Here is a 119,778-nt window from a genome sequence, read left to right on the forward strand (position 1 = left end):
TATGTTTCGTAACCAATTTAAGCTGTTGGTCCTAACTTTTAAAGTTTTACATAACTTGGCGCCACTTTACTTATCCAATCGCATTTGTGAATACACATCCCATCGTCCACTGAGATCCATTGCTGAATGTACTTTAACTATTCCCTCAGCTTTTACCATCTGTCAATCAAGCACTAGGAACAGAGCTTTTTCAGTGGTAGCCCCTAGTATGTGGAATACCCTTCCACTTGAGATACGGCGTTCTAATTCTCTCTTAGATTTTCGCCGACAGGTGAAAACGTTTTTATTCCGCCAAGCTTTTAATATGTAAACGGTACTGTTTTATTTAATGTTAATTTTAATTGATTTGTAATGGATATGTTAACTGATTGTATGAGTTTATTTATATTGTATGAGACTATACTGTTGTTCGCCGCTTTGAATTCAGTGAACGAAAGCGGGTTATAAATTGGCAAATAAATAAATAAAATAAAATAATGGTTTTAAGTTGCAGGAGCGTAGATTCAGATTGGACATTAGAAGGAACTTCTTGACAGTAAGGGCAGTTCGGCAATGAAACCGACTGCCTAGGGAGGTGGTGGGATCTCCTTCGCTGGATGTCTTCAAGCAGAGGCTGGACAGCTATCTGTGGGAGATGCTCTAGCTGTGGATTTCCTGCTGTGAGCAGGGGGTTGGACTCGATGGCTACAAGGCCCCTTCCAACTCTAGGATTCTATGATTCTATGATTCTAACCATCAAACACCCCCATCAAGAGCCATTTTGCCTCTTGTGGACTGCATGATCTGTGGAGATTTGCAGGAAGGGGGAAAACAAACAAGGAAATAGGTGTGGAAAGAAACATTTATTGGAAAAGCCAATGCAAAGAAGGCAGGGAGGTGGAATTCTTCTCTGAAGGGAGGAAATTCCTTGAAGGACACATTGCAGCCACTTCCTCCCTCTCAACCTCTCTCCACACCCAGTAGAACAAGGGTTGCCAACCTCTTAGGGTCTGTGGGCATATCTGCAAACCAGATAAGCTAATGTGGGCATCACCCACCCACAGAGCGGTTATAATAGAATACTTCTTTCAAGGCTAATTTCAGTGGGAAGAGAGGGAGGGAGCCCTGTGAGTGCCAGGGAAGGCACCATATTGGTGACACTTCCAGGAGGATAACTAGGCTCTGGACATAGCGCAGCCTGGACAAGCTTATTTCAACAGCAATGAGGACCAGTAACTTGCTTTTTTAAAAATCAACACAAGGCAGGATATTCCAGATGCTCTACAGCATATCCTAGACAGAATACACACAATCCTGATTATATGGTTAGATGGAGGGACCAGGACTTGTGTGGAAAGACAAATTAGAGAGGGGGAAAGGATGTACTATGCTAGGGGAAAATATTGTATCAAATGAACATACAAGAGAAGGCTCAGTCCACTACTGCCCTGGTTTGGAAATAGGAGGAGTTTGCTATGTGTCCCCATCCACTTCCAGACTCACAGCACGATGCAAAAGAGCCGTTTCTCGCGGAAGGGGTTCTCTGAAGAGGGTACTGGAGTCACCAGAGGGTCCTCCTTGGCATGGGCTTCACAGTATGCCAGGAGATCAGCCGCTGCCTTGGACACCTGCCATGGAGAGAAAGAGTGAGAGTCAGAGCTAGCATGTGTGCCTTTGTAATGCTTCCACCCCAGACTGGACTGCTCTTGGAGACTATTGAGTGGCTTTATCACACAGAATCAAATGCAGCGTGTGCATACCCCTCATAGCATAATACGAGAGCAGGTTGGAAAGCTTACCTTCATGCGGTCAATGTTCACTTCCAGTTTAAGTTGCTCCACTGTCTTACGGGCCTCTGCAATCTTGGCCATATTGTTAGACATTATCCCTTACCAGGCTAGATTGGCCTTGTTGTCAACATGTTGGCAGAGAGAGAGAGAGAAGGGGGAGGGGGAGAGGTAACAGACAGCCAATAAGTTTAATAGAACCAACTGACCTTTGAGCCTACGCCCTCTCCCAGTTTACAGATGTCTGGGATGTTCACAGAACCCCTTATTTCAGAGGAACAAACCACAACTATTACTGATCTTTCCAAATATATATTCACACCATCTGGAATGTAAGAACTGTTTAGCTAGATCAGACCAATCATCTATCAAGTCCATCCTGTCTCCAATACAGCTCTGCAGCTGCTTCTCAAAGTCCATGTTCAGGGCATCAAGGCGACAACCATTCTTCCTATGGTAGGTTCCCATCGCTTGGCATTTAGATATACTGCCTCTGAACATGGAGGATCTATTTAGAAGGGAAACCTTCGTGATCACATTTCAAGGCAGACTTAAGGCTTGGCACCTCTCATTTTAGGAAGGAGAGCCATTGTGGCCCATTAGTGAAGACAGTGGACTAGGAAACCCCTAGGTTCAGATCTCATTAGGTGGTCAGTCCGAAAGCAAGCCGCTATTGTATCAGATCAAATCATGTCACTGGCCTACCTCACATGGCGATTTTAAGGATTACTGAAATAATGTGAGTGGGAGACCTGCACCCCTCCAGAGGTTCATTCACTCCCATCAGCCCTAGCCAACGTAGTTAATGGTGAGGGACAGAGATGGGGGAATAAATTTGGTTTAGTTTGCCATTTAATGTGCATCTACCTAATTTGCACTTCCCAGTACAGTGTATGAATAAAAACGCAGCTCTTCTTCCAAACGTGCACTTCTCCAGATTTTGCGATGCTGCTCTCTGGCTTAAAAATGTGTACAAAAATGTGTATATTAGGTAGGGTTACCAGGTCTCCAGTCCTCTCCAAGTTTCTGAGTGAGGCACCTCAATCTCCAGACTCTTGAAAAACAAGTTAAGTTTCTAGGTGGTCTGGTTCAAGAGATATACACCAAAATGTCATCCCCTCCCCGCAACTTCCATTAGTACTGGCTGCTCTAATCCCCACCCTTCCAGGTTTGTAGCCAATAAGTGAAGTCATGGTTGTGATCGACAAGGGATTTGTTGACCTCTGCTGCAAGTTCTGAAAGCAGTTTCCTTTTCCCGCTTGTCTGCACATCGGGAATTCAGTAAATGTATAGCTTTCAGCAGCATAAAGACTACTTTCTCTGTGCAGGAGATCTGAATACATTGGGACTTGCTTCTGAGTAAACCTGAATAGGATTGCACTAGAACAGAAGATCACAGTAGGATCTTAGTGGGCATGCACAGTAAACAATTTCAGCTATTATTATAATAAAAGTGTACATGCAGGTTTTTTAATTACTTGCAAAAATAGCATATTATACATTTTATCTTTCAAATAATTTTGAACATAATTTTTTTAAAGTGTACATGCTGCAGCTTATTATGCCATTACAGTGTTATACTTTTCTAAGGAATGAAATAAGTTTACATTTTCCTGGGCTGTTGAAGAGGGCAGTTTATCTTCTTATTCATAACTGGTTCTGAAAACTTTCCCAGTATGAAGCTTCTACATGGCTGGGTAGGCTTGCCTTAAAAAAAAATGTTTTTAGCAAGGGCCAAAAAGAGTACAATGAAGGTGCCTGCCTAATGTCAATAGGCAGGGAGTTCCAAAGGGTAGATGCTGCCACACTAAAGGATCAATTTCTTACAAGAGCAGAACAAGTACTATGTGGCACCCATAACAGGGAAAGCACACCTTGAACTTGGCCTGGTAGCAAATCAACAAGCAGTGCAGTTTTCAGAGCAGAGGTATTATGTGCTGACAGGGTCTCACTCATGTCAGCAATTATGCCACAGTATTCTGCACTAACTGCAGCTCTGGGTCAGATTGTGCTGCATGGGGATTTCTGTGATCTTGGCTGACTGGCTGCCAGGGTTTTTTTAGTTTTGTTTTTTGTTTAGGAACCCTGACTGGTTGTGGGATGCTGAGTTTTCTGCCTTACTTCTAAGAATCTTGTTGTGGTTGCTACAGTATTGCATTTAGGAAATCATCACTGTCTTTTCCTTTTCGTTTTGTTCGCATTTCATTTACCTCTGACCTCACTCATTTACATCCATAGAAGCAACAACAGTGGTTCCATGCGCTCAACCCCCTTAAACCCACTGATGATGCACTTTGTTGTTTGCATGATAGTTTGTTTTGTTGCCCAATAGTGGTAAAAGAGAATTCACATACTGGGAAGTGTGGCTTCAATTGCTGTTGTTACCAATCTACTGCCTGTGAAGGTAGACCAAACCATGTGTGTTTTCTCTCTGTCAGTTATTACTCACTGGAAGTGGGTTGGCTGTCAAAGTGAGTTTATAGCAGCCAACAGGGTAGGTAAGAAAGGGTAGAGAATCTTCTTAACTCTTACTCATTTCTCAAATCTCTCTCTGCAATGAAGGGGCAAGTCTGTAAAGAAGTTTGGAGCAGCCATGTTAAAAGGCAGGCAGGGCATTCCAGGCAGGGGGTTGCCAACCCTGCTTTGATATGGACAACTTTGTAAAGGAACCCTAGTCAAGCCTTACCAATAACACAATCCTAACCATATCTACTCAGAAGTAAGTCCTGTTGAGTTCTATGGGGCTTAGTCCTTTTGTAAGTGTGTTTAGAATTGCAGCCTTCAGGGGCATCCATCTTTAATCCAGAGTGCTCCCATCCAGCATGCCCACAACACTAGGCTCCCTGCTTCCTACATTGGCTTTCTGGTGACTGGTCTGACCTGAGGGCATTTAAACCCTTCCTATCAGAAGCAAGTAGGCTAGATTAAATGTTCCCTAACAAGGCTTCTTAAGCAGGTGAGAAGGGATGCTCCCATTACTTCAGCAGGACCTGGGAATACCCTCATTTAGCAAAGATTTCTGTCTTAATTTCCAGTCACAGAATTCTTTTTTTGTTTGAGTGGTATGCTCCAAGCAACTGTAGTTGATGCTTAATGTATCATGCTTAATGACATCACTAGGGCCCATCCTGTGACATCACTAGTGCCTGCCCCTGAAATCTCACAGTTTGGGATGCTTCTGACCTGGCAACCCTAAGGGGAAGTGTGCATAGATTTGTGAAAATAACGTATAAAAATGCATTGTATTGGGAAAATTGCTTGCACAAAATGCTGTATTAGGAAAAACACCCATTAAAGTGCTGATTAATTTTTGTGAAGTTTTTTTTAAAAAAATAAATAAACCAGAAATTTATTTCTGATGTAGAAATGTAGAAAACTAACCTCAAGGTTGGAAAGGTTGGAAAAATTAGAAACTAAACAGCAATCAACGTTGACACACTTGTCTATCCCAACCCTAACAACATCTGGAGGTCCAGAGGTTCCCCACCTCCTGCTAGAGGCAAAACATCTTGAATGGCATAGAACTGCTAATGCTTACTACATTAAGCCCTCCTGAGTTACATACTACAGCAAACATGGCTATGGAAATTTGCTTTCTAACAGTGAAAGGGGCTCTTCAGTTAACAAGCCAGAATCAATATCTGGTTCCTCGATGACTGTTATCTACCACTAACCCCAGCAGGGTGCAAGGTGCTGGATGGAACACAGAACTGCTCCAAATGTCTGCCTAGAGAGCTGTCCGTCTACATCAAAGCTTATAAATACCTGTAGGGAGCAGCAGAGCACTATTTGAGTTGTTTATCCTATAACAAGCAGAATTCAAGTCCTTCACAAGGTTGTTCTTTCAAATAACAAAAACAACAACAATAATATCCACCCAATCTTGCTCTCCAAAAGAGCCCCAGATCCATCAGCCCAGAGGGTTAAAAGTTGAAAGGAGCCCAAAAAGCAAGGCTTGGTTAGATGAAGGGGAAGTTGAACAGCTTGGCGTGATGGAGGAATAGCAGGGGGCCCAGCAGCTGTACCATGATCCAAGAGAAAAGGGAATGAGTAACACTGCAGGGGGAGCAAGAGGGTTGCAGAGGGGAAAATGCAACTCATTAGCCCCCTTCCTTCCACCTCCATCTGCTCCCGACCCCTCACATCAGCAATGTTCAAAGCTGCCAGTTAATTGCTCAGCCCTCCTGCAAAGGAGAAGGGAAGGTTATTGCACACACATAGGATGAAAGCAGGTGAAATGCCACTGGGGGGCTCCAGTGTCTGTGGGCAAAATGTGGGGTGTGTGAGAAAGGACAGCATCTGTCCCCCCCGAACCTGTATTTAATACCCTTACACCACCTCTGAAGTATGAAAAGCCAACAGTGCCTCTGAGCATATGCAGAGCCATTCCGCTGCCTGAGTAATTAAAGCCAGCCCCCACCCAATATCTAGGACTGAGGGTTGAAGGAAGTGGCTCCCAAACAGTCCGGCTGTTTTTACTCATTTGCTAGAAGATTTTGAGTCGTGAGGAGTGAAAAATTTATACTTCACAGACATAAGGTGAAGGATATGGAAGTAGGTTTGAACCAAGTCTGGCAGGATGGTTCTTCAGTGCCAACAATCTGCTGTGCAACACCCAAAGCGATAAGCAGAAGGGCCTCTGAGCGTGTGCAAAGTATGCACCTGTGCATGGGCATGCAAAGGACCGCTTACACACATAGGCAATTGATATCATTGCCTTTGCCAACCTGGTGCCCTCCAGATGTTTTGGATGAAGGTGCCCATCACTGCCATGCTGGCTGAGGCTGATGGGAGTTGCAGTCCAAAACACACTGGAGGGCACCAAGTTCACCAAGTCTGTAATATATTATCGGCTTCCCCCCCCCACGGGTAAACCAACTCACCCCGGTGCCCGCCCATGCCAGCTGTGCCCAGGGCCTTTCTGAGCTTGGCAGCTGCTGCTGAGGGAAAAAGAAGGTCCCTCATCTTGCCGATAAGCAGGTAAATATCAGGAGGGATGAACTATTCTGTTGGCCGAGACAGGCAGACTGCCCCATAGCGCCTCTCTCCCCACCATCTCTCGCACCCAAGGGACAAGGCTTTCGGATTTTAGAAAAATTGGCCAGCAGCTGTTGTGAGATCCATTTCACAAGTGAGGCAGGCAAAATTGTGCCACCTCAACGAGGCATCCTTGGCGAGTAACCTCCAGGATTCAGGTACAGAATTCAGTGACTGTTAAGAATGGGCTGCTTATTCATCTTGAAGGGGCTTGGTCCCTCTAGCTCAGTTTTGTCTACCCTGACTGGCAGCAGCTCTCCAGGATTTCTGGTTCTCTGCCAGCCTTACCTGGAGATGCTGGGGAACGAAACTGGGACCTTCCTGCATGCAAAGCAGATGCCTTCGGACTAAGCTACAAAACGTCCAGCCTCACACCTTGGGTGAATTGCCCTCTCTTGGCCTCGGTTCCCCCATCCATTAAAAGGACATAATCATGACTTAAGTACAAGCTGAAGAGCATAAGAGTTTCGCCATTTAAAATGGGTATCTGATTATGAAGGACAAAACCACAATAGTGCTGTATCGGTATCTGTTAAATCGGTGTACTTGGGGGTTGGTGGCTCCCTTTGTCTGTGTCTCAGCACTCATTTATTTATTTATTTTATTTAAAGGATGAAGCCCAAGATTGCTTTTCAAAAAGGGATCAGACAATGGAAAAGTTAGCAAAAGCTGAGAGTTTTTATTTTAAAGATGTTCATTGATTCAGTATATGGAGAAGGAATCTGCTGCTTTACCGCCGTGAACACTGCAATCCTACATATGCCTACTCAGAAGTAAGTCCTGTTGAATTCAAGAGGGCTTACTCCCAGCCTGGGAAAGGCAAATAGCATTCCAACCTAAATGTACTTGGCACAAAGTTATTAAGTGTTGCTTACAAGCCACTTTATATTTTGAACTTTCTCTCGTCCATTGCCAATATTTTTATTTCCCTTTTCCTTTCTCCCCCTCCACCTTGTATAATCTTCTTCCCTGCAAATACAATGTTGAGAGTATTATTGTGCTGTACCTTCAATCTGTGGCAGTGGCAGCAAATTTTACAATTTTTTTAAAAAAAGGTTTGTTTAAAAAAAATTAAGACAGGAAAGATCTACCAAACCCTGCCTTTGCACACCAAGGGACGTTGGGGACAAAGGAGAGTTTAAAAGCAACTGCCTGCCTGCCCCGGTGCTTTCGAGCTTCCCAGAGGTACTGATTAGGACCAGGATGCTGGGCGAGATGGACCCATCTGGGTCAGAACCAGCAAGTCCACCCTTATGAACTCAACATCATTTTAGGATGCAAAATTCAGTGCACGCACAAACCCAACAAGGCTTTTGCCCAACCCAGCCTGGTTGGAGAGCACCTGCCTCTCTTCCAAGTGGGGCAACTACGGGTTCAAATGGAGGGAAACAAGGAAAGGCGGTGAAGGACTCAGCTAGTACCTGTTGTCCACGATGGGTCCCTCGAGTGACTGTAATGGAGCAAACCGGCTTCTCTGTCGTCTCTGGTCGGAATGATTAGCTGCTGTCACCTGGGGCATCAGCAGCCACAGGAAGGGAGGAGAGAAGCCAGGGAGCTGCCTCCCAGCCCACCCCGGGGAGACTCCGCTTCAGAGGAGGGCACTTTGTAGAAAGGGGAGGGAAGGATGGCAGGCCCAAGATCTTCAAGACAAATTGGCTTGAATCTCTGGCTTCTGGGATCTTCTCACTTTCTAGACAGCCACCAGTCTCTCTGAGGGATGGGGGAGAAATTCGATTCAGTTCACCTTTAAATGCAAATTTAACTAATTTGCATTTTCAGAAACAATACACAAACAAAAATGCAGCCCTCCTTTGGAATTTGCACTTCTCTGACTTTTGCAATGCAGCTCCCCAGCCAAGTAATGTGTACAAAAATGCATATATTAGTGAAGAAAACATGCAAGCATAATTATGTTAGAGACAATTGCTTCACAAAATGTGTACATTAGGCAAAACAGCATGCAAAAATGGGCATGTTAGAAGAAATTCGCACGGAAGTGCTGATGAGGGCATTTCAAAAAAATGCGCAAACTGATGTGGAAATGTGGCGAACCAAACTTAATATTAGGAAAATGAGAAACCAAAAAATAGTCATTAACAGATTCACCCATCCCTAGTCTCTACAGACTGGATGGCCCTCATTTTCCCAGAATGCCTCTCAAGGCACAAAGTAACTCAGCCTCTGCCAACCTGGTGCCCTTCAGTTGTTGCTAGGCTGATGGAAACTATAGTCCAAAACATTTGGAGGTCTCCAGGTTGGCCTTCCTCAACCTGGTTCCCTCGAGATGTTGGACTACAACTCCCATCATTCCTGACCATTGGCCATGCCAGCTGGGGCTGATGGAAGTTAATAGTCCAAAACATCTGGAAGGCACCAGGTTAGGGAAGGCTGCTCTAGACTGCTGGACACAGGTGTATTTTTAATCCCTTGATAGCTACAGCTTCAAGGGGTGACTTGCACATATGCCTTGGGGAAGAGGCTTAGCTCAGTGCAGAGCATCTGCCTTGCATGCAAAAAGTCTCATAGGCTACACTGCATAACATGCACCAGATGGCAATTCCTACCTCCCCTTTGATAGGGCCAGCCCCAAATATTTTGCTCTCTGAGGCAAGGAGGAAGTGGATCAGCACGCTATGGCCCCAAGCCTCATGTCTTTTACACAGTCCCCACCGGGTGATCTCACACTTCACCTGGCATCTCCAGGTAGGGTTAGGGGAAACCCCGTCTGAAATCCTGGAGAGCCACTGGCAGGCCGTGTGGACGGTACTGAGCTAGACAGGCCATTGGTCTGACTTGGTATAAGACAGCTTCCTATATTTGAATGGGCTATTCACAAATGCAACACTACAGAGAGAACTTTCACGCCTCCTCACATGCCCCTCAGAAGGCAGTGCTGCTTTTCAGTGCAGTCCGTTCACACATTGAGAAAGACCCAATGGTGTACACAGAGCTGCAAACCAAACCCCAGAGGCAGTAGCGGCTGGTGGCGCCATGTCAATGGGGCAGTGCAATCCACTCCAGGTTTTAGTCTGACACTTCAAGGAGCTGTCCAAGGTGCTGGATCCCAGAGCAGATCCCACTGCCTCACTGATATGCAGCCACCAGCTGCCACTGCCCAGAGGCCCCAAGTTCTTCAGGCTTTTCCCAGCACTTCAGAATTCCCCACGCTATGGTCCCAGGCCCCAAACTTTGTCTTGTTCACAGTCGCCACTGGCTGATTTCACAAGTGTGGCACTTAATGGACATTGAATTTTAGTACATGAAAATCATCAAAAGCTGCCTTCCAGCAGAGAGCCTGCCACTTTGGCTGGAATTTAATAGCTTTCTGACCAGGACCATATCCGAGACCAGAGAAAGTTCTGGCCTTTGCACTGTGGGCCACAGTGCTTAATATGTACACTTTGTGGCAAGACATAGTAGATGGCAATGCCTACCTCCCCTTGATAGGGCCAGCCCAAATATTTTGCTCTCTGAGGCAAGGAGGAAGTTGACAGGCAATGTCTTCTGACCTGATTGTAAGTAAGAAAGCAGGCAGGCAGGCCAGTGCCAGGTGGGGGCAGAGGCTGAGGCAGACTGAGGTGGATGAGCTACTGACTCATTTGCCATAATGGACTAACCTCCATTGTAAAAATGGGCCTGTCCAGGTCTGGGCCAGGCAATTTTATACAGCTCCAGGAAGTCCCAGCTAACCAAGGCAAAAGGTTGTTCAAACCTCTAGATAGAAATGGCAGGGAAGCAGATTTTGGCTAACCTCTGTTCACCAGTTGAACTGACTGTCTCAAGAGGTGGTGAGGTCTTCATTGCAGAAGCTGGATGGCCATCTTTCAGGGGTGGTGTACTTGCATCCTACACTGCAGACCCTGCATTGAGCAGAGGGTTGGGCTAGATGGCTTCTGAGACTCCTGCCTATGCTTCTATGAACATTCTATGGTTCTATGAAAAGAAAAAGCTATCCAAAAGTCTATTTCCCTTTAAGATTTATACGCTGCTTCTTGTAGAACCCCCCATCTTATAGACTTTATTATACAGCCTTGCCAGTTTTGTGTGAAGCATGTATGCAATATGCCATCAGACGTATTAATGTGTAATGCTGTGCTTGAATATGCATACATCATAACCAAGAAACCCAAAGCATGGGCTAAAGGCACAACCTGGCAGAACCTGAGCTGTTCTGGGCCTGGCCAATATCTGCATAGGGGACTAGCTGCTTGGAAACCTAATTTATAGCCTTCATTTTTTAGTCCCAAGGAACAAGGGTGGAATACAAATGTAATATGCAAGGAAAATGGTACCATTTACCACTCATTAAGAAGTAATTGTGCACAGCAGAAAACTACTGCTGGTTTCCGGATCACTGTCTCGAAATTAGAATGGTAACCGAGAATACTTTAGGGGAGGGCCATAGGTCAGTGGTTGAGCATCTGTTGTGCCTGCAGAAGGTCCCAGGTTCAATCCCCAATGGCATCTCCAGGTAGCGCTGGGAGAAACTCCCTGCCTGAAATCCTGAAGAGCTGCTGCCAGTTAGTGTAGACAGTACTGAGCTAGATTGACCAGTGTCTTGACTCGCCATAAGGCAGCTTCCTGTGCTCCTAATACTGAAATTGGACATTTCTGGTCTAGAAGACAAAATACCAGGATTCACTTCCCATCTCTGCCCAGGGGTACGAGAGCAACCTTGGACAAGTCCCTGTCTTTCTGCCTCAGTTTCTCATCTGAAAAAAGGAATACTTCATGGCCTGCCACCCATGGTTGCTGCAAGCGAACAACACAAATATTGGGAAGGATTACTAAAATGTTTATAAAGCGCAACTAGAAGAGCTAGATAAATTAATAACAAAATAATAAATCTCTGGATTTTATTTGGTATCCCTGAATGCAATGCCAGCTACATCCACACTGGGGCAGAATAAGGCAAGAGAATAACAGCATGAACATTGCCCCTGGGAACTATGCAAAGAGAAAATCTACACTCTTGAAGGTTTTAGGACACCAAGTGTAGGTCAATCTGCACCAATTGGTGCCCTCCACACATTTGGGACTGCAACTCCCATGGTTGTGCTGGCTGGAGCAGATGGGAGTTGTAGTCCAAAACAACTGGAGGGCACTGCGTTGGCCAAGGCTGGTGTAGGTTCTGAGCAGTCCCAATCAGGGTGGGCGGTGGGGGGAGTAGCTGGGCTTATTGAAATCTGCTGTACTTCCAAAACGTCCATCACATGTTCATGTTTTTCACTAATAAGTCCACAATTGCTGTATTTTGGAAGAGCCAGTATGGCATCATGAACAGTGTGTTGGCATTACGGGTAGAGACACACTCCCTCTTCTGCCAGTTCCAGTGCATCTCCACCTCTCTCTTCTGAAAATGGAGCACACAATGCTAGTCAAACCCCGCCCCTTTTGCTGTAAAACCAGGTTGGACTCAGCTTGAGTACGTTTTTTAAAGAAAATTCAGCTTCAAATAGATTCCACAACTGATTGGCAGATCAACCTGTTGCTCCTCCAGATGTGGCCAATGGGAATACTTTCCTGTAGGTGACTAGTGTGCTCACAGCTTATGACTAGTGAGACCTGGGTTCAAATCCTTGCTTCAAGTGTGAAAACTTGCTGTAACCCTTGGGGTAGTCAGGCCTTTTCTTCCTCAGCCTAATTTACCTCACAGGATTGTTATGAAGATAAAATGACATAAGCCCAATCCATGCTGCTTTAAACTCCTTAGAAGAAAGGCAGGATATAAGCAAGAGAGATATTGCTATGCACTCTGCCTTTCTGCAGTACCTTTCTTTTGCCAAACCATTGGTATTTCTTGTCATGTTTTAACTGTTCCATGCAAAATTATTTCCTGTATGATCACCAGTCCCTGCAAAATCGGCTGCATCCTACAGAACGAGTTATTTCTAGATGCTTGATGTTTATCTGATGGAGCACCTCCAGCGCCACCAACCATGCCGCCCAACAAGATCAGCCACACAGGACCTTCTCTCAATCCCGCCAACTAAAACAGCTAGGTTGGCGGGGACAAGAGAGAGGGCATTTTCAGTGGCGGCCCCCACTCTCTGGAACTCCCTCCCGTATGACCTTCGACATGCCCCTTCCCTGAATGTATTCCGCCAAGCTTTGAAGACCTGGCTCTTCAGACAGGCCTTTGGGACTTACGGGGAGGGTTAAATTTTTACGACCAATAGCCTACTACTCTGTACTGGAACTGTTTTATTGTTTTATTGTTATATTGTATTTTATGATGTATCTTATTATGATGTAATGTATTGTTGTTAAATTGTACGTCGCCTAGAGTGGCCATTGGCCAGATAGGCGACCCACAAATTAAATTATTATTATTATTATTATTATTATTATTATTGAGAGTTGTTATCCTGTCCAGTTGCTGACTCATTGTTTCAAAATGATGGAATTTTGCATTATATTTGTTGAATTCTGATTTTTATTATTTTATAGTATTTTCTATATTGTGAGTTTATAATTTCTGTAAACCTTTAGGGATTTTTGCCAAAAATGTTACATACTTTCCCTAAATAAATAATATATATATTAAATGTGCAAGAACAATGAAGGGTTCATAGAGTCCTAAGACTACAAAATCTATGATTGTAACAATTATTGTAAAGTTCATATCCTGGTTTGCTTCCAATACTCAGAGCAGCTAATTTTAAAAAAAAGCACACTCGGGTATGAAACTGTACTTATTTAGCAGCCTGATCTATCTACGTTTAACTGTTGGAAATAAAGTCTCACAGGGCTCACAAGCATACAGATGATTGTAGCCTCATGACTCCCTGTACATGCAGAGGAAGTGTCGGCACAAAACCTCCCACAGCCTTGAATTTAACTAAGCAATGGAAGAAACTGGCACCAACGATGGGGCTTTTATTGACATCCACTACTAGCAGCTCAAAACTTGGATTTTTAAAAGGAATCGTTCAAGAGAAAAAGTGGAATACAGGATTATTGAGCTGGAAGGCATCTCAAGGAGAAACACAGTGCACTCTGTAAATGTTCAGTGGGCAGTTACCAATTGTAATGGCCAGGTTAGACCTGTCAGTCATAACATGAGAGCACTGGCTATAGACAGTGCAAGGTGGGACTTTGGTTAGTAAGTAGCTTTTCAGTGCAATCTTGTGCACATTTAGTCAGAACAAGTGCCTGGAGTCGGTGAGTGACTGGATGGGAAGGAATAAGCTGAAGCTGAACCCTGACAAAACCGAGGTACTGTTTGTGGGAGACAAGGGAAGGTTGGGGGATGTTGACCTGGTGCTCAGTGGGGTACAACTGCCCCTGGAAGACCAGGTCCACAGCCTGGGGGTCATTCTTGACTCCCAGCTGTCCATGGAGGCTCAGGTCTCGGCTGTGAGCCGGGTGGCATTGTATCAACTCCATCTGATACGAAGGTTGCGCCCCTACCTTCCCAACCATCTGCTCCCATCTGTGGTACATGCCGTGGTCTCCTCTCGCCTAGACTACTGTAATGTGTTCTACGTGAGGTTACCCTTGAAAATGGTCCGGAAGCTGCGACTGGTACAGAATGCGGCAGCTCACCTGATTAAAGGCAGCCGCCGGCAAGATCACCTCCCTCCAGTGCTGAAGGAGTTGCACTGATTACAGGTTGTTTTCTGGGCCCAGTTCAAGGTGTTGGTTCTGACCTTTAAAACCCTATACAGTTTTGGCCCAGTCTATCTGAAGGAGCACCTCCAACATCATCAGGGACGCCGCTCAGTAAGATGAGCCTCAAATGGCCTTCTCTCTAACCCACCAGTTAAAACAGCTAGACTGGTGAGAACTAGGGAGACGGCTTTTTCAGTTGTGGCCCCCATTTTGTGGAACTCCCTCCCAAATGATCTCCACCATGCCCCCTCTATGATGAGCTTCTGCCGGGCCTTGAAGACCTGGCTCTTCAGGCAGGCTTTTGGGGTGGGTTAGGTTTTATTATTGTTGTTGAGATTTTTAATGTTTTAATGTATTTGTATGTTTTTATTTTGTACGTCGCCCAGAGTGGCTAGACAGCCAGCCAGATGGGCAACTAATAAATTTAATAAATAAATAAATAAATAAAAACATAAGTCCCACTGTGTTCAATGGGGCCTGGATGGTGCTTAAGCAAGACTGGAGGGTTTTCTTCTGAAGGTGCAAAAGTCTTTGGCACTCTGCCCCCCTCCCAAGGCTTCCCAATTTTTGAAGAAGGGATGGAGGGCGAGTGAATTACTCCTCTACCCCTGACAGAAGTGACTCCATTTGGGAGGAGGGACTTACATATTTCAGAGGATCTAGTACATAGCATAGAGCTTTGCTCCTTTGTCAGAGGAACTTTGTTGTGCGATGTGGCATTTGATCGAATCCAGATGGAATTCTAGTTCCTTCGACCTGATGTCATGTTTGTGTGTCTGCGCGCGCATGCACGCACACACTTGTGAGGTGGTCACCTCCTGACTCCAGTTTCCCAGCCCTTATGTGGCAGCTGTGATAAGGATGCCATGGGGCTAAAATTAACCCCAGAAAAATCTCAGGCAAATGTCTGGAACAGATCAGAATAATTCCAGACACCAGGAGAGGGTTGGCTGATGGCATGTGGGCACACATAGTTCAATGCAATCTGAAGGAGGGATTGCAAGCAGAGGAAGGCAAGAAAAGCACCAGGGAGGGAGGGAGGTAGAGAGAAGGAAGGCAGACAGAGAGAAAGTTAAATCACTGGCCCTTTAAAGAGGGAGCTGAGGGAGAAAAAAGTCAAAGTAAAACTCCAGGGATTGCCAGGCCCCACCAGCAGGAGCCAGGCAAGAGGCCTTTAAGTAGCACCACAGCAAGGGGAGTGAAAAAAAGAAAGTATGGAAGGGGCCCAAGCAGCTCTGCACATGCTCAGATGCACATCTGAGTTATACTAGCCACAATTTTACCCTCAGTGTTTGCCAGTGGAGGATGTAAAGCTAGAAACAGATGTATGGGGACAATGTTGTTGCTTTTTATTTCACTGCTTTTCTGTGTGAAAACTGAGTTTTGTTTTGTTTTTTAAGTAGAAGCTTCAGGGGCACTCTGCAGGTACTTATAGCAGGGATGAGGGAGAAATCTGACTAAGTTTGCTTTTAAACGCAAACCTACTAGATTTGCAATTTCTGAAACAATACGTGAACTGAAACACCAGCATCCTTTAAAATGTGCACTTCTGCAAAATTTGCAATGCAGTTCTCTAGTCAAGTAATGTGTAAAAATGCACATATGAGGGGAAAGTAGGCAGAAAATGCATATATTAACATACAAAAATGTATCATGTCAGAGGAATTGCTTTGCAAAAATGTGTATAATAGGTATGTATTTTCTTAGGAGAAATTCACACTAAAATGCTGGAAAAAATTGATGAGGATTTTTAAAATATTGCTGCAGAAATGTGAACTGAAGACAGGAAAAATGTGACACTGAGAGAACTGAAATTGACAGATCTACCCATCCTTACCTCAGTGGTTGACCTTTTTTTTAAAGCCTCTATTCCTCTAGGAAAGAAAAAAATATTCTCCATATAGTGGCTGAAGCATCTTGGACAGCTTCTTGAAAGTTCAAATTAAAACCCGGAGCAGATTCCACTGCCCCACTGACATGGTGCCACCAGCCACCACTAGTTGGAATGACTTTGACCATGGGCCATTACATTTTCTTATTTCACTGAAGGGAGAGGCACTCTGCAGACCTTACTCTGCTGTTGGCTTCCAGCAACCGGTATCCTCTGACCATGGAGGACCATATAGCTGTCACTGAAACATAGGAAACTGTCTTATGCAGAGTTAGACCATTGGTCCATCTAGCTTAATATCATCTACATCAGCAGTTCCCAAACTGTTTTCCCCCCAGGACACATGAAATTGCTGATGGTCTTGGCAGGTCACCGATTGATTTTACTGCCTGTTGCAGTAATTGTAATGGGCTGTGCTACATTTATATGATATTTCATTGTATTTTTCATGCTTCTGTTATTTCTTACATATTGTGTTTTATTGTATTACATAGAATTCAAGTTTTAATACAACAACATTCATTATAAGAAGTAAAAGAAGTAATAAAATACCATGAATAATATATTAAATGCAATGGGTGTGCTTCTCCCATCTTCATTCTCAAATTCACAGAGAGGCAGCAACCACGTGAATAAAGCTTACGGAGCACAGCTTGGAAAACCCTGATCAACAGTGACTGACAGCAGCTCTCCAGGGCTTCAAGCAGGGGACATTCTCAGCCCTATCTGGAGATGCCGGGGATTGAAGCTGGGACCTTCTTCATGCAAAGCAGCCACGGCCCTCCTCAAACTAATAGCATATTGATTGATCTCACCTCCTCTGTGAATTCCCAGGGCCATTCTAAGTTGGTGGCCATCACTGCATCCTGTGGCAAGTAATTCCATAGGCGGACTATGCAGTGAAGAAGTCTTTCCCTTGGTCTGTCATGAATCTATTGCCCATTGGCCAGAAAGTGGAACGTCGTCTGCCAAGAGATGTAATGTTGCTATGTTCATGATATTGAGATGTTGCTTTTCTCTGCTGTTATATTTGCTGTGATGTTACTGTTTTATTATTTTTTGTTATTAGGAAATTGTTTTTGCAATTGTTGTTTTTGAGGTGTATTTCTGTTCACGTTGCAAGCTGCTTTGAGTACAATTTTGGGGGGAAAGGCGACATACAAATAAAATGATGGATGAATGAATAGATGAATGAATGACTTCATTGAATGGCCTCCAGCTCTAGTGTTATAAGGGGACCAACCCCCCCCCCAAAATCCACCATCCTCTATCCGCTCTCTCCCATTTCTCTACACCATGCTTTAAGAAAAAAAAAAAGCGTCTCTCACATCCCTCCTCTTCACCATCATCTTTTTGCTAAACTAAAAGCCTTAAACACAACATCCTTTTCCACATAAAAGGTAAAGGTGAAGGTGTCCCCGCACTTATAGTGTGAGTCATTTCCGACTCTTAGGGTGATGTCTTGCAACGTTTACTAGGCAGACCGTATATATAGGGTGGGATTGCCAGTTCCTTCCCCGGCCTTTCTTTACCCCCCAGCATATGCCAGGTACTCATTTTACCAACCACGGATGGATGGAAGGCTGAGTGGACCTCAGAGCGTCGGCTGCATTACCGCTGCTTACCACCCTGCGCCACGGAGGGTCCACATAAAGATGCCCCAAATCCCTGCTCAGTTTGGCTGCCCATACAGAAAATTTCTCAAGAAATACCTCCCATTTATATCATGCTTTAATGCTCAAAGAGCTTCCCTTTGGCCACATTCACACTGTACATTTATTCCACTCTTATTCCACTTTAAACAATCGTGGTTTCCCCCAAAGAATCCTGGGAAGTGTAGTTTGCGAAGGGTGCTGAGAGTTATTAGGAAATCCTTGTTCTCACAGAGCTACAGTTCCCCAAGTGGTTTAACAGTCAGTCCTTCTTCCCAGAGAATATGGCTTTCCTAACAACTCCTAGCAACCTTCACAAACTGCACAATTCTTTCGGGGAAGCCATGACGGTTTAAAGTGGAATAAGAGTGAAATAAATGTACAGTGTGAATGCGACCATACATTACCTCAGCCTTCCTTAAAACCACCCTAGTCGGTAATTCTGTTCAGTTACCCTGACATTAAAGACTGACAGAGGGCGAGGATGATGGAGCATAAACTCGGCCACTGCAAGGCGGAGATGAGACCTGCATCCAGGATTGAAATGTTGCCAGTTTGCTGCCCCCACTTCACCTCATCTCTCCCACAATCTCCGTTGCTCAGCTCATAATTAACCGACTCTGGCGATTCGAGACGCTGGTCTCCTCTCACACACTTCCGGTGTTGGGACTGGCTGGTGCCGTTGCCATGGCAACTCTTCGGCAAGCACCCGCATCCTCCATGAAGTGGATGAAGAAGATGAGCACCTTAACCCTTGCTGGGTTCCACCCATCTCCCCCACTGTGTGTCTGCGTGCACAACGGGCAGGGGAAGATTTCTCTCGTACGTTCTGGAACTTTCTGCAGCAGGAGGCCTCCCCAGCTCACGGCCTGCCCAGGCAACCATAACCCGTAGGCCACCGACAGCAGAGGCCTCAGCAAACCTCCTGCTTTTGCTGCCTGCCTGAAGAAGAGATGGTGTATCCAGCACCTGTTAGGCTACACAATATGATCACAGGTTGCACTGGCCTGCAAGATCGGCTCCCTTCCCTTTAGAAGGGCAGTTTCATTTATTTGTTAAGCTGCTTGGCCTTCGGAGAGGGCTAATTTAGGCTACCTTTAGTCCCATGCCCGGTGCTGTTTTTGAAGCTCACTCCTATCCTTTGGCTACTTCCTGAGGAGTGTTTTTTTCAAGTTGCTGGGGGTTGAACTGAAGAGGCAGATGTGGGGAACCCCAGGCCCCTGGGCCTAACCAGGCCATTTGGGCCAAGCCACACCCACTTGCCATATGGGTAAAGTTGCAGCTGGGCCCCAAAGAGAGTTGCAGTACAAGCCTTCTCTGGCTAAGCAGCCTGCTTTGGAAGTGAGGAAATGGCTCCCCAAAGTCTCAGGGGTGCAAGGGTGGGTAATTTCCCAATGCTGTGGTCCAAGATACTTTTAATTAACTGGCAACGGCAGCTATTAAACCTGGGGCCTTCTAGGTGACAAGCATGTGCTCTGACCAGACTGTGGATAGATTTCCCAGTTCTTCAAATAAACGACTGTGGTTAACTAGGGGTGAAGCAGGGGCACATTGCCTGGAAGAAAAAGGGGGCATCCCTCCCCATCTTCTGTCCTGGAATATATTCTGTGCTAGTTCTACTCAGAGTAAACTCGTTGAAGTTAATAGGCATGACTAACTGAGGTCCATTATTTTCAATGGATCTACTCTGAATAGGACTTAGTTGAACACAACCGTATGAATTTATAATAGACTGCATCTGTGCATCTACAGAGTTCCTTTCCTTTCCAATTAAGTAATTGCAGTCTGCTTCCACACATTTAAGGATAAAGGAACAGGTATGACATGCTGGTTTGAGCCCCAGCACCTTTTTTACAAATGAAAGCTGCTGACATTTCCTCTCCAGCCTCAACCCTTGCTTCTTTCCTGCAGTCATGTACTGTCCAGCCTTGCATGCCAAAACGAGCCCAGATGGAAATGGTGAAATGGCAAAAAGGTACATTCTGAGCCCAGAGTGCTCTCTCCCTCTAAGTTGACTAAAAACACCGTAAGATGCCCCTCTATGCCCCCCTTCGCCTCATGCGTTGGATATGGTCTGGGCGGAACCCAGGCGGTTGAATGAACCAGACCAGTCTCAGTCTGCTATCTCCAAACTCTACATTTCCAGTCACAAGGAAATGGAACCACAACTGTAAGCCTGCATCCATCAGCACAGGAATAGAGGTGCCACCTTATTCTCCTCAGCAGAGCTCCTGTGCCTTTAGCAGTTGGGAGCCAGGCAGAAATTCAAAAGTGGAAGCAACGTTCTTTGTGCCTGCAGGTGTAGTGATGGGTAACAGCCTCACCTGAAGATTGTAGAAGGCAAGAGTGGCCCCATGCTGTGGAACCCTTTTCCAGCAAAGATTTGGCAGCCATCCTCACTTTTGACTTTCAAGCAACTCTAGAAGACTTTTTTTGTGCTGACAGGCCTATGCAGCTGTTTAAAATGTCTCTTGAGAAGCCAGTCAATTTAATGCTTGTTTTCTATTGCTTTGAAACGTTTTTATGTTGTTAAACACCACCCTGATGGCAAGAGGGTGGTATATAAACACTTTTATAGATATTAAATATAAATAAATAGGAGCACAGTATTTTTGTTGTTATGTGCCTCCAAGGTGACTACAACCTATGGCGACCCTATGAATCAGTGACCTCCAAGAGCATCTGTCATGAACCACCCTCTTGTGGGGTGGGAGTAGGTGGTCAGAAGGGCCACTCAGCATGGGCTTCAAGCTCAAAGGGGGCCTCACATTCAGACACTTGTCAATTATTTGGCATTTGATATGTTTTGGAACTGTTTTTATGCGCAACAGACCAAGATATCACATACTCTCTCAGCTGGATAGTTTAAAAAAAATGAAGAGAAAAGACATGGTAAAAGACCTGATTTCTTTTAACCAATATACATTTTGTCATATTAGAATGCTTTAAATGTTCATAAATATTAATAAAAATGTATCTGTTCTGATAGCACAAGATTAGACTGTGGGGAATGGGTCCTCTCCGATTAGCTAATGATGTAAACAAACCACTACAACTCATACTATGGCTAGTGGCCTCTAAAGCTGGAAGTGGCCTGGGCCTCTTGGGGGAGCTTGTTAGACAGGACTATCCCTGAAGGTTGAGTGGTGGGGGGCAACAGTGGTTGTGATTCATGCATGTCTTCCTCAACCTCCCATCCCCCCAAATCCTCATAATACTCAGCAACTGATGACCAGGGAGGGCCAAAATCCAGCCACAGAGTAAAAGAAAAAAGAGGGGGGTACTGTCTCCCATCTGGAACACATTAGGAGAGGCTGTCCACATGCCCTTGTTTTTTAAAAAAAGTCAGCCACAACCCAGACCAAAAGGGACTCCAAAAGGCTCTCCCCCTCACCTCCCCTACGCTCAGGTTTCCATTGCAACAACCTGGCGAGATATTCAGATGGTACAAATTAGACACACGCTTCATAAAAGAAGCCTACCCCCTCCTCCAACTCAATTTACGCAATTCCCTAACCACGCGTCAGGCGAAAGAAGTAAATCAAGATGGTTATGGCTCTCAGGAACCCAAAGTACTCACCCAGAGGAGGAGGAGGCTCCCTGTTGTGTTCCTGTAGGATGTTCTGATCTGCCCTCAACTCCTTCCAGTTGACCTTCACTGGGGGCACATGGTTCTGCTGTATCTTTCTATTGGGTGCAGCTGGATTATTCGACACCCCCTCCCCCAGTGCAGAGACACTACAATGACGCTGCAGGCTTTCTTTCAAACAGGAAGGTGCTTTATACCAAGCCAGACCATTGGCATCATCTGGCCCAGTATTATAGCAGCTCCCCAGGATCTTAAGCCAAGAAAACTCCTCTCCATCAATTGTTACCTGCTCTTTTTAAACCAGAGATGCCAGAGATGGAATGAGGAAACGTAAAGATCAGGGGTGGGGAACCTTTGGGGCTCTAGCTGCCCCATGGGCCAACCTACCATGTTCCTTGCTAGGTCTTCCAGCCCTGTGCTTTGCAAGCTGCTTCGTGCTGTTCCTTTCCATCTCGGAAACGGAAGGGTGGAAAGAGCAGCGCTGGGAGGGAGAAGTTGTCAGAATGGAAACTGCTGCCCCCCTCCTCGAGCAAGGTGTGCTCCTACTGCCCATCAGGTGACATGCAGTTGGTAACTCACAAAGGAACTACTGAGAGCCCATTTCAAGGCCCTGATTGTTGCTTTGAAGCCCCGCCCCACAGGTCAGGTAGGTGTGGCTTCCCCAAAAGGGCCTGGCGGGCCAAATTTGGCCTGCAGGCTGGAAGTGCCCCCCATACAATCTATCATTAGGCTATAGATTCTCCAGGTAATCAGTAGGTCATCTGGAAACAATGTACATGTGTATATAAAAGACAATATGCAAGAGTGTAAGTCAATCATGCTTCCAATTAAAATCCATGAGCACTTTGTTGTTGTTGTTATGTGCCTTCAAGTCAATTACGACTTATGGCGACCCTATGAATCAGCGACCTCCAATAGCATCTGTCATGAACCACCCTGTACAGATCTTGTAAGTTTAGGTCTGTGGCTTCCTTTGTGGAATCAATCCATCTCTTGTTTGGTCTTCCTCTTTTTCTACTCCCTTCTGTTTTTCCCAGCATTATTGTCTTTTCTAGTGAATCATGTCTTCTCATGAGGTATGCTTAAACAAATCAAGGGTTTGGAAAGTACTGATTTGGGTTAAACTGGTATTCAAGAGAGAGGGGAAGAGTCATAGCTCGGTGATAACACATTTGCAAACGTTTTCCTGTTCATCCCTGGGCCACCTCCAGGCAGGCCTGAAACCCTGAAACCTCTGCTGGTCAGTGCAGAGAATACTGAGCTAGATTGACTAATGGTTTGGCTCACTGTTAAGGCAGGTTCCTATTGCACACACACACACACACAACAAAGGTAATGTCAAAAGCGCCATCCTCTCTTCATTTCACTGTGCGTGACGTGGGTTCCTTGCAGAGATGCCTTCTGCATGCTGTCCCGTGTACGTGAGGCAGAAGGGGATAAGGCGATGGGTGTGCGTGTGCAACACCAGGCCTAGCTCAAATTTAGAAGACACTGGCTTAGCAGGAGTGCAAAAAATGCTCAGCAGACAGGGGCATGGGGCAGAGGAATGTTTATTTTACAGAAGGCTGGAAAGGGGAAAAGGGTTCAGATCTAGTGGTTCAGGACCACTGTTGTCTGCTTCTATCTCTCAGACATCATTTTGGAGATCAGGGAGCAGCTGAAATTGTGTGTGTGTGTCCATAAGGGAATGCGATCCTCTTGCTAAAAAAAAAAAAAAAGGTTCCCCACCCACAGGGATCAAGGCATCCTCAGAGCCAGTTTCAAAACACAAGATGGCCCATTTTTGGGATCCAGATTCAAAGACCCATAAAGTCTCATTTTGGGGAGGAAGGGGCATGCCAGACCTGGTGGAGTCCAGCCAAGGAGGCCACAGGCTCATTCCTTTGGCTCCCGAGTGCGCCGGTTCATCAGGAAGGAAAGTGTTCGCCTTGCAAAAGCCGTTGTAATAATTTAGCTGAGCCAGGATTGCTTGGAGGGAGGAGGAGGGGATGGTGGAAAAGAGGCCTCCCGTTCCTGCTTTCCCTATATTGGGGCAGGTGGGGGATGGGAGAAGTGCCGTGCGTTCCTGGGGAAGGAATTTGGAAAGCGCTGCTGCCTTCCTGGCTGCACAGCAAGCATCTGGCTTTCATAAGGAGCTGGAGCTCAGAGCAAAACAGTATATACGAGGGAGGGGGAGAGAAAGATGGACCTCAGATAGCAGGGCACAAAGCAGAATTCAATTCCACATCTGTCCAATAGTGAAAGAACTAAAATGGACTCGCTGCTGGATCCAACGTTTTGCTGTTGGTTTTTTAAAGGAACAATCCAGAATTGCCAGTGCTTCAGCTTATTTACATACCATAAGGACAAAAACAAGATATTCTCAGTAGCTTTAGAAAAAAGAAAGTCTGAGGTGTGGCCTAGTTCTGCAACCAATAAGAGTTTCCTCTGAGCAAGTGAAGAGTGCCCTGGGGATAGTACTTCTAAGCATGCTTGAGGCCTACACTCAAAGGCTCTCTTTTTCTCTTTACAAGTCTTTTTTACAATGGCTTATCCCAAAGAATTGTGGGAACTGTAGTTGGCTAAGGGGGCTGGCAGATGTACCTCTGTGAGGAACAAACAACAGTTCCCAGGATTCTTTGGGATGGTGGTGGAAATGAGCTTCAAATGTATGGTGTGTACACAGCCTAGGACACTGTCTCACACACACGTGCACACACACACTTCATTTGTCTCACTTCAGTTAAACAGATTCTGCAGGTTTTGAAACCAAGGCAACCTTCTTTGGCCTAAGGCAGAAGTAGGATGCACATGCACGTCACAGACGGCAATCCCTCTTTCAAACAGCCTGCAGCTCTCCAAATAAAACGGATCATCTGATTCAACAGATGAAACCCAGAGCACGTTAGGTACTCCCTCTAGGTCTCTCAGAAAATCTATGAGATTAAGCGTTTAACCTTCATTGGCTTCTCAGCTTTATTTTTGGATCTCTGCCACAGAGCCTAAGCTTTTAAGGCTGATTCATCCTGGGTTGCACAGGGATCTGGCCAACATTTGAGTTAGTTAACAAATAAAATGTGAAGGGAAGACTCCTGTCCCTGAAATACAAAGCAGGAAATTGGCAGCTTAGCTGCCCCAGGGCCCAACCTGGCCCCCTCGGTATTACCAGTGAGCTTCCCAATTACCAACCTAGGGAAAAGCACTTTAGCACAAGCACTTTAGGAAAGTGCATGGCCCATTGCTCCCCTAAAAGCGATCCTCTTTTGAAGCTCGTCTTCGATCAAAAGTACGTAGTCCACCAAAAAAACAAAACGCTGAATTTTATTTACACACACAGAGAGGAAGAATGTCTTTATAGAAATACAAGATTGGCAGTGTTGGTTCAGATTCCAGAGTTTTGTACCAAAACTTGGACTCCTGAGAAGTTAACTGTACAAAAGCCATAATAAATACCTCTCCTTTAAAAATGGACTTGATAAGAAAGAGGGAAGCAGGCACAGAGAGAGTGAGCCATGGTCTCAGCGATTTTCGTGCAGCTGGGCAAAGGGAATAAGATACCAGACATGCCAAGCTCTGTCAATGGCAGCGTTTACTTCCACAACAATTCCCCCCCCGGGGGAAAATGGAGCAGATCAGTCCCAGGTTAGAGCCAAACTGGATGTTGGGGAATTGAAAAGGAATATGTGGTGCGTTTGAGGGGATCTTTCTGTCAAAAGAGGGATGTGGAGAGACTATAGGGGTGGCAAGGACTGGCATCCCTCACACAGTTGTCATGACCTTGAGGGAGCCAGAGCGGAAGCGCATAATCTTCTTCTTCAGTGCATGTGAGGCCTTGATCTTGACAAAGACCTTGGGTTGCCCACCAGCAGCCTTCCCAGGCCCAGAGGCCGACACAAGTTGTGGGGAGAGTTGCTGTGGCCACACCAGACCACTACTCTCATCCGTGTCACTGGACGGCCCACTGCTGTAGGGGGGAGGTGAGTCCCCTTCGCTGAGGCTGGACTCGCTGTCTCCATAAACCAGGCCTTCCTCTAGGCGGCACATGGGTGCTTGATGGGCCTGCTCACCTGAGCACTCGGAGTCGCTTCCAGCATATGCGTACTCCACCGGACCAACCCCCCGCTGGCTCTGGTGTGGCTCACCGCCACTTCCTGTAGATGCCTCCTCTTGGCATATCTCCACCGTTGACCGCCACTTGCGGTAGCCACCGGCCACACTGCCATGAGACCGCCGTTGACGGGCCGGTTTGCTGGCCATTTCCTCCCGTTCAGTCGTCCCATACTTGACCCCCGGTTTATTTAGGAGGCTGTTCTCAGACTGCGACCGGGCAGCTTTCCTAGATCGGGGGGAGCTTTTCCTTCCAGCCCCTTTCCTTCCTACAACCTCACCCCCCTCTTCAGTGAAGCGGCATTTCTTGGGGGGTGCCGAAACCCGCGGTCGCTCCCTCGGTAGCAGAGGGACTCGCTCGGGTGACAGTTCCACGGAGCGTCCCTTGGTGAGGGGTGGGGGTTTCTTTTTGCCAGCCCGGTGAGCCTGCTGAGCCCTTGTTGGCTGTTGAGCGGGAATATAATAGGCTTTGACCATGAGGCAGGCCGCATCCTCAGACTCATAGGAGACTGGCTCCGGGGGGTTCCCTCGAGAGACCACATCCTCCCTATCCGGCCGAGGGGATGATGGGTACGCAGCTTCATATTGATCCACAGAGGGAGGCCTCATGTGGGCCACAGCCTGCAGCTTTGGGGGCTTCTTGAGGCTGGAATGGGGTGGGCTATAGTCCTCAACTGCTGCTTTGGTGGCCAGTGTCCTCTCAGCGGCAGCATCCCATGAGGACCAGATGCGTGTGGCCATGGCAGCCCCCCCTTCGTGGCCACAGGGTGAAGGGGTACTGCTGCCTCTTTCCATGGCCGGTGGGTGCTTGCGTTCAGCCTGCGGGGGAAGCAACTCCAGGGGTCTCTTGCACAGGCTGTTCTGCCGGACCACGCTGCTCTTCGTGGGGGGCTCTGAGCCGAGGCTGGTCCGGGGTTTGCTGCCCCTCACCAGCTGGCTGCGGCGGCGGACGAGGCGTGAGATATAGCTCTCCACCTTGTGGCAGTGGGAAGCCGCCTCTGAGTAGAACTGGAACTCATTGCCGTAGGTGTCCAGGCCCCCGTCTTGGTCAGTGGGGTAGGCCAAAGCCTGGGACACAGCTGAAGAGAAAGCAGGGTCTTCGTAGAGATGGCTCCGGAGTAGGGGGTTCTGCAGGGCCACCGCGTGGAGGGGGCTCGGGTACAGGAAAGGGTCTGGTGGATAGCAGGGAGGCAACGGCTCTTCAGGGTAGTCGTGGGAACTGGAATAGGGGGCAGAGAAGGAGCGGGGCACTGTGCTCCGGTTGGCCCCTTCTTTGCTGTCGTTGCCCATGTCACCTTTGAAGAGGGATTGGGGGGGAAGGAGGAAGAAAGAGAGACTGGCTGAGATTCTACCTGGGCAGGTGGCAAAGATTTCTGGCCTGACAATCCCCCTGGGTTCCAATCAAAGAGAAGGGTGGCAAAGAAAAAGGGTGGCCTGAGGTGAAGCATGGCCACTCATTTTCAGGGCTGTCATATTCAGTAGATTAAAAATGATGCCTCCAATTAATTGGGCAGCAGATTTCAAAATTACTGTTTGTCTACAAATTGTTTAACAACACTATTTATATCGTGGAATTATTTATTATTAGCAGCAGCTTCATTAGTTTTGTATGTGGAATTTGCACCGTATCTTTTTTTAAATAGATTTTTGTTGGGATATGGAAACTGCTTGGAGATTTCTGTTGAAATATATAAATATTTATATATTTATAAATATACAAGTCAAATAAATAATGTGGATTTTCTCCCCTCCGCTGCCTTGCCTTTCTCAAACAGGAGAAAATACCTCCCCCTAACCTAAGACGTGACAAACGTGTATCTTGGCTAAAAACTAAAGCATTTTTTTCTTCACAACCTTTATTCATATGCAAATATATGCACATTTAAAGCCAATTAAAATTAACATGAATAACTGACTAAGATTTCTTTAATTTGGTGCCAGTTCTGCTTAATTTCCCCATCAGTCTCCTCCTTCAAAAGCTCTAAACTCCATCTTCGAATGCCCAAGACTGTTTTCATCATTTCCCCCTTGTGGTCCACCCCAACAAACCCAAGGTTCTATGGCAGCCTTTGCCAACCTGGCGCCCTCCAAATGTTTTGGACTTCAACTCCCATCAGCCCCAGCTAGCCCGGCTGTGCTGGCTAAGGCTGGTGGGAGTTGTAGTCCAAAACATCTGGAGGGCACAGATTGGCAATGGCTGTCCTATGGAGTCTACCCCCTTGTTTCTTATGGAACCTTCCTCATTTTCTGAGGACCACTCTGGCCTGGAAACTTTATGGCAGTGCGGAGGACTTGTTAGGGTTTGGAACCCAGAGTGGTAGCCTCTTTCTCTCCAAAGTTGGCCATTTTTATTCCTGCATTCTTGCCATATAGCTACGTTGGGAGTGCAGCATCCATATAATCAAAGCTTATCTTTCTCCCTACAACCTTCCTGCGGTGCCTGACAGCACACCCTGCCCAGCAAGCCAGCAAGGGTTATGCCTAAGAAACCCCCATTCTCCACTCCTCTCTGTCCCCAGCCACCACCCCTTACTCACCTACTGACTTGGGGCGCTCACTGGCATAGCCCAGGCGAGACTCTGGACGGCCAATCCGGGAGTAGGACCCCGAGGCTGAAGGGAAGCCAGAAGAGGAGTCCCCGAACCTGGATGCAGGAGAATCAGAGGCCACTGCTGACTGTGATCCCTCGTAGAAACCTGATGGAGAATGGGCATTTATGATTATCCTTTTAAATTGTTCCCATCCTCTATTTGCCAGCCTAGCGAGGGGAGACTATCTGACCTTGTTCACAGCGTTGTCACCCGGCAGTGCACGTGTGTCAAGGTATTTGGCTGACCTAGGGATGGGGGAGAAATTTGATTCCGTTTGCATTTAAAGCCAATTCCATCAAATTTGCACTTTCTAAGACAATATGAGAACCAAAGCACGCCCTTCAGAAATTCACACTGACTTGAATTTTGCAATGCAGTTCTCCAACCAACCAATGCTTAAAAGCATGCACATGTTAGAGAAAAATGTGTGCATAAAAATGAATAGATTACTGAAAATAATGTACAAACATGCATTGTATTAGAACGTGCTTGCAAAAATGTGTACGCTGGTCAAAAACATTTACAAAAAGGGTGCTTATTGGGAGAAATTCTCACTAAATGCTGAAGAATTTTCATGAAGATTTTAAAAAATAATAGCAAATTGGTGCGGAGATTTGCAGAACTGGACTGAAGGAATGGGAAGCTGAGAGATCTGAAATGGGCTGATCCTTCCACCCCTGGGTTGACCCCTGCAAGGCCTTTTAAGGCTGGAGTCAGGCAGGAGGGGGAAGAACAGACCCTTTTCCTACAAGAAGACTGCAGCCTGAAGCCCAGAAGAGAGGATTTATTTGGGAGGATGCAACAAGCCACCAGGGATGGTGGTGGGGCTCCTTTCCCTACCTGAACTGGGCCAGCTGTCCATCTCAGCTGACTCCCCGCCACAGGTCTTCTCCGGGTACAGGCGCAGCAATCCCAGCTGCTGCTCCAGCTCCCACATCAAGCCAGGCAGGGCATCCTGTAAAGCAGAAGAAGAATAAAATGGCTCAAAGAGTCAGTAAGTTCTGATGGCACCCTCGCCCGAGGGCCATTTGTTCCCAACCCACTGCAGCTATGCTCCCAAAACCCTCCAGCTTTTAATTCAGATCTCTGTACAACTGCCTAATGCTCCAGACCACAGCATCAAGACACAGAACATAGCCTTAGCCGAGAAATCCATAGTAGCTAGCATCATTTAAAAAAAAAATTAATGCAAGCTTCCAGTCCTTGTTGTTGCACACAAATGAAGGAAAAGCACACCTTGGGGAAAATATGTGTACATCTCTGTGGGGCACATGCTATAGCCCTAGAGAAGATGCCCAATATGAAGGAACCCATGGCAGGACTTTCACCCCACTTGGCACAACTTGCACAATTACTCCCTGCCCCATGTCTCCAAGCAAGATGTTTTGATGAGTGTTGTGCCTTGTGGCAACTGTGCTAATCCCTGCTAGTCCAATCAGAAGACAGAGGGTGGTGATTAGGGTTGCCAGGTTCAGGGCCTGAGACTGATCCTGTATCTTCAGGAGAAGACAAAGTCAGCCAAGTGCAGGTGTTCTTGTAACCCTGTAATGGGAAAAATCACAAAGTGGAATTCTCCCTTCCCCTTGCACGCCTTTTAAAGATATAGAAGACCTCTTGGAGGCAGGGCCTGGCAACCAACTCTTTGCAACACTCACTTGCCATATTTCCAGCTTCATGTCAAAGTTCTATGCCAGGCAGAGCAAACTCCCATACCAAAGCCATCATTTTTGTGAGGACTCACCAGACTGTTTATCCATGTAGTGGTGGGCTCCAAACATACGAAGTAAGAAGAGCTAAAAGTGCCCCTGAGGAGGTGCAAAGTGTACTTCCCTAACCACTATACGCTAGAGACGGCTCTCAGTGGCAGAGCACCTGCTTTGCATGCAGAAGGTCTGTGGTTCAATCCTGGCCTCTCCGGCTAAATGGTCAGGTAGCAGGTGATGTGAGAGACCTCTTTCCTCCTCTACAGAAGGCCTCGAAGAGCAGCTGCCAATCAGTGGATACTGAGCTACATGGACGTAAAGAAGCTTCATATGCCTCCTGGTACGTTAGAGCTCCTGTGTTGCTGCAAGTGCCTCCTCCCAAGCTTCACTATTATTCCTTTTCATTAAGATCAGGTCTTTGAGCACAAAGAGCATTGCCAGAACTCAGGTTTGGAGGGGGATCTGGAGTGCATACCCCCTCCTCAAAAAATAAAAAAGCCCTTATCCTGAACTTGTGCAGCAAGGGGAGGAACCCACAGATGAGGTCAGAAGTCCACACACAGGCGCCCTTTGTACATGAGTCCTAGGCACCAGGAGAGTTGCGTGTATGTACGCATAGGCTGAGAAGGAGAAGGAAATTGAGTGTGCTATGGGAGGACATTTGACCACTAGGCAGATGGGTGTTCAGGGGACAAAAAAGACTCATTTAGGAGCGTCACTCAAACTCCGGTCTGGAAACAAAGGGGCAAAATTCTCACCCAACCAAAGGGAAGAGAGAATGTCTATGTATGTATATACGTGTGTGTGTGGAGAGAGAGTGTGCATGCAAGAGGGAGAAACCAACCTGGATGGCTTTAAATGAGATTAAACAAATAAATAAGGCTCACAATGGCTATGTTCTAACACCTCCACTGTCGGAGGTTTTATGCCTCTGAATACCAGTTGCTGGGGATCAAAAATGGGCTTCCTGCTGGAACATCTGGTTGCCCACCGTTGAGAATGGAGGACTGGATTAGATGGGCCCCCAGCTACAGGGTTCGTCTTTGGTTCTTCAAGACTGCTGCTTGTGGCTTCAAGAACAGTGTCTGTTAGAGGCTGTGGTGCTTTTCTGTTGATAACCTCCCCAAGGAATTGTGAGGAAATAATAGCACAGTGGGGAGGAGAGCCCGGCTGGGAGTCCAGAGTCTGTGAGTTCAAATCCCCGCTCGTGTCTCCTGGGTGTCAAGGGCCAGCTAAAGATCACCCCACAGGGAGTGCCTCAGGGGTTACGTGTCCTGCCACCTGTGCAGCCGTGGGCAAGGTGCATAGTCCCAAGGAGCCCAGTTGCCCCCCAGCTGACAGTTGTGGACAAGGGAGGGGCTGGCTTGTCCAGCTGGGGCAAGTTGAGCAGACCCTAGCCAGCTGGGGAGGACTAGCCTCAGAGGGAGGCAATGGTAAATCCCCTCTGAATACCGCTTACCATGAACACCCTATTCATAGGGTCGCCATAAGTCGGGATCGACTTGAAGGCAGTCTATTTCCATTTTCAATCCACAACACCCTTTGTGGAGGAAAGCAGCCTGGCAGCTAACAAACTTCAATGGGGCTCCCCCACGCAAATTAGGAAAATGATTTGGGGGGTATCATCATGTTCAGGGATGTCACGTTCAACCAGACATACGGAAGGAGGAAACAGGAAGAAAAGAACAGGTTGTGGTGGTGGAGTATAGTCCACATTTTGCGATGCAAGTTAGGGAAAACAAGAACAGCGTTAAATGTAGCCCATCCAATTTGCATGATTACGGCAGCCCCGTCTGAACGTGGCGCATATCAGCTTGGAGGCAGATTTAAGAAGGCGACGGCTATGGCAAGCAAAAAGGCCAATTTTAAATCTGCATGCATTTAAATGAATTAGCACATATGGAAGAGATCGTGGGCCTCCACTCTTCCTAAGAATGAAATGGGTCACACAAGATTTCACCACTGTTTGCTGCTGAGAAACGCTTCTCTCAGGTGGTTCTGAATAAATTAAAACAACTTTAAAAACATTAAAACATCTTTAAAAACATCTTTTTTTAAAAAAGCTTAAAAAAAATCTTAAAAAGCAATTCCGACACAGACACAGACTGGGATAAGGTCTCAGAGATGGCACCTGTCAAATATTTAAGGGGCAACAGCAACAGACCTGCTTTAAATCATAATTTGCTCATGAGAGAATCAACAATATAGCCTTTTTTGAGATCTTTTAAAATACTGTATTCATGTAGGTTAAATTCTGCACAGAAAAACATGAATCCCATGAGCAAGTTAAGAAAATGCATATATCTACATTGTATTGTGGCAGAGAAGCCTCCACAGAATGGCTGAGCTGATGTAATGGTTCAGAAATTCCAGGTGCTGGGCAAGAAACCTGATGGCACGTCCACAGCCCAACATCTGTGAGGGAAGGGAGAGTTATCATTTAGCTTGGGATTAAAGCTTTACATGGGCCCTAAAAACAAAAGTAGCTAAACTTTGTGGGCCAGACTGAGGGCTGGAAAGAGATCTAGGGCTGAAGGGAAGCCAAGGGGCAAGGCACCCTAGGGCAATGCTGAAGGGGAGATTAAGAATAGGTGGCACATTGGAGGGGGGGGGAGAGTTAGGCAAAGGTGAACCAGTCTTGAAGAAAAGGGCAGAAGGAGATGGGAACCGAAATTTGAAATGGTGGATGTTGTCTTCAAGAACTTGCTTACTGTGATTTGTGACAGTCAAGAACTTGGTTATCCTGGGGCTGCTACCAATAAAGCCCTGCTCCTCCCTGGTACCCACCCGTATAGTGACGTGTCAGAGAATAGGACCTCAGACATTGATCTTAATAGGTGGGCAGGCATTGCCATCCTTTCTGATACTTGAACCCTTGCTCACAGTGCTGGTTGGTGCCCTTTGGGACTAGCAGGGCAGAAGGCAGGGAGACCCACACTACATGGAGACAGAGCTTACTAATTCTAGCTTTGCCTTCATCCTCCTCTCTGCTGAATTCTACAAGGCAACACTGAAACGAAGGAGAAAGAAGCAGACAGGCAGGGCCAGCCCGTGGACGGGTTGTAGGCAGGGAGCCAGGCAAATAGGAGCTGGCGGAGGGCAGGCTGCAGGTTGGTGGGGCAGTGCCCACTTGCCCTAATGGATCAGCCTCCACTGCCTGTGAACTCTCTCTCTCTTACACACACACAGGCCCCTACCTCTCTCTGTCTTAGGCATTGCTCATACGCTCACAAGCCCATCTACAGAGCCTTGAGGGCCACAGCCACATGCTCTCATTGATTAAAAAGAGATTCCAGCGCCAAGCAGCTTAAATTTAACATTTTCTTTTGGTTGGGAACATTGCTGCTTCCCCCCACCAGCCACCCCGGTGAAGTAAGAACTTGGAGCTGCAGGATAAACTCTCCAAGAAGGAGGAGCCCAGTACAAGAGACACTACAAATACTTTGGACGGTCCCTGTCAATTTCACGTGTGTTCATTCATAAACCTGCTCTGTCCCATGTCCACACCACTCCGTAGGGGGGGAAAAATCATATTTAAATGCATATTTCAGTACTATCTTATCTCCACATACACATTTCTACACCTTTTTCCCCTAAAAATATGCAGTTTTAAAATGCATTTTGGAAAGTCTTTTTGAGCCACAAACATAGGAGATTGCCTTGTAGAAGGTCAGGCCGCTGGTCTATCTAGCTCACAATTGCCTACTACGGGGGTTCCTAAATTGTGGTCCGTAGACCACCAGGAGGCTGTGAGCTTCAGTCAGGTGGCCCGCAGCCTGCCTGCATTAAATACTGATGTGGATTTTGAATTGTATTTCTAATGCTTCTTTCATTTCTTACATTGTAAGATAAGAAAGAAGCATTAGAAAAGCAATTCAAAATCATACAAAATGCAGCACAGTGCATTAAAACTGCTACAGTAGGCAGAAAAAAAATCATGACATGGTTTGCCAAAGCCATCAGCAATCTTTAAGTGGTCCATAGGGGAAGACGTTTGGGAACCACTGGGGTATATAAAGGTTGGGGAGCCTCAGTCACTGGTGATGACGATAGCTTTGGACCCACCTGTATCAGTGACTGCCCGCCTTATTCCCTCTAGCAAAGGGAATAATGTAAAATTTATTTTCTTCTGATTCTCTCTCACCTAGCCACAGCTGCTGTTCTTATGCCTATACATTTCTAATCCCTCTTGGAATCCTGTTAAGCTCAAAGCTATCTAGCTAGTAAGAGGTGCCAATATCCACAAACATTTAAATCCACGCAGATGAGGTTTACAGAAGCCCATTGCTGGCTAGATTTTGCACAAAATCTTTTTGTGTGCACACAAAAGTTACATCCCATGACCAGGTCCCTTTGACTGACTGACCACTGACAAATCTTTGAAGTTAACATGGCCTGGACCTATATTCTTGGCTGGACTAGTGAATTGCCTTCAGTGGTCACCTTGTTTGGAATAATGAAGCATGTAAAGCAAGAGGATAGAGTTCTGGGCTGCAATGTCCATAGTTAAACTATGGAATTTGCTCCCACAAGATGCAGTAATGGCCACCAGCTTGGACGGCTTTAAAAGAAGATTAGACCAATTCATGGAGGACAGGGCTATCAATGGCTACTAGCCGTGATGGCTGTGCTCTGCCACCCTAGTCAGAGGCAGCATGCTTCTGAAAACCAGTTGCCGGAAGCCTCAGGAGGGGAGAGTGTTCTTGCACTCGGGTCCTGTTTGCGGGCTTCCCCCAGGCACCTGGTTGGCCACTGTGAGAACAGGATGCTGGACTAGATGGGCCACTGGCCTGATCCAGCAGGCTCTGCTTATGTTCTTATGTTCTTAATGTCACACAAGCACTGGAAAGTACAGCAATACCTTAGTTAGCAAATCCTCCAGGACAGAAGCTCCTTTTAACAAAGTCTTTTTTGGGTGTGGGTGGCATGGGGGAGGCCCACACTCTTGGCCAAAGTCAGAATGTGGCTCCTTGTCTACTGGCAGCTCTCTCACGTGTGGCTGGAATGGCGCTCCTTGCCAGATGGCGCAGGTGCCTCCACAGTAAACAGTGCTTCAGGTGCCCTGGAAACACTGTTTACTGTAGACACATCTGCTCGAGTGTAGGGGAGGATGGCAAAAAGAGAGAGAGAGGGAGAGAGCAAGCAAGGGTGTGTGTGGCTGCCCCTTGCTCGAGTGTACGGAGAGGAGAACTGTACTCAAAGCTTTACATTGCTATAGCAAGATGCTACATGAGAAAAGAAAAAAGGCAAGGCAGGCATCCCTGGATGCATTTTGGAAGAAGTGGTCTGTATGCAAGGCTTACCAGACCTGGCTGTTTCATTTCAGACATGCATATTGTTAGTTTTGAATAAAAAGTTTGCTGAAATATGTTGAACTGCTCTTCTTTGTGGTGTAGGAATCTATCCCTGTTCTTTCCATGTTATTCCTACCTCTGGCACCAAAGTTGCGGTTAAAATCTCCAGGAACACATCTACTTTGTTAACTGAGGTATTAGCGTACTGGGATCAGCTGCAAAATTATGTATCTTACTCTGGTCCATCCCAGGAATATATTACAATTCTAAGAGGGCTGCATGATGGTGGTGGTAAAATAAGATATTGAAATTAGGATGAATTGGGGAATTGAGCTGTGTATAGCTGCCTACCTCAGAGCGATAGATTTTGCATTTCCTGATTGCAAAAAAAGGAGGGAATGGCTTCAAAACACCTCCCCCCTCTCCCCTCCCCCTTTTGCCTGCCTGTCAAATTTAAATCTAACCTACTTTTCACCTAGTGCACTTGTGCAGATTATTCTAGCTGCAGCTATTATAATCAGGCAAGCATTTCTCAAGGGAATGGACTGGACAACTTCAAAGCCAGAGACTTTAGGAGAAAAAAATCCTATTTGTGCTGCTGTGTCTTTATTCATTTTGGCAAGCTAAGCTTAGTATGAGACTGGTCTCTCTCTTTGTCTCTTTTTTAACACATGCCTACTCAGGCCCACTTCACTCCATAAAAGCGGCCATATACCAACAGCCCGATTCAAATGGCATCTTTGGGGTATTCAAGAGTTGCTTCTCCATAACAAAATCCCATGCTGCTTTGGTAACCTTCGCAGGTGAAAATCACATGGGAGGCCCAAAATGTCTCCCAATTGGAAAGGAAGGGATGAAGGCGTGGGTAGGAGCCACCCAATAGAGATATACACACATAACTGAAGCTGCAAGACGTCTCAGTGTACATTGAACTGCTCTTGCAAGACCTTAGGCAACAACCACCCGCTGCTCAGGTTCAGCAAAGCTTCTGAACGGACTCCAGTTGCTTCCTTTACTAGCAAGCAAAGGCCAGAGTTTGCTCAAGCAGAACACAATATTATTCAGCCTTAAAAACAGTCATTGAACCATCTTTATTTTAAATTTGAGCCACATTTATGGATATAACCTGTCCGATAATGGATGCCTCACCTCAAAAAGGATGTTATAGAGCTGGAAGAGGTCACGGGAAGGGCAACCAAAATGATCAGGGGGTTGAAGCAACTCCCCTACGAGGAAAGGCTATAGTTTCATTACGGAAAAAAGCAAGTAAGTGGGAGCATGACAGAGGCATATAAAATTATGCATGGCCTAGAGAAAATGGACTGAGAGACGCTTTTCTCCCTCTCTAATACTAGAAGTCAGGGGCATCCAATTAAACCGAACGGTGAAACATTCCGGACAGACAAAAAGAAGGACTTCTCCACAGAGCACATAGTTAAACTGTGGGAATCATTACCACAAGATGAGGTCACGGCCACCATGCTGGCCAGCTTTAAAAGGGGGTTAGACAAATTCATGGAGGATGAGGCTATCAATGGCTACTAGCCAGTATGGCTATGTTCTACCTCCAATGTTGGAGGCAGCGGTATGCCTTTGAATACCCGTTGTTGGGGACTGCAAATGGGGACAGCGCTGTTACACTCCGGTCTTGTTTGCAGGAGTGCAGCCGGTCACTGTGAGAACAGGAAGCTACACTATGTTGGGCCTTTTCTTCTGCCTTTAATCTGGCAATATTAAAGTTTCCGCACTGGCTTTCTCCTTGTGTGCTCCTAATGGAACACGCAGTGCAGACAAGGGGGGAGGATCCTCAGCCTCCGCTTTCCTGCATCTTCAAATCTTGGCAAGAAAGCATAATTGACTCTGAGAAACAGAAGGAAGATGCACTGTTGTCTCACTCATAGTCACTGGAAGGCTTATCGACTCCTCTTCAAGTGTTCCCCACATAAGAGGAAAACAGATATGCAAGGTGATTTTTCTCCCAGCTTCTTCCTGCCTTCACAGCGTAGATCAGCCTTCCCTACCCAGGCACCCTCCAGAAGTTTCCGTCTACTACTGGTGGGGCTAATGGGAGCTGTAGTCCAAAACACCTGGAGGGTGCCAGGTTGGGGAAGGATGATCTAGATGATAAGTGCTCACACCAGCAAACTCATCCCTGGTTCAGTTGCCAGTGTCCACCTTTTTAAATTTTAAAATCTAACACACGGGCTGCATACATATTTATTCAGTTATACATTCACGCGTCACCTTTTGTTTTAGAGAAATCCAATGAGAGGCAGGGAAAGTTGCACAACAGCTCCAAGGGCTGATTGAGTGGCGACGCCACAGCGCTGCTCACAGCCAGTTTCTGCTACAAATCAAAGAAATGGGCTCCCCACTATCCCTGCCCAAGCTCGATCCTGGGAGGAAAAATGGTGGACTTGAACAATGCTCCACCTGTAACCCTCCTGGCCTTGCCCTGGGTCCCCTCCCTTCCAACTGCACCAAAATCCTGCCTTTGCTCTGGAGACCTGTCGGTTCCCATCCTATTTTTGAAACCAGAAGTTGGCAACGGCAGCCCAAGTTCGAACACCATCCCAAAATCCATGAGACAGAAGCTGGCACATTCCTTTTTGAAAAGGGAAGGTGAGGTTATTTCCCCCCTCTGGGGCGTTACATTTTGCGCCAAGGCCTTGCACAGCGAGCGCTCGTGCAGCAAGCCCACAGATTTAGCAGCACACAATCCCTACAATGACAGTGGCTTCGCCTCTGTGCTTTTCCTCATGAAAGAGCCTATTGGCATCCAGGCTCCTGGGGCTGCCATCCTCCCCAACCCACTGCCAAGAGACGGAGGGTGGTGAGGGGGGAGGGGAGAGAAAGTCTATGAAAATCTTGTCAGTTGGAAGCTCAGCTCCTGTTTTTCTGGAGAAAAATGATGCTTGAACGGTTACATCTGGTTTCCTGTGATGAAAGACAAGGAGATTTAAAAGGAGGCAGCAAAGTTCTCTCTCTCTCTCTTTTTAAAAAGACCTCACAGATTGGTTTTTCCCCCAATCACAATTTTTGCAACATTTCTCTACTGTCCTCAAGTGGGTTACGGAGCAGGAGCCTAGAATTGCATACCTTTCAGCCGTTCACAAATGAAGGCAGAAACATGCGTGAAACACAGCCTCCTTTTCAAAACAAGGGCTCTACTCTGTCTGCTGCATTAATTGACTCTGCGATGGCCTAGACCTCCGTTGATTTAAAAGCCAAGGTGGAGCTCTTTCGATTAATAACAGATTTACCAAGAAAAATGGCCCTGCCCTACGATATACGGGAAATGTCAGGCTTTGCATTAGATCATGCCTTAGCACGCATGTGTGTGCTTTCATTTGCTTGCACACCAGCAAAACTAAGGGTGTTTCCACCCTGTCCCTATTTTCAGCTGGGATTCTGGGTGCTTCCAGGCAACCTGTTTATTGAGCGTTCATTCTGATTTGTCTACAGGAAGGTTAGATTTGATTGTGTCAAAGCAAGTGTTATCCCCCGCACTTTCCAGCAGAAAGTTCAGTCTTTTGGGGAAGTGGGTTTGTTGCACAAGACCTCCCAATCAACATGAATTTGCCAGAATGTGGTTCAGCTGCACCTGAAAATAGCCACAGTCTGGAAGCAGGTCTTCTCCATTACTGGCTGCCGGGTTGTTTTAACTGGAGATGCCAGAGACTGAATGTAGGGGACTGTGCCCAAAAGCAGGTGCTCAGCTACTGGGCTACAGTTCCTGCCCTCTCATTTCTTCTCAACCTGTACAATTTGTAACAAAGATTGTGGTTTGTATCCAATTATGTTCTACTTGGAGTAGACCCAGTGAAATTAACGGATGTAAATTAATCCCGGCCGTTAACTTCTATGGGTCTATTCTGAATAGGCCTTGCATTGGGTACAACCCTTATTTCTTTCTGCCACTCTGAGGTTGGAATCCTAGGCACAAGTCTCTGGAAATTAGTCTAGTTGAAATCTGGCGATTTACTTCCAAACAAAATATGTTAAGGGTCAGGGCGTACGTTTCTAGCGCATTCTCCTATAAAGGAAACCAATCCTTTCAAAGACTAGGAAAACTAGGAAAAGAGTTGGGCGCAAGGGTTTTGTACCAAACGAACCCCTGTCTGTCCCTCCACCCCGGATTAGTTTTGAACGTGTATGTTCTTCTGGGGAAGCCACACAGTTTTGCAACAATAAGATTCTCTAGCTAATCCAGTGTGCCCCAATTTGCCAAGTGGATGGATTGTTTATCACCCAGCTGTAAGAAAGCAGGATGCACTACACACAGTTTGGTGGATCATAAGGAAGACCTCTCCACGTTTAGCAAAGTTCAGACAGAAGAAAAAAAGGAGTATTTTAAAAAAGGGGGGGATCCAGGCAGGTTTGCATTTCAAATTGCTCGACATGCCAGTACCGAAAAGACACGTCTGAACCACCTTCACTTCAGTCAGACTTAGCTGCTTCTAAGAGATGTTGAGGTCTTCCATCTCCCTGCAAGCTCTCTGAGTCCTCCTTCCATTCACTGCCCCCCCCCCCGTCATGAGGCTGGGAAGATGTTCACCTTTTTCTCCCTTGAGAAAAACAGAGAGCTGAAGTTGGAAGTTGGAAGAGTGACACTCTTTCCCACTTCCTCTTTCAGTTCAATGAGCTTTTCAAGGCTCAGATTAATTTTATTGGGTCCAACTTTTACCCAGATCCCTTGGAAAAACTCAGTGTGAGAGTTCAGTCTCTCTGTATCTTTGGGTTTGTGTGTGTGTTGATTTGGTGACGAGAGAGAAGTGAGCAGAGGGAGGTAGCAACCATGGCACTCGCTCAAAAAGTGTGCCCATGGACCTAAAAAAATCCCAGGTGAATTTAAACAGGTATTCAATATTACCACTGCCTTTAGCAACCAATCTCATCAGAATTGCAGAACTCCTCAATTTTTGCATGATTTTGATTCTTTCATATTATGCCAGAATAATGATGGTTCTCATGGCTTTTTGTAATGTTTTGGAATATGTTTCTGAGATTTGTGGCGTTCTATGGCTTTAAAACGTATGTTATTGTATATTTGAAATGTGGCTTGCAAACCACTATGGGATGATTTTTTTCCCCTGGGAAAGCAGCATACAATAAATAAATGTATACAATGTATTCAATAAATAAAATATATTTTAGATTTCCGGAAGGGTACTCTGATGGGGTGGGAAAGAGAAGCTACAGGCTGCACTAATTTTTCTCTTACCAGAAATATTTTGGAAACCAAATGCTTCAGGCACCTTTAGTGCTGAAGAATTCTAAACAAATACTATTTAACAAAAGCAGCAGAGCACCTCTAAGCCTTTATCCTGGCTCAGGGCCATGAACATCCCTTGGAACGTCAACCGTCCAGGGACAGATAACATTGCCATTGTCAGCCAAGGAGTTGCACCAGGGCCATTTTAAAATTATTTTTCATGTTTAGAAGGCACCTCAGCTGAACACTGAAGCATCATGTACAGAGCTTCCCACCTCCGCTTTTGTCTATCTGTTTTCCCCCTCCTTCTTAATTATGGAGGATATTTGCATTTTCCCTTTTAAATAGAGATTCTTTTGTTCCTTAACAGCTGTTTTCCTACCAGAAGCTTTGAGATCAGATTTTTGAGAGAAAGCCCAACATAACAAAATCTTTGTGGGGAGGGGAGATGGGGGAAGAGTTCCCCTTGTTCTGGCACTCGCGCGTTCATGTGGAATTGTAGGATAAAGCAGTTATTTTGAAAACATCACTCTTGGTTTTGCAAGCTTGGTGTGGGGCAACACCTAACTGCGTGGGCTACAATCCCCACTGTTTGGAGAGGTGGGGGGTTCAGCTTATGCATAAAATGCAGGTTAAGGATGGCAAGCTTGAATATGCAGGACCACACATGAAACAGCCATCTCTCTCTCTCCCACGCACATACATACGTACACACAGTCAAATCGTGAGGTCCATGTAACACAGCATCAAGAGCGTTCCATCAGCTTTTCTCACCAGCTGCTTCTCAGCCCTTGTTAGCTAGAGATGTCAGGGACACAATCAGGGGACCTTCTGCATGTAGAACAGGGATGGAGAGCCTTTTTCAGCTTGATGGCCTTCCAGGGGGACCGCACACTGGTGGTGGGAGGAGCCAGAGGCAAAAGTAGAAAGAGGAACAAACATACAATTTACTTTTGTACAGTAGGCTAATTTCCTCTCTCTCTCTCTCTGTGCTCATCTCTCCATCCAGGCATGGTAGAGTCATGATCAGAGTTGAAATACACATTACAGCGCAAGGAGGGTGCAGAGCAGGTCCGTTGAGCAGTGTGATCTGTGGGGAGAGATGTGGCTGGGGAGAGTCCTAAAGGCCAGACAGAGAGATGCAAAGGGCCACATTTATTTCCCAGAGATCAGGTTCCCATGATGCAAAGCATGTGCTGTGCCACTGAGCTGTGGCCCCTCCCACAGGTATGATGATGCTGCCAGCTGGTCTAGCTAGCACAGATTTGTGGCCTGCAGCACTAGAAAGGTGTTTCCTTCTAGGCAAAATCTTTGCCAGCTCTGTAGGGTTGCCAGACTCAGGCCCTGAGAATGTTTCTGTAGTGCAGGTTTTTTTGCAGCACTGTAATGGGAACAACTGCCAGCCTCCAAGAGGTCTTCTGTATCTTTCAAAGTTGTGCAAGGGGGAGAATTCCACCATGTGGTTTTTCCCATTAGTGTTGCAAGAACACCTGCACTTGGCTGAATTTTCTCTTCTCGTAAAGATACAGAATCATTCTCAGGCCCTGAGCCTGGCAACCCGAGCTACCAGAGTCCCTTTTAACAGGGGACTGATTGCCTGAGACCACCTGCACGCACAGCCCATGCTGTACCACGGACCTCCACTCTCTCACTAGGGTGGCATAACATTAACCTAAGAATACTGAAGTTTTGTGCCCACTGTCTATGATCAGAGCTGGCCCAAGGCGTTTTGCTGCCTGAGGCAAAGGACACATTTGATGAACAGATGCTAAGTGGGCTGGCAGTAGAAGTCTACTTCAACAGTGATGATGGGATAGCACCCTCCACTCCCCAGGCCAGGACATGCCATATAGGTGCACTCTCTGTCCTCTGACAAAGGGGAAATGGTCAACGGGGCTTGGGAGGAACAGCCAAGGGGCTGCCCCTGTTGTCCTCTCCGCATCTGCCACCTAAGGAAATAGCTCACCTTTAGGGCCAGCCTCTGCATATATCATAGGAGCAAATCATCCCAGAATCAGATCAGGAGTTTAATAATGGACAACAGCAGTATTCAAAGGGCACCATCTTCTGAACGGAGGCCAGAAAAATATACAGTTGCCTGAGCTGATTTTGCTGCAAAGCGTACGGGGCTAGCCTAGTAGTAAATGTAAACGTACTGCCTTCAAGTCGATCCCGACTTATAGCGACGCTATGAACAGGGTTTTCATGAGTCTGAGAGGCAGTGACTGGCCCAAGGTCACCCAGGGAGCTTCATGGCTATGCAGGGATTCAAACCCTGGTCTCCCAGGTCGTAGTCCAACACCTTAACCACTACGCCACACTAGCAGAGGCAACCTTAAAACAGTCAAAGGCATTTTCTAGGAGCATCTTGCAAACACAGCTTTAAAACCTGCACAGAACCCCAAATTTCTGCTGATGATCTATGAATGCAAAATTGTCCCGACTTATATATGTTTTATAAATATAACAACACTTCCCCTGCCTATTTGTTACAGACAGGGCTTCCTAGCTTGTCGAGTTGGCAATTCCTAACGTGGACTTGCAAAATGAACAATCATTATATAGTAATCTTCTCATTTCTGGCTGCTTTCTGTCACAAGTTCTTGTGGGTATGGCACTTCTGGAAAAAGGAAAATTGGCAGTGAGGAACATGATGACATTAGCAAGTCAGTACCTTCAGGGTAACAACAGAGTTGGGCTGAGCTGGGCTTTTTGCAGCTGATTATGGTTTTACACATTGATAAAGGCTTCAGTTCTTGCTGTATTTTTAGAAATGTATTCCTGTGATGTGCATTCTCTGATTTTGTTGCAGTTTACGCTGTGCCTTTAGGACAAGGCGGGATGAAGGTTTAAATATAATCACAAATGTCAAATGCATGCACGTGTGCTTGCTTTCTCTCTAGAAATCAACAAGATCTGTCAGCTGTGAGCAATATAATTAAAGGGGTTTGCAATCAGAGGCAAAGGAAGCTTTGCATATATTTGAAAGCTAACCTAGTCTGCAATTCTGTGCCCGCTTACCTGGGAGTAAATCTTTACTGAAGTCACTGGAACATTCAGAGTAAACACACAGAGGACTGGACTCTTCTCAATTGTCCCAGAGTGTAGGACACAGAATAATGGGCTCAGGTTGCAGGAAGCCAGAGTTCGACTGAACATCAGGAAAAACTTCTTAACTGTTAGAGTGGTATGGCAATGGAACCAATGACCTAGAGAGGTAGTGGGCTGTCCAACACTGGAGGCCTTCAAGAGGCAGCTGGACAGCCATCTGTCAGGAATGCTTTGATTTGGATTCCTGCACTGAGCAGAGGGTTGGACATGATGGCCTTAAAGGCCCCTTCCAACTCTACTATTCTATAATTCTACGCAGTTCTTGCAAAATTCCATATTCCTTAACCTGAGCATTCCCCCCATCCAAAAATTTGTAGCTGTTCTCAATTACCTTGCAAATTTCACTATAAATAACATTAATTGAGGTTTCAAAGGCCAAATATTTTATATTTGAGTTGCAAGAGTACTTTTTGCCTGGAATTCAAAGTGCATCATCAAAAATCAAACATTTTACGTAACATTCCAGCTGAACATTCAGAATTTTAAATTTATATATGCATATGGGTTTAAAGAGTGAGAGAACTTCCATAATTCTATCAAAGCAGATGTGAAGTTTCAAACCCCACTCCATTCCCAAAGACATAAGGGAAGGTGGGGGAACCCATGCCCCTCCATGTTGCTTAACTACCCAAATTGTGAGAAAAAAGAAGTGAATGAAGCATGTTCAGTAGTAAGTCAGGTCTTGCCTTTACATGCAGCAGAATGAACTGGCAGACTCCTGATGCGGTAGAACCAACATTGCCAGGACAGGTGAAAGATGCCACTTCCGAATGCTCTCCAAGTTTTAAAACAACCACCACCCACTTTATATTGCTTTGCAATGATACGAATAAAACACTGTTGCCCAGTTAGCATCCGAGCGAGTATATAATTTAATTTGATATGCATATTTTATTTAGATACCTGTATGATGTTATCAGAACACAATAACTACAACTTGATCTATAAAGGAAACGTAGTTTGTATATTAGTATACTGTTTTTTGTTAGTTTAAAATTATGGATTTTCTTTTTAATTTATTTGCTGAAGAAAACAAAACACACACACACCCCAAAAAAATCCATGGAAGTAGAAAACTAGTACAGCAAGAAGGAGGCAAGCCCCAAACTCGCTCCTGGTGTACTAGGTTTTTTGCTTGCAGGGATTTATTTTATTTTTAACATTGAGAAACAAAGACCGGCAGGCATACCACATCATCCATCTGAAGTGAATCCATTCTACCACCTCAGGATTCCATCATCCCATGTGTAAACCAGGTCCTAAGCCCAGTTATATGCAACTCCAGCTTCTAGTACCAACTTAAGAAGAGCCTGAGTGCTGGATCAGGCCATTGGCCCATCCAGTCCTGCATCCTGTTCTCACAGTGGCCAACCAGATGCCCCAATGGGAAGTCCGCAAGCAGGACCCGAGCACAAGAGCACCCTCCCCACTTGTGATTCCCGGCAATGTATTCATAGGCAGACTGCCTCCATGGCAGAAGATGGCAAATTCTTGGAGGATAAGGCTAACACTGCAGGTGACAAAGCAGCTCTCACTTTGCAAGGGGAAGGCAAAAGAAGAAACAAGGTCTCTCCTCCCCTCCCAAGTCACAATATGGATTTTTGTTTTGATGATTAGCGTGAGCAGATGCCAGAGGGTGGGGGTTCCATCAACACAAGCACCCTGCAAAAACTTTCTGGAGAAACCAGCTCCTCCCCTTCTTCGACCTTTTCAAAGGGCAAAGAAGACCCCCTCCCAACAAGTGTGTGTGTGCCGGGGGGGGCAAAATCCAGAGGAGTGTAAAACTCCCAGGTCAAATGAGACTGGGGTCTCAGGCTTCCCACATCTGTTTCTTCCCTCCCGGCATTTTGGAGGAACGCAGATGCAAGTCCCCTGTTAATAAATCTAAAGAGAAGAATCCAGAGAGAAAGATTGATTGAGACTCAGTCCAGGACTGCCCATTAGCAATCAATCAAATTACCCTCTCTCTGTGGGGCAAAGGCAGGATGTAATGCTGGCTGGGGAGTGCACAACTCTTTTTTAAAATAGAGCGAGAGAAATGACCATCCCCTTTCCCCAAGGAGCCCCACTGACTCCACGTACGTACGTACCTACGTGTGTGTGTGAGTGAATGAGTGTCTGTTAGGAATGGGGGCAGTGCCGGTGCCAGGCTATTTTGCACCCTAGGCAAGGCTAACTACTTGCACCCCCCCAAAATAATTGCTAACTTCAATTTTCAAAAACAGATGTCTTGTAGAAAGAATGAAAAGCACAAAACTTGAAACTGCTAAATTTATTTCAGTTGCATTTTTTCCAAGGGTTAAAAAAACCTAATCTGTATAAAACTGTGCCCCTCAAAGATCAGTACTGTGCCCCTCTGAGGTCTGCACCCTAGGCGGCTGCCTAGTTGGCCTAATGATAGCACCGGCCCTGAATGGGGGAGAATATCCGCTAAATCGGACTTAGTTCCGGATTTTGACTGAATCTGCCTGTCTGCTGATTTTTTGCGGAGGGTGGTGGCTGTAATCGGCATAGCTTTTTTTCCCCCTGATCCCCCCTCCAATTTTATGTAATTATCTTCATAAATACAATCGCTATTATCCATTAACTTCCATGGATTTACATAAGATTTACGTTAAAAACTACGTTTTGGATTTTTTTGCCACCAAAAAACAACCGGATCAAATCAGCAAGTGCAAAAGCAAGAGGGAACAAAAAAAGGCGGAACACAAGCGGACCGGAACTAGCCAGTGAACCCCATCCTGTGAGAGTGTGTGAGTGTGTGTGTGTGAGTGAGAGAGAGAGACAGAGAGAAAACTTCTATTTCTTATCTGATCCCCAAAATCTACATTCTGCAAAACACAACAAAGAATTTTTTAGCAGATGAATGAGAAAGCTTGTGTCTGGGTTGCCTCCTCTCCCACCATCCTCTGGTACTCAATGGCCCACACAGATTCTTACTCCAAATAAACAGATCCAGAACAAATCACCTCTTGGATCTGGGATCATAGGTCACCAAAACAGCCTCTCCCAACCTGGTGCCTTCCAGATGTTTTACAACTCCCATCAACATGGCTGCGCTGACTAGGGGTGGATGGGAGTTGTAGTCTAAGACATCTGGAGGGCACCGGGTTGGGGAAGGTGGCAGTGGGAAACTATGGCATCAGCACACACACACCCAAGTCCCTGCCCCAAGGAACCTTCATGAGAGAGAGCTGGAAATGACTCAGAGGGGAATAAATGATGAGGCAATAGCAACAGCGGCTGAAAGGGGACAATTGCAGTCCCTTAACAATTGCAATCTTTTGCTGGGTGAATCTTTTGCTGAGCGCTCTTCAGCCACCTCCCTCAACCTTTACCCTAATTACATCCCCCGCACCATAAACCACCCCTTCCTGTCTTTACCGTATCTGCCTGCCCCATGACACCTCCCCCCCTTTATCTCCCCATCTCCAACATACCTGCCATATTTTCATTATTTACCCTGCTGCCTGTCCCACTCAGAGTTTCTGTACTCAGCCTGCTTCCCCCTCCATTAAACCAAAAGCCTCTGGTCCTTTATGGTGTTTACCTGACCTTTCTGCTTAAGCAGTCACCCCTTCTGGCCGCCCACCATTCCTATCAGCATCTGATCAAACTGCACTGAAGCAGGCAGAAGGGTTAAGTGGCACACCCAAGGTATCACAGAGGGAAATGGCAGAGTAATCCCCCTCCCTCAGGTTTCAGTCGACAGTTCATTGAATCATGGAATCATAGAGTTGGAAGGGGCCTACAAGGACGTCAAGTCGGAACCACCTGCTCAGTGCAGAAATCCAACTTAAATTAACTTAAACATTTATTTATTTATATTTATTACATTTATGCCCCGCCTTTCTTTTCATTTTAGAAACATCCCAGACAGGTGGCTGCCCTGCTGCCTCTTGAATGCCTCAAGTGTTGGAGAGCCCACCAGAGCCGGCACCAAAGGGCGGCCAGGTTGGGCTCTGGCTGAGGGCCCCTGTGGCCCAGAGAGGACCCTGAAGTGCCCTTCGTACAGGTGGGAGAGTAGCGGATCGCAGGGAGGGAGCTTCTAGGCTGCCCACCCATTTGCTCACTTCACCTACTCTCTGTCCTGTCTTCTGCTGCTGTGCGCACTGTGTGCGCAGGGCAGCCATCAACCAAGATGGCGGCAGAGGCTTCTTTAAGGGGCTGATGCCCCTACTGACATCTTGGTTGATGGCAGGCATGTGCACGCGCACGTAGCATACTGCGCATGCATGCCATCAACCAAGATGGTGGCAGGGTCATCAGCCCCTTAGAGAATTCTCTGCAGCCATCTTGGTTGATGGCAACCCTGCGTGCACAGCAGTAGGAGGCCGAAGAGAGGTAGGTAGAACAGGCAGGAGCCACACGCCTGGGCAGGCTGGTACCCAAGGGCCTAGTAATGCCTGGCACTGGCCCTGGAGCCCATCACCTCCCTAGGTCATGAGTTCCATTATTGTACCACTCTAACAGTTAGGAAGTTTTTCCTGATGTTCAGCTGTAATCTGACTTCCTGTAACTTGAGCCCAGGAGTGTAGTCATCCAGGGTCGTGGAGGTTAGTAGACCCATCACTTTTTTGGGAGCAGGGCCCCAGCCAGATCCCTAAGTATAAGCCAACTGTCATGAAAGGGACCATGCTAGCCACTAAGAAGGGTCCTTGCCTTTCATGCTGATTGGAGCCAATCAAAGTGAAAGGAGGTGATTCAGCCACAGAGAAGACTCTTCTTAGTAGCTAACACAGGCTCCCCTTTCATGCTGATCAGCTCCTAGGGACATCTGTTGTAGTGATATCTGCCCTGGGTTCCTACTGGCAGGAGGGGCAGGATATAGACAGACAGACAGACAGACAGACAGATGTGGGGACAATACAAAGAGGAAGGGAGATGAAGAAAAGTGGGAAAAGGGCATGACTGTTAGAGGGCATGGTGTGACTATCATTAAGGGACCCTGCACTTCTGAATTTGCCACTACATGACTGCTTGAGCCCATTATTCCGTGTCCTGCACTCTGGGGTCCGGCGCCCTCCTCTGTGTGACAGCCTTTCAAGTTTCCAGTACACCCCCCCACCCATTTAAAAGGGCTTGGACCAGAGGAAGCTGCCCTATGCCAAGTCAGACCAGTGGTCTGTCCAACTCAGTAACTACGCTGAGCAGCAGCACCTCTCCGGGATTCCATACAGAAAGGGGTCTTTCCCCGGTCATACCAGGAGATGCCAGAGATTGAACCTGGGGCCTTCTGCATGCCAATCAGTCATCTGCAGAGTGCGAGGGTCCATGCATACTACAGAACATCTCTCCCCACCCCCGTTCCCAAGTGGCTTCCAATCCAAATGTCAAAAGCGGACACTTAAGAGTCTGAGTGATGCATTTGTATTACGGAGCGACGGTCTTGAACGCTGCCCAGGGTCACAGAGCCCTTGGACTGTGGAAGGACAAGGGAAGACATCAGATGCTGGAGGAGTAAACACAGATGACCACCCACCTGCCAATCTGCCAGTCTCCAAGGCAAGAAAGCACAGGATACATCCCCAGTGGAGAAAGGTGACTCAGCTCTCTTGGCCATATCAGGGTCCTGACTCAGCAAGTCAGCACAGGCCAGGAGGTGCAGAACGGCAAACAAAGCAAGGCTCAGGATTAAGACACGATCAGATTACCATTCTAACTGTTTGGGGTGAGTGTGTCTTCAACAGAATGTTCACCAACAGCACAGCTTCTGTGAGGGAAAGTGAATACAACTTGGAGGTGTACTGAGGAGGTGGGCAGGACTCAAGAAGCCATGTGGAAAGGCGAGAAGCCAAAAGAAGGGGGCAGTGGGCTGAGGAAATGGGGCAAGGCAACAGCTCAGTGATGGAGCAACTGCTTTGCATGCAGAACGTCCCAGGTTCAGTCCCCAGGTAGGGCTGAGAAAGACTCCTGTCTGAAACCAGAGCAGATGTCAATCAGTGTAGCCGCAGTAATGACCAAGATGAGTCAACATACAAGGCAGCAGATAAGGCAGTTTCCAAGTGGGGTTAGGGAAAGAGGGCTGAGAACAGGGAGAAGAGAGAGGAGACAGAAGAGTTGGAGGGAAAACTTATTTATATTTATTTATTATTAAATTCATATCCCACCTTTGCTTCAAGGGGCTTAGGGTGGCGTACAAACAGGGTTCTCCGTCTCCTGATTTTTATCCTCACAACATCCCCGTGAGGTAGGTTAGGCTGAGAGACAATGACTGGCCAAAGGTCACCCAGTAAGCATCATAGCTGAGCGGGGATTTGAGCCCTGGTCTCCCAAGGCCCCAGTCTGATATTGTAACCACTATGCCACACTGCTGAGGGTCACATTGTCTCACGGGGAACCTTCAAGGGCCACATGCCAGTGGTGCATGGGGCCAAAGGGAAAAGAGGGTAGATCACTGGATACAACTCTTACCTTTGTAGAACATGCTACGTTCTAGCCATGCAAGAGTCAGATTTACACACATACACACGCCCTTTTACCTTTTACTTAGGCACAATCTTAAGACTTCATTATTTCCCCAAAAACAGCCTTCACCAACTTGCTGCCCTCCAGATGTTTATGACCGCACCTCCCATCGGTCCCAAACATCTGGAGGGCACCAGGTTGGTGACAGCTGAGCTAAAACAACAAAGAGCCTTACAGTGCCTTGAAGATCAATACATTCATCATTGCATGAGCTTTTGTGGACCAGAGTCTGCTTCATCAGACACACAATGCCTCTGGTTGTTATTTCAGCAGGCTTGTCAGTTTTTTTAATTAGGGCCCCAAGATGATGTGCTTTTTATCTGCTGCTCCTGTTGTGTTTTATTGCACTGTTGTATTGCTGCTGTGGATTGTATTTTTAAAAATGTGTGGCACTGGAACAGGGAGACAAAGCATATTATGGAAGCATTGGATGGATGGATTTTATTGCACGTTTATGAACAACAAAAAAGGGAAGAGTTGCTGATTAAAAAAGAATGGCATTTTAGCTTGTTTTTGTTATATCAGTGTTTAGCCTGACATATGAAACTCAGATATTTGGGATACATCAATATCAAAATAAAGGTGTTTCAACACTGCAATAGGTTAATCACACAATCAACAGCAGGCAGGCCCTTGACCACACCACGACTTGGAGGGCTGTTCTAGGAGGAGCCATTTCCTGTCCCTCTACCACCCAGCTCTGCTATACCCTAAGATTTTGGGCAGAGGGCCTTTTTAGGCTCTTCTTTTTCCACCCGTCAAAAAGGTTAAGGCAAAAGCTTCAAGGGTGCAATTATAATTCTCCCATATAAAAACGTAAGAAGAGCCTGGCTGCTGGATCAAGCCAAAGGCTCATCTAGTGCAGCATCCTGCTCCCAGGGGCCAATCAGATGCCTACAATAGCAACACTTCCACCGCACTAATATGTGATAAAAAAATTAGGCCCCCAAATGCATGTTTGGCTAAAGGTCGCTTCTGGGCCTGAAGAGGTTGAAAGCTTCTGCATTAGGGGAGTCTGGTGTGGTGATCCATGGATGAAAGAACTAGAGGAAGGGTTCCTAAGAACAAGGATCAATAAATAAGACAGCAGCAACGCACATCTGAGCCCCCAAACCTCTCAGTTTACAAGTTAAGTGCTGGGGGCACCCTTCCTTCGTCAGCAACTCCCCAGGACTTTGATGCCTAGACAGACAGCCCACCAAAGAAGAAAAGAAACCACGGGCATCTCTAAACCAAACTGTCATTATTTTGCAGGAGAGATTCCATGAGTTTGAACGGGAAAAGGCCCTGGCGTAGTAGTGGCGCATCTGCTTTGCCTATAGAGGTCTCCAGGTTCAATCCCCTGACATCTCCAGGTAGGGCTGAGAGAGACCCTTGTGTGAAATCCTGGAAGGCTACTGCCTGTCAGTGCAGACAATACTGAGTTAGACAGATGATCTGGCTCAGCATAAGGCAACTTCCTATGCATACCAGAAATATTGGTCTGCACAGTGAAAGTGGATTAAAGCATTCTGTCGCAACAAACAATGGCGTTTTTGCTGTTAGGAAAGTGATGGGAAACTCATTAAGAAATGTGGGACAGCAACCAATTGATGGGGAGACGTATAACCTCCCCAGAACAAATCAGGATGACAGTTCATTGGCTATAACCAATACTCAATAAGGAGTAGGCATTGTATAAGCTCTGCAGAAGCAAACCCGATTGCACATTCCATAAACAGGTTGCCCGGAAGAGCTCCAAGGTTGCACCCAGAATTATGCACTGATAAGTCAGTGTCTGTGCACTGGCTTAATTTAGTCCCATCACGCACGCGCATGCGCACGCGCATGCGCACACACACGCGCACACACACACACACACACACGCGCACGAGAGAGAGAGAGAGAGAGTGCAGAATTCTAGACTTTGTGGGCCATACATTTGCCATAGCTTTAACGTAGAGATGCCTTGATTTTTAAAAAAAATTAAATAAGGCAGAATTCTCATCCTATATTAACATTTAATACTTAATCACTGAATAGCTGCCACTTCAACAACAGGCAGTGAAGTTGTTTTTTTTTAAATCCCACTGTGAAATAAGCATTTTCAGACCCAATCTCCACCCCTCGTTTTGACTCCTCTCACTGTACTGGTCGAGTCAAAGGCAATCTCTCCCTCTCCTCTTCCCACCCTGACTTTTTAACCAAGAAGTTTAGTAGATGCATTTGGAAATAGTAGTGTCCAATTTGGAGAGAGCTTTCTACTGCGATGCTCATAACCTTCATCCAAGGGTCCTTGTGATATCCCTACACACGCACGCACACACGCACACACACCCTGCCCACAATACATGAAAAGCACCACTCACTAGCTCATGAGACTGTTGCATCTTGTACGGTTCATCTTATATGACCCTTCAGATCCAGTATTCACTGCAAGAATCCTAGCAGCCAGATGATACTAAGTAATCCATTGGAAACTGCCACTGGTGTACTGGCGGACCATGTTTAATGCCTCAACACAAATCAGGAAGGGCTGTACCTCAGTTGTAGAAACTGAGAGCATGGTCTGAAGTCACAACCTGGCAAAACCTAAGCTGTTCTCGGCCCGGCCAGTATCCGCTTGAGAACCTCATTTATAACCCTCATTCTTTTAGTCCCAAGGAAGAAAGGTGGAATATAAATATAATATGCAAGTAAAATGGTACCATTTACTACTCCTTAAAAGGTCATTTTGCACAGCTCCCTGTGTTCCTAATTAGTCATATCTTAATTTCCATAGAGGTAGGCGTGTTAGACTACTGAAGTACATTACAAACGTTATTGCACAAGCGTTCATGGACCAGACTCCATCTGATCAGATGCATGGATGCAATTCCCAGTTTCAGCTAAGATGGTTCAGGGGTGAGGTGTTGGGGGAGGAGAAGGAAGCAATCAAGTTGAAAGGAAGACAAAATGCAAAAAGCACAGATAGTGACAATTCAGTTAGAGCTGGAATGTCTTCAAGATAAGCACAATGGCTCTTTGCAAAACAATAATAGTAGGTGATAAAGAAGGATCAGCTTGACAATCAATGTATGCAGTAGGAAAGGAAACCATTGCCTCTATTCAGACCCAAATGAAGAGAGTTGAACTTCTTGATTAATTGCAATTAATTGCACTTGGAGCCTCCCTTTTACATTCATAAGAACATAAGAAGAGCCTGCTGGATGAGGCCAGTGGCCCATCTAGTCCAGCACCCTGTTCTCACAGTGGCCAACCAGGTGCCCACGGGAAGCCTGCAACAGTACCTGAGTGCAAGAGAACTCTCCTCTCTTGCGGTTTTCAGCAACTGGTCTTTGGAAGCATGCTGCCTCTGACTATGGTGGCAGAGCACAGCCATCATGGCTAGTAGCCACTGATAGCCTTAACCTCCATGAGTTTGGCTAATCCTCTTTTAAAGCCATCCAAGCTGGTGGCCATCCCTGCCTCTTGTGGGAGCAAATTCCAGAGTTTAACTCTGCCCTGCGTGAAGAAGTCCTTTCTTTTGTCTGTCCTGAATCTTCTGACATTCAGCTTCATTGGATGTCCATGAGTTCTAGCGTTATGAGAGAGGGAGAAAAGCTTTTCTCTACCCGCTTTCTCCATGCCATGCATAACTTTATATGCTTCTATGATGTCACCTCTCTAAACTAAAAAGCCCCAAATGCTGCAGCCTTTCCTCATAGGAGAGTTGCTCCATCCCCTTGATCATTCTGGTTGCCCTTTTCTGAACCTTTTCCAGCTCTACAATATCCTTTTTGAGGTGAGGCAACCAGAACTGTACATGGTATTCCAAATTCCTTTGTCAAAGAAGGGCCACCTTAAGATCAGCGGCAGACTGCAGACTGAATTGCTCTCATAATGGTTTATAAATATTGCCACTTCTGATGTCCGATTTTATAATTAGTTATTTTGTGTAGGGAATGGCCTCTTTGTAGAAAGCAGAAGGCATATATCAATTGGAAACTATTTATCTATGTATTTATTACATTTAAATCCCACCTTGTGCTCCAAGGTGGCATATATAGTTCTCTCCCCTCCTCATTTTATCCTCATAACAACCCTGTCATGTAGGTTTGGCAGAGAGAGAGAGAGAGAGAGAGAGAGAGAAGAGAGAGAGAGAGAGAGAGAGAGAGAGAGATTAGCTCAACATCTCCCAGTGAGCTTCATGGCTGAGTGGGGATTTGAACTCTAGTCTCCCAGGTCCTAGTCTGACACTAATCACTATACCATACTGCCTCTCAGCAGTGTGAATGAACCATATGAAAGGTACCTTATCTCTTAAAAGTTAAAAATCCTGAAATACTTCTAAAGAGTTAGACATGATGTGCTTTTCAAAATGTAAGCCTTCCCTTGCTTAGCCAGTGGATTAGATCAGCCTTTGCCAACCTGGTGCCCTCCAGATATCTAGGATTGCAGCTTTCATCAGTCACAGTCAACTTGGCCAATGGTCAGGAATTATGGGAGTTGTAGTCCAGCAATGTCTGGAGGGCACCACATTGGCTACCCCGCATCTAGGAGACAAAAAGTCCTGTATATCAGTCAGCTCTCCACCTCTCTGAAAAAAGTCACTGGGTGATCAGGATCACCAGATGCGTGATGTGATCTCCCTTCTAAGCACTTGGGTTTATCATACAAAAACTGACATACATGTGCAACGGTACAGTCTTCTGCGTAAAGCAAAAGAGCAGCCCCAGAAACCATTTTTTGTCTCCCACTTCTGGGAGGGCAGGGTCATAGAATCATAGAATAGTAGAGTTGGAAGGGGCCTATAAGGCCATCAAGTCCAACCCCCTGCTCAATGTCTTCCCCCTCCCCGCTTGCATTTTGCCTAGTCTACCAGAGTAAGTGAACCATCCTAATTCACGCGGGCTGAAAATTTCTCCTGCATCTCCCCCCCGCCTCCAATTTCCCAACAAATAACAAGAAAATAAATTGCATTCAAAAATTATCAAGGGAAAGAGAAATTGTTGGTGAAATTCTGCTGGCTGGGGTGAGGGTTTTTGCCGTGCTTAATGTATGTTTGAGGTGGCTGAGGGGGTGTTTGCGAGGGCCTCCTCTTTCATTCTGCAAATCATCTCTGTGGTGGTCTGCAGCCTTCCTGGGTGCCTGTGCTTCAGTTAAAGCCCATTGCGAGGTAACTCCTCCCATAGAGGCTCTCTCCAGTCAGGAAGCCAGAGCATCCGGGGATGCTGCATAAATGCTTCCTGGGAAGAAAACCACACACACGCCCCTTGACCGCCTCGCAAGGATAAGGTGAGCTCAACACCCCGCACCTACCACAATCCTAAAGTACATCAAGAAGGAAGCAGAAAAATGGAAGCCTCGACTTTCACAGAGCAAGAACACTTTCAAAAAGTTTCAGCACCGCGCTAATCCTCACCATGCCAACTGGACCAAGGCAGGGGGTGGGTGGGCAGGACTCCCTTTGCACCCCCAGAATATCAGTGTTAACTGCAGAGATGGAGAGTCAAGGGGCCAGAAGTCTCTGGATGAAATATGTTGGCCAGGGGAAAACACACCCTTCAGGAGATGAGCTCTAAAATTGGTAGAACGTGCTCACACCACATAGAATCATAGAATAGTAGAGTTGGAAGGGGCCTATAAGGCCATCGAGTCCAACCCCCTGCTCAATGCAGGAATCCAAATCAAAGCATTCCCAACAGATGGCTGTCCAGCTGCCTCTTGAATGCCTCCAGTGTCATAGAGCCCACTACCTCTCTAGGTAATTGGTTCCATTGTCGTATGGCTCATGAAAGGCAGCCTTCTCTAACCTGCTGGGTCGGGTGATGGCAATTGTAGTCCAAAACTGCTGGAAGGCATCTGGCTGGGGAAGGCGGATTCCGGGTGTTCCTAGTCCTACAGGACAGACTTAGGCTGCTTTAATAGCAGTCCTCCCTTCCCAGGGAAGCTCAAGAATTGCAGTTCTGTGTTGGTTGGGTAGATGAAGGATTGCTCATGAGTGCAGAGATGTTCTCAGCACCTCCTAGAAAACTACAGCTCCCAGGATGCTTTAGATAAAGCTGGTAAGAAATCAGTATAAATCTGGAATGCAGTTAACATCCTCTGATAGCTGAAAATATGGGCATGTGAGATTCGACACTTGATTCCAATTGGTGGGATTTTGAAGTTTGGGCTAACGGCTGCTTTACTGAGATTAGTACTTGGTGTGTCGTTAGGTGCTGCAAACTTCCCCATTATTCTCTCTCAAGCTGTGCCCCTTGTCAACGGATTTTCAAAAGGCAGCCAAACACAAGGATTGTCATGCAGTGCCTTGTGTAAGTCAGCATTCTCCTCCCAGCACCCAGTTTATGGTCCACAGAGATACACTACTCCTGGACAGAGAGGCTCTATTTAACTATCTCAGGTACAGTCATTGTCTACTGGTCTCCAGACTTTTTTTTAAAAGCAAAATGAACCATACTCTGTATATTTGAAGTGTCAGTTGCTTGGAGAAAAGAGAGGTGGGGTGGAAGAGAATCATAAGCCAATGTGTTAGGAAACGGATTATTTCAGACTATATGATCAGCTCCATACCCTGTGGCAGCGAGTTCCACTGATGAACACACACAATAAATATAATCTCTCTCATACACACCCATGTATATACATTGTGAGCAAAGTATCCCATCTTCCCCCCCAAAACCAAGTTGGGGCTGGGAGGACGTCCCAGCAACCCGCAGCCCCTCCCAGCCACCTTCCCTGACTGAGCCACCTCCAGGCCTGGGAAGAGAACCCAGGCGTCCTGTCCTGTCCTAGCCTAGCCTTGCCCTGCCCCCCCTCCAGGAGCCCAAGAACTTCCTTTTATGCTCCGAAGCGCGCTTGGCCGTCTGGCTGGCCTTGTGCAGCAGAGGGAAAGGACCAGGGGGAGCGATCTGAGGGGAGGCGGTCTTGCGGGGGGGGGGGCGCGGGGAAGGCGAGGCATCGCCCCCCGTGGGGAGGATCCTGCTCTCCCCGTTGCTCGAAACGAAGCGCCACGAGCCCAAGAAAACAGGGGAAACGACGGGGAGAGACATCCTGCGTGCATTTGCGGAGGGGGGGGCGCCACACAGGCAGGCGCCGCTGACATTTCTTGCAAGTCTCCAAGCCCATTATTAAAATCGCAGAGAATCCGACTCGGTCCCCCAGTCCCGTGAAAGCCTTCTAGCTCAGCCTCTTAAAAAAATAATAAGAAGAAATCAATCGTTGCTCTCTGGCCGCCGTGCAAGAAATTGGGGGATCAGGCAGAAATGCAGCCGATACGATCTCTCCCGAAGAACGTTGCAGAGGGATCTCTCCCCCTTCCCCCCCCTCACGCCGTTGTAACTAACTCTCTCTTCCCCTCGCCTCCAAATTCGGGTGCCAGGGGACTTTCTCCTCAGATAAGCCGTGCGCAGGATCGCGGCCTCGACGAAGCCCTTTTTGGCTCCCCCCTCCTCCCGTTTTAACCCTCTCAGGCGCCCCGCCACACGGTAGGTACGGACCTGCCCTGCTGCAGAGCCCCCTTCCCTTGCGCCGCCGCCCCCAAGCGCCCCGAAGTCTTCTCCCTCCCACCCCCGCAAAAGAACCCAGCACCGCCCCCTACTCCGGACCGGCCCCGGAGCCCCGCGCCAGGAGGATGGGCTTTTTTGGGGGGGAAAGGCTCCCGCCAGCCCGGACAATGGGGCTCCCTCTCTCCCACTGGCTTGCTCGCTCACCAGCTGGTCCTCCGGAGCCGCCTCCCCGCCGCCGTCGCCGCCGCTTCCAGCCTCGCCATCTCCCTGCTTGGTCGAGGACTCGGCGGCGATGCGCAGCGCCTGCCTGACGCGGCGCTCCTGGCGCTCCCGCAGCAAATGCAGCTCACACAAGCCGGCCAAGGTGCCTTCCAGCCAGCCGCGGAGCCGGCTCCGCTCCGGGCTGACGGGGAACGAGAACGCCCGAATCATCCTCCTGCCAGCGAGCGAGCCCCGCGGACGGCGCCTGCTGCAACTCCCGCTCCGAAAAGCCAAGCAGCGCTAAGGCGTCCTCCGGTGCGCTCCCGCCGCTGCAGCTCCGGCGCTGTCACCGTCTCATCTGCATAATAATACTTATTGGCTAGCCTGCCGGGGCTGATTTGCATACGCAGCCCTCCACTGGCTGCTCCCGCTCCCATGGCCACACCTCCCATTCAAACAATTGGCCCTTCTCTCGCACTTCTGTTTTGCATAATATCCCTGCCAGAGAAGTTATTGGCTCGCCCGGCTTCGCTTTACTTACGAAGCCACGCCCCCTGTAGGCTTATTGGTATCCCTGTGTTGAGTTTAACGTGCCTGGCCGCGCCCAGAATTGGAAACATTGGCCTACCTGAGAGTCTGTATTTGCATGGCCGCCCTGAAATCAAGCCATTGGCTCTTCTCCCTTGGTTTCTCCAGTTTGGCCACACCTTTGAGCCAAGCTATTGGCCCGCGAGCAAAAGAAATCTACGTAGCCACACCCTGGAGCCGAGCCATTTACTCACCCGCCTTACTTTATCTGCATAATAAACTCCGCCCCTTTCCTTGATTTGAAGGAGCCGTTGATTCAAGCCATTCATCCTCCCAGCCCACCTTATCTGCATAACCACGCCCTCCAATTGCTCCATTGGCTCGCTGACCCTAATTTACCTAGACACAAGCTATTGACACTGCAGAATTCCTTCCTCTGAAATTGAACCATTTATGTTAACGCTGTGTGAAAGCTCTATCACTCTCTTCCATGAGCTTGTCTTTTGGGTCAAAATCCCTTTCCTCTTTTAATTCCTTCCCGGACCCGGTTGTATATCCCTGGTCTCCCTCCCGCTCCCTCAACCTGCCAATAATACTTGGGAGGGTAATAGGCACGATCTCACCCTCCGCTATCAATCGCCATCCCGTCCATGTCCCGCCTCCCCATTGATAGAAGAGTAACCCCGCCCACCGGCGTGTGTGTGAGTTGAAAAGCTTTGCACTTCGCCCATCGAGGAGGCCTTTCTTTTTCCTGAATGAACGAGGCACTGATCAGCCCAAATTTCTTTTCCTCTAGATTTTCACCATCACCACCACCTCCCTTCGCCTAGCAGTGCAGTCCTTTTTCTCCAAGGTTCTCCAGAAGGTGCAACTCTACCTAAAGGAAGATGGGGGAACACATTGGGAACGCAGCTTTGTACAGGGGTGGGGAACCCTTTTCCAGCCTGAGGGCCACCTTCCCTTCTGGAAAACCTTCCGAGGGCCATATGCCAGTGGCAATGAATGGGGCAATGAATGTGTTATGCCTTTGTACAGCCAGCTGCTTTCTACACTAATGGTGTAGCCATCCAGGGGCGCAGGGGATCCTCGACCCCTTACATTTTTGAGAGCAACGTTCTAGCTGGGCTCCTATGTGTCCAGCATCCTGCGAGCCAATCAGCATGAAAGGGCAGTGTGTTAGCCTCTAAGAAGAGACTTCTATCTTGCTTCCTTATTGTTTCCTGCTGACTGGGGCCAGTCAGAGTGAAAGGCGTTCCTATTTGTTCCTACTTCAAAAAGCCAAAGCGTGGAGAGTGAGAATTCTGTAATTGCAGAAGAAGAGACAGTGAATCCTGATGGTAGCATCCCATCTACATCTTCAAGCAGTTGGGTAGCAGCAGGAGATAAATATGGGCTTGGCTGTGGTTATCAAGACGGCAGGTCTGAATTTGTCACTATGCTGCTGCTTCACATGCCCCTCCATACGCTCCATCCAGACAACCAAGAGGCATGAACAGAGTTCAAGGCCCCATTCTAGCCAGGCAAAAACACTCAAGGAGAATGCCAGCAGGCCAGGGCTAGGGATGATGCAGAGGGCCATACAGGGAGGCCTGGAGGGCCACATTCAGCTTCTGGGCCTTGAGGTTCTCTGTTTATCCCCCTTATCTGATATGGGTTGATGGAGGGGTTATTTTTGCACCCCAAGCACAATATCCAGTCCTGTGAAGATCTCATACACAAAAGCCTCCTGTTAGGAAGTGCATTTGGGAACCTGCCTGCCCAGCCTGTGGCCCTTTCTGTCTCCAGCTGAGCCATTCGAATGCCAGGGGAAGTGTGGGGAAAGATAATTCCTTGTTCCTAACCGTCTAGAGAACGTAGAATCCTTTCGTGTTTGACACCCCAGTGCTAACTTAATAGTCTCGGTGGCAAATGACTTTTCCTGTTTGGAAAAGAAAATAGGTGACAGATACAATCTGTGTTTTGAACCCAGATGTGAACACAGGAAGTTGCCTTGTGTCCCCGGTCTATCTAGCTCAGTATTTTTACACTGACTGGCAGCAGTAGCTCTACAGCATTTCAGACAGAGAACATTCCTCGCCCTACCTGGAGGTGCTGGGGACAGTAGCATAGTGGCAAATTCAGAAGTGCAGGGTTCCTTCAGGTTAGTCACAGCCACGTCCCCTTTTCTGCTGCTGGGTTAAGATGAGATCCTTGTTAATTCCTTCTCCCACAACAATACATATATGGCTAGGAGCCAATAAGCATGAAAGGGGAGAGTGTTAGCTGCTATGAAGAGTCTTCTCAGTAGCTGACTCACCTCCTTTCTACTCTGATTGGCTCCAATCAGCAGGAAAGGACAAGAAAGCCTGCTAGAAGACTCTTCTCAGGGGCTAACATGTTCCCCTTTCATGCTGATTATCTCATAGGATGCTGGGACCCTGGTTTTTAAAACGTAAGGGGTCTAAGACCCCCTGAGACCCTGGACAACTACACCCTGGCTGGGGATTGAACCTGAGGCCTTCTGCATGCACTACAGATGCTTTACTGCTGAGTTTTGACCACATAGGTTTGATGGGGGGGGCTGTGAAAGTCGGATGCCACGTCAAGAGGATTTGTTTTCCTAGAATGTATGTGTGTGTGTCTGTGTTGGGGCACTCCATTCTTATTCTCTCTCCTTCTCTCCCTACTGACCTCTGGCTTCTCATCTCATCCCATCACTCCATTTTCCTCATCACTGCCTTTTCCAACTCTCTCAGTCACTCCCATTTCGGCTCATAACCTGCGTATGCAACCATACATTCACAGCACCTTACATTTACCCATCACAGAGCTACAATTCCCAAGCAACCTCTAACAACCTACAGTTTCCAGGATTTTTGGGGGGGGGAGGATTTGCTTTAACTGTATGGTGCATACGTAGCCATAGAGCTGAAAGAGGGGGTGGGAAAGGGCTTCCCTGTTCTCCACTTCCTCTTTCACCTTTACAAGCTTTTCAAGGGGAGAAAAAAAGGAGAACCACCTTCAACACCTCTTGAGAAAGGTGGCTGCGAGTGTGGGAGACGGGCTGCAGAGTGTTAGCAGGCACCAGGGGAAATTCTCTAGGACATGTTGGTGACCCCAGGGCCAGAAAGTGGGATTCTGGTACGAGTAAAGGCCATCTTCGGTGACCATAGATCTAAGAAGCAGCAGAGACAAATTGGATAAAATTGCATATCCCAGCACACTCACATCAAGCTGGTGTCCTCCAGATGTTTTGGACTACAACTCCCATCAGCCCCAACCAGCATATACCGTCCCATTGTTCTGGCATACTGGCTGGTCCTTGACCCAAATAAATTTATTTACAATTGTTCTGGCATATACAATCCCATTTTTCTAATCCTGGCTCAAAGGAGGAGCTTGCAAACCAGGAATAAACTATTTTTCTATTCTTGACAGCATACATCATGCCAACCTTTAGGAGGAATTTGGATTCCTGCATTGAGCAGGGGGTTGGGCCTGATGGCCTTACAGACCCCTTCCAACTCTATGAAGCTGAGTGTTAACAGGTAGCTAGTTCTGAAAAGCAAGAAAAAGGTCATTAGGGAGAATTTGCCCACTGGAAGAAAAAGAGCACTTGATGATACTCAGCCAAATAAAACACGCCTTGTCGAGTTTTGCTGTGCTGTCCACTGAAAACCTTTGCCTCAATCTGCCCAGACAATTTTGAAGAAAACACGTTTGCTGGATGCAGGGAAAAACTGTGTTGGCATCAAGGACAAAGTAGTCCTTTTCAGCAGCCTAACTAATGGGGCTAGAGAGAAGCTGCATGGACCTCCCCCCCCCGCCCCAGTTTTGATGGGTTGCCTATTAGCCATTGCCGTTGATTGGGGAAATAATCGTCGCCGTTGGAGGATGGCACTAAAAATATGCAGGTCGCGGCAATGGTTCAAACAGCAGCAAGAAAAGAGGCTGGCGGAAGTGACAGTGACACAGAGAGCAACAATGGTTTATAAATGGTTGTGATAATAATAGTGCGAGGATGGTAGCCATGGTGATGGAGAAGATGGTAGCCATGACAATGGAAGGTGAAGGGGGTGGCAGGCGGCAGTGGGGACAGTGAGAAATAATAGAGGCTACCGTGGTGAATCTTTTGTAAAACCCAGGAGTAACTGCAAGGCCAGCAATGGCTTCTGGTGAGCTGTGGTGAAAAGGCCCTTGTTTTTCACCATTAGGTTGTGATTAGGGCTGCCTGAAGCAGGTGCTGTTGAGACATTTGAAGTGCACAGTCCTGTTAATTACTTGCTGCAGTTTTCATGGCAAGTGGAAATAGGGCCCCAATTCACTTGCGGGAATGATAAGCGGCACAAGCTAAGGAGCTGGAATGAGGCTGCTATGTTGTGTAAAGCACACAAGGCACATATCCATTCCGGGTGGGCTTTTTTTTTTTTTTAAGTGGTGGAGCTTTTCTTTTTTTTTTTTTTTTCAATAATTTTTATTCAGATTTTCATAAAACATACAAGACAAAATCATAAAACATTCAAAGACAAAAAACAAAATCAAAAATAGTTAAACAAAAAGAAAAAAAGAAAAAAAAAAAACAAAAATAAAAAAATAAAGAGTAAAATATTGACTTCCCATTTGTCAAAGATCAAATCAGTTATAAGTCTATAATATATAACAATCCTGTCTCTTAAGTCATATTATAAAATCACTTTCCTCCAGTAGTTATCTTACTTAATCATCAAATCTCATAAACATTACTTTATTCTTTCCACAAAAAGTCAAAGAGAGGTTTCAATTCTTTAAGAAATATATCTATCAATTTTTTTTCCAGATAAGCATATCGATTAATCCATCTCATTACTAATTATGATAATCTTATTGTCATAACCATAGTCAAAATAAACATTTCAATTAATCCATCACTTCAGAATCTGTTAGGTTCAATAATTTCAGTAGCCATTGTTCTATTATCTCTATTAGTTCCATTTTCCATCTTCCATCTTCAGTAGTCTTGTTAAGTCCAGTAATTTCAATATCCAATCTTCCATTATCAGTATTCCATAATAATCTTGCTGTCAAAGCCATAGTCATATAGTAAGAGTCTGATGGGAATTACCTCTATCCCAAATATTTTCTTGCCATCCATTCTGAATAGGTTGCTGAAATACTGCTGTAAAATCATATCTCTGTTCTTTTTTTCAAAATACACTGGGTCATCTCTTAAAAGTTTTTCCATTGTCACATGGCTGCAGTTAATTCCATAGATTTTCTCTATATTGGGCTCCATCACATCATTCCAGTCCAGAAGATTATCCATGCCATTGATAACTTTATCTCTAGAATCTTCATTCATTTCTTCAGAGATAACATTGAGTTCCAAACAATAGATTTTATTTCTAAAGTCCATAGACTCCAAATCTTGTTCCTGTTCCACATTGGTTCCAATCTCCGGGATCTCCTCTCTCACAGGGACCCCTATTCCAGTCTCCGGGGTCTCCTCTCTCACAGGGACCCCTGTTCCAATCTCCGGGGTCTCCTCTCTCACAGGGACCCCTTCCAGGGTCACCTCTCTCACAGGGACCCTTATATCTTTAATCTCCTGCTTCATTTTACTCAATTCAATTTTCGTTATCTCAATCTCATCCATTATTTTCTGAAACATAGTTATTTCCAGATTTTCAGCCACTTTCTTAATTGCCATTTTAAAAGAAAAATATAGGAAAACCACTTCTTATTTCAGCAACAATTGGGTTAATACTCCAGACTTGGTGACATCACAGTATAAACAGAGCAGACAGCCTTATCTCTCCAATAGTTAAGTAAACAAAATGCAGTTCCCAGGATCGAAACAATTAATGGCAATCGTCAAGAAACAGATTCGTCAAAATAAAATAGACCAAAAAGAGAGTAGTCTCAAAACAGTATAATATTTTTCAAAATAAAAATCTGGAATAGAAATCCCTCTTCTGTGTATATCTTTAGAATGCAAATCCAGGACAGCTTTTTGCAACAAAAACAGAGATAAGCTATTAATTAGTGCGTAGCAGAGAGAAGTTATGGCTCCCCAGTGAGATGTCAAAAAACTGATCAATCTGGCAAATCTCTTTTAAGCAGCAACAATTTAAGTCAAGTAAAAGAAAAATATAGAAAGAAGGGTGCTTGCCTGTTAGTGCGTTCTCTCTTAGAAGATAAGGTGAACGTTCGCTTTATCAGATAGAGCTTGCTGTTGAAAATCCGTCCCACCTTCGTCGGCTGGACCTCGTCCCATAAATTAATGAGATCTGGTCGTCCCAACAAAAATAGGCTTTGAGGTTAATCTCTTCGTTTCTCCCTACCCGGGAGAAGTTTAATCAGTCAAAAAAAAAAGAAAAAACTGACTGATATATCTGAATAAGCTTCTTTTGAGGCAGGAGCCCGTCTCAAAAGCAGGCACAGGCTAAGTCACCCTTCCCCAAGTGGTGGAGCTTTTCTTTAGGGTAGTATTGCAGTTTTAGGGAATTAACTGTGAAGAAGATCTAGCTTCAAACGTCAGCTAGGGCATGAATCCACACAGACTGGGATAGGAACAATCTTAGGCAAGTGTTCAGCCGGGAGGAGGATGGGGAGAAAACTCGAATTAGTTGGCTCTGCCTGTCATTGGCTCTGGCTCTTACTGTGGGGCTGCCTGCCTTCTGCCCCACCAGTCCCAATGGGCAGCAGCCACCGCTGCCATTATGCAACCCCACATCAGGGATTATAAGTGCAAGTCAAAGGTTTTTGCTTCAGTAACTCTGAGCGACAGCAGTGGGTCTGTTGGAATCCCACAATAATATCGTTCCAGAACAGTTAAATGCCTGATGGGCTGTAGCACCACAATCAGATTCATCTGAACGCAGACACACAGCCTCTGTGCAAGTACGCATGTGTATTGCTGTGTGATGTTTTCTGGAAAAAGATTTTAAAAAACGCTTGCAAATGTTATCTGTGTTCCAGTGTTGCTATAGCCACAGCTTGGATGCAAATCACAGCAGCTCATTCTACTCCAAAGTAGCCTCGTTCCCATCTATGGAATTGTTCCAGGAGGTCTTTGTAGATGGCACGCAGCCACAGAACCTCAAGGCCTGGACCATTTGTTTAACACAGCTTTCACCAACCTGATGGCTTCTAGACGTTTTGGACTACAACCCCCATCAGCCCCAGCCAGCACAAAAGTAGCACACACGTTCTGGCAGAAAAAGGTCCTTTTAAAGATGCCACCGCATATGTATTGATGAAATTAGCTCCACCACACCCTTAAGGGCCAGACACTTTTTTTAAAAGAGTAAAATAAATAAGTGTGCTGAGATTCTCTAGTTACTGAATTTAGGTCAGAGATGCAGCTCTGTCTTTGCAGAGGCAAAGAGTGCTGCTTCTCCATAATTGCAAAGCCATGAGTCCTCTGCTGGGTAGGATCTGGATCTCCAGCTAAAGGTGCTCTTCACATCTTGCTCAACCTTATCACTCACCAGGGCATGGACAGCAGGTCCAGAGAGTGCACTGGATGCAGCTGGCAGAGAGAGAAGACAAGCTGTAGGCACTGCTCGAAGGTACAGACAGGGCAGCGGCCAAACGGAGAGACAGCCAGGATCTGGGCTAGCTGCAGGAGGTGATGGGGTCAAAACAAAGCAAGAAGATGGCAACGACACCCAAAGCGAGATGCCTCTCTTGGCCTTCTGCCAGGCCAGCAGGGGTTTCACTGGCTCGCACCCCTTGTGTGAGCTTCAGATAGGAGACCCCCCCCAGGTGAGAAGAGGGAAGCTGACCTCAAAGTAGTTGGGCCTTGGCCACCCCAGGCTACATTGGGTAGCTGTTGCAGCAGGAGACCCTCTGGAGGCTGTCCGAGCAGAGCAAAATGGCCAGGTGGAACAGGAAGACCGGCAGGACCATGGAGGCACACTCACCACTGCTGAGAGGCGACTGTGCAAGCCCCAGGCAGCAAGCCAGAGAGCACTCCAGCGAGACAGTGCACAGCAGGAAGATGTTGATGTGCACATTGGAGAAGGGGAAGCTGGCCAGGTGGCATGCCACACTGCCAAGTGGCCACGGAGCACCATCTAGAGTGGCAGCTGATTCTCCCCTCCATTTTATCGTCATAGCCGCCTTGTGAGGTTAGCCAAGAGTTGGTGACTGGCCCAAGGTCACCCAGTGAGCTTCATGACTGAGTAGGGATTTGAACCTTGGTCTCCCAGGTTCGAGTCAGGCACTGCTTCAGCACCTTGGACAGCTCCTTGAAAGTTTGGACAAAAGCCTGGAATGGATTCCAGGGCCCCACTGACAATGAACCACCAGCCGCCACCATTCTGCCCACCTCCTGGTTTAGATGGGAGATGCACAATTTCCTCCATTGTGTGTGTACGTGTGGGAGGGGGTGCTCCCTGGCTCAGCGATTCCACACAGAGTCGGTCAAGAAGAAAAGATACATCCAGTATCTTTGCCTGTTGCATGATGTGGGCCTGGCATAAGCTGACAGGTAGGACAGAAGGTCCTGCAAGCACCACCATTTCTCTAAACATGTGGAAAAAATAAGCCAGTTAATGCCATTGAGGCTGTTCCCTTATTGCTGCATAATAGCTTGAAAAAGGTCCTTCTGATGAGCTTCCCATGTAGTCATCTGTTTGGCCACTGTGAGAACAAGATGATCGACTAAACGGGCCCAGTTTGGTCTGATCCAGCTACAAGGCTCTTATGTTATTTAATCGATACCTCGGACATCAGCCTATTGAAGTGTTCATAATAGTCAGTCTTGGTTGGCCAGGATGTCACATGCCTAGACCCCTGGCAGGTGTGACTGACACTGACATTTCATAATCGGGCAATGACCTACCTGCTTGTCCAGGGCTACATCAGGGGCAATTCTATCCCTCCTGTTAACAACACAGCAGTATTAGTCCCCCTGTTGCATCTCTGCATGAGTTGCTGCTGATTTGGACTTGCCTTCTTCCCCACCATGTAGAAGTAAAGGAATTGGGCTCCTCTGAAGGGGTAGGTGGTCATGATTAGTCAAAGAGGAAACCTGCATGAGTAAAAGGTGCCTCCACTTCCTGTTCAGAACAGTGCACCTTTCACTATCACAAGCAGGCAAAACACCGAGGCAGCCTGCAAGAAAGTCAATGAGGCATTTGGCTGATAAGAAGTTGCAGGCAAATGGAATCAACACCTGTGTTGATTTCCAATGTAATGTATGTGGGTGGGCATTTAAAAGTATATTTTAACTCCTAGGCAGGAGCATTGCTAGGTATTTAAAATATCTGGGGCATGCATCCGCATAAAATTTGCACATGCTAATTGATATGTATATATTCAGATGTGGGATTTAAATGGCACAAAACGCATGGCAACTAATTTCCCATCCAAATCACCCAATTAATTGAATTTATTTGTACCCCATGCAGGCCACCCCATATAAGTTCCTCTAGAATTCATCTACTCCTAACTGATTTTGAACAGGATACACTGGGAAATTAATTCAGTCCCTTCTATCACCCTCATTCCTTATCCCTCATATCATCTCTAGATAAAGTCACCTTAGTTTATCCCCCCTCCCAAAAAATTAGTATTCTACCCAGTAACTCAGATCACCCTCCATTACTTCTTTACTCAGCGCATAGTTAAGCTATGGAATTTGCTCCCACAAGATGCAGTAACGGGCACCAGCTTGGATGGCTTTAAAAGATTAGACAAATTTATGGAGGACAGGGCTATCAATGGCTACTAGCCGTGATGGCTGTGCTCTGCCACCCTAGTCAGAGGCAGCATGCTTCTGAAAACCAGTTGCCGGAAGCCTCAGGAGGGGAGAGTGTTCTTGCACTCGGGTCCTGCTTGCGGGCTTCCCCCAGGCACCTGGTTGGCCACTGTGAGAACAGGATGCTGGACTAGATGGGCCACTGGCCTGATCCAGCAGGCTCTTCTTATGTTCCCCAAAACACATTACTCACCCAGAAACACTTGAAAGGGTGCTTAGAAAAAGGTTCAGGGCCTGTGCCCAGTCCCCCCCCCCCAGCTCCACAGCCCAGGAGCAGATCAGTCCATGGATGGATGTGGACCAGACAAGCCGGTAGGTTAAGTCAAGAATCTCACTCTCTGTATTTGGTTTAAAGCTGAGCTCCAGTTGCATTTTTATTTACAATATAAATTTTGAATGCCCTTCCTGGCCCGTTTCTTTTCAAAAGAGACATCTGAGGCCACACGTAATGACCACTGGTGCAGCTGTCCAGGCAAGGGAGGTCAGATTCTTTGCTCCTGCCCCCAAGGTGGGAAAAGATATTTCTCGTGCCTTGTCGGCAGCCAGAATGAATACCTTTGCCGATCCGGCACAGGCTGCCTCTTCAATAGTTTGCAAGAAGTCCTTCCATGCTCCGTGCACAAATCATGGGGAAACTGAGGCAAGTGTAGTTATCCCCCTCCATACAAAACAGGGGAAGGGAAGTCCGGGAGAAAACAGCACAGGGTGTTTGGGGACATGGCTCCAGACCTGCCAGTACCTGGGTGGGCAGGGCAGGGAGGAGACATTGCAATTGTCTGTACTGCCTTTTGTCAACGCATCGCATCCTGCGGCAAATCACACAGAATACTGCTTGGCCGAAAGCTAAACGTCAAAAGCGTCACCTGAAGGCAGAAACGTTGAGAGCCACTGCTCTAGCTAGCTGCACATGCTTTCCTTGCCGCCCCTCTTTCAAAACCTTATCAGGCTTTCAGGCCCCATCCTCAGCTCTCCTTGAGCCTTGGCAGACTGGCTGTCATTTCAACAAAGAGGCTACCCATATATATATCTTTAAAAAGTAAGAGAGAGTGTGTGTATGATTGGAAAGCCAACCACCTTTTTCCCCTTGTGGTTTCCCCATTGGCTCTTCCCCCTCCCCCCTGTCTCCCTTTTAGTGAATGGCCTCTGGCCGTTGCAAATGTCTGTGATGCCAAGATGCTTGCCCAAAGGTTGGCCGTTAACTCTGGGCTTCTGGAAGAAAAGCTGGCTTTGTTTCTTGCACAAGGAACTAGTTTTTTTTTTCCATTCTGGACTGCTTCAGACGGTAACATTTTAAACCGACATGGAACCAACGGGCCATTGGGGGGGCAGAAAGAGGCAAAGGCATTGGAGGTGGGAGAGAGAAAGATCATCCAGGTTTGCAGAACAAAACGAGGGTTGGCAGCAAGGCACTGGAGGCCTGGGGGCCAGTCCCTGCCCCCCCTTTTAGTTGCTGAGGATGGAGGGTTAATTGCTCCAATTAACATGGAATATTCACAACCAGTTTTGAGACTGAACGGAGAGATGCGTTCCCATTCCAATCTGGTAAATCAATCCCCCTCCCCAGCAATGGAAGAACTAGAGGCAGATCATTTCAGTGTGGACCACCACCTGCCTGAGAACCTCCATAGATGGGGGGGTCCCCAAAAAGATACAAAACATTCCTTCTGTGTCAAGAACTGCAGTGACCTCCTCATGCGCTAGAACAGCCTGTGGCTCATAACCCCCCATCCCCAACATTTCCTCTCCTTCAGCAGCCTCCGACCTTTCACAAGAGCCCCCCAAAAGGACTAAATGGAAGAAGTGGCTGGCCCCTTCCCCTCCATCGTTCGCCAACAGGGTAGTTAGAAAACCTGGGATGTGAACTGGAGCAAAGTTCTGAGACTGAGCATGTTCCCTAGCACCACCAGCAGGGGGAGCTGCCACCTCTTTCAAAATAAGGTCTGTCCCTAGGAGGCGCAGACAGATGCCCTGTGCAAGAGTCCAGTTGTCTGTTCATCCTTCATTTGAGCCTCCAGCGGCAGGAGATGTTCAGAGCACACTGACCCTCTCGGCCAAGCCCTTCATCTCAGTGTCCTTCTGGCCTTCCTCCTCCACCTCTTCCTCCTCTTCCTCTTTCAGCTGGCGAACCCGCAAGTGGTCAGGATAGGGCAAGCAGTGCTCAGCAGCAAACTGCTCCCATCGGGCATCGTCACTTTCGTGGGTGATGTAACGCTGCCTCATCCTGCGTTCCAGCTCTCGCAGGTCCAGCCAAGTTTGGTAATCCTGGGAGGCAGAGAAAGACAAAGAGAGAGTCTAAACTGGAAATCAGGACCCCTGTGGATTGCCCTCCACATACTTTCGTAGGCTATACCTTGCGATGGGGGAGGGATTTGGTTCTGTTTGCATTTTAAGGTGAATCTGCCTAATTTGCACTTCCTGAGACAACGCGCGAATCGAAAGGCAGCCGTCCTTTGACATTTGCATCTTCACTGAATTTTGCAATGCAGCTCTCGATCCAAAGTAACGTGTACAAAAATGCATGTACTGGAGTAAAAGGTGCATAAAAACGCAGCCATTCATGAAAATCACATATAAAAATGTTTCATGTTAAAGAAAATTGCATTGCAAACGTATATATTCCGCAAAAAATGCTTTCAAAATTTTTTTACAAGGACTTTTTTTTTTAAAAAAACCCCACAAACTTGCATGGAGAACTGGACTTAAAACTAGAAAAATGAGACATTTTCAGTTGAAAACCAAATGTGTTGACTGCACTTTTTTTTTTTTAATCATCTCTATGGTGTCAGTCATTGGCTTGGCGCATTGCTGCCCCCTGCTGGGATACACCAGAACTCCGTGCATCAGGGCCCACCCTCCCCTTGGCACCATCCCAACATACCTGCAACCAAGAGTGGCTGAGCGATTTATCGACACTGTAGCGTTTCCTCATCTTCACTTGGAGCAGGTTGTTGATCAGATCAATGGCTAGGAAGGGGGAAATGAAAGGAAACACAGGCCCTTACCATCTGGGAGGCTTCCAGCACCAGCTCTTCTTCAGCATACCATGCACACAGGCAGAGGTGGCTGGTGTCCTTTTGAGACTGGTGGGGCAGAAGGCAGGGACCCCAACAGGAAGTAGAGCCACAGCCAATGAGAAGCAGAGCCAACTAATTCTCCCTGCTGAGTTCTGTAGTGGCAATGCTCAGACTGAGGAGGAGGAAGCTGGCTGCCAGGGCCACCCCCAGGGCTGGATCCAAGTAGGCAGGCAGGTGGGGGAGGGCTGAGGGCAGACTTTGAGACTGGTGGGGCAGTGCCCCATTTGCCCTAATGAAGCAGCCTCCACTACACTCAGGAAGTGCCAAATCACCTCCAGCAAGCAGACACAGAGCGGCCCGGTGGAGACAGGCAGTGCTTAAGCGAACAGGGCTGCTTTCCTCCTCCTCAGATCTGTAAATACACACTGACAATCTCGATTAAGGAGAGGGGATGTTCTGTAAGCAGAGCTAAGTGGAGCTGTGAAGCAAGGTGCATTAAAGTTTTGGGGTACATCAAATATGGGTGATGGATCAGGCGATACCAGGACTTCAGAACCTGCACCAATGATCTTCCAGATTCACATTCAAGGAGCTGGTTATGACTTAAAAGTCCTTGCCTCTGTAGTATAGCACGGCTTAAAAAATAAACGCAAATATGGACACCCTCCCCCACATAATCCCAAGGGACTAAAGAGGCTCAGACCACATTCACATCATACATTTAAAGCACTGTTATACCACTGTAAACCGTCATGGCTTCCCCCAAAGACTCCTGGGAACTGTAGTTTGTTAAGGGTGCTGAGAGTTGTTAGGAGAGCCCTATTCCCTTCACAGAGCTACAATTCCCAGAGTGGTTTAACAATCAATCACTCTTCCCAGAGAACTCTGGGAACTGTAGCTCTGTTAGGGGAATAGAGGTGTCCTAACCACTCCCAGCACCCTTAACAAACTACAGTTCCCAGGATTCTTTGGGGGAAGCCTTGACTGTTTACAGTGTTAGAACAGTGCTTTAAATGTGGGGTGTGGATGTGGCCTAAGTAAAAGCCAACCAAGTTTATGAGGATGGATTCCACCTTCCCTTCCCTCCAAACGAGAACATGTGCCTTCTGGCAATTACCTCCGACTGAGATCTGGCGCCAAGGGTTAGGCGGGTACATGAAGGCGGCATTCTGGATCTGGTCATTGATATCTTCATCCTCATTAAAAGGGAAGGTGCCGCTCAGGCTGACATACATGATGACCCCTACTGACCACATGTCTAGAGAGCGGTTGTAGCCCTGGTTGAGCAGGACCTCAGGTGCCAGGTAGGCCGGGGTGCCCACCACAGAACGGCGGAACGACTTCTCGCCAATGATGCGTGCAAAGCCAAAGTCACACAACTTCACCTGTGGAGGCGGGCAGAGAGAGAAAGAGGAGGGAAGGGAGGCTTAACATCTGAAGGGCCTGCCATGCGCCATGTCAAAACACAACATGAACTCCTGAGAAATTCAGCTTCTGGTTTTGAAGAGAACAAGTTTCTTGTCTTCATAGCCTCACAGAAAAACACCAGGTTTTCTCCTAGTCAGGCTCCTCACTCCCATCCCAGCCCCAACACTTTTTCTCCAGCTGAGGGCACACGCAGCACCCACTAACGAAAAAGTGACAATAAGAATTGGGTATAATTTAATTGTGACATTCACCCTTGCGCTTTATTTTATCTTCCATAAATACTATGCCTGATTGTGCCATTTAGTCCTGAGTGGGATGTTCATATTTTGGCCACATTAACACGATGCTATTCCACTTTAAACAATCATGGCTTCCCCCACGGAATCCTGGGAAGCCTAGTTCGTGAAGGGTGCTGAGAGTTGGTAGGGAGCTCTCTATTCCCCTCACAGAGCTATAGTTCCCAGAGTGGATTAACAGCCAGTCCCTCTTCCCAGGGAATTCTGGGACAACTCTTAGCACTCTTAACAAGCTACAGTTCCCAAGATGCTTTGTGGGAAGCCCTGACTGTTTAAAGTGGGATAGTAGCAGAATATATGTATGGTGTGAATGTAGCCTTTGTATGCTGCCTTGTACACCAGTGGCACTAAATTAGGGACAAAGGAACATTTGTGGCACTGCAGGTGATGTTGGACTCCAGTTCTTGTCAGTCTCACCCAGCATGGCCAATGGTCAGGGATGATGGAAGTTGCCATCCAGCAATAATCTGGGGGGCCTCAGGCTCCTCTCCAGCTCTGGACTAAACAAATCTTTAGGAGTACAATGCAGCTAGACAGCTTCCTTAATGTTTGAGCAGTTCTGTTTCAAAGCAGATCCATAGTGCCATTTGGGATGCATGCCGCTCCAGCTTTTTCAAATGCAAGAGGGGCTGCAGAACAAGGATCCTTACCTGAGGGAATGGTTCGGCTGAAGCCAGGAGGACATTCTCAGGCTTCAGGTCACAATGCACAATGTTCTTGAAATGCAGATGTCGCAGGGCCACCAGGATCTGGAGAAGGAGATCAGAACATAGGAGAAGCAAAGGGGCCCGGCAAGGAACAGACAACCATTACATCTTGCCTGCTCAGCATTCAACCCAAGTCAACTACCTACAGATGGATCTGTGTAATCCAACTGCAATGTGTTCAGCAGCCTTCACTAACCTGACCCCCACCCCCACTTGGTTTGGACTACAACTCCCATCAGTCCTAGCTAGTGGAGCTGTAGTCTGCATAGCACCAGGTTGGGGAAGGTTGCATTACAACAGAATGAGATGATCTGGGATCATGCAATGAAGCCACAGGAGATGGGAAAGGCTCTTGGAGCTGGCCCCATTTATTAGGGAGGAGTGCATGTTTTGTTCTCAGGGCAATGTAGTAGTCAGCATGCTAGGTTGAGGGGGACGGACCTGGGTTTAAATCCTCACTCAGCCACAAAGCTCACTAAAGTTACCTTGAGACAGTTGCTATTTCTTAGCTTACCCTACCTCCCAGGTTTGTTGTGAGGATAAAAAAGGGTTTTTTGAGGGGGGTGTTAGGGGAAGAACTGAACCTGGTACCCTTCTCTTGAATGGGATAAAAATGGAATAAATTAAATACCTAAAATTTTACTTGCTGACTAAATGAAGAAGGGGATGAGAAAGGATGGTGTCACCCCTTAATAACTGCCCACACCATGAGACTGATTGCTAGTCTATACCAACACCCCCAACCAGCAGATATTGGGAACCCTGACACAGAATCTACATCAGCCTTCACCAACCTGGTGCCCTCAATACATTTTGGACTGCAACTAAAGCTCCCCATTTATCTTTTAGGCATCACAAGCAAAGATTAGATCCACAATCTGGTCTCCTGAATGCTGAAATGTTTACAGAAGGAGCATTCTCAGATATGATTCTGATGCCCCCTGGTGTGCACTGTCTGAATCACACCTTCTCTCCAGCATTCTGTTGCTTCAGACAGGAGGAAAGGGAAGGAGAGGCGGAGTTTTTGTTTTTCTGTTTGTTTTACCTGTGTGATAAGGAACTTGGTAAGTCTCTCGGGGAGCCGACCCTTCTCCGATGACAAGATCATTTCCAGCATGTCCCCGTGCAGCTTCTCCATCACCACAAAGACTTTCTCTGGCGTCTCGAACATGCACTCCAGATTTACAATCCCAGCATGCCTCAGGCTCTGTGGCAAGACCAAAAAAAGGAGGAGGGGGAAGCTCAGAGATGAGGGAAATATTAGCCCTTAAGCAACCCTTCCCCACCAGCCCTCCCCCAAAATATCCGCAAGGTCATCACTACAAGATGGCTGACACTCGTTCACCTGCAAGATGGCAACCTCGTTGCGCAGTTGGCTCTCTTGCTTGGTGGGGAAGCGGAGCTTGTCGATCACTTTCACTGCCACGTCCCGGCCCGTCTTCCGGTGTTTTCCTGTGGGAACCCTGCCTCTTAGCAAGGAGCTGGTGCTGGCCCACAGGAGGCCACCCCTCTGTGCCAGCCCAACCATGACTTAGGTCAGCCATCCCCAACCTGGTGCCCTTATACATGGTCCCGTTGGCTGGGGCTGATGGGAGTCAGAGGCCAACAATATCTGGAGGGCACCAGGTTGAGGAAGGCTGGTGCAGATCGTTTGGTTTCTCTTTTTTTTCCCCTCCACAGAACTCAGAACTGTGTGTTTCACTTGCATGGAGATAATCTCCAGACAGGGAAAACGGGAACGCCAGTGCAACTGTGGCATGCTAAAATCACGTGACTCCCTGTTTACTCTGTGATTATGCCACACAGCTATGAAATGGTAAATCAAAACTATATGTTTAAATTGGTTACTGGCTTTCACTGATGTTGAGAGCTTGTCAAGGTCGTTTTTTGCATTCTGAATATATGAAATATATATACATATACAAGTATATATCCCACTCTGCAACTGTTTTTAAAGATGTGTTTTTAAATATGTTTTGCTTTTTATTTATTTTTTTGTAAAAAAAGGTTTATTAAAAATGTTTTATCACTTATTGTTTGCTGCCCTCAGCTCTCTTTGAGAGGAAGAGTGGGATATAAATTTAATAATAAGTAATACATATGTGCACATGCACGCAGCATGGGACACACAACACTGACAGACAGGTGCCAGTGCAATTGACACACATTCACATACACACGGTAGAGTTCACAGAAAAATAATCATGGCTGCAAAATATTTAAAAGCACTGAGGGTTGGTTCCTGACGGCACCAGCTGGAACAGCCTCCGGCTCCCACAATAGGAGGATGCTTGTGACACTCCACAGGGGGAGAGAGTGCAGGGAGACGTCCAGACTTAATTCTCTTGACACTGAATCCTAGAGTGGGGCAGACTTTAGGCTTGGGGATCTGCTTTGTGTTTTTTTTTTATTATAAACCCCCAAGGTCCACCAATAGGACTTAGATACAAAACAGGAGCTGGGGGCGGAGCCACATGCAAAACAGTTGTTCAGAGGGGCAGAGCCAATCAATGACTGCACTGGGACAACTTGCACGAACAAGTACAAATCCCAGCCTGAGTTACGACGGATCAGGGACTCCGACGCAAAATTCTAAAACTGGCCATCGGCAACCAATAAATACTTCAATGTTACTGACGAGGTAAACACAAGGCTAGACATACCAGAGAATTATTATTATTATTACTACTACTACTACTACTACTACTACTACTACTACTACTACTACTACTACTACTAGCTATTGTTAAGCTACGGGAAGTCAGAAACCCTTGCTGATCTATTGCAGATCACCCAGAGATCTATCAATAGTACCTTCTCCATGGCCTTATGCAGTTCCTGAGTGAGGACTGGGTTAGGAGCCAGCACCCCGTAAAGGTGCAATCACTGGTCCAGGCAGACTCCATCTTGGGAGTTGGATGGGTCTGGAGAGGGCAAGTCTAGCCAAGCTTTTAACTTACCTCCGTAGACTACGCCAAACTGCCCAGAGCCCAAGACTTCATCTGGGAAGATCTGGTAAACGGTGGCAATATCCTGCAATTGTACAAAGGAATCACCTTTTTTAAAAAAAGCATCCTTCCTGGGTGAGGAAATCCCGGACCAAGGTTAAGGAGAGGGTGGGGAGCAGGAAAGGACGATAGGGGCCCCAGGGGCCCCAACACTCACCACATTCTCCTGGATCTGGCTGTTGGACACAGAGATTCGTAACGATGCCTGTCCTGGGAGGAGGAAGATGCAAGTCAGGGCCTAGTCCCTTTCCTGGCACACCACATGCCATCGCCCCAGAAGGGACGCATCAGGGCTCTGCAAGCAGCGTTGCAAGGGAAAGACGCAAAGGAATGTCCTGCATCCCAGAGGAGGAAGTGAAGTCATACCCTGCAACAGGCAGCCAACCTGGTGCCCTCCAGATGTCATTGGACTCCAACTCCCATCATTCCCAGCCAGCATCCCAAATGGTCAGGATGGATGAGAGTTGTAGTTCAACAACATCCGGAGGGCACCAGGTTGGCTATCCCCACTGGACCACTGGGGCCAGTGTTATACAAGGTGCATGGTCAGAAGGGAGGCCTCGTGTGTGTGTGCGTGCGTGCGTGTAAGGCAGGGTAGGAAATCTTCTTCAACCCAAGGGACACCTTCCCTTCTTGGAGTTGTCCCCCCCCCCCCCGGGAGGGAACACATACCAGTGGTGGGCGTGGCCAGAGGCAAAAGTGGGCAGAGAAACAAGTGTAAATGTTGCCATTTATTTATTTATTGCATTTGTCTACTGCCCCATAGCCGAAGGTCTCTGGGCGGTTTACAACAATTAAAAACATTAAAAACTTTGGGTAGGCTAGTTTCTACACCCACTCACACATCCCGCTCTGTCCTCCGTCCAAGCAAGCAAGAGGCATTATGGGAGTTAACAATAACAATATATTTATATCCCACCCTTCCAGTAGGAGCCCAGGGTGGCAAGGCAACTCCAGCCAGGCCTAAGCATTCCAGGAGGGTGTGAAGCCCGGCTGAAGAGGGGTGTGGCCTGGGGGAGGAGTTCAAAAGGTCCGACAGAAAGGCCTGGAGGGCCACATATGTCCCCCCTCCCAGGTGTATGGGGGAAAAGGACGTATTGGACACTCACTGTGAGGGGCCTGTCCTTGGGCACTAGGAGCCCCCTGAAGGACCACTGGCATGAGGGCCTGTCGGAGGGCATTTTCCCAAGCCCTGGCATGCTCCAGGCCGTCTCCCCCATGCTGGTGGTTGCTGGGCATGCCATTTTCCCCAACGTAGTAAGTGGCATTGGCCGTGATAATTTCAAAGCAATGAGGGTTGGCACCCGATGGCACCAGAGAGAAGTCCTGGACCGGCTCCACTGCTAAGATCTCCGACAGCGGAATCTCCTGCAGGAAGAGAAAACAGAAATTAGCTTTCCCAGACAGGCTTCTCAAGTAGCATCCTGTTCTTGCAGCGCACAGCCAGAGGCCCCAAAGCAAGGCCACAAGCAGCCCAACAGCACCTTCCCCAGTTGCGGTTCCCAGGAAATGGTACTCAGGACACAGGCACGCTGTCTCCGATGGCAGAGCAGAACATAGCCATTGTGGCTAGTGGCCATGGCTAGCTTCCCCTTCGGCTGCAGAATGAGGGCAGGAAGCATCGCTCAAAGCTGGCTTCACTAGGATGCTGCTGTGTGATGTCATGAAGCCCAGTCGGAGGAAGAGCAAAGCCTCTTGCCTTCACTCTGGCACGTCTGACAGTCAGTAGCAGGGAGCACCACCCTAAAGCTCTCCAGATGTTTGGGCAACAACTCCCGTCAGCCCCAGAATCATACAGCTGTATATTAATTCGCCCTTTGGCCTCTCTTTGCAGGCGAAATGGGATTTTTTAGGGGGAGGGGGTAGAACATTTGGCTTAGCTTGACAAGTGTTTGCAACTAAGAGGGTGTAGAGAGTTGGACGAGAGATGTCCTCTACATTAAGACTCCCCACCAGTGTCCCCAGCTCCATCCACTCCGGAGACCCATCATAGCGGGGGACATGCCTACCTTGTAGTAGCGACTGCTGGTGTTGTTTTGGAAGAGGGTGAGGCATTTGCTGTCCAGACGCCAGTAATGACGCTTCCGCTGCAGAAGGGGGCAGGCAGGAGGGGGGGAGAGAGAGATCGCTTTTATGGGTCATGGCATTATGAGAGTGAAAGGAGGTCTTAAAGTCATCTTGCTCACCCCCAAGGCAAGACTTACTCTCACCTCCAGGCATTAATCCCGTTTGCATACATTAACTTGTGCCATCCCACTATCTGCCAACCCATGCATGAAGAGCCATAGGAGAGGCTCTGCTTGTAGCTCCATCAAAACCCATCATCTGCTGCGCAACGGCACGGAGCAGGGCCTTCTTTGCCATGGCACCCTGGATGTGGAACTCCCTCCCGTTGGAGATAAAACTGTTTCCATGGGGGACAACGGTAAGACATCAAGATACAATGTTATATTTTCCTTTCCAGGCCCATGAAGATGGGCGATTTACAAACAGGGTTCTCTGTTATTAGATTGCCACTTTTGACATCTATTGCTTATGTCAGGAGTTCCCAAACTGTGGTCCACAAGCTTGTCACTCAGGTGGTCCGCAGCATGTCTGTGGATTTGTGGTTGGAGATGGAGATGGCACATCTGTCGCATTCAATATTCATATTGAGTATCAATTGTATTTTTATAGCTTGTCTTATTTCTGATATTGTATTTTGTTGTATTAACTAAAAGAAATAAAAGAAGCCATAAAAATACAGTTTAAAAACCATACAGCACCTAGCACAGCACATTACAATTCCTACAACAGGTGGAAACATCACTAAGCTGTCAAATTTCAAGTAGTCCATGGGAAACAAAGTCTGGGAGCTTCCATGAGCTTCCATGGGTTGCCTTTGCGGGTGTGTGTAACATTTCGTTGCGTTACATTTCAGTGAAATTCTGTGCATCATTCCCGAGCGACTGGCCTCCTGGTTGAAGAGCAGGTTATAAATGTTACAAATAATCGAGACTGCAGCAATAGGCAAGACAGGAAGACGCAAACTGTTCTTCTTTGTATGGCTCTGTCACTATAAGCAGCATTTTATATGGAGAGAGAGAGATGAGTAACAGAAGGGCTCTGCCCCTAGGAGCTTACAGAAACTACGTTTTGCTGCTGGGGGAAGGGAGCAGCAAGGGTAAACATGAGCAACTGTATCCCTGATGGTGCTATGAAATAAAATAAATCTCTCCTCCTGCCCCCCACTCTAGTGTCTTCCTGAGGCCCAGAGGTCCGGCAGGCCTCACACTTGCCCAAGTTCATCTCACCCCCCTCACCCCCACTCACTAGGGTGTCCTTGTTGCTGAAGTGAACCATCCAGCCTTCCTTCAGAGCCGTGCTGGACTTGCGGGTTGTCTGTCGGACAGACTGCACCACTCGCATCAGGGGGATGTAGCCGACGGAGCTGGAGTTAGGAAAAGACGTGGGAGGTGTGTTTTAAACATGGCCACACTAAAAGCACAGGACGGTGGGGAGGGAAGCATCACACAACAAAATGCAAAAACTGGGGGGAGGGGCTGGGCACAGGATGACTCTCAGACAGTGGGACGGATAGAAAGAAAACGACTCTTCCTCAAGCGTACATGCTGCCCCAGTGGCGGCTGGCGGCTCTGTGCCAGTGGAATCTGTTCCAGGTTCTGGTCCGAACATTCAGCCCACTGGGCAACTCCTTGAAAGTTTGGACTAAAACCTGGAGTGGATTCCACTGCCCCACTGACTTGGAGCAACCCGCTGCCGTTGTCCTGCCCTTCATCTAAGGAGGTTTGAGTGGCATACTGCCTTGCCCTCCCTCTCAGGTGAGCCTGAGAAATGGTGACTGGCCCAAGGGCACCTAGCAAGCTTCACAGCTGCATGGGAATTCGAACACAGGTCTTCTCAGTTTTAGTCCAACACTCTAACTGCTTCGCCACCTGAGCCCCCCCCCCGCCCCGGCATCCCCAATGGGATGAGCATAGGAGAGGAGGGGAACTCTAGGACTTGAGCCTCAAGAACTATTATCTGATAATGGAGCTGAACAGATAAACTATTCCTGGGTCCAAAGGGGCATCTTGAGGATGCCAGAGCAGACTTTGCCAACCTGGTACCCTCCAGATGTTTTGGACTACAACTCCCATCAACCCTGGCCTTCACATACGGACTTTTGGCTTGAAAGAAAGAGGGGGGAAAAGGTGGGCATGTAAAACTGCAATCAGGGAGGGGTGGGGGGAATCCTAAAAATGTTTTTGAGAGTGAGGACATGTACTATCTTCACCCCGCAGCCTAGTGAAAAAAATAGGGTGGCGGGGTAGATTTAAGAGAATCAGAAACAAATCCACTCCGTGAAATCCATCCTCTCTCAGTGACTCCACCACCACTGAGACCCTCACTTCTAAATCAGCTAAGTTGTTGCAGCAATGGAATGTTAATGAACATCGCAGCTTCTGTAAGGGAAGTTAAAAGGTTGAACTTGGGGGTGAAAGAAAACCTCACACAGGGCCTAGAGACAGAAATGAAGGCTTGGTTTTGGGGCTGCCCCCTCCTCACCCCTGGGATTTGCTGATGTCATCGGGGTCCTCACCCATCTGCATCTCATTCTCTGAATGGGACCCGGGAATGATTCCAGAGTCATCCGATTCGTCCATGAGCGAGTTCTTCTCAGCCTCACTGAGGTCGCTGGTTTCCTCCATCTGCACATCTGGGAGGGGCACAGGAGAGAAGACTCGCGGTCAATGGGTTGGCATATGGTACAGGGTGCCTAATGTTCCCACCCCTTTCCAAGGGTCTCCCAAATCATCGGAGAAGTGCCAAGCTCAGCAGCAGAGCATCTGCCTTGCATGCAGAAGGTCCCAGGTTCAATCCCCGGCAGCATCTCCAGACAGAGCTGGGAGAGACTCCTTGCCCCAAAGCCTGGAGAGCTGCTGCCAGTCAGTGCAGACAATACCAAATTCGATGGTCTGACTCGGTAAAAGGCAGCTTCCTGTGTTCGTTATTTATGTAATGGAGATGCATGGCTGTTCCTCCCGCTTTTAAACCATCAGAGGGTGAGGGAGAGTGTCTAGGAGCAGTATAACTCTTCATTCACTTACATGACGTGCCTATCCCAGCAGATCCTTCAGTTTAACCCTTCAGAATCCCTCCCCCCCCCATTTTTATCTTAGCAAATATCTGCTGAGGGATGGTGGTGGAAGGGAGGAAGTTTGTCCTGGTGCTGAAAGATATTTTGGACCCAAACCTTTGCAGCCAGCACTTCCAATGGGCAAAGGGTTCCAGCCTAAGCGCCACATTCACTTCTGGGCAAGCTTCCAAGGGCCATGTGCTAGTGGTAGGTGGGGCCAGAGGCAAAAGTGGGCGGAGCAAGGAATGCAACTGTTCCCTTTGCAGAACTTTTGACACACACGTGTGGACGGAGGGTTGAGAGGGACACGTAGGTCACATTCAGAGTCACATTCCAGCCATGCAAAAACACTTGAGGCAGGTGCAACGCTGGGCTGCTTAGGGGTGTGGATCGGGGGGGGTAGGTAGTCCTGAGGGCCACATGCATCGGCCTGGAGGGCCACCGTTGTTCTGATTTGTTCTTGCGCTTTCATCTTTTTCCCCAGGGAATCCAACGCACACACCCCAGCATCAGTCTATATCCTTACACGTTTGTGCAGATATTTCACAGGCCCCAGACGCCGCCAGAGGAGACCACAGGCAGCTTTGGAAGGGCAACAGCGCAGCGGCAGAGCACCTGCCCTTCACGCAGAAGGTCCCGGGTTCGACCCACAGCAGCAGCTCCAGGCAGGGCTGGAAACGTCCCCTGCCGAAAACCCTGGAGAGCCACTACTGAGCGAGGCGGACCAATGAGTCCGACCTGGTACAAGAAACAGCTCCCTGTGTTTTCACATTTGCCCCCCCACCCGAGGCCTGAGGTTTCCCACCCCTGTACTAGTGAACGACAAAAGAGAAATCCAGACCCGTCACACGCAGCACCAGGCGCGCTCCAGATCCCAGCCTTAACAGATGATCTGCAGCAGGTGTGGGGGAGCCTTTGGCCCTCTGGATGTTGCTGAACTGCAACTCCCATCATCTCTGGCCGCTGCCCCATGCTTCTTAGGGCTGATCGGAGTTGCAGTTCAGCTCCCCACACCTGATCTATGTCTGCCCCCCACCCCCAAACGATGGGTCCAGAAGGAATTTCTACCCACCCCCAGCAGTAAAACCACACCCCTCCCCTCCACCCCAACCCCGTAAGGCTGTCACTCACCGCCACCGTTGAAGAGCGTCTCCCCAAGGCAGTCATTGGGCACCCGAGTAGCACAGCGCTTGTGGCAGTTGAACTTGCAATCTGGAGGGAGTTCAAGAAAGGAGGCAGGTGCGGGGGAGTTAGGAAGAGCAGCAGCAGGTTAAAAAGTTCCAAATGGCATCCACAAGGAGGCCTCCTGACTGTACACTGCTTTCTAGGGCCATAGCTCAATGGCAGAGCCCATAATTTGCCTGCAAAACATCCCCGGTTCAATCTTCAACATCTCCAGATAGGGCTGGGAAAGGCAAACATATCCACCAATGGCAGCTGGTGGCGCTATGTCAGTGGGACAGTGGAATCTGCTCAGCACCTCGGATAGCTCCTTGAAATTTCAGAGTAAAACCTGGAGCAGATCCCACGGCCCCACTGACATGGAGCCACCATTGATACGCACACACCAGGTCTGAAACCCTGGAGAGCTGCTGCCCGTCCATGTAGACCAGCCTTCCCCAATCTGGCACCCTCCAGATGTTCTGGACGACAACTCCCACCGGCATGGCTGTGCAGCCCAATGGTCTGACTTGGCAGAAAGCAAGCCTAGCTCGTTCTTGATGTTCCCCATTACCTGTCAACAATCCCAGGTCAACAGGAGGAGACAGATTTGGGGGGGGGGAGAGAGAGAGCACTTTCCATCAAGGGTCTCACATGGGTGCATCCCAAATGAGACAGAAGACAGAACATACCTTAGGCCCAATGACAACATCTACACCTGGAAGCAGAGTTTCCAGGCCCTACAGTGTAGGGACTTCACCAATGCTCCCCCAACCTACCATTACCTACCCTCCCTCAATCTCCCTGTTCTTTGCTGTTCCAGGCCTTGCCAGCCCCCCCCCCAAACCCTGAATTGTGCAGAGCAGTTTATAGACATTTTGCTTTAATTTGCGCTTCACGCCGCATGCATTATCTTGGATATTTTGGGGAAGGGGGGAACAAACACAGGCAGACCCAGAAACCAGCGAAGGAGGTTGCTTTGCAGCTCTAAGAATCTCCCTGTCCTGTTGCCAGGAATTCCACAGGCTGGGCAGTACAGCAGCAGAGAGGGGGTCGCAGCTCCGTGGAAGAGCATGTGGCGTCACACGCAGAAGGTGCCAGCTTCAATCCTTGGCATCCCCAGTTAAAAAGGATTTGGTAGCAGGTGATGGGGAAGACCCTTCTGTGCCACTAGCTATGAAAAGATGCTGCCAGTCAGAGCAAATGGTACTGGGCTAGATGGACCAATGGCCTGACTCAGTATAAGGCAACCGCAGATGTTGTATAGGGCAGCGTTCTTCACTGTGAAGCAGCAGCCATCGGTTGCTCAGTTGAGTTGTGCAGATTTGTCTTTTCCCCCAGGCTTTCCCGGACGCAAAAGGTGGGACCCTGTTTATGTGTCTGAATAATCTAAAATTCTGTTTGTCTTTTTCACTTTTACGTGTTTTTATACATAAATGTTTTATGTTACTGGCTTTAGGGTGTGGTTTTGTTCTAGTGATATATTGTTTGTTTCTTAGACTGCGCGACAGAGATTTCTGAAATATTCCACAGTATATAAATAAAAATAAGCAGACAAACCTTGGCTCCCCAGATGCTGTTGGACTGTAACTCCCATCATCCCTGGGCCTTGGGCTAAGCTGGCTGGGGATGATGGGGGAACTGTAGTCCTGCAACACCTGGAGACCCATGGCTGAAGATCAGTGATGCAGGACAGGTCAGCTGAAGCCCCTCTCCCCACCCACCCCCGGGCTTAGGGCCCTGCCCCCTCCTCACCTTTGCACTGGAGGCCTTGGCGGAAGAGACCTTTGAGGAGTTTCTTGCAGTATTGGCAGACAGTTGGGCGGGTGTAAGAGTGGATGAGGAAGGTGTGGGGCACCTTGACCTTGGAGAAGAAGAGCTTGTCCAGTTCAATGGGGCGGCCAATGTACGAGGAGGAAGTTAGCCGGCGGGGAAAGGACTCTATGGAGCTCCGACTCTGGGGAGAGGGAAGGGCGGAGGAAGAAGCGAGGTGAGGGCAGAAGAATGAGCAAACCCCACAGCATACGGCAAAGCCTTTACCCTGCACTTTGATGCATATTTTTGGGGCCTGCCCTATTCTTGTGATCGTAATTTGTTTAAAACTAGTTTTAATGTTGTGTTTCTAATTTATTGGAACCTTAGGGTGAAGGGCTGGTAACCAGCTATGGACAGATAGGGACTGACATTCTACGATGACCGATGAGATGGAAAAAAGAAATATGATGTAATACAAAAAAATGTGAAAAACAAAACAAAACCCAAAATATGGACATGCAAAAAAAAAAAATTGGCCTACATCGGGAACCTGAAACTTTTTTTGGGGGGGGGGGGAGAAGGTTCATGTTGTTGTTCTTCTTGTCAAAAATGTAATGTATGAGAACTTTGGATCCAAATTTATTTTATTTATAAAAATATTTGTATTCGTTAAAAACATCAAAGCGGTTTACAACATGTTAGAAAAGAAAACAACAACCGTCGAATAAAAACGTTAAAAATACAACAAAAACAAAGGTCAACTGTTGCAAAAAGAGCATCTGCTTCATGGCCTACATAAGCCTAGTGGAGCAGAAAGGTTTTCAGCAGGCGCTTAAAAGTTAAAACGGAAGACGCCTGCTGAATCTCTGTTGGGTGAGCGTTCCAGAGAACTGGTCTGATGACACTGAAGGCTTGGTTTCATGTTGATGTTAAATGAGCCTTGCCAAATTTGCAATGTATGCGTTTATTTTGGAAAATCATAAATAAAAATTAAATAAATCAATCTAATAATAATGCCTGCTGAAATCTCCTTGTTTTACCAATCCCGTTTTATATCACATGGGAGATACCTGCTTAACTAAGTAGATTCTTTAATGTTTTTGAATCATTACATACTTATAACAAGCAATCACTCATCTGTCTCCCCACCCAGAATTCGTTTTTTTTAAAGTCTTCAGACAGATTGCTTTGAAAAAGGGAAAAGGCTACATCAATTTCTGATGGGAAAGCACTTTTCCCACTCCACCTGGGATGCCTTAGCTGCACGGGGGCTAAGCCAGAACACTGGCAAGACAGACCCATTCCCAGCCAGCAGGGGGAGCACCCACTCACCAGATCATCAGAAGTGGAGGGCAAGGAGTCTGTGGTTGAGAGGCGCAGGGACTGGGAGTTGCCAAGCGAGGTGGAAGAGAGGTGCCGCTTCCGAGCCCCGCTACAGTTGTTGGGGATGCTGAAGGCACAGCGCTTGTGGTAGTTCAGCCCACAACCTGGGTGGCAGATAATATTAAAAAAAAAATCAGAGGATCATGCAGTTGGAAGCAAAAAAGCACAGAAAAATTCTCAAGTCTGGCACCCTCCAGATGTTTTGGAGTACAACTGAAACCCTGGACAGCTGCTGCCAGTCAGTGCAGACAAGGCTGAGCTAGGTGGGCCAACAGTCTGATTCAGCATTAGGCAGCTGCCTCTGTCCCCAATTGCTTTGTAAAGGGAGCCGAAGGAAATCAGAACAGCCCTCTCTTTGAAGGGCTGCTCCAGCAGAAGGGCCTGGGGGGGATGGGGGGAATATTAGTCCGATTAAGCATTAAGCATAGTAATAACCTCAAAGCCAAATAGTTAATCTCATGCCAAGCCCCGGGGGCAGGTGCAGCATGAGAGCTAAAAAGGTCACATGGCTTTGAAGGTCAAAAGCAAGAGGCAGGAAGACTTCCTCTTGCTCAGGATGCTGCAACTCTCAGGACCGCTGTCCCAAATAGAAGTCGAGGTGGGCAGCCTGTGCCTGGGCTATACCACTTCAGATTGCGGGGGGGGGGGCTCACCTGGCAGGATGCTCCTCCACATACAAAACAAACAAGCATGGTCAGGGTGAGCCTGTTCCAACCTTGCCTCTTCCCACAACCTTGTGCTTTCCCCCTGTATAGCAAACCTTTATCTTTTTTGGGGGTAGGGGAACTTCCTCTCCCAAGAGGCCAGTTGGGATTGGAACAGCACAGACCCAGGTGTGCCCACCTCCTCATTTAGGCCTCAGGTAGCCCCAGGGCATCATTCAGTACACTGACATATTTGAACAGATAAGATTGCCCCCATTTTGAAGGCTTGAAGAAAAAAGGTTTTTTAAGAAGGTAGCCTCCTGAGAATTTTTATTTATAAAGGTTGTGCAGCACCTTTTCCACAAATCCGTTTGCACGGTAGCTTATGGTCAAAAAAAAAAAGTCATAAAAACCATGAAAGACAGGTTAAAAACAGAGCAAGGGGGTTAAAAAAAAGCAGCAGTTGAATGCTACAGCAATAAATTTGAGAGATAAAGGCAGAGCTGTGTGTCTGCTGCCATTTTAATTATCATCATCACCTCTCAAAGCGCCTAACATTTTAAGTGCTGCACATTCATCAAAAGACAAGGCAGTCCCTTCCAGCAGGTTCACTATATAAGAGACACAAAACAAAAGGAAAAAGGAACAGGGAGGGTAGAGGAAAGCAGACATTGCAGCAGCTGCTCCTCCACTGGCCAACGGGTAAGGTCAGGTTGATCTCCCCCTTGTGATGAGCTTCTTCCTAGGAGGCAGTCTCCCCATGTCAGCTGGCTGGTGGCAGAATGTGCTCTGCAGTCCCAAGTAACTGGAAGTTGGAGCAGAGTATTCTTTCATGTGGGGAGGGGGGGAGAAACCTCACTGCAGCTCCTTCTCTGACCCACAGATGAAGCCAGGTAAGGAAAGAAAATGGACAGAATGTGGGATTAGATACCTAATTCGGCTTCCTGAGAATCTCTACTCTCATTTTTTAAAAGGGAAGGTTCTAGCCCTCATGGCTGGAACAATAGATTTGAAAATGTGCAGGCAACAAAATCTGAGTAGGTGGAGGGGCGCTTGAATAAGACAGATTCCCAGTGGTTGAGGGCAAATCTTGAGTGCCTTACCCCTCCTAAGAGCTACCAAAACCAGAATAAGTTACGGAAACTGTGGAGGAAAGTATGCAAAACAAGAAAAAATGTTTTTTAAATTGTGTAGTTTCCATAATTTATGCAGGATCAATTCTTTGCTGCAAAATACTAGAACACACCCAGAGCTAAAGAAATACAAGCCCTTTACTTAGAAGAAAACAAAAACCATGTATGTTACAGGTAGGCAGCCTGTGCTGCTCCCCCCCCCCGATGTTGCTGGACTACAGCTCCCATCATCCCCGACCACTGGCTATGCTGGCTGGGCCCGATGGGAACTGGAGTCCAGCAACATTTGGAGGTGTGTGCAGATATTCCCTGCCCCTGGTGTGGCACATCAGGGCAAGCAGCTCGACTGTCATGTGCACAGACCTCATTGACTCCAAATAGGCCTGGGAGGCTGGAAGGGATGCTCACCGTCACACTTCAGGCCTTGCCGCACCAAGCCAAAGAGCATCTCCCCACAGTGGTCGCAGAAAGCCGGAGCGCGGTACGAGTGCACGTTGAGGGCGTGAGGGCGGATCCGGAAGTCCTCGAAAGTAGCTGAGGCTGCGAAAAGAGGACAGCAGTGCTTAGAAGAAACCAGGATGTCTCAAAAAGGGAACATCAATTCTGTTTCAGAGATTAGTATCATAGAGCAGAGCTGGGGAATCTCAAGCCAGGGGCCGGATATGGCCCTCTCTGGCCCTCACCAGCCCTGCCCCGTGCCCTCTTCAAGTGTCTTTTGCCTCTTGCTTGCATGGATGGTGTGCACGTGTGTGAACTAAATGCAGAAATCTGGCTTTTGCATGGTACAAAGATGGAGTTCCATCGGTTGCTCTGTCCACTTTTGCCTCATGCCCCCATGCACCCTGGCACGTGGCCCCTGAAAGGTTCCACATAAGGGAATTTTGCCCTCCGTCTGAAAAAGGCGTATGCGCAAAAATATGTTAGGCTGAAGAACAGAAAGTACTTCTGGCAGTTCTATTTGTCTTGGAATAAGAAAATAAAACATGTGAATGTACCATGATTTGTTCTCAACTAGCTGATCATGGTTTGCTTACAGCAGCCTACGCCAACCTGATGCCCTCCCAATAGGTTGAATTGTAGCTCCCACTATCCCTGACTATCAGTCATAGTGGCCGGGGCTGATGGGGATTGTAATCTGAAACACCTGCAGGGCACCAGATTGGCAAAGGCTGCTTTACAACTTACAGAGATGTGCAAACAGGGTCAGTGATGATTTCATACCCTTGAGAACGTGGAAATTGTGAAATTAAAGACTGAAATAATATAGATTATTTTACTGTATTTTCTCAAATTATTCATTAAATTAAAAAAATAAATGTCTCAAGCATGGTGGTTCAAATCATCAACCCTGGGAGACCTGGATTCAAATCCTGGCTCCAACCACAATGCTCTCTGGGTGCCATTGCCCAAACCGCCCCCTCCCAGCCTAACTTGATATCTCTCTCACAGGGTTGCTTCAACAATGACACTGAATGCGATTTATTATATCAAGAGCTAACATTCCCCAGGCAGGAATTTAAAAATAGGAACTAAGTGGACAGGGAAAGAAGGCGCTTTCCACTCTCTCAGAGACAATCTTGGCTCAAGATAGCCCATCCCTGTGCATTAATCAACCTGGGGGCAACGTTTGCTCCACACACAACACTGAGCTGAACTAATTTACAAGTGGCCACTGGATAACCTTGGCCCAGTCACTATCTCTCATCCTATCCTACCTCACAGGGTTGTTGCGATGATAAAATAAGGGAGTGGGGAAAGAAACCTACCTGGACGTCCTCTAATTTTGACCACTGCTGCTGCCATCGTTGCCCTAGGCTACAGCAGCCATTTCTGGGGACTTCCCTAGTCCCTCCCAAGCGGATGGGTGTCCAGCACAAAGCACCACTGCCAGCTTCCACCACCCTTCCCCCAAGCGCAGAAGGGGTTGCCTGCACTGAAAACCCACATCCTGCCCTGTGGTTTGAGCGTCAGATTCAAAAACATCACCTGCCACCTCCAGCATCATCAAGATCTAGGCCCGGGGGGGGGGGGAGAGAGGCTCTCTTTGCTAGTCTTTGCCAACCTGGCACCCTCCAGATGTGTTGGACTACAACTCCCATCAGCCCCAGCCAGCATGGGAAGGCAGGACTGCGCCAACGCCCTTAGTGTGAAGACAAAGAACACAAGGAGGGTCCCAGAGATCCTGGCGAAAGGGGGTGCAAATCTAATAAAGCATCCTGTTTTTTTCCCCAGTGGCCAGCCAGATGCCCCAACAGGACAAGCCCACAAGCGTTAAAACAAAGGCAACTAGTAGCCAATGGCCTCTGAAAAGGGAAGTTCCAGCAAGCCTTTATGACTAGCAGCCAGTTTGCTGCCTTGAGCTTCGCCATGCCTAGCATAACCCTCACCCACACCTTCCAGCCCCGGGGACCTAACGTAAAAAGGATCCTGCTGGATCAGAGCAGAAGGTCAATGCAGCGTCCTTGCTATAGTGGCCGGCCAGGTGCTTGTGGGAAGCCCCCTACCAGAGCTTGATGGCACCAGCCCCTTTTTTGTCCCCAGCACTGAGCCTCCACAGGTAGGCTGCTTCTGAACAAGGAGGTTCCATAGACCTCTCCTCCTCTAATCCAGGAGTGGGGAACCTGTTTCAGCCTGAGGGTCGCCTTCCCTTCTGGGCAAGCTTCCGGGGGCTGAATGCCAGTGATGGGTTGGGCCAGGGGCAAAAGTGGGTGGAGTAACTGAGGTGACCGTTGCCTTTTCCCAGGAGTCTACATTCCGCCTATGCAAGAAACAGAGGTCTTGCCTGGGGGAGGTCTCAAGGGCCAAAAAGAGAGACCCAAAAGGCCGCATTTAGCCCCGAGGCCTGAGGTTCCCCCTCTAGCCCTGTAGTCATCGCCACTTCTTGTAGCAGAGAGTTCCATAAGCTGACTTGTGTGTCACCTGACAAAGTATTCTAGTACTCTTACGGCTGCAGCCCTATGGAAAACTAGCTGGGATCATGGGCCAGTGACCTCAAGGGGGCTCACTCCTGAGTTAGACATCGAGAGCACTGCACGGTAGTTCCATCAGTGATGCCTTCTCCAGATCCAGATTCAGCTCACTTCTCAGAGCAGGCTTCTTTGAACTCAATTCTCCCCTCCTGCCTGACTCTCTTACCACCACCACCTGCTCCCACTTTGAGTATCTTTGAGGGACAGACGTAGGTTAAAACTTTTCCTTCCTGACTGGTTGGGGCTGATGAGAACTGTAGTCCGCAGCGATTGGAGGGCACTGGGTTGGGGAAGCCCCCCACAAAACCAAATCCAAACTTTAGTACTACTTTCATTTCACTGACAAGAATCCTTCCTATCCAACTAAGGGAATATTTCCCCCACCTAGCTAAATCTTTTCTTATATTATTAAGCTAAAGTTCAATATTATCCTTAACTACTTTGCCAAGATTATCAGACAGATGGATATGAAAATACCTGATGCTATTCCCCTTCCACTGGGAATATTTTTTAAAAAAACCTAAGTGTACCTGTATATCCTGCCCTTCCACTCTGAAGAGTGCCTAGAGTGGTTAGCAACATGGAACCTGATGAAACCATATCCAACAGACAAATAATTAAAATTCATTCATTCATTCATTCATTGGCCAAGTAAGATTGTCTTCCAAGATAAGGTATTTAACAGTGGGTCTGTAAGTGACTGTGGAGGCCAATTCTGGATCCAAACAGCCTCCCACAGTGAGGACATAGGTTTCCAGATGGATTTGCTTGGAAGACACCTGTGTGTGAATTTGTTTTATGTGGGGAGATTGGAGCACAACGATCAACACACAATCTTGACAGAAAAAGGCTTTGATCCAATGGCATGGATACCATGACGATTGGAAGTCTTTTATCTGCTGCAGCCTTCATCCGCCTTCACAGCCGTTGTAAAGTACACATTGTTATCCTCCGCCTGTTCTGCCGTTGAGGACTTTCTTGGATTGTTCTTTGTCTGGTTCCTCTCTCTTGACCTTACCGCCACGGGTGACCCTGCTGGGAGTGCATGACTCCCGGCGGCATCGCTCACAAGGTTCATTGGAACATGCAAGCCCAAATTTGACCATTGGTCCATCTAGCTCAGTACTGTCTATAATGACAGGCAGAGGTTTTCTAAGATTTCAATACAGGGGACATTCCCAGCCTTTCCTGGAAATGTCAGGGACTGAATCAGGGCTCTTCCGCGTGCAAACCATGTGCTCTGTCACTGAGCTTTAGCCCTTCCCCAAACATAAAAACGACAGTGCCTACATTTTAGCTCTGTGTGTGCGTGTGTGTTACTGTTTTATTTTAACACTGTTTGGAGAGCTCTTAGATCAACAAAATTGACTACCTTCAAGTCGATCCCGACTTATGGAGACCCTGTGAATAGGGTGTTCGTGGTAAGCAGTATTCAGAGGGGGTTTCCCATGGCCTCCCTCTGAGGCTAGTCCTCCCCAGCTGGCTAGGGTCTGCTCAGCTTGCCACAGCTGCACAAGCCAGCCCCTTCCTTGCCCGCAACTGCCAGCTGGGGGGCAACTGGGCTCCTTGGGACTATGCAGCTTGCCCACGGCTGCACAGGTGGCAGGGCACATAACCCCTGAGCCACTCACTGTGGGCGTGATCTTTAGCTGGCCCTTGACGCCCAGGAGACACGAGAGGGGATTTGAACTCATAGACTCTGGACTCCCAGCCAGGCTCAAATGGTTTACAAATTTTCTATACAAAAGAAAGGCCTGGACAAATACAAATGCCTTCAAATTCTCCTTGAACGTAGGTTTCATCTCCCCCTGGGAGACAGTATTGTGTCCACATACCCCTAGCTACCCATGGCAGTGGCACTGAGATAAGGGCCTCACCAGCTGACTGTAAACGGCAGTTGGGACATGTGCAGAAAAGCACTCCATCAAATACTTGGTTCCCAGGTCATGTAAGGCCTTGCATACTAGCTCCAACACCTTTAAATGGGCCTGATTGCTCATGGCAGCCAGTGCAGCGCTGTGAGAACTGGATTGATGAGCTCTCCTTTGGCCCCAATGCTCAACAGCCAAGCCACTGCATTCTACACCAGCTTCCAAGGGCAGCCCCGTGTAGAGTGCATTGCAGTAATCTATACTGAAAGTTGTCAATCTCTTCTCTTCCTCCTTGATAAAAATGCAGAAATCTGAGGATCCCGAAGCACTCGGGTGCGGAGCAGGTGCTCTGCATGCTGAAAGTCCCATGTTCGCTCCTTGGCAGGTTGGAAGGATCACATATAGCACAGGTGATCGGGGAACCTGTGGGGCTCAGGAAGTTGTGGGACGCAAACTCCCATAAGCCCCACTCAGTATGGCCAATGGTCAGCAATGACAGGAATTGTAGTCGTTGCTTAGAAATGCTAACGATTAAGCAGTATCTAAATGATTTAAATAACAGAAAAATAAATAAATAGCCCAAGGAGCCACATGTCCCCCACCCCTGTGACAAAGATTCTGCCTGAGACTCTGGAAAGCTGCTACCAGTCAGAGTAAGTAATACAGGGCTTGACAGACCAATGGTCCAACGTGATCTAAGACAGCTTACTATATGATTTATCTGCTCCTTTCTACTAAGGTAACTCACCGGAGAGCACCACCTCAACCAGGTCCCCTTCTTGGATGTCACCAACCGCTCGGACCAGCTGCAGGATGTTGGCCGATGACGGGTCATGTTTGAAGAGCAAGATCTTGTCGTAGAGACCATAGAAGCCACACTCTGGAAACTGCAAAGAAAGAGGCAGACGTGGGTAGGAACAGCCCCTCGGCAAGGAAAACTTAGAAGATACCTTGGGATTGGGAGGGACCAAAGTCCACAGGGAGCGCACATGCTTTCCATGTTCTCCAGGTGGCTGAGGCTGATGGTCAAAAACAACTGAAGGGCACCAGGTTGGCAAAGGCTGAATTAAAGGATCTTGGGGAGGAGGGATGGGAGACACCCTTGGAACATAGGAAGCTGACTTATACTGAGTCAGACCAATGGTCCATCTAGCTCAGTGATGTCTACACTGACTGGCAGCGGCTCTACACGGTTTCAGACATTCCCAGCCCTACCCGGAGATTGAACCTGGGACCTTCTGCATGCAAAGCAGAGGCTCTGCCACTGAGCCAGGGCCCTCCCCTGCAGAGTTGCTGCGCTATTTATGGACCAATGATTTAATTGATATGACCCGAGTCCTGCTCATTCCTCTGTTGCTTTAGGAAATCCCAGCAGGGTTGAGCCTGCTTTATTTCACTTGTGTGGCAAATAATATTATTAAAAGACTCCCAAACTCATATCACAACAGTAAAAGTAATGACCTACCTTCCATGCATTTCAATACACTTTTGTACTGCTCAGTTAACTCCAACACAGTCTGAATGCTGCCAATTTTTAACAGGCTGCTTTTAAAGAGCAGGTTCATACTTGGGATATGGCAGGGAGGCAGACAGAAAGACAAGTACCTACAAGTTGCTGATGGTTTCAGGTTCAAGCCCTTCATATTCCCAGAGATCACTTGGGGCAGCAGTAAACTTTGAAAAAGGCAAAACAGCTAAAGGATCTCTTCTCAGTCATCCCAGAGTGCAGGACACGGAACAATGGGCTCAAATTGCAGGAAGCCGGATTCGACTGAACATCAGGAAAAACGTCCTAACTGTTAGAGCCATATGACAATGGAACCAATGACCTAGAGAGGTAGTGGGCTCTCCGACATTGGAGGCATTCAAGAGGCAGCTGGAGAGCCATCTGTCGGGAATGCTTTGATTTGGATCCCTGCGTTGATCAGGGGGTTGGACTTGATGGCCTTATAGGCCCCTTCCAACTCTACTATTCTATGATTCTATGAAATAAGTGCCATGCACCACTGATGGCCCTGCGTCAACAGTAAAAATGTTTTTTGAGGGTGGGCGGAGCGGGGAGAGGCACACCCCTGGTGCCACTGCTTTCAGTGCTTCTTGATGCGGGGAAAGCCGGTCTGCAGGAGCCTTGGGGCTCCTCCTGTCAGGTCACTCCCTGCTTTAATATGGATTCCTGCGTTGATCAGGGGGTTGGACTTGATGGCCTTAAAGGCCCCTTCCAACTCCACTGTTCTATGATTCTATGATAAAGACTGCCCACTAAACAAAACTCCAGGCTCGCAGAAGGCCATGCACTGGGATGCCCATGGCAAGTAACGAGAAACTCAGGGCAATCAGGCAGGGAAGCTTTTGGAAACTGAAAGACAGGGACTTCCGGGAAGGGTGACTTAGCCTGTGCCTGCTTTTGAGACGGGCTCCTGCCTCAAAAGAAGCTTATTCAGATATATCAGTCAGTTTTTTCTTTTTTTTTGACTGATTAAACTTCTCCCGGGTAGGGAGAAACGAAGAGATTAACCTCAAAGCCTATTTTTGTTGGGACGACCAGATCTCATTAATTTATGGGACGAGGTCCAGCCGACGAAAGTGGGACGGATTTTTAACAGCAAGCTCTATCTGATAAAGCGAACGTTCACCTTATCTTCTAAGAGAGAACGCATTAACAGGCAAGCACCCTTCTTTCTATATTTTTCTTTTACTTGACTTAAATTGTTGCTGTTTAAAAGAGATTTGCCAGATTGATCAGTTTTTGACATCTCACTGGGGAGCCATAACTTCTCTCTGCTACGCACTAATTAATAGCTTATCTCTGTTTTTGTTGCAAAAAGCTGTCCTGGATTTGCATTCTAAAGATATACACAGAAGAGGGATTTCTATTCCAGATTTTTATTTTGAAAAATACTATACTGTTTTGAGACTACTCTCTTTTTGGTCTATTTTATTTTGACGAATCTGTTTCTTGACGATTGCCATTAATTGCTTCGATCCTGGGAACTGCATTTTGTTTACTTAACTATTGGAGAGATAAGGCTGTCTGCTCTGTTTATACTGTGATGTCACCAAGTTTGGAGTATTAACCCAATTGTTGCTGAAATAAGAAGTGGTTTTCCTATATTTTTCTTTTAAAATGGCAATTAAGAAAGTGGCTGAGAATCTGGAAATAACTATGTTTCAGAGAATAATGAATGAGATTGAGATAACGAAAATTGAATTGAGTAAAATGAAGCAGGAGATTAAAGATATAAGGGTCCCTGTGAGAGAGGTGACCCTGGAAGGGGTCCCTGTGAGAGAGGAGACCCCGGAGATTGGAATAGGGGTCCCTGTGAGAGAGGAGACCCTGGAGACTGGAATAGGGGTCCCTGTGAGAGAGGAGATCCCGGAGATTGGAACCAACGTGGAACAGGAACAAGATTTGGAGTCTATGGACTTTAGAAATAAAATCTATTGTTTGGAACTCAATGTTATCTCTGAAGAAATGAATGAAGACTCTAGAGATAAAGTTATCAATGGCATGGATAATCTTCTGGACTGGAATGATGTGATGGAGCCCAATATAGAGAAAATCTATGGAATTATCTGCAGCCATGTGACAATGGAAAAACTTTTAAGAGATGACCCAGTGTATTTTGAAAAAAAGAACAGAGATATGATTTTACAGCAGTATTTCAGCAACCTATTCAGAATGGATGGCAAGAAAATATTTGGGATAGAGGTAATCCCCATCAGACTCTTACTATATGACTATGGCTTTGACAGCAAGATTATTATGGAATACTGATAATGGAAGATTGGATATTGAAATTACTGGACTTAACAGGACTACTGAAGATGGAAGATGGAAAATGGAACTAATAGAGATAATAGAACAATGGCTACTGAAATTATTGAACCTAACAGATTCTGATGTGATGGATTAATTGAAATGTTTATTTTGACTATGGTTATGACAATAAGATTATCATAATTAGTAATGAGATGGATTAATCGATATGCTTATCTGGAAAAAAAAATTGATAGATATATTTCTTAAAGAATTGAAACCTCTCTTTGACTTTTTGTGGAAAGAATAAAGTAATGTTTATGAGATTTGATGATTAAGTAAGATAACTACTGGAGGAAAGTGATTTTATAATATGACTTAAGAGACAGGATTGTTATATATTATAGACTTATAACTGATTTGATCTTTGACAAATGGGAAGTCAATATTTTATTCTTTATTTTTTATTTTTGTTTTTTTTTTTTTCTTTTTTTCTTTTTGTTTAACTATTTTTGATTTTGTTTTTTGTCTTTGAATGTTTTATGATTTTGTCTTGTATGTTTTATGAAAATCTGAATAAAAATTATTGAAAAAAAAAAAAAGGAAACTGAAAGACAGGTGGTCCTTTTTCGGTGCAAGGCATCGATGTGCCACAATTGAATGCATGGGTTAACAAAGTGGGCAGACGAGCTTTCAGTTTGCATGGGCTTAACTGTGCAGTTGCTCAGTGAAACTCAGGCCAAAACCCTGACCCTTTGGTTACAGGAGGGGTGGGGAACCTTTTTGGGCCTGGGGGCCAGACCCCACAGGCCAGCTTTGACTGGTGGGTGGGACACCCCACCTGTCAATCACCCAACACCAATATGACATCAGAGGACTGTCAGGTGGATTATCCCAGTCACCCGTCAAAGTCCATCACCCAGCATTTCCCAAGTACCCGACAGCCAGCTGGTGAACCACAACGCAAGGAGGGGCTTTGCTGCTCCTGTAGCAACAAGCCATTTGCGCTGACACCATTCGGTGCTAACAGAGCGAGGCATGCTCCTCCCTCCCATCAGCTGATGGGTAGAGGAAGCACAACTTGGTCCAGCAAAGGAACAATCAGGAGCTCATTTTCAGCTCCCACTTTAAGAAGCCATGCTGGTACCTGCCCAACACCTGACATATTAGGTGTGGGCAGGTGGGCACAGTTGAGGGGAAACCTGGCAGGCCAAGTATGGCTCACAGGGTGGAGGTTTCCCACCTCTGGGTTGGAAGGAAAGTACCAACTAGTGCAGGGGTCACCAACATGGTACCTGTGGGCACAATGGAGCCCTTGAGCACACAGAGCTACAGGAGGAAGTTGGAAGAGTGGCACTCTGTCCCATTTCCTCTTTCTGCTCTATGCACGCTTCAAGGCTCAGATTAGTTCTACTGGATCTGTCTTTTACCCAGATCCTTTGGAAGACTGAAGTCTGTCCTCTCTCTCTCTCTGGAGTGGTAAGTGCCCAGAGGGAGTGGCATCCCTGGCACTCATTCAAAAATTCACACGTGCCCATGAGGCTAGAAAGGCTGGCAGCCTTCTGAACTAGAGCAATATGTGAATGCAACTGGTAGGCAGCAATGCATATGCACACACACACACATGCTTTACATTTATATCACACACAATCCCTACATGGTTTATCTCAAACTGACAGTCAGCCAAAGTAGGTTAACACCAGCAGATCAACACCTGTCTTGGAAGTATTGATGGTGTGCGTTTCAAAGGGGGGGGGAGAGAGAGGGTTTACACAGGCTCAGAACTGCAGGAGATTCAAGCTTTCTGGTTATACTTATTATGCAAATCCAGGCTGCTATTTTTAACTCAAAAGGTACCCCATCCTAAACGGTTTCCTGGTTTGCAGGTTCCAGTTGACCTCTGACCTCTCCCTTCCTTCCTTCTTCCTACCAGACAGATCTTCATAACCTTACTGTAGTAAGAGGAACTGGCCCACATACCCACACCCTCCCTCCCTCCCACCCACCCGGAAATCAGAACAAAAAAGTCACATGCATACGGATATCATCATGTCTCAACCTGGAAAACCTATGGAATGCACCGCAATAAGGTTTTCCCTCTTGGAAATTTAGACCGTGAGTTCCTTTGAAGCAGAGAGTGCTCAGCTACCTCTCAAGAGACAACTCTGCCAGGGCTCTCCGGGAGAAAGCCACAGGAATCGACCCGGCATAGGACCAATTAAGCAGAGAGACAGCTGCCACAAAGGGTTAAAAATCCACAGCCAGAAACTGCTGTTTGTGTTTGGGATCTCAGAAGGACAAGCCACCACTTGGGAGCCACACGATCCAGTCAGTGGTGCTATCTCGGCCTTTGCCAACCTGAGGCCCTCCAGACGTTTTGGACTACAACTCCCATCAGCCTCAGCCAGCCATGCTGGCTGAGGCTGATGGGAACTGTAGTCCAAAAGGTCTGGCAGGCCCCAGGTTGGCAAAAGTCATGCCAGCATGTACACCCTTAGCAGAGGGAAAACCCCACTGATTTCTGTGACACGCACGCCTGCACAAGGCTGGCCCTGCTATTAGGCAGAGGGAGGCGAGTGCCTCAGGCAGCTGATTTGGGGTGCCATTAAAGGGGCAGTAAATTGTTAGTTGTTGTTGTTATTATTATTATCATTTCCATTTACTATCTAAAACATCTCAAAGCGGTTTACAATAGAATACACAAGGTACAATAAAAAAATCAAATTATTTTACAAAGCAAAATACATACACAATATCCATAAACATATCCATAAGCACAGTATAAAAGTCAGAGTTCACCAAGGGAAGCCCATAAGCCGCCCTCCCTGCTCTATGAAAGTGTCAGAAAACTGAAATTATGTTAACCATGGAGGAGGGTGACAAGCAGGTAAAAGGTTATCACTCCCCTGGTGCGGCTTCCTGCCATTTCTCTTGCATATCCTTCCTCCGGGGGACGGTGTGGTGGGAGCACCCGGTGGCTACGAGGCTGATAGTTATATAATTTATTACTGTTGTATTTTCACTACTAGGAAGGGGAAGACGCACTTGTGGGATTTCTGCCTCAGGTGCCAAAATAACTTGGGCCAGACTCAAGACTTTTTTTTGGGGGGGGGCACCATTTGCAGCTCTGACTCAGGCACCAAAATGTCATGGACCAGCTGCTCTTTACGAGTAAACATATTTAGGATCACACTGTAAATGACAAACAAAAACTCCCCAGAAGTCACGCTCAGCCACATGCATTAAAAACACGATTACACCACTTTAAACAGTCATGGCTTCTGCCCAGAAAATCCTGGGAAATGTAGTTTGTGAAGGATGCTAGGAATTTTTAAGACATGCAGAGTGGTTTAATAATCAATCCATCCTTCTTCCCAGGGAACTCTGGGAATTGTAGCTCTGTGGGGAGAATAGGGGTCTCTTAATAACTCTCAACATCCTCAACAAACGATACTTTCCAGGATCCTTTGGGGGAAGCCATGACTGTTTAAAGTGGTATAATACTGGTTTAAATGTATGGTACAGATGTGGCCCTAGCCTGTCAGTTTCCAAACAGGAGAGGAACTTTGTGGTGCAACGGTTAAGGTGGGAGACCAGGGTTTGAATCCCCACTCAGCCACGAAGCTCACCCTGGGCCAGTCACTGTCTCTCAGCCTAAACTACCTCACAGGGCTGCTGTGACGATAAAATGAGAGGGAGAGTGAACCACGTACACCACCACTGAAGGAAAGGTGGGATAAAAATGTAATAAATAAAAATTGCCAGCAAGTGTCTCAAAAACATTAATCCACCATTTGGTCCACTGGAATGTGGAGGGCCTGCACAGTATTGATTCATCTAGGCAGTGACATCAGTCAGAGGAGGATGGGAATAAGGAGCAACAGAGATCCTCCAATGCCACTTGCACTATAGGAAGCTAGCCTGGGGGTTGGGGTTCGGTGTCCCAGAAGAATTCTCTTTGCCAGGGAAGCAGGTCCCATCCCCCAGCCCTGACTAACCAGGCAAAAAGGATGCTGGGAGAGACAGACAGACAGACAGACAGACAGACAGACAGACAGACAGACAGACAGACAGACAGACAGACAGACAGACAGACAGAGATTAACAGGGCTTATGCCACCAGGAATGGAACCTCCAGGTACAGGAGTGCTCTACCACCGAACACCAGGTGGTCGGGAGCAACAAGGACACCGCAAGGACAGCATGAAGAGGAACTCTGCCCCCACCCGCCAGCTGCTGATTGTGCCACATTTGCAGGACAGCAGGTTTTGGGAATTGAACTGAGAAAATATGAATAAATTGTGGAGTCCAATAAGCATGCCTCCTACAGTTTTAATCCAGAACCTATCACACTTTCAGGAAACTTTGCATGAACCCATCTATCCAGTTTGTTCACGCCACTGCACAGGGATAGCAAAGACGCCTGGTGCCTTTCCAGGGGCAGGGACTGCTGAAAGGAGGGAGCCCTGGAATCCACCCCTGGGGCACCTGGGCCCAGCAAGTCAGGAGTTAATGCCTGAGTCATGCATTTCCCTCCTCCACCTACCAGCTGCCCAAAGTGTTCCTGACAGGCAGGAAACAGCCTCATAATATCAGTCAATAAAGTCAGCTAGGCTGAGTGAGGCTAGGGCTGAGCCCGGGAGGGAGGGGGGGAGGGGGGGAGGGATCCCTGTGACTCACCCAGCAGGGAACAGCCTTCTGTTCAAAGCAAGAGCTAGACCAGAGCAGGGCAAGGGCAGGGAGTGACCTGACAGGAGGAGCCCCAAGGCTCCTGCGGACCGGCTTTCCCCGCATCAAGAAGCACTGAAAGCAGTGACACCAGGGGTGTGCCTCTCCCCGCTCCGCCCACCCTCAAAAAACATTTTTACTGTTGACGCAGGGCCATCAGTGGTGCATGGCACTTATTTCATAGAATCATAGAATAGTAGAGTTGGAAGGGGCCTATAAGGCCATCAAGTCCAACCCCCTGCTCAATGCAGGGATCCAAATCAAAGCATTCCCGACAGATGGCTCTCCAGCTGCCTCTTGAATGCCTCCAATGTCGGAAAGCCCACTACCTCTCCAGGTAATTGCTTCCATTGTCGTATGGCTCTAACAGTTAGGAGGTTTTCCCTGATGTCCTGTCGAAATCTGGACTGAGAAGAGATCCTGGCCCTCCTCTGTGTGGCAACCTTTCAAGTACTTGCAGATTGCTATCATATCTCCCCTCAGTCTTCTCTTCTCCAGGCTAAACATGCCCAGTTCTTACAGTCTCTCCTCATTATTTAAAAGCTTTTATATGCTGCTTAATATTTCAAAAGAGGTGCACACAGACTAAAAACAAAACAACACAGCCAAAACTCCGTAAAACAGACATAAAAACCCCACATAAAAGATAAATAAAACAGAAATTCAAATGATTCAAACATGCAAAATAGGATGTGATGTTCTGGGTCAGGGAAGCCTGGGCAAATGATGACTCTTCACAAGACATCTGAAGCAACTGAAGAGCTGCTGCTTCACATGCGGCAGAGGGAAGGATGTTCCATAGTCCAGGGGAAACAGCAGAAAATGCACATTTTTGGCGTTATCGCCTCATGATATTCTGTAGGGCACGATGCAATGAGTAGAATTTCTCCAGATGATCTGAGTCCGTGGACCACCAGCAGCCCATAAGATTCATTTAGGTGGCCTGCTGCGTATCTCCATTAAATATTCATACTGATTTTTAATTGCATTTTATTGCTTCTTTTATTTCTTACATTGTGTATTAAGATTTGAATTCTGTAGAATGCAAAATGCAATACAATAAAATACAAAATAAGAAATAAAAGAAGCCATTAAAATGCAACTAAAAATCATACAGCACCTAGACTACAACTGCTACAACAGGCAGAAAAATAATTGAGTGGTCCTCCAAGGCCGTCAGCAATTTTCAAGTAGCCCGTGGGGTGGGGGTAAGGTTTGCAAGCCCCTTATCTAAGTAATCTTTCAAGTCTATACATAGGTAGGCAGTCTTTCAGGTAACCTGGTCCCAATTTGTTCAGGGCTTCGTATGTTAACGACAATGCGTTGAACATGGTCTGGCAGGTGACTGGAGGCCAGTGTGGTTCCCTCAACACAGGTGTAATATGTGCATATCCTGGTGTTCTGCAGGTCAGCATTCTGCACCAGCTGCAGCTTCCGGATCATTGCCAAGGAAAGCCCCACATAGAGTGCATTACAGTAGTTGTGAGGTTACGTGACAGAGCAATATAAAGGAACTGAAAAAGACAGGCGAGAGAGGAGTCTGACCCAAGGAATTCACACTTTATATTTCAGCCATCCCAAGGGGAAGACGATATTGTATTGGTAAAACTAGTGCCGTATACCAGAATAAACAAAGAACATGGGAACATAAACATTGCCTTTCACGGGTGAGTCCAGGGGTCCTTTCCATCTAGATGTCTCGCTCCTAACAATGACCAGCCAGGTACGCTGCCAGGGAAGACTGAAGGCAGGGGGCCTTCCTCTGCCATGGTGATCTCAGCACCTGGCATTCAGAAGTAACCAATCTGTTTGTGTTAAAAACTGCAAGAATGCCAAAGCTGATGATGCAGCTTGAGTGCTACCACCTCTCTCTCTCTCTCTCTGATGTTAAAAGTTTCCCAAAGGCAACAGGTATTTTCTTCACTCTTCAACATATGCTTCATTTATTTAACACTGAGGTGGGGGCTACCCCTCCAAAAGGAGGGCTTAAGGAGACTTTCAAAGGATATACAGAGAAGCAGGATTCGACTTCCCTATCCACACTTTACAAGGGCCCAAACAGACACGAAGTGGACAGGCCGGCCTATCATTAGGCAGAGGGAGACAAAGTGCTTCAAGCAGCATATGCAGCAGGGGGCAGGAGAGAGAGAGCAAGCACAGCCCCTTAGCTGTTCCTGAGCAGTTGCTGTTCCTGGCATAAGGCATTCATCTCTGTTGGCCAGCAGAGCGCAGCATGCATCACATGGCATGTCCTGCACCCCCTAAAGCAGCCTGCAGTGGCGGCAGGTGGCTCCATGTCAGTGGGCAAGGGAATCCATTCCAGGTTTTAGTTCGAGCTTTCAAGGAGCTGTCCAAAGCCTGCTACCCTCAGCTATGGTGGAGGAAGCTGCCCCATCACCCATGTTGAAGTCAGATTCAACTGCCAGACCAGTCAGCTCCTGACCATGGAATTTGGGGCCGTCACCTTGTCTTTTGTCAAAATAATATCTTGGGCTGCCCCTGGGCACAGGTGATCTACGTGATCAATCGCCTGACATTTTCCATTTTACCTTAATGTAGCTGCCAAGGGCGGCAAAGCAGACTGGAACACCAGCTCTGGAAAAATAGTTTTTAAGCATCGTCTCTCACTACTGTTATTTCCCCCCAGTCGCCCATCCCCTGCCACAACCTAAGGAAGATGGTTGCTTGCAGGGCTATGTATAATTATGGATGAGCCCAGAATGTGGCAGGGGACACAGGATTCAGCTTCCTGAGAACCCCAGCCTTAATTTAAACAATCAGAAAAAGCAAGTTTTCTAACCCTCATTGAAAGTGTATAGATAGTACAAAACCAAGGAAGTGGTTGAGTAAGTTATTCTGTGGTTGAGGGAGCCCTTGACCCTCTCTGTGAGCAGCACGGCCAGAATGAATGATGAAAAAGGCAAAAATTTGCAGATTAAAATTATGCAGAATAGGAGAGATGAAACAAATTGGCGTTCAGATTGCCTAAGGGCAAAACCTTGGTATTACTGCTTTGGGGTTTTTAAAGCATGGAAATAACAGTCCCAACTTAGGGAATTAAGTTAATGCGCTCTACATGGGGCTGCCCTTGAAGACGACTTGGAAACTTCAACTGGTCCAAAATGCAGCAGCCAGATTACTGGCAGGGATATCCGGCAGAACTCGTGAAACAGCTGCATTGGTTGCCAGTTCATTTACAGGCCCAGCTCAAGTTGCTCATGTTAGTATTTAAAGCCCTAAAAGACTTAAGTCCCAAATACCTGAAAGACCGCCTCCTTCCTTACAAACCCTCTCGGGTGTTGAGATCAGCAGAGGGGGCCATTTTGGTAGTTTCACCACCCCTGAAAGTTTGAGGAGGTGGCCCAGGAGAGGGCCTTCTCTGTGGCAGCCCCTAAGCTGTGGGACTCCCTCCCCACCGAGGTGCAACTGGCAACATCATTGTACAACTGTTGCCGAATGCTGAAAACACACCTCTTTACCCTGGTGTTCAACCCCTGAGATGCATATTTTTAGGACCCACCCTGTTTTCTGTGATGTTGCTTAGGTTGCTTTTAACTGTTTTTAATTATGTGTTTTAAAATTGTTGGGGCTTGCCCTGGGACCTTTGGGTGAAGGGTGGGTAATAAATAACAATAATAATAACAGCAGCAGTAATAATAATATTGTTAAGGGCAAGTAGATCCCCATGGATATTCAGGGGCAAATCAGTAGTTTGGGGATGGCAGAGGGCCTGTGTAACTTGGCCAGGAGAAGGTCTTTCCCTTTTAATACCCAATTTGACTTTGCTCTCCCTTCTCAGCTGCCCCAGCATAGATGCTTCCAAGTTTCCTCTCTCCAAGCAAAGGATGTGGATGAGGGCGGTTTCCATCCTGGAGACATCCCAAACATTATCGCTCAGCCTCTTGGAACCAGGAAGCTCTCCTTTCCTGCCCAGCGGAGCGCAGCAGCCAGCATCTTGGCGGCTGTTTCCGCTTCTTTGCCGAAACTAACATACATGTATATCTAGAAAGAGGGGCCCTGGACTAGCTGGGAGGGGAGGGGAGGGGAGGGAAAGAAGTCCAGGCAGTGGAGTGACCTGTAATGTGATCTGGGCAGTGCCCCCCCACTCTCCAAGCTTCAACTCAACCACAAATGCGCAACGTGGCCTCAAGAGAGCTGCTGTTTTCAATATCATTCTCCCTCTCTCTTCCCATCTGCAACCCGAGGGTAATAATACTGACCCACTTTACAGGATTGTTGTAAGGATTACTGAGATCATGTATGCAAAGCATGACTCAAAAAGCACTATGCAAATATTCTTATGACTACTACAAGTGAGACCTGCAACAAAACGTTGCTGTGGAGAGTTGTTCCTGTTCAGGATTCCAGGGACTCCATTTCATTCCCCCACCCTTTTTTCTTTAGGGTTCCCCCCCCCAAAAAGATTGCTCCTACTTCTGCAAACCTCAGGGCTCCCCAAGCCAGCAGATGTCTCTTTTTTATGCATGAGTGGTGCTGTTTTCCTTAGATAAGCAACGGCACTTTCCCCATGAAGACTGGAATTGGTACATTACATCAGTGGTGGCTGGTGGCTCTCTGTCAGTGGGGCAAGGGAATCTGCTCCGGGTTTTAGGTTTGAACTTTCAAGGAACTGTCCAAAGTGCTTCCGCGGATTCCACTGCCCCTCTGACAGGAAGTCACCAGCTGCCACTGGCCCTAACCAAACAGCTTGATCGGCAGACATTAGCGGAGGCAGGAGGAACCTGGTGCCCCTCCAGACGCCATTGGAGTCCGAGTCCCACCAGCCCCAGTCGCATTGCCAGTGGTCAGAGATGACATGACTTGGAGTCCAAGATCATCAGAGGGGCCACAAGTTGCCCACCCCTGCATGAGTGGGTGACAATGGGCATTTCTGTTCCGTAAAGAGCTTTGCAGAGATGAACTGAGTCAGTGGATGCATCAGGCCTCAAATGTCACACACATATAAACTGCATGTTTACATACAGATGAACACACAGCTGGAGCTTTTGTATACACAGAGCCTCCAATATATACAAAGGGCTGGGTAAACCCAGCCTACACACAATTAAATGTACACTCTTACACACACAAAACCACCGCTAAATGCTCATCGATTGTCCTTTGCGAGCAATAAAAATCACAGTTGGAAACGCCATCACAATGAGGCCCTTCAAATGAAATGCTTGCTAGCTATTCATTTTACACAGCACAATGACGCGCATGACCCTTTCTGCAGAGTAAATGCCCTTTTCAAAAGAACTTCCAGAGGTTGCTGCCCCAAGAAGTCTGCAATTTAACTCACTAGTAGAGAAGACCAATGGGGAGATTCAAAGTGCTGGCAACCGGGCCAGCCTCATCCTGAGCCCCACTGAGCCGCTTGTCTCCGGTGGGGAATTGGGAGGGGAGGCAGAACGCCTCCCCCCAGCCTGCCCACATCCCAGCCACACTGCCAGGACCAACACACCTCCACCAGCTGCCACCATGGCACCCGCACTTCTGTTGCTGCTGCCTGGGCAGCCGCTCCAGAGCCACACTGTGCCAGCCAGTCCATGAAGGACGATGGCGGGAGGCTTTCAGAGCACAGTGGCCGCCTGCCGCGCTCTAAACAGAAAAGAAAGGGACCAATGGCTACCAGCGTCTGGCTACGCCAGCCACCAGGCCAGGCAACGGCTGCCCACAGACGGGAGAGGCTTCTGGCCAAATCTGGCAAGGCATCCCCAACAACCTTGGGAGACCTGGCTATGCCTCCCATCGCTCTGCCACAGGCTCAGGGGTGATGGTGCCTCAGGAAGCGGCTTGGTGTGGCTGCTCTAAGGCACATGCAGCAGCAAGCCAGGGCAGGAGCAGCTGGCAGTGCTGGGGTGGTGGTGGCAGGGAGGCCAGTCCTGTCCAGCAAAAGGGCTTGGACCGGCCCTGGTTGCAAACAGGAGGCGCCAGGGTTGAGTCGGCAAGGAAGCAAGGCAGAGAATGCAAACAAATTCTTCTTGGCTTCCGTGCTGGTGTTTGAGCCCCAGGAAAGTTGACCACACTTCGGTATTCACAAACTGAAGAGGAATAAAGGGTCTGCCCTTCCTCTCAGCTTAAACGGAAGGAATGGAAGGGGGACTGCAATATGCATTAGCAGTACAGCAGTAGGGAACCAAGTTCAGGGTAGTTAACCTGGGGTTGTTAATCAGGAGTAAGAAAAGGCGAGGTTGCGGGATTACATGTTGAATAGCACAGCCCCCGAGGTTCCCCCACTCAGAGACTCCACAGAAGGGAGGTCTTGCTTGCGTGCGCCCCCTCCTTCCCAGAGTCCACACACCATTAGTAGTGTAGTTGCAAATTCAAAAGTGCAGGGTCCCTTCATTATAGTCACAACCACACCCCTTCCCCCCTTTTTTGCTGCTGAGTTGAGAACAAGATCCTTGGAGAAGTCCCTAGGAATCAGTCAGCATGAATGGGGAAAATGTTAGCTACTGAGAAGTATCTTCTCAGTGGCGGACTCACCTCCTTTCACTTAAATCAACAGGAAAGGACAAGGAAACATGTTAGAAGACTCTTCTCAGTATCAGTTAGAAGACTCTTCTCACTGGCTAATGCACTCCCGTTTCATGCTGATTGGCTCGTAGGATGCTGGAGACATAAGGACCCTGCTCCAAAAAAAGTAAGGGGTCTAAGCCTCAGACCCTGCACGACTACACCCCTGCACTCCATCCGCCCGTCGGCCCAGCCCTGGGCGCGGCGTGCTGGCCGGCCCTGCCTGCTTACCTTCTGGTCCACGATGGAGCACGCCAGTTGCTTGACGTGGGCGAGGTCGGAGGATGCCGGCAGCAGGACGAACTCCCGGGTCAGCCCGATCTGGATGTTGAAAGAGACGCCGTGGCAAGGCGGGGCGCCGCCGGCCGGTGGGGCGCCTGCCGGAGCCGGCTCAGGGGCTGCGCCGGGGGACATCGGGGCTGGAGAGGCTGAGGAGGTGCCGCCGGCGGTCGGAGAGGCCATCGCGGAGCTCGCCCTCCGCCGCCACCCCCCAAAACGGCAAGGTCTCACATGGGGGTAGGCTGCCCGGCGCGCCTTGGGGAGTCCCCGCCGCGGGCGTCTCCAACGGCGGCCCGCAACCAACTCCGGCGGCGTTCTCCTGGCCCCCACAAACTTTTTAATTGCTCTCTTTCTTTCTCTCTCTCGCCTGTCGCCTTTCTTTCCCCCGAGAAGGAAGTGCGCTGAGTGACAAGACGCGGGACCAATGGCGAGCAGCGGCGGTGAAGTCACGACACCCCGCCCCGCCGCTCCGGAGTGGATCCGGAACGTCTGGCGCCGCACCGGGCAACGCCGGAGAGGGAGGACGGGTCCCTGCAAACTTCGCCGCTTTAGCGCCGGCAGGCGAAACGGGCTCAGCGCTCGGCGCTCGGATGCCTTCCAGGAGAACGGGCCGGGAGTGCGGGTGTGGAAGAGTGCCCCTTGAGCATGTGGAGAGTGAGTTTCTGTCTCCGCTTGAGGACGGCCAGTCCACTTATCCTGGGAAGAAAGGTTTAAGGGTTAGTTTGGAAGCTGGGCTCTCCCCTCTTAAAAGCAATTAGCCACAAACATTGGATTTTTCGCCGCCGCTATAGACAGGCCGATCTCCGCCCCGCAGCGGTAGCAAACCTCTTCGATTTCCATTGCACCACTCAGCCTTTTATACTCCGCGGTAGGGCCGGGGTGGGTTTAACGTCTCTTTTCGGAAGTCAACAAAGGACGAGAAGTCTCTGTCCTGCGGCCACTACAAAGCTCTCCAGTTCTGGGTAGGAGAGAGCGCCCCCCGAAGCCCTTTCCTTGCAGAAGTGTTCCAGTACATGTTTTAAGCGGCAACGGGGGGGACTCTTCTCCTCCACTGTGCCAGGCGCTGTATTTAGCATGTAGGAGTGACGAGCCTTTGGCCAAACGAAAACTGGGAGGCTCCAGGGATTAGGAAAAGTCTAAAATGGCCTCGCTGTTGGAGACGATTCTCTACATCCTGTCCTCAACACCCCAAGGAATTGATCTCTCCCCCACTGCAAGCTCACTCCCCATCCCCTGTGTAGAATCCCCCATTTTCACCACCGACTACACCTCGTGCAAGAGCGCCACCTGCTGACAGCTCCCGGCTCTATCCTCTCCTGTTTAGGTTATGAATACCAAAACTCCACTTTCTAGGGCTGGAGTGGGCACAAAATAATAAAAGATTTCCTCTAGGATTTGAGGAAGTCTTAGGCAGTCATGTACTTTCTCATACTGGAGATGCTGAAGGAGAAAGGGTTTCTTCCAGTGAGTTTTTTACTCTCTCGCCTTTTGGCTGTGCAATCCCCCCCCCTTTCTCTTTTTTCTCTTGGAAGCTGGCAAAGTTCTTTAGGTGGCTGCTGTAGAATAGTGACTACAAGCCTGAGATGATTTGGAAGGTCCCAAGTTCGAAACTTACATTTGCTATGAACACACAAGGTGGCCTCAGGCAAGCTACTCCCTCTCAGCCTCCACTGTCCCATCTGCAGAATGGGCATAATGGTGCTCACTGCACTTTGTTGAAGCCGATATAAGTCATGTGGCATGCAAAGTGCTCTGAATACTCGGAACTGTTGTTGTTTTTATCGAATTTATATCCTGCCCTTCCTCCTAAAGGAGCTCAGGGTAGCAAACATGTCAGCAAAACAGTTTAACAAAAAGAAAAGCAGGTTAAAAATTCCAAAACACAGTTACAGTTAAAACTGTTCTTTCATCAGTGATCTTTGGGTTGTCAGGAACAGTCCCCTTCAGCCCTCAAATGCCTGAGAAAACAAGAATGTTTCAAATTCTGTAAAGAAAAAACACTTTATAAATGCTGATGGTTGCATCCAACTAAGTTCTCCATAGGTACATTCATTTCATTGGGTCTGCTCTGGGTATGACTAACATAGGATACAAACCTAAATTATTCTCGCTGTTTTAGGAATGAGCTGTGAAACTCAGTAAAAGTGCACGTTTTCCAGACCCTTGGTTCAGTACATGGCATCGCTAGTTGAGAAGAATCTCCCGGGGCCGACAAGGCAAAAGTCCCTTTGCCTGAGACCCCAGAACTCAGTGTGCAACTTTCCTATATTTTGCATTCAGAATGGGTCTTGTTCCCATGTGAAGCACATGAAAGAATTGCAACTCCAGTCAATCCATCACTCTCTCAACTCTTGTAAATAAGTCTAAGAGGCACTAGCCCTCAACAGGGTTTACTAGACCAGCTTTGTCCATAGATCCCTGTTGGCCCTTTGTGGAACACACACAATGACATGCCTTGTTCTCTTCTACTTCATTGCCTAGTTGCCTGGTGGTCAACATTTACTGTCCCTCAACGACCAGGCAAGTGGCTGCTTGCAAGCCTGTATTAATCTGGGGACAGACTATTAGCAATTGAAAGTTCTTTAACTGGTTGACAACCCTAGTTAATTTATTTGTATTGTTGCTCTTCCGTGTATGTGTGTGTGTGTGTGTGTGTGTGCACGTGCTTGCATGTATTCCCACCTGCTGTCCTGCAGGGATTGAGACTGCTTGGCTTTAGAGATGGATAACGATGCAACACCTTCAAATTATTTTCTTAAATAAGCAGCAACAGCAGTTGCAAGTGTGTGCAGATTTTAATTGCCACATGTGCTGCTGTCAGGGGTGCATCCTTTTTTTTTTCCCTTGGAAAAACTTTTTTTAGGGGCTGGATAGAAGCCAAAAACTTATTTCTTGGCCTCTGCAGCAATTCAGCGTCCAGTGACCAGGCTCTCTTTCTTAGGTACTAGTGGCTACTGGGCACTTTGATTTTTGTACCTATGGCTGTTGCACACAGGTGTTGTACCATAGGTTTGACAGGGCCTGTGCTATTAGCTTATTTGCATGTGGGTGTGCATTTAGCATTGCATTTCAACACCTGTGATCAAAGGCAGGAGTGGTTTCCTGAAGGATTACTAAGTGGAGCATTTCCTTCAGAACAAGGCCTGGAAAAAAAATCTTCCTTTTAGGCCAACCTTCTCCACCCTGGTGCCCTCAAGATGTTTCGGACTACAAATCCCAGCTGTGCTGGCTGGGGCTGATGGGAGTTGTAGTCCGAAACATCTAGATTGGCACCAGTTGGGGAAGACTGTTTTCATGTACATAAAAAGTTGCTTTCTGCTATTGTCTCTCTACACCTATCTGGCAGTGGATGTCCAGGGTTTTAGCCCAGAATGTTTTTTTCTAACCCTACTGGGAAGATGACAAGGGCTGAGCCTGGAACCTTTTGCCTGCAAAGCAGCAAGACTTCTTCCCCAGGAGCACTTGCTGTCCCTGACACCCCCCCCCCAAAAAAAATCTAGAAAGCAGGTGGAGCCAGAAAAACCATCTCCTCTTACCACTGGCCTAGGAGGGGCCAGGTCGCTTCAGTCTTCCTGTTGCTTCCTTGCAGAAACATCCTGTTTGCAGGGGAAAGGCTCCAGGACCAGCCAGCCAGAACATCCCCTGTTGTACAGACAGCCCAGGAGTCATGATTCCCAGGGAGCTTGAAATGCTTCATCTGGAATGGTGCCCCATCCCATCCATCACAGTACTGAGCTTAGAGTTCCTGGGCATGCATCTCATTAGCTCATTTTTGCAAATAGCCAAGCAGATCAAAAATCACCCCTTTGTCCTCGTCTCATGAGTGTGGCTGCACTTTGTGGTTCCTCAGTGATGGACTAATCTCTGCATATGCTCACAGACCCTCCCATTTCTTGTCGTACCCCTTACCTTGTTTACCGTAGATGCCTGGTGTAATTTATTGCACCAATGAATTCCCCTGGGAATCAAGCTGCCTTTTTTTTTTCTTCAAATAGTCCTTAATGTGAGACAGGAAGCAAAGAATCTTGGAAAGGGGATTCACAGATTATAACAGTGCAGAAAAGGACAACCAAAATTATCAGGAGGCTTTGTTATAAACAGCTGTGTCTTACTGATATTTTCACTGCTAATTTTAAATGGATAGTGGTTAGAGTGTTGGACTATGACCTGAGAGACCAGGATTCCAATCCCCACACAGCCATGAAACTCACTGGGTGACCTGGGGCCAGTCACTGCCTCTCAGTCTCAGAGGAAGGCAATGGGAAACCCCCTCTGAATACCACTTACCATGAAAACCCTATTCATAGGGTTATCATAAGTCAGAATTGACTTGAAGGCGGCACATTCTTCTATTTTTAACTGTGGATTTTAAATTGTTGATATTACTTGTTTTGCATGCCACTTAGGAGGACACGTTCCCTGAAAGGCAGGATATAAATCTTTTTGTAGAAGTAAATTGTCACAGTAGCTATATGGAACCTTCAGGTTCAGAGACAATCTACCTCTGAAGAACAACAGATCAACAGCAAATGCCTTCACACCCTGCTGGTAGGCTTCCAAGCCGTATCTGGTTGCCCATTATAGGACACAGGACAGTGGACTAAATGGTCTGACTGAGTAAGGCTCTTGGGGAACTCTTGTAATTTTTTTTTAATTATTATTTATTAGATTTGTTAGTCCCTTGCTACCTGAAGGTTTTCAAATGACTTCCAACACTGCAAAAAACAAAAGCAAATACACCATTCCATACAAAAACAAAACAATAAAACAGCAATAATCACTCCCATACAGCCACAGAAAGCTTTGGCACCACACTAATAACAATTGCTATCATCCTAGTTATCAAAAGCCTGGGAAAAAAGACAAGTCTTTACCTGGCACCAAAAATATGTCAATGAAGGCACCAAGCAGACCTCACTGGGGAGCACATACCGTAGATGGGGAGCCACAACTGAGAAGGCTGGACTGAAGTTTGCAAATGGTGCTTAATTTATCAAGTAGAGTATTGCAGCTTATGGCTTTCTAGAAACACTTTTTCTTTATATCTAGAAGCATGAGGCTGTGGAAAATGGCATCAGCACATGTTCAGAGGCAATCTGATCTTCTATTGCTCTTTCACATATTCTGGCCTCAAACTCCTGTATTCAGATCTGAAATGTTGAGGCTGAAGGCTGGTGTGCCTCCATCTCAAATTAAGTCTAGCCTGTCTTCCGCAACCTCTAACCTCTTTCCTGTCACTCATCTAGTTATACTAACTAGCTGCCTAACTTGATGGGTAATATGCATTGGTGGGAGTTGATAAATGTGTTAACAACCCAAAAGCAATTTGTCCCTGTGTTGTCTAAGTGATTCATAATATAGCCGTGCCCTTGTTAATCAGAGCTCTCTAAAGCTTTTAATTAACTGTCTGGCTTTTATCTGATTAATGAATTAAATTAAAGTTCATTTACTTACTGCAAAAAATCAGCAAAGGTGCCTTCCTGGTGGTTTGGAAAGCATAGATTCCCTTTTATGTGCAAGGTAGTTGACAAAAAAACATAAGAAATGAACAAATACCACCTACAGTTAAAAGGTAGAGCCTCTTTAAAATTTCCATCTAATTAGGGAATATGGAACAGTGCCAATTATACTAGTATGCCAGAGTAAAAAAGGCACCCAAGTTATTATTTTGTATAAAAGTTCAAGATCCATCAATATTTCTGAAAATCAAGAATTTGAAGACATACTGAGGTGGGTTTGTATGGAGCATTATTGCCTTAATACCGCACCCACTCACTTGAGAGGAAGTCCATTGAACTCAATTATGACCTACCTTTAAGTAGACATTCAGCATCAGTTCTCTAGGGCTAGGCCACTTAAAGCACAATCGTACCTTTTCTTGGAAATAAGCCCCAGGGAAGCCTATGGGATTTACATCCAAATAAATGTGTATAGGATTGCAGGCTTATTGTTAAGGAATATTAGACAACTGAAGACTGTATGTTTTAGGGGTCTGTGTGTTCCAATGTTTGTGTCCCCTTGGTTGAAAATGCTGGTCTTTAGCTGGTGGGCTGGAACCCAATGCAGGATCACTGCCTGATTTAAGGTGGATTGCAATACCAGCATTACCCCCAAACAAATAAATGGGGGGGATTAAGAAACGGGTCCCCGAATACACATTGGGGTTCAAGATATGAACATGAGAAGGGCTTGCTAGATCAGGCCAAGGGCCCATCTAGTCCAGCATCTTGTTCTCACAGTGGCCAACCAGATGTCCATTATGAGAAGCCCACAAGCAGGACCTGAGTGCAGAGATGGGTCCCGGGCCTGAAAACATTGAAGACTATTGGTTTAAATTTAAACTGGAGGTGGGAAAACTGTGGCCAACTGGTGATGGACTCCAACTCCTATCATCCCCAGCTGGCAGTGGCCAGTGGTTAGGGATGATCGGAAGTGCCCTCCAGCAACATCTGGAAGGCCACAGGTTCCCCATCTCTTGTTTAAACCAAAACTAGTTTTATTTGTACCCCACCCTTCTGCCAAGATTGGCTTCCAAAGCTGCTTCCCCATTAAAATGATACAGGGAGGAGCAAGCTCTTTGGGTCCTTGGCTCTTTCCAACAGGAGAGTCTCAGTTTGTGGCAACTGTAGTGGTGGCCACTTCTCTGCCCAGCTATGAGGTCTCCCCCCCCAATTTGACACCTCAGTTGTCTGTACTTAGTCATTATTATATACCCATGAGTGGCAATATACTAGAGCCAGCATGGATTTTTCACATTCTGCCATGTTAAATTGAAAATACCTCCACATGCCATTCTGCCGCTTCCCATAACCTCATTTCAAAACAAAATATTACAAAATTTATACTCCTGAACTCAGAAACACTTGCTTAACAACTCTGTACATTTTAATGGTGATACACAAAACACTCAGAGAGAATCTAGAATTCAAAGTGTAAAATGAGAAAAAAATCCAGACCCCCTATTGGACTTTTTTCTGTCAGTGGTCTCATAATTTGTGAAATTAATTAAAAATCAGCCATGTCACAGACTACCTGTAATCGTATTACTCACCTTGTCCATACTCTGACCGTAATCTTCTGCAGTTTAAAAGTTTAAAAAGTGGATGATTGATTTTTAATTAATGTTAAGAAGTTTAACACTGGAGTCTATGATACCATAGGCATGCTCATAAGAACCAGCTGTCAGTTTTTAAAAGCCAGACTCATCGCTGTTTGGTTTGGCTAATCGGGGCCACACCCACACCAGCCATTGATTCCACTCTAACAGGGCTGTGGAGTCGGAGTTGTGGAGTCGGAAGCAATTTTGGGTGGAGTCGGAGTTGGTAGAAATATACCGACTCCGACTTCAAAATAAATTTTGATTGACAATTTTTTTAAAATATAAATTCAAAATGTCAAAGAAGCTTCCCATGAAGTCAGCTGTAGTTGAGCATTTCACCATAACTCAAGATGGAAAACATTTTGTGTGTCAGTGTATGACACAGGACCCAGATGAAGACAAATGCTGTGATGCCAAGATCAGCGCATATTCAGGCAGCGATAAAAATGCTCCTATGAGAGCTTCCAATTTAAAAAGACATTTACAGCCCTTTCCAGGGCTGTGGAGTTGGAAGCAATTTTGGGTGGAGTCGGAGTTGGACAGTAGAAAAATAGAGGAGTCGGAGTCAAAGGTTTGGCGTACCGACTCCACAGCCCTGCACACTAAACAGTCATGGATTCCCCCAAAGAATCCTGGGAAGCGTTGTTTGTGAAGGGTGCTGAGGGTTGTTAGGAGACTCCTATTCCCCTGACACAGCTCCAGCGGCCAGAGTGGTTTAACAGCTAGTCAGGCCCGGTTAGTATTTGGATGGGATTCCACCTGAGAATACCAGCTGCTGTAGGCTTTCCCTCCTTTATGGGAAGGGCCATAGTGGCAGAGCATCTGCTTTGCATGCAAAAGGTCTGAGGTTTATTCCCCGGCATCTTCAGCTATAGGGCTGGGAGAGACCCATCTGAAATCCTGGAGAGCTGCTGCCCATCTGTGCAGACAATACTGCGCTGGATGGACCAAAGGTCTATCTCAGCATAAGGCAGCTTCCACTGTTCTACCTGCCCTTCACAAGAACCCAGGGTGGGTTACAACCATGGAAAAATACAGGATTGTTATTAAACAAATTTACAAGAATAGGGTGGGTTCTAAAAACATAGGGCTGTAGCATGAGCCCTGCTCAGAACAGACCCATTGAAAATAATGGGCATGACTTAGGTCCATTCATTTGAATGGGTTTACTCTGATCAGAACTAAGCTGGATAGCCCATCTCTCTCAGGTGTCAAAGGCCAGGGTAAAGAGGTGCATCTTTGGCATCTGAAGAAAGCTGTCCTGTGACAACTCAAGCCACTCTTTTGTGGGGAGGGAATTCCACCGCTTAGGGGCTGCCACAGAGAAGGCCCTCAAGCTCTGAATTTCTGAGGGTGGTGGACCTGCCAAGAGGGCCCCCTCTTGCCACTCCTAACACCCAAGAGGGGCTGTAGGGAAAGAGGCTGTCCTTCAGATATTTGGGGCCCAAGTCGCTTAGGGCTTTCAACATGAATGTGAGCAAACAGGATGCAGATACCCCTGTTGCTTAAAAATGGGACAGGAAGCAATGGCAGAAGGAAACAGCTTTGGCAGCTGCCGTTGCAGGAGAGCGGCAGTGCGCACCCCTTGGCTCCGAGACAAAGGAAGAGCTCACCACTCATGCCCCACCTAGCTTTGTAATGCCAAGACAACCTGGCCGGTCTGACAGCATTTCACCACAAGCTGCCCATGCGTAACAACTATAGTGCTACCCAGCATCTGTTGCTGTGGGGCACCGCTTGGCTTGTGGCGACATGCCCAAGGAAGCAGGACTGCCGGTGGCCAGGTGTGGGCGTTGCTGACTCCAAGGGTACACGATAACTGCACAAGGGGCTTCATTTGTTTAAAATAGAACTGCTGGCACTTAAGCAGATAAGACTGTTCTTGAAAGTAGGAGTTGGAGACTGGTAAGGTGGAGGCTTAATCAGGGCATTGGGAACAGCCAATTGGATTCTCCTCATTAGGACCCTCCCTGATAAATTCTGCAGGCATTCTTCTGACTGGCCTGCAGATTATTGGCATGAGCCAATGTGCAGAAGGATTCTTTCACACTCAAGTCTTCCCAAGGTGAACGCAACAGAAACTGGTAAGAATTCTTCCCTCATGCAAATAGGAATGAGGGCAGCAGAGGTGCCCAGGAAGAGTTCTTGCCAAAGCTTCTGCTGCTGTTGCTGCTCAGACTGTGAAGAATCCTTTGCCTCCCTCTTGTTTCATGTTGGAATGAGTCAGTGGGTGGAGTCACTGTTGGTGGTACTTCATAGCTTTGCTCAAGCTTGCTTGCTGCCCAAGATTGTAGATGGCAGGGATTTAGGTCCTCATCACCACTACCCCTTGCAAAAACTTAGCTGCTATCAAAACCTACCATTTCCTTGTGGAGGAAAGGGTGGCCTCTCATAAGAGAACCAGAAAGGAATGTACATTCAGCATGGAAGAGATGCCCCAACAAATGCTTTGGGGGCCTGCACTTAGATGGGAGGAATGGAGAGACAAACCAGACTACTCGGGGAAGTTTTTGTGTTATGAACTCTGCTTTTTATGGGCTGCCAAATCAGTCACTCATAAGAGGAAGCCAGCACCAACATAAGGAAGAACTGGTAACAGCAAATTCATGCAAAGGAGCAACCCTTATATTCCTTATCCTTAGCATGTGGGAGCCTCCAAGTCTTCTTACATAAATTGATCCCAAGCAGGTTTTGGAGCCCCTACCTCCAGAAGTCCAACTTTTGCATCACTATCACCTCAACCAGCCAAATTAAAGGATACCTTTTATTTAAAACATTTTTATATTGCCCTTCATAAAAATTGCCTACTGATCTGTGAGTATGCCTGTTCAAAAGGCAGCTAGACAGCCACCTGTCAAGTATGCTGTAAGATGGATTCCTGCATTAAGTAGGGGGTTGGACTTGATGGCCTTATAGGCCCCCTCCTAACTCTTCTAGTCTATGATTCTAAGCTGCATCAAATATAATTATTTACTTTGCACTGCAATACTGCATCTTCTAGCTATGGAGGAGCACGAAAGATTTTTCTTCACAGCCTTAAAGACTAGAACCTTAATCTTTAAAAAATTGTTTGAGGCTGCTGAATTCAGCTTACACGGCATCCTTATGTCATGGCACTGAATTTACACAGTATTGAATCTGAATAGTATAGGACGCTGTTAGTGCTTAAAGCTACTATATTTTTAATGAGGTTGTAGCTGTTCTCTTTTTAATTAAAAGCTTCTGCAGGGGAGAAGCTGCACTTTTAATACGTTCTCATTTATTCCACTTTCTTGGGAGAGCAAACAATTTTTTGGCAAGCAGTAACAAAACATACCAAGGGGATGAACTCATTTTCGGCATAATTTACTTAGGGCAAGGATCAATAAGCAGCACATGCAAAACTTAATGGCATTGTTCAACCAGCTGGTAAACCATCAAGTTAAACTGGAAAGAACACATGAACTTCACACATGCAGACATGTGAAGATGGCACCTGTGCTGGCCAACTGTTCCTTTCCTTGGGGAGCTGCACTCTCACACATGGTTCTAGTGCTTTCCCCTGCACCCCAGAGCTGCAGCAGAAGTCTGGGCATAGCTGTGTCCCTCATCCTTCAAGCACATAGCAGCCATAGTGAAAAGACCTGTTGTCTCACTCCACAAGAGCAGCTTTGTTCAAAGCCAAGCCTGCAGGTGTTGGCCCTGGCAGACTTCATCTCTGTTCCGATTCTCAGTTTGCGGGGAGGGAGGGAGGGAAGAAAGAGAACTTTATTCAACAAAGACAACTGCTGTAACTGAGTAGCTCCCCATGGGGCCTGGTGTTTAGAACAACAACAACAAAAGAACATGTAGCTAAGCCAGCAGGAGAGAGAAGCAATGAAAAAGGCCCTTCACCAGAAGTGATTCCAGGCAAAAAAAAAAGAGGCCATTGCTATGTGAAAAAAATCAAATAAGCAGCATGGCATTTTGCACACATTGCCCTTATGTGCACGGTTTTATGAGTTGGACCCCAATGTAATTATCACAGGTCAAGTCAGCCAGTCGCTGTCCTTCAATCCTGAGCACCATCATCTATCCATGAACAGAGCTGGCTCTGAAAACTTGTATGACGAGTTAGATAGACATGCCGTCCTGATGCACACGGTCAGGACAAAGTGGAATGCAAAGGGACTTGCGCAAGATAATTTTCCCATATAGGGTGTCCCATAGGCAGTGCAGGTACTGCATCCCCCCCCGTTCAACCACACCACTTTAGCGCTATCCTTGCCTCAACTCTTCCCCTGCCCAGTTTTTTTTTTAGTCATAGTAGTTAAGAGTGTTGGACTACAATCTGGGAGATCAAGGTTCGAATCCCCACACAGCCATGAAGCTCACTGGGTGACCCTGGGCCAGTCACTGCCTCTCAGCCTCAGAGGAAGGCAATGGGAAACCCCCTCTGCATACCGCTTGCCATGAAAACCCTATTCGTAGGTCACCATAAGTCAGGAGTGACTTGAAGGCAGTCCATGTGGTAGCCTCATGAATATACAAGAGTGCTCTGGAGCTCATGCAGTGTCCTTCCATACCCACCGAGCAACTGAACTGCAACCTGTTCCCAAAGGACAAGCCTCAGCACTTTTCAAAAATTAAGACCACTCCCTCACCCCAAGCACTGAAGTTTTATTTTAAAACCTCCCCCCCACTGCCCCCTTTAAGCTCAGCTATGATGCCAGTAGACAATCACCGATTGTTCTCATGACTCCTCTCTCATACACAAGGTCTAATGCATCTCCCACTGTTGCCCTTAAAAGGCCTCCTACTGTAAATCTGGGGGGCAGTATCTGTTGCCCAGAAGGCACTTGGGATCAGGTTACTTCTGGCAGCACCCTGCCCGGTCACTTCAGTTCTTGGGAGAGACACTCTTAGTAGTGTTGCATGTTCCCAAGGTTTGTCTTAATGCCCACTAAGACCAGGGCCTTTAGTATGGCAGCACCTTCCCTTTGGAATC

At 47.3% G+C, this 119,778-nt stretch overlaps 3 protein-coding genes across 5 annotated transcripts; all 3 read right to left on the reverse strand.

The window, feature by feature from the left end:
• Positions 1 to 1,478: 1,478 nt before the first annotated feature.
• GNG8 (G protein subunit gamma 8) lies at positions 1,479 to 8,284 on the reverse strand. 2 transcript variants are annotated; one of them, XM_061596720.1, is made up of 3 exons: positions 8,225 to 8,284; positions 1,779 to 1,886; positions 1,479 to 1,607 (listed from the first exon to the last, which is right to left on the reverse strand). In XM_061596720.1, the coding sequence occupies exons 2-3, from the start codon at positions 1,860 to 1,862 to the stop codon at positions 1,479 to 1,481; spliced, it is 213 nt and encodes a 70-aa protein (XP_061452704.1). In that variant the 5' UTR covers positions 1,863 to 1,886; positions 8,225 to 8,284. The 2 variants fall into 2 exon arrangements, with proteins under 2 accessions (XP_061452704.1, XP_061452705.1); XM_061596721.1 differs by lacking the exon at positions 8,225 to 8,284 and adding an exon at positions 7,121 to 7,130 and having other exon boundaries at positions 1,779 to 1,867.
• Positions 8,285 to 24,830: 16,546 nt separating this feature from the next.
• On the reverse strand, positions 24,831 to 58,022 carry DACT3 (dishevelled binding antagonist of beta catenin 3). 2 transcript variants are annotated; one of them, XM_061596643.1, is made up of 4 exons: positions 57,694 to 58,022; positions 29,067 to 29,181; positions 28,173 to 28,331; positions 24,831 to 26,930 (listed from the first exon to the last, which is right to left on the reverse strand). In XM_061596643.1, the coding sequence occupies exons 1-4, from the start codon at positions 57,919 to 57,921 to the stop codon at positions 25,288 to 25,290; spliced, it is 2,145 nt and encodes a 714-aa protein (XP_061452627.1). In that variant the 5' UTR covers positions 57,922 to 58,022; the 3' UTR covers positions 24,831 to 25,287. The 2 variants fall into 2 exon arrangements, with proteins under 2 accessions (XP_061452627.1, XP_061452628.1); XM_061596644.1 differs by lacking the exon at positions 57,694 to 58,022 and adding an exon at positions 43,113 to 43,170.
• A 10,263-nt stretch (positions 58,023 to 68,285) lies between these two features.
• Positions 68,286 to 108,809, reverse strand: PRKD2 (protein kinase D2). Its single transcript, XM_061596929.1, has 18 exons — positions 107,666 to 108,809; positions 93,179 to 93,317; positions 87,999 to 88,130; positions 85,763 to 85,917; positions 84,431 to 84,632; positions 82,646 to 82,726; positions 80,944 to 81,094; positions 79,708 to 79,825; positions 78,405 to 78,482; positions 77,505 to 77,763; positions 76,553 to 76,605; positions 76,348 to 76,420; positions 74,733 to 74,839; positions 74,433 to 74,594; positions 73,331 to 73,429; positions 72,074 to 72,341; positions 70,821 to 70,906; positions 68,286 to 70,204 (listed from the first exon to the last, which is right to left on the reverse strand). Exons 1-18 carry the CDS (start codon positions 107,894 to 107,896, stop codon positions 69,971 to 69,973), a joined length of 2,628 nt encoding a protein of 875 aa, XP_061452913.1. The 5' UTR covers positions 107,897 to 108,809; the 3' UTR covers positions 68,286 to 69,970.
• Between the last annotated feature and the right edge of the window lie 10,969 nt (positions 108,810 to 119,778).

The sequence above is a fragment of the Rhineura floridana genome, chromosome 15 (assembly GCF_030035675.1).
Source record: "Rhineura floridana isolate rRhiFlo1 chromosome 15, rRhiFlo1.hap2, whole genome shotgun sequence".
NCBI lineage: Eukaryota > Metazoa > Chordata > Lepidosauria > Squamata > Rhineuridae > Rhineura > Rhineura floridana.

Excerpts from the sequence above, each read along its gene's own strand:
- GNG8 (XM_061596721.1), bottom strand. Across the intron at positions 1,608-1,778 it reads TGAACATTGACCGCATGAAG|GTGTCCAAGGCAGCGGCTGA; the intron begins GTAAGCTTTCCA and ends TCTCCATGGCAG.
- DACT3 (XM_061596643.1), bottom strand. The coding sequence starts at position 57,921 with ATGATTCGGGCGTTCTCGTTCCCCGTCAGCCCGGAGCGGAGCCGGCTC. Across the intron at positions 28,332-29,066 it reads GGACAGCTGGCCCAGTTCAG|GTTTCTACGAGGGATCACAG; the intron begins GTAGGGAAAGGA and ends ATTCTCCATCAG. Across the intron at positions 26,931-28,172 it reads TGAGCGCCCCAAGTCAGTAG|GTGACATGGGCAACGACAGC; the intron begins GTGAGTAAGGGG and ends CCCTCTTCAAAG.
- PRKD2 (XM_061596929.1), bottom strand. The coding sequence starts at position 107,896 with ATGGCCTCTCCGACCGCCGGCGGCACCTCCTCAGCCTCTCCAGCCCCG. Across the intron at positions 79,826-80,943 it reads GACATCAGCAAATCCCAGGG|CTCCGTCGGCTACATCCCCC; the intron begins GTGAGGAGGGGG and ends TCCTAACTCCAG. Across the intron at positions 78,483-79,707 it reads TCAGCAACAAGGACACCCTA|CGGAAGCGTCATTACTGGCG; the intron begins GTGAGTGGGGGT and ends CCCCTTCTGCAG.